General features: G+C 42.0%; 1 protein-coding gene across 1 annotated transcript; it reads left to right on the top strand.

Annotated features, from left to right (window-relative positions):
* Positions 1–10,605: 10,605 nt before the first annotated feature.
* Positions 10,606–104,656, top strand: LOC115778616 (cadherin-2-like). The gene is made up of 16 exons (XM_030726762.1): positions 10,606–10,770; positions 17,838–17,976; positions 60,806–61,029; positions 64,599–64,772; positions 68,921–69,076; positions 72,112–72,256; positions 72,352–72,524; positions 74,547–74,684; positions 75,080–75,265; positions 75,423–75,676; positions 78,152–78,294; positions 81,772–82,005; positions 84,460–84,693; positions 89,199–89,338; positions 93,438–93,599; positions 100,784–104,656. Exons 1-16 carry the CDS (start codon positions 10,729–10,731, stop codon positions 100,988–100,990), a joined length of 2,751 nt encoding a protein of 916 aa, XP_030582622.1. The 5' UTR covers positions 10,606–10,728; the 3' UTR covers positions 100,991–104,656.
* Positions 104,657–144,179: the final 39,523 nt, after the last annotated feature.

Below are 144,179 nucleotides of genomic sequence, written 5' to 3' on the forward strand. Positions count from 1 at the left end.
CAGATAGCACATCCCACACCCACCCAGGAAGCCAGGGTGCATACCCTATGGGTCTGGTCATCCCGTGCCAGACCCATAGGGTGCCCACCCGAGCCCTCCAAACCCACTGCCCCCACCACCCCAGGGACAGAGCACCAGGACTGCAGGGAGGACCCTGGGCTCACACCAGAGGAGCAACCAGATAGCAGGGGGGAGACTCAAGAGAAGAGAAGATAAGGGAAGAGGAAAGGGAAAGCCACAAAGCCAGGCCAGCAGGACCCATCAGCTCCCACCCATCCTCCAGCCACACTGTCCCCAACATCCAGCCCAGAGCCAGGAGATGACACAAGAGACGCAAAAGCAGAACCCTCACATAGCCGCCACAGCATGTCCACCCCACATGGAGATATGGGGAAAGGCACACCAGACCAGCGTCCACCCCCAAGAACCACAAGACCACGTTTCAATAAAGGGTCATTCTGTTTTTTTAAGGAAGCAGATAATCTTTCCATTGATATGTGTCCAATCAGGAGATTCAACCAATGATTAATATTAAGCGTTTATCTTTACAGTTAAAACTGTGAGTGGGTTTAGTTTGTTTGGTTGGAAGATCAACTGAAGTTAAGTCACTGAGGAAGTACAAATGAGGAGATAATGCTGGACAGGTGAGCAGAGCCGTAATGTGTGAAAATACGTGTCTGCAGTGTTTTGAGTACACTGAGTACACAAAACACTGCAGACGCTTAATCAGAGAAACCCATTTTATTCAGTGTGTTGTGTGATGTGAGTTCTGTGCAGGATTTTGTGTTGAATGAGTTGTAAATTGGTATTTTTTGTCATTGAAAATGTATTTCTACAAATCTCTGTCTAATAATCAGGTTTTAAAGCCTTTTTGCCATTTGGAGATGGGTAAAAATGTTGGGTAGGACTGAAGCTGATCTATAAAATGTTGACCTTTTTTTGGTTTGTTGGAGAAAAATTTGAAATCTCTTTTACAAATGTAGGTGGTTGTAAGGAGATATTAATCATAGGAAATCTTTTCTTAATCGTGTTCTTTAATTGTTGGTGGTAAAGAACATTTCTGTTGCCTAATCCAAATCTTTGAAACAGGTTTGTAGCTGACTTGAATTTATCATTATTTGTTTTTTTCCCAGCTCTGTCTGTGGCTGAAACGGCGAGGAGTGGATGACAGCGAGCAGGAAGGTGAGTCTGCAGAGAGACTCCAGGTCTCCCACGTGTGTCAGCATGTGGGAGACCTGGAGTTCAAGGAATGGGAAAAAAAATAGCCAGGCACATGACTGAAGCTGAACACGCTACCACTTTAACTGCTCTAACACTCTAGCAGAGTGGGCAGAGTGGGAGAATGATCTGGTCCTTAAATGCTGCAGCCGAGTGACTCGGTGAAGTTACTATGACCACAAAATAGCTTATTCAGAGAGAAAGAGAGAGGGGAAGAACAGATGATGGTAGAAGTTCAGCACCAAAAAGCATGAACCATGCTGCTTTGAATCAATGGTGGCTGAAGGAGGTGATATAAGCAACATTTTTGTCAGCTTGAATCACCTGTGAGCCAAGAGATGGTAATCCCACAGTTATGGTTGACATGTTGGTCATTGCTCACACAAACTGTGATGTCAGCACAGCCTCTGGGCACAGACTTTTTGACCCTCTCCCCTCAGGCAGGAGGCTACGGTCCATACGGACCAGAACCTCCCGCCATAAGAACAGTTTCTTCCCCTCTGCTGTTGGACTCATGAACAATTACCCTAAGACTGTTACCACCACCCTCCACAAACGCTGATGACCCTATGTCTATGCACCTGTCTGACTGCACTGATGTACATATTAGTGGAATATAGTCTACATTTTTTTATCTTTTAATTAGTCTCTGCACTGTATATTTTGTAATTTTGTAATATTGTGCTATAGTTATAGCTCTAATATCTCTGTATATTTGCAATTTGTATACTTGTATATTGTCTTATAGTTTTTATACTTATTTGTTTTTTTTCTGTAAGCACGAAGTACCGCAGCAATTTCCTAATGCTGTGAACCTGTTCACCCATATGGCAATAAAAACCTTCTGATTCTGATTCTGATTCTGATTCTCTGTCTCCATGTGTGGTCATTGCAGTTTACTCAACAATAAAATCAGTCCCTGCTTCATGCTGGAATAAGGACCAAACAAGTCAAAACAGGAAACAAAGCGATTACTGGAGGTTTTCTTAGAGTTTCCTGAAGAATGTCTCATCTTTTCCAACTCTTGCAGCAATTATCTTCTGTGTTATCTGAGAATATCTGTGTCTCTGCATCGATTAGCTCAATGAACTGCACGCAGAGACCGACTCACTCGCACGCTCATGCCCCCAGCCCTGACGTGTCATGCTGCACATACAGTCTACATACAGACTTGCACAACAAATCAAAAAGCACGTTGCAGGTATAAAGTGCCTCTCAGAGAGATTTTATTCAGAAGCAAAAATCACAACCGCAAAATTCCCGTAACAACCACAGAAATGATACCCTTGACTATTCATATTTATCATATCATATTTATCAGGTAATAATTAATTTTACTGACAATTTTATTGTCAGTAAAATTAATTCATGTTATGCATGCCTACACCTGCACAGTACAAAGGGCTGTGTGTCTGTTTTCTGCAGAGTTAAGAAGAATTTGTTGCATCCTCTACATGGAAAGAATACAAGTGGTTACGTTAAAGTAAGCCTCCTTTTCATGAGAAAATTATCACTAAAACAAACAATGTGACACTTTGCTTTCTTTTTTTTTTTGTAATTCAGTATCCAAAAAAATAGAAAGTGACAAATGTCATTGGTAATAAATGACCAGAGTGTGAACTGTAGGTTTGTACAGCAGAGGTGTGCATGTGTAGTGCTGGTGCCAGCAGCGCCTGTGACATGCTGACATGAAGAAAAAATAGCAGGAAATTGAAGCTGACAACAAATATGAAGACTCAACAGTTTGATGAGCGCGTCTGCTGAGAACCAAGTGGATACCATAAATATGAAGGAACAGCAGGACCAACTGGACAGCAGTGGAGCAGAGGCCTTCTCCTGCTCAGTGTGCAATGCTCAGTGTGCAGTGGCTACATAACAACGGCAAATTTAGTCAAAGAAACAGAAGGTGACAGCGTCCAGTTCATGTGTGCTTATAAATAAAACACCCTGGTGCCTGGATGTCCATGTGATTAAAATTTTAACATGCTATACAAGCATAGATGCTATTATGCAGAAACATTAGAGACGTCCCCTGGGCACTGTTACTACAGCAGAAGACCCTGAACTATCAGACAAAGCGAATGCTGCCTGTAACAGGTAGTTAACTCCTGTCCCAAAGATAGCTGCCCCAGCATGATTCAGCTAATTATCACACTGCTCATGAGCAGGTGCACCAAACTATAATCTTCTCAGGATTTAGAGTGCATCAAAGAGACAGCTCCGTCTCATAACCTCAGGAAAGGCCAAACAATTTTGAAATAATGAACTGTATTTTTCACCTCTATAAATAAGACATACCTGCTACTTGGGTCTACAACTAAAGTTAGTGCAGCAGACTTGCCAAATCTTCTCTGCCAGTGCCAAACAGCTCATTCTGCTGTTGACTGTTGTTTGGTGTTTATTGGCTTGGGTGATTGAAGTCTGAAGAAACAAGACTTAGTGGCATGCAGACATGGTTAAGACTACCTGCTAACATTCAAACTGATCATCAGAGGGGGGGAAGAAAGGTGATTGAAGTGACTTTCAGTGTTTCATGGTTGGTAGGAAACAGGAACTCAGCCCTTCATGACAACCAAGGTATGCAGAAGAGCATCTTTGAACTTACAACATGTTGAACCTTGAAGCAGATGGGCCACAGCAGCAGAAGACCAACACGGTGCCACTCCTGTCAGCTAAGGAAACTGAGGCTACAGTTACCATGGGCTCACCAAAAATTGGACACTAGAAGAACACTGCCCGGGCAGATGAGTCTCGATTTCTGGTTTGATGAGTCTCGGATGGTATGGTCACAATTTGGTGACCACAATTTGGGATTGCTCATGCCTTGTATCAGTGGTTCAGGCTGCTGCTGCTGCTGGTGGTGGTGCGGGGATATGAACATGACAGTGGGCCTCATTTACTGATTTTTGTGTGAAAACAGTCTTACCCTGTGCAAAAAATGAGTTTGCATGCAAAATTATTGACTTACTTTGTTCTCACCACCATGCATTTGTTAGCAAATCAGAATCATTCTGATCCAACAGTCTTGTGCAGTCTCCATACAATTTGCATGTTGCCCCATTCACTTTTCTTATAAGGAAACATGTTTACCTCCAGGTGAAGCAGAGAAAGTGGTGGCGATGTTGTAGGAGAGGAGGCTGCACCTCTAAGGCAAGAAATAAGGAGAAAGTCTGACAGTAGAAAACTGATTAATAGTATCTGAGGTCCAAGGAGGAAGCCAGAAGAGGCGCAGCTTTCCGAAGTGTTTCCACAGCAGTGAGGACCGTTTAAAAATAAATAAATAAATAAAAAGTGACACTCAGGCTGAAATAACAGGAGTGCTGAAAATCATGTCCCTGAGACACTCACGCTGGCTCAAGTGAAAATAAAAAGTCTGGAGTTGAAAATCTTACAGAGTACAAGAAAAAGAAGGAAAACGGTGGAGGACAAAGATCATGTGATCTGTCAGAAACTCACTGCAATGAAAATCCAGATTCCTTAGCATCCATGGGATTGTCCCAAGAAATTATACTGTAAGTGACGACATCTCATAGAAGTCCTTTTTAATGAAAAATAAGAATATTTAATATATGATAAGACAATTTGTCCAAACCTGCTATTAGTAAATGAGGTCCAGTGGCTTTACTGTACTCCAGTGGCCTATCTCAGCCCCATAGAGCACCTCTGGGATGTGATGAAACAGGAGATTTTCATCATGAATGTACAGCTGGCAAATACATTTGGTCAGATTTACTGTATCTGTATATTAATAGGTTTAATTGTCTTTGCAATAAAGGTAAGAGTTACATGCATGCCCCAGCCGAATCATTGCCATGTTACAGTGCTCAATATGCACTTAATGCAATCAGTGGACGTGCAGGCAGTGCAGAGGCACAGTGGAAATAACTGAACTTTTTTATTTGGACCTTTTGAATACCTCAAGATAAAATGTCTTTTAAAAAAATATATTTTGTGCATCTCAATTATTTTGTACAAAGGCGAATAATAATGAACCTTCTTGTTTTCATCTACAAAAGGAGTCTGTGTGGAGGATTTTATAGATTAAGGAATAACTGATGACCTAAAATTAGGGTTCTATGACTCCTACTATGGCTATAAACACTTTTACTCATATATTTAAAAAAAAAAGTACAGTTTTACCTTCAGATGTTCAACTGATATTCATCCTTTGATGTCCACTAATTACTGAATCATTCAGTGTTGTGTGTGAAGGATTAGCAGTGATTTGGGGCCCTCTCATAGAGATGCTGGCTTTTTTTGGAGTGTAGCAACAAGCATGTCAACATCTACATCCATCATATGTGCTAAGTGATAGCACCTCCTTGATGCTACTGGGAAATCACTAATGAATGAATGGCTCACTAGTCAAAGTTGACCACACCACAGTGCTGTCAGCGTCACAGTTCCCCAGCAGCTCCCAGCTTCCCCGACCTTCTTCATCCTCAGTCTCTGCTTCCCTTTTCTTCCTCCTTGTTCGGTGTGGCTGTGTGAGAGGACCTTCGGTTCTCACCAGCCTTGAGAGGTGCTCCAGGAGGTGTGTCCCTTAACCAGCTCTAGCTGACTCCTGACTGATACACCTGCTTCTCAATCACTCACCTGCAAGTTGGACCAGCTCTTCACCCACTCATTGTGAGACTGTTAGAGCTGCGTGAGTGGGGAACAGTTTGGGTTACTTCAGATTTTCTATGTAAAGTCTTGTTACTTTCCACAGCATCTTGTCTCCCTGTTTTTGATTCTCTCTGTGGGTCAGTCAGTCCTTCTGTTGGCTTCCTGCCTCCTGAACTCTGAAGAGCTCCCCTTAGATTATCAGTTACCCTCTGATTCATCTTGCTTGGCTCTGGAGGAATCCTCTCATCCCAAACTCACCTTTTCACTCACCTGGGACCACCTCCTCACCATCATCCTTCCTCTATCCTTTACCCCAAGAACTCAAACTCACTGCTTTAAGATATAAAAAAATAAAAAATAGTCCTTGTAACTACATGATCATTGTTGACAAAAACAAGACAAAAAAATGTGACAATAAAAAAATAAATCTTAATGGAATTATCTTTTTCTATCAGGCTTGTGTGATGTGAAGTGTAACCTTTTAGCAAATGAGTGAGAAATGTAAAACATTTTTAATTTCAATGACCCACGGGAACCCTGTTCCAATCCTACTGCCAGAAACCCTGAAGTTACTTCTAAGCATAATACTGTACGTCCTTTAACTCTCACACAACCAAAATCAAGGACGGCTTTTTTCACCTTTGCATTTTTCAAAATTAGGAACACCTTTTCTCGGCTCAGCTGTTCATTTGAATTCTTTCCCCTGCTGAGGTAACGTCTCTTGAGTCAATGCTGCAGGTTTCCAAGTGGGCCTCCTGTCCAATGGCCTTGAAGAAAGCAGGGAAGGTTCTTACCGTGAGTCAAGTGCAGAATTAGGTATCAGTCTTTTGCTGGCCGCACTGCACACAACAGTGAAAATTAAGAATCACAAGCTATGCAGATTTCAGCAGAATATGGAACCAACCACAAAGAAAACGCAGCAACAGTAAAGACTGAAACAACTTATAACTGGGTGAAGCTCACAGTTTTGCAAAGGGGAAAATATGCAAAGCGGCACACTGCAGGACTCTATAGAAGAGATTTTCTACTCTATAATTTACTCCAAATGAAATCTGTAGATGATTACCTGACAGCAGATGAGTTTGATAAAACTACATAAGAACAAACTTTAGCTTCTTTTATGCTAATTGTTCTTAGTCCATGAGGGGGGTGCTAGACCTGTGACCTGTGACCTGCACAGTGTGTAGGCGCGTTTACTTTTTGATAGCTTTTCATTGATAATACAATGCTAAATATAATAGTGATTTTCCTTATGTCCTTAATGACCAAGCTTCATCATAGCTTACAGGCAGCACAGTGCTATGTTATTCTAATGGGCCCCTTCACTTTCACACTGCAGGCTTACTTGTGGTTCAGAGCAGACAGTTACAGCCACCCTGCATTAGAGGTTTCTTCATATTTTACCTGCTCAGAGTTACTAAGTACTGCTCACAGGGAAATGGCTTCATTTTCTCTTTTACTGCAAGGTCCTGACCTCACAATGTAAGATACCCTAACATGGTATATGTTATCATTTGCTGCTCTGTGAATAAAAATTGAATTAAAAGCGTAATGAAGCACAGAGTGTGGATACCCACTGGTTTGTGGACCAGCATTTTAAAGACTCAGCTGCGACTGGAATACAAACTTCTCACAGCAGAACAATTACAAACCCAATTCCAAAAAAAAGTTGGTACACTGTGTAAAAATGTAATTAACAACAGAATATAATAATTTGTGCATCTCATAAACTCACATTTGAACTGAGAAAACGTATCATTTTAAGAAAATTTTAGCTCATTTTGAATTTGATGGCAGCAACACGTCTCAAAAAAGTTTAGGGGGGGGGCAACAAAAGGCTGGCAAAGAAAGTGGTGCTAAAAAGAAACATTTTGCAACAGGTCAGTGACATGATGGTATAAAAAGAGCATCTTAGAGAGGCAGAGTTTAACAGAAGTACAGGTTCTCCTTGTCAAGTCACATTTTTAACTCTAATTTCATACAACACTTTGTCCATTTTAAGTACTTCATCTACCTCAAACCCATTGCTAATTTAGGATCACTAATTAACATGACATGGATGCCTTCTCACTGGGCCTGCATGGGTTTCCTCCCACAGTTTAGAAACATGCTTGTTAGGTTAACTGGTGATTTTAAATTACCCATAGGTGTCAGTGTGAATGTGAATGGTTGTCTATGTGTTAGCCCTGTGGTTCACTGGCAACCTGTCCAGGATGTATCCTGACTCTTGCTGGGATAGGCTTCAGCCCCTCCATGACCCTGAGATGGATAAGTGCTTATGGATGGATGGATGGATGGATGGATGGAGCAGTGCAAGACTGAGGCCACACTCATGAGTATGTTCCCATTTCCCTGTATTGTGAATATTCAGCATGAGTAGGGAATGACTCTCGCTGCAGGGTTCACTGATTTCCTACAAGATCACGCTGTTTATCCTCCATCTCAAGGAGAAAATATTAAATCTGACTTCTCAGGTCAGCTGTATTACTGAAATATCTGCGCATGGCGCTGTAAAGCTTGGATACACCTACTGTAGTTTTTTCTTCTATTTAATCAAGTTAAATTAAAAATGAGTTTGTGGAAAGATGGAGAAATCAGACCCAGACTCTCAGCCATGTGATTTTTAATCTCAGTGAGACATTCTAATTAAATGGAATGATAGAACAAGTGATGAGGTGTGTGTGTGTGTGTGTGTGGGTGCGCGTGTTCTCAGTGTTTAATTTAACTAAACAGGATCAAGAGGCAGGGGAGCTCAAACTGCTAACTGTCACGTTTAGTGGGCTCATCTATGAAAACATGTGATGTCACTGCAGTTTGTGAAAGCAGAGGTCTCGAGGAGTTTAAAGGATTAAGGGAAGCTCAATATTTTTCATTAATACTGAACGATTCTAGAAAGAATTCATTCTCAGTCCATCAACAAATTAATTATTTTTCCACACTGACTGTTACAGTAGATGTTTTAAGGCGACGCTTTAGCTCCACGTGGCTCAGTTATTATGCTGTTTCTTTATTTTAATTTTTTTAACCTTTATTTAACCAGGAAACTGAGACTCTTGAGATCTTAAAAATTGCCAGTGCTTACACAATTATTACAACACAGTTGTTATAATAAAATAACAGAGAAATAGAAATCAGAATTAAAAACAAAAGAAACCACAGAAATATAAAACAGAGGCAGTAACAGTTATTTCAGATCTCAGAATTATTGAGCCAGACCAACGCTCCTAACCTCCTGAGACCCGAGCTCCTGTTTGCTATGAATTTTCAATTTCTCCTAGATATTTGTGATTAGATGGACCTGAAATGTATATATACTAAGCTTCCTCTTTGAACAGGAAGTTGTATTTTGTTACATGGTTGTTACATACTTTTGTGAAAAAACAAGATGTCCTCAGATGTGGACACTGGCATTATTCTATAGCATAACACAACAAAAACAACATGACTTAAAGTATAAAATACTATTGCGCACAATGAAGCATAAGGTGCAGCAAAGCCAAAATGTAATGTCCCCATATGTGGACGCAGGGTCTCAGGAGGCTAATATTAGATGATTTTTGTTGCTGATTCCAAGTAAGGGGATAACTGAACACACTTTTTCTCCAGATCACAGCTGGATTAAGGGATAAATAAGAAGAAAGACTTCCCGTGCACTTCAGATGGGGCAAAGCCTGAAGACTGCATCAGTGGTTAAGACAAGGAAGACTGATCTCAGCGCTCCATTACAGAGAGCAGTGCATCCAGTGTATAATATGTGTTCAATATATAGCACAAATTTACAACAAGAGTAATCTCATGATGCTTTATATTGTAAGGTAATGACCCTTTGGAAGAACCTTCATACATCCAGCAGGTGAACAGCCCTTTCCTCCTCCTGCACAGGCAGAACCAGTTATATATATATATATATATATATATATATATATATATATATATATATATATATATATATATATATATATATATATATATATATATATATATATATATATATATATATATATACACATATACACACACACACAGCTAACTATGCTCTTTGTATACAAAAGCCAACAAGCGCACAAACTAGGTGGAGTCACTGGCTACAGCTCCCCCTGCTGGCACACAGATGCAGTGTTTTTAAAAAAATCATCTGCATAGAGTTGCTATTAAAGGGGAAACTAATGCTGTAAAGTTGGGCAATTTAACATGTGGGTCACAGCCTCATGTGGCCATTAGAGGAATTACAGTGACCAGCACCTCATTGGCTTCATTTTTCAGTTCTGCAGGTTTCTGACTGGCATCAAACCCTCACAGATACAAACAACAGGAAATACAGGATTTGATCCACATAATGCAGTTAAAAAACACACTTTTACACTTTCCTCCCTCCTATATTTAACTGAGCAAACAATTTAGATTTTCAGTAGGCAAAAAAACAAATTTTAAATAACACAAATATAAAAATATTTAAAAAATAAATAAATCACGCTCGAGTGCAGCACAAATCATTTAACTGACCTCACTGTACAGTTTTTCTAATATCAGTTAAAACAAATACTTTTGCTCAGTGATAGGTGGCTTTATTCCCAGATTTGACTTCCGAGTTATTAAAAAGGAAAAAAGAAATTTTTCCTCTCCCCTGTGTATTTGTTGTGATACCAGGTTAACCTGAACTTCCTTAAACTGAATGCATCTTTTGTCCGTTAGAGGACGACACTGAGGCGCGGTGGGGCCGCCCCCGAGCCAGTCCTAGGCAGGCTGTAGTGCCACTGAGCCTGGCAGAGCAGACAGACACAGAGAAGGGCCGGTGGAGGGAGGGAAGGCTGCCTCATGCCGCGGGGCTTTACAGGGACCTGAAAACGAGAAATTAAAATAAAGATCTGCCTGTTTTGGAAGGAGGAATTTTACGAGAACAAAATGCATCGTTTCTGCGCCTGGATGCTGATGGCGACTGTGCAGGTAAATATTTCTAATTTCACAGCGAACGAGCTGCGGTAGGATTTTAGCCGCAGCAGAGCAGAGGGATGCTGGTTACACGAGATAGAGAGGAGCGCTCTGCGCAGCAGGGAGGACAATACACTTAAACTCGGCTCTCATCCGCTTCGTTTGTTCCCATTTCATCACGTCTCTGCTATTCTCACTAAAGATGCGCTCACATTCACGCAGCCTGATGTCAGGAAAATGTTGCTGGTCCTGGTCCCGCTGATAATTTATCACAGGAGCGAAGCGCTCGCTGCGTAACGGTCCGTGTGTTTGATGAAAGCTGCGGGTTCCACCTCGGATGCTGCTGGTGTGAAGACACCGAGTCCAGAACCTCTTTATCATCCGGCTCCCCATCCTCGGTGACAGGCTGCTGCCCGTCGCCCCTTTCCCTGCTTCTCGTTGTGACACTCGTGTCGCTTCCTACTGAAATACCACACTTGACTTTTATTCAGCTCTAATCCAGTTTAGTCTGACTGGATCAGTATCACGTAGCGGTTAATTTTATGTCGGCGAGCGCAAGCCGATCTCCATTTAAAAAAGATGGCAGTTTTATTTGTCCTCTCACGCCCAGGCGTAACGCGCTGGAGCAAGGTTTAAGAGTCGTGTCTGATCCGTGACTCGGTTCAGCAGTGCAGGCTGCATTCATGCCTGTGTCCTCGCTCTGTGCTCTGTAGCAGTTCAGCGTTAAAATGTGGGAATTTTGAGGTGCAGTCATGCTGTTCCGGGCCAACCTTTAATGCTGTTTCTGTATTGTCACTGGGTCTGTGGGAATACTGAGCTTTTGTCAAAGTAGCTCATGTGTTGCAGGAGGAGTCCGTGTGCATGACAGAAAACAGGACATCCAGGGGGGCACAGTCCTCTGATAATATTCAGCCCGATGCCACAAGAAACGCTCTTAACTTTTTAAAGGAGCATGTCAGTGTTTTAACACGTCTTCGATTTACTACAGTTCACAGTACAGTGTTACTACTGCTGACCAGGCGACCCTTTGTTTTAAGAGTAATGGGATTTTTTCAGCCATTTCAGCAGTGATGCTGAAAATCGGCGATTTCACTTAATATATTCAGAAAACTAAAAGGAGCCCATCAGCCTGGAAGATTAAAAAAAAGGAGAAACATTTAAAAATGGTGGCGTGCTTTGAAAATGTTATAGATCGTTTGTATTAAAGCAGCAAAGCTCTGCCACGGGCAAGTCTTCATGTGGGCTGGATGAAGCTCACAGATGCTCCTACAGCAGGATTTAATGAAGGCAAAAAAAAAAAAAAAAAAAAGGAAGTGATCCTTTCTGTGTGGGAAAAAAATCAATAAAGGGGACAGTGCTGTGCCAAAGGGTCAAAGGTCGGGTCCTAAAATAAGCCCATCACCAATGTCTCCCCCTCAAAAAAGCAAGGTCAGCACTCTCTGGGGCTTACCTTCAATCCTCTACAAGCCTTTGATTGGCCTGCCTTTGTTACCACGTAGCTGCAATTTGTAGCAGTTATTAAGGCTTTGATCATCCACCTGAAGGTGCTGCTGCTGTGTGTGGTTGTGATGGGATGTGTGACTATCAGGTGTGATGATAGGGTTAATGATTTAGTGATACGCCACTGCTGAATGTTAACAGGCTCGTGGATGATGCAGTTATTTGTAGATAAAGGCGTTAACAGCATTAGGCAGAACATCATTTCAGTTTGTGCAGATAATGAGCCCCCTGTTCCCCGCAGCCTTTAGTTACACCAGGAGGAAGAAATGTTTGGAAGTTGATTAGGTTTGATTTTATCTGTTGTGTCACAAACGCTATCCATCCTTCTGATAATGCCCCTCTGTGCGCTGACCTTTATCCTGGGGGGGGGGCGTGCTAAATTATTGTCATTGGTGAATCCTGTGCTTTGTGATTATAATGACGCAGATTAATTTTGCTCCGGGCGAAGCTTTAAACACTCGCCTCGCTGAAAACTTTGAAGCGGTAGCGAGCTGTGTATTTAAATATTCTGTGTGAATGGGCTCATAATTGACAAACAAATGAGGTGAAGGAGGAGGACCATAAGTCCAGATGTGTTTGACGTTATGCATTCATCAAGGATAACATTAACATGCCGGGTCACCTCATCGGTAATCAAAGTATAAAGTGTGTTTACATTTTAAGGAACTGTCACATAAACGGGTTTCTGTTCTGTAAGTTGTGCTCGGGGCAGTGACTCACTGACAGCAGGCTGATGCTTTTAGAAGGAAAAAGGCATCGCAGTGGTAGACTTATAGATTTACAGAGACACGAGTCAAATATGCTGAGTGTGTTTACATGGCAGGCATTTCAAATTTTGGATGTTCATACTTGGCAAAAGGGAGTTAGTTGGGTTTCAGTTCAGTCAATCAGCAGACAATAAATCTGAGCCTGTGGTAGTCATTTATTTTGTTTTGTTTTCAGATATTTTATAAAATAAACAAGCAGGCTGTTTAATGGATAGTGAAAATAAGTAATAGTTACAGCTCTTACCGCAGTGTGTCAGTCAGTGCTGGACTCTGTCTTGTGTAGGGGCCAATACTGACAATAAGTAATCAAAGGAAGACAAAAGATATTTGGAACACCAGTTTTTATTAAGTTAATTTGCTGTTTTGATAATATGCATCTGTTTGGTTTGAAAGTGTCAAAATCTGCAGTTCCTTAAGTGACCACTTGAGGCTGGCTCCTAAAGTGAGTCGATCCCCCAGACTTCTATGTTAAAATGGACAATTTAACAGTATTAAAAAGCATTTACAGCCAGTTTGGGTCTTAAATAACTTCCTTCTCCATAATAAATGCACAGTGGTCAGGTTAGTTTTCTTATACCTGGAAGACTTAAACTTACGAGTGTGGCTGCTTTGACCGAAACGTGCTGGCACGGCAGACGTAGTTACGTTTTCACTAATTCAGTCACTAAACTGTTTTTTTGTGGTTTTGGTTTTGGGGCATTTTTTTTTTCTTAAATAACATTGCTTGCTGTATAGTACAGCGGGCAGCACGGTGGCATGGTGTTTAGCACTGTTGTCTCACAGCTAGAAGGTCCTAGGTTTGAATCCGCCTGCGCCCAGACCTCTCTCTCTGTGGAGTTTGCTGTTCTCCCCGTGTCTGGGTGGGATTTCTCCGGTTTCCTCCCGCAGTCCAAAGACATGCAGTTAGTGGGGTTAGGTTAATTGGTGATCCTAAATTGCCCATAGGTGTGAATGACTGTCTGTCTCTCTGTGTTAGCCCTGCGACAGGCTGGTGACCTGTACAGGGTGTATCCCACCTCTCACCCTTTGACAGCTGGAATTGGCTCCAAGCCCCCCCCCCCCCCCCCCCCCCTGCGACCCTGAACAGGATGGAGGGACGGTGTAGTACAGCCTACCAAGAAGTTTGTGCTCCACTCCAATTTTATTTTTGTATTAGTGTGTTACTTGGCACCGGTTAGCGGGCATCTGTGTCTGAGCGTTGTACCCATACAGTTTATGGTGGATTCGGCTTGCTAACGAAGCTTGCTAACGTTTGCTGATATAAATATGGTCACTTCTGGCTTCGATAAATCAACGTGGCAGCAGCCAAAACATTTAGGCTTCAAAGTGCAGAGTTCGGCTATGGCCATCTGTTATATAAAATCTCTGTTCTTGTCTGCAAATATGTTTCATTTGGCACAATTAACCGTCAGTGTCGATGGGATATTTGTCGTGGCATAACCAATATTCCCAGAGCTCGCAGAGTGGTGACTACGGTCAGCGGTTTTTACTTTTCTTTTAATCTGTAATCTGTAAAAACACAATGCTGAATATGGGACCAGATTATGTGTCAGGTTATTAGCTGCTCAAACACTTGTCTCGTTTGTGGACTCCTGCTTTGCTCTTAAATGATCTTCAGCGTCAGAATGAAGTGTTCAGGGTTTTACCTGGTTCCTTTTTTCTTTGTCCTTTTGATCATCACTTCTCTGTCAGTGATGACATAATCTGAACCAGGTGAGATTTACTGTCATCATTTCTAGTCATCAGATCATCCTGCACATAAAGGCGATGAGCTGCATTAACCGATGAGATCCCTGACTCTGATGAAGAGGTCAGGCGGGCGATTGGTCCTTGCTCCACATTTAACAGCATCCTAGCAGTTTGTAGAAGGCCTTAATGATAACAGCGTAGGTGGCAGCATGGCACATGGTGCACTTTAAGTTCTTCATTCCCTTGATGACTGTGCCCAAAATGACAGTGTCATCCACCAGCATGAGAACATAAAGTCATTTCAGAAAACTGTCTCCTCCAGGCTACCGTTACTGGACGCTGGATCCCAGAGAATGAGCTGTGACATGAAGGGCTTAATCAGGAAAGTCTGCGAAAGCAATATGACAAAACAGATCTGCCAAATATCAAATAAGGACTTATTAAGTTTGCATTCATTCATTAATTTGAGTACCTCCTCGTGTATACACTGGTTGCTTTGTGCATGAAAATAGCCATCAGTTCACGATTCTGAAATTATATGAAACAGAGAAAAAGCTTTTTTTTCTTTCACATTTTCTGTCATTTAAAACAAAAAGTTTTTGGTTATTTTACTGAATTGTTGCTGATTACTTTTCTGCTGATAGACTGACAGGTTGATTCAAGGCCAAGGTGATTTTTTTTGTTTTGTTTTTACCTACAAGAAGCGATTTTGTTGCACTGCCAGCAGTAAATACAATAATCATCAACAATCCACACTCAGATTAATCGCACTAAAAAATATGGGATTACATCAGGTTTTTCAAAAGGCCAAAAGCAGCAGGGACAAATCAGTTCTTAAATCTGTTGGTCCTGCATCTTGGAGGATTACATCTGTGACCAGATGGAAGCAGCAGACTAAAGGAGCGAGCGGGATCAGCAACGGTTGATTGGGCCTTCTTTGTGGCTTCGATTTTTCTGCACATTCGAACAAAGTGATCCAAAGCAGCACTTTCATTGGCCCACTACATCAGCATTTCTTTCTTCCATGAAAAGCAAGATCAATTTATAAATCATATTTGAGGACTAAAACTATGCAGCCAAATCATTTAGCAGCATGCACTATGTTACCCCCCCCTCCTTCTGGTTGTTCATTTAGAGCCAAGCGGCAAGCTTCATTTGATTGCTATGTTTAGGCTCCTGGACTTGGCGGCTGTGTTTGTTTTACAACCCAAATAATCACAAAAAGGGAAATTTTGTATTTTTTTTGCAACAAATTTCTCTGTGATTGCATTGACTTGAAGTGTGTGTGCATGCATGTGAGGAGTGGGGAAATCTCAGTATAATATGGTCAGTTACCATCAGATGTTGCACCATTCACGGTATAACCCCAGCACAGTTTCACTGCCGCTCTGCATAATATCAGTTTATGTAGATCATGGTTAGTTTTATAGCTTCTGAAGAGGGACACAATAACAAAACTGTCTGTGTGCTTTATGGTGTGTCCATAATGATGCTGCAATAACACACCTGTGTTTAAGTACCAACGACTAGAATTTTATATTTTTTACTTCTTACTAACGGCTGCAGGTACCAAATACATTTCACTGATCTTAAAGGTGCTGTCACTCACGCATATGTAAAACAAAAGTGGTAACAGGACACGTCCCTGGGGGACACCCAGGAAGAAAAAGTGGCATCAGATGAAACCATTTTGACTTCTGCCTTTTGAGACTTGCCAAGTAAAAAATCAACTGGCCAACATTTCAATACCATCTCAGAGATGTGGCTGCTTAGATGTGAGGCTGGACACAGTTAAAAGCTGAAGAAACCAATGAAAAGCAATTGTGCAAAATTCTTCCCTTCGTCCGTGAGTCAGGACCAGCCAAAGCAGGGCACTCAGGAGTACGCCCATCCTCACTGCCTGCCATAAAAGCAAACTGCAGTGGCTCACATTTTGTTTCAACTGTACCAAAAGCCTGTTTTATATTCTTCTCAAATGAGGCAGCTGCATGACATCAACCTTTCGGCAAAGAAACACAAGACGACAAGGACCTGAGCTAGCTGGTTAGCAGCAACTGAGCTTTCAAAATAGGAGGGAAAGTATCGCCCAGCAGTAAGTGGATCACCGTATCTTATACGGATGAAAAAATAAATGAGCTCCTCTGTCCTGGAATGGCCTCTGGGCCTCTTCCCAGGTTTTTCCCCACTTTACATTTTGCCTGATCTCTAAATGTTACCACTGAAGCCCGTGCAGCAGGAACACAGCATCAGAAACCTGTGTACTTCCTCCTTACTTATTCTTAGGGAACAGATAAAAGCCAGCCCTGCTACCCCCCCCACCCCCAAACCTCTTCCAAATATGTGAGGATGGGCAGCGAGGACATAAGGGTTCAAAGTTTTTGGGTTAAGTGGAAGCAAATCACAGCACCCCTCTTGGCTTTATTACTTTAATCACAGAAGAACCGACGCTAACAGCCTACAACAGATGCTTTTCTACTGCTCTGTGGAGTGCAGGACTGGGAGTGTGCATGTGCGTGTGTGTGTGTGTGTGTGTGTTTGTGTGTGTGTGTGTGTGTGTGGGACAGGAGGGGGGGGTTCGTGTTGGGCCAACGCTCAAACAACAGGAGAGACAAAAGTCTAGACGCTAATTATAATCAAAATTAATTGACCCAGTTGTCTGTTGCTCTTCATAGTGATTAATAATGCTCTATTGGCTTCGGACTGGTGCTGTACTGGATTTTATTTTCGCTCTGACGCACAAGCCTTTCTTTTGTGCCTCCCGAAGCAAGACAGGAAAAACAAACCCTAATAAGTAAATGTGGGAAAATGAGATAATTGGTCTGTGCTAATTGATTCCCTCTTTGCTCTGTTTTTCTATCTTTATATTTATCCTTAACAACTTCTCTGAACCAAATTGGTGTCTGTCATTTTCATGAAAGTCCAACAGATTTATGAGAAAAATGAATTCATGGCGGAAACTCGTTTTAAAAACACTAACTTTTTCCCAGTAAGTTTTGAATGAGGTCAATAATTCTTTCCTTGAGGCCGACAGAATTCAACATCGCATTTGCAAGGTCACGAGGGCAAAAACATGCGATCTAAACTGCAAGCAGATCTTTTCATTCCCTGCTTCTTCTCCCTCTTCAGGTTGCTGCTGTGGGTGGAGAGGCCGAGCAGTCGCCGTCCGGCAAGCAGGGGTCGTTGCCATGCACAAGGGGGTTTACGCAGGAGGAATACATCATCAAAATGGACCCAGAGCTGGCGAAGGGACAGGCTGTCTTCAACGGTCAGTGCTCGCACACAAGCACCCACACACACACACAAAACCTCAGAGCCGGGACAGCTCCAGTAATAATCCCCTGCTGTTGGGTGGGGGGTTGCTTAAGAGTCCTGCTGATATTTGAACCATAATGGAGCTTCAAGAGGACTGACCTTTGCAAAGACTGAGTGTGGATTAGGCTGATATACTGAGCCGATATGGCTCTCCTGTTGAGATTGATGTGTGTGCCCCAGTCTGCGTTAATCTGATTTAAGCATTGTGATGAAACTTGACTGTGACCACAGCATTTAACTTACTTCTGTTGATGTTTTCATGTAAAAGCATCAGTGCATGCTTTGGTCTCCTTCCTCTGGAAGGTCTTGTTGGATAAATGCTGGGGAGGAGGTGGTGGTCTCATTGCTGCTTCAGACAGTTTTGATCTCATCCCAAACACGCAGTTCTGCAGCTTTAAGCCGCAGGAAAAGATTAAGCTAAATAGTGGTTTAAATGTTGGTATTGCTACTTGGGATTTGGTGCTCTCCTGTTGGGAGGGAAACCCCGCTGGCCTCATGCCACCATCTAAACAGAAGGAAGTACAGACCTCCATTTGAGCTGATGAGCAGAGACTTCAGCCAGTTTGTTTCTGTGCTGTACCATGTGAGGCTCCAGTGGGAAAAAGTAAAATGTTTAATCTGTTGTCGCGTCTCAATTTAATATTTACATTGTTAACCCCTTAACTGGCAAGGGCCCGGTGACGGGCCGTTTGTAGTCCCTTTTATATGGCAGGCTAGACCCTCCCATTTTTATTGACACGTCATTCGGCCAATCATGTAACTGGCTGCACCAAATCACCTGACAAAGCTACGTGACGCCCTCTGAGTATTATTGGCTCTGGGAAACCCATTTCTTAACATGATTGGCCGAATGAGGTGTCAGTCAAAATGGGCGGGTCTAGCCTGCCATATAAATGCACTTCATTCGGCCCGCGGACCAGACGCAGCCGATTAATAGGCTATGAAATGGGTTTTTCAGAGCCAATAATGACCAGAAGGCGTTATGTAGTTTTTGTCAGGTGATTTTTTTGCTGCCAGTTAAGGGGTTAAATCTGCTGTCAGTCAAAATAACAGCCACGCCTTGTTGGTTTCAGCAGTAAGGCACAGGTTTCACTACTTTGCAGTTAAGCTGGCATCTTCCATGCAAACTGCAGGCAACCTTGGCAATCTGCTATCAACCAAAGCAATTGGTGGAGCACCCTCTTCGTGACTAGTTTCACCGAGCAACAGCCAACCAGTCAGGGAATGCACTTTTTCCCCTAGCGACCGGAGGTTGATGGGGGTTTTCGACTGGTGTCCTAAGAGAATTGAACCTAACAGAAAGGAAGGAGGCACCGCCTTCTGCTGCTTTTCACTAATTAGGTTTCACAAGTAAATAATGTAGCTTGGTTTAATTCACAAGGAGGCAGAGCCCTAAATTAAAACAGAGATCGTGCTCGCACCGCCGAAATACCAGTGATGGACTCAACCAGCTGCTAAATGCTAAAACAGCTGTCATGGAGTCAGTCGGGGGTTTGAAACAGGGACAGTCAAATGTTAAGAAAAATAATGTTATTTCTTTCATTGAATGTTATTTTGTGTGGTTTTTAAGGTAGAAAATAATAGGCGGTTCTTTTGCAAACAGCAGCATGCCGTTCATTTATCCTCTAACCTGAGATCCTACCTCTGTTTTTCAATTCCAGAATATACCCGCAGACCTTTAAAAAACATGCCATATAAGTCAACCGTACTCTGCAGCAATACATAAAGAAAGCAGAATAAATGAGCATGCTGTTCATCTGTGCTGTGTGTGGCAGAGCGGTTGGAGAGATCTGTATTGACTGAGCCCCGGGGTATCAGCAGCAGCAGGTTGATCAATAAGCAGAGGATCGTAGCAGCAGGGGTGTGAAACTGGAGTGTGTGGGGGGTTCTATGAGTGTCATGTAGCTGGTTTGCATGTATCTTTATTTTCTTTCCAGCTAAATGCTTTTTTAATGGGTCTCTGAGTCCTTTTCCCATTTTCTTAACCTCCCCGCACTGGTTTGAGCAGAAAATGAAAGAAAAGCACGCTACGACTGCTTTGGGTATGGTTTAAATCATGTTCCGCTGCATTCGAGGTCAATCAATAATCAGTCTCAAGCGTGTTCTATGCTGGCATGTTTCTCTGGGAGAAATGCTCATCTCCACACAAACGTCTTGGCAGCCGGCTGTCTCAGTGCATACAGGAAGTGCTAAGACCGTTCGATACCTGTAAATTAGCACGTCAGTGCGGTGAGAACTGTAAGAATTGTGTTACTAGACTCATGGCAGATATAGTTTAGCTTCATTCCACACTGATGAGGGTGGTGTCTGAGCGAAGAGTGGGAGGTGACCAGTTTGAATCTGTGGCCTGTAAAAATGTCGTCAGGCTTTGTCCTGCAGAGATGCTCTTCAGTTTGAGAGAAAAAAAAAACATGGACGGTGCAGCACACACTGTGAAAGTAGGAAACAGCTCAGAGAGAGACTTTCCTCTGCTGGAAATAAATCAGGATCCGTTGTGTTATAGCGCTTCTATTCTGAAACAGAGCAGAGCAGCCAAGCAGGCCTTTCAAACAACATCCAAGTAGCAGGCAAAAGCCCAACAACAATAACGCAGTTCTGAGATGGTGTGTGTGTGTGTATGTGTGAGAGTGGGAATGTGTGAGCGAGTGTGTGATCACATGTTTGTGTGCTTCAGTGGACATGTGTGGGCTCTGTGAAGTGTAACAAGGAAAGAGTGACTGAAGCTGACAGAGCCGTTGCAGAAACAAGAGGAGTGCACGTTTCGATGTGTGCGCCCGTGAAGATGTGCAGGTGGGGGGGGGGGGGGGGGGGGTCATGAGGCAGATCGCAAGCCTGTGCTGTTTAGACAGTGAAACAAACACTAATTGCTGCTTCGTGTGCAGCGGTCGGTGGAAAGATTAAGAGAAAAAAGTGTTTCTTTCATATAAACTCTAAAAATAAATTGAGGAAATAAAACTATAAATATGCTGTGGTGTGATGATGTTAACTTTCCAATCCTGCTGTAATATTGCTTTTTTCACTTCTCATATTTATGTTAGGTCAGTGACTTTTTCTTCAGTCAGACATTCTTTATAGTCAGTCCTTCATACTGGAGCTAGTCTTGCTCGCCCCGGAACTCTACTGCCAGTGTTTGCTGATAAAAATCGTAGGAGCTGCTTTCTCCAACTGGCCTCTAGTAAGGTTTATCTGGTTTATCAGTACTTATTTAAACCAGTCTTTAGGTTGGACCTAAGCCTTAAATTTGGTAGGTGCAACTGAAATAGTCTCAACTACACTGGTCTTAGCGCTGCAGATGTGTTGGTGATTTTTTTTTACATTCTGCTTTGCACCAATTTTACAATTTTTTCCAAGTCAAATCCTCTCAGTCAGCTCCTCGTACCTGCATACTGTGTGACCAGCAGATTGCTTCTCTCCGTACCATGAAAAAAATCTGCTTGTTGTAAAGTCAACACATTATGCGCAACATTGCTACAATTTTGCTCAGTCTCAGTAGAGTCCAAATAGGATACTGTAACAACCTCTTGACAAGGGAAAATCTGCGTTTGCCCAGTGATTTTATTTAAAATTTTTTAGTTTATTGCTGTCGGGGACCGATTACAAGTAACTGCAGCAACCAACTGGTTGGCCAGATGTTGAGCAGCAACCAACACCCTCAACCTCTGGGTGACAATTTCAATTGCAAGGCAGTTGCACGGGTTGCCTGGTGGGTGACAACCTGTCTCCAACAATTATTTTCTAATGCAGTTATTTTTATGGTATTAGATACTTGTGTTTGTGTTTCTAATGTTGATAGACACATTGAGTTGAAAAGCTTTTAATGTGCTAAACATGTCAGAAACATAGACAGTGTTTAAGTACTCTGTTAATGGAAGGTCAATTATTAATTGAAGATAATAGAATTTACATTTTGTTGTTTGTCAAAATTAAAAAGTATTTTTTAGTTTTCTACCTTAATTACTAAAAGATGTGAATACAATATTTGGACCATTTTGGTTTGTTGCAGGATATGAGGCACCCGCTGAGCTGTTTGCAGGGCATCTTTGCTGGGTAAAAACTGATGGCTCTGGGTGCTTTTAATTATTTAATTGGAGCAGAGGAAGACTGAATGATTAATGAGAGGATGGCGAGAGACATAATAATAAAGAGGCAGACTGATCAAGCGTCTGAGGACGGTTGGCAAGAAAAGGAGGTTAGAGGTGAAGCTCAAAAGCAGAGATTTGGTCAGATAACACGGAGCGGGAAGAGTTCCTCGATCATCTAACTGCAGCTGTGCCCGTAGTTAGATGTTTATATGTATTCAGTTTTCAATTTCAGGATATCAATTATTTATTTAATTTAATGTGAAAAACGTTTAAGCCTGGATATTTTTTCTTGTGTCGGCTGTTTTGGATTTTAAAAAGTTTAGCCATGTTTTTGTGTGACTGCTTGCGTTAACATTCACAGTGGGAGAAGTTTAGCTCAGAAAATGTTTGTCGTATTTCACATGACAGATGGCCCGGTTTTGAAAGAATAAAAGGCTTCTGGTCATACTGACGAATACGTGATTAACAATGGATCTAAAACAATCTAAAAACAATATTTCAATCACTTACAGGAAACGGGTTTCAGTGGAAAAGAAACAAAAATAAGTGGGTTTGTGTAAAGTTGATTCAGCTGCTTCCAGAGCAGTGTGTGAGTCAGTGGGCTGTGTGTGTGTGTGTGTGTGTGTGTAATGACTATCTGCAAAGAAATACATGTGGTTTGGTTTGGGTTTAAAGCCATGATGGAGATGTGTGGGTACTCTTCCTGTTTGCCATCCTGTGCATGTGTTTGTGTGTGTGTTATATTTCCCTATATGTGCATATGTGTGTGTGTGTGTGTGTGTGTGTGTGTGTGTGTGTGTGTGTGTGTGTGTGTGTGTGTGTGTGTGTGTGTGTGTGTGTGTGTAACCGCCACTGCTTGCTTATGCTGTGTTTGCATGGGTGAATCAGGATGAGATCAGTGACTGTCCAGTACTTCCTGTGAAGTCCAGCAGGGCTGACTGCCTTGACCTTCCTATTTTCTCAACCTTCCTTCCTATTAAGGGAATGAGTCGTAGTCAGCGATGCCGCCTCATATAGCCAGCTGCTAGTCAACACTGCTATACACAGTTGTGGAAACCCCCATCCCATGATCCAGCAAGCACTGAGCACATTCGACTCCCACCGTCCTCCCTCTCTTTCGCATCTCTTTTGCTTTCTTTTCCTGTATTTTTTATTTCCTCTTGTCATGCAGGGAATTGCCCTACTTTATTCCTGCCTCATATATCACTGTCTCCCCTCATAGATGGATTTGGGAATGGTGTTCAAGATTTAAAGTGAAAGCTCCCCCGTTCTCTTTCTCTGAATCCATCCCACTCCTCTTTTTTCCTATCATTTGATGCCTGATCCTGGCATTGTTTTTCCTCTAAGGAGCTTGTTAGCGTCTTAGCAGAGGGATGTGCTTTGCCTTTACTTCTGTATCTCATGTAATCTACTGTTTGTTACTCAAAGGGGTTTTTTTGTTGTTGTTGAAATGACTCAGTTTGGACCACTCTGAGTTAAAAGTGAATAGTTTCATTTTTAGTTGGACTCATGGATGTTAGACCACAGTGTGGTCGACCATGTCAGTAGCACTTTCATATAGCTTGTGACTCATGCTGCCCACCACCAATGGATCTTTTATTGCGACAGAACTGTTATTGATCATAAAGCTGTACGTTGTTTTGATGCCTACAAAATCCTAAAAAAGGAAGACTTACACAGATGATGACCTCAGTGGAATTATATGTATATATAAGTGTTAATCGTTATTATTGTGAGACCATCTCCTGATGGTCTCAGTGTAAAAGCAGAGAGTTAAACTGGTAAATGTGTAAAAAAAAAAGGGGGGGGGGGGCTGACATGGAGGTGGGAGGCTTCTGTCAGAACCAATGAGGAGCTCTGGTCATTTATTTTTTGCTGCCAGTGGTCAACGAGGAGGGAGGAAGGCAGCTTCTGTCACAGCCAATCAGAGTTTCATTCATGTTCTCAGTGGCTAAAACCAATCTGTCCTCTTCCATCATCATCTTCATCATCAGTGAGAAACACCTACGCTCAGGGAGCAGAAACCCGTGAACCATAAACAGCATAAAGCCGCAAGTTCACCTGGTTTGCATCTGAACGTGATGCAACTGCTCACGGAGGCTTTTCAGACATTCAGGCTTGAAATGTTACCACAGACCTTCAAGGCAAAGACAGCAGGTTACAAAGCACGAAACAAGGTTCACTGAAATAAAAAAATACTGACAGAATAAACAGGCCCTGTCTCCACCTCCATGCCAGTGTTGACTTTTTAAAAATATAAGCAAAACCAAAATTTGAAGGAGCTACGCTGAATTACCTAAAAATTATAGATCCTTAAAGCGTATTAAATTATGTTAAAATCAGGAAGGATGGGTCTTACATGGTTTTAGTCACATCAGTGCACAATGCTGTTAATTGGACCCCCTCTGTGCAATTGTACCATTACGGTTATGCCCTACAGTTCAACTATCTTCCATCCATCCATTTTCTTCCACTTACCCAGTTCAGGGTTGTGGGGGTGCTGGAGCCGATCCCAGCTATCCCACGGGGGAGCACACCCTGGACAGGTCTCCAGTCTGTCACAGGGCTAACACATAGAGACAGACAAACATTTAGGCTCACTTTTAAAACTGTGATCAATTTAGAGTCACCAGTTAACCCAACATGCATGCTTTTAGACTATGGGAGGAAGCCGGAGTACCCGGAGAGAACCCACACAGACACAGGGAAAACATGCAAACTACTCCACACAGAAATCCACCAGCCGGCTGTGGAATTTGAATCCTGATCCTTCCTCCTGTGAGGGAGGTAGTGAGGTAGTACTAAACACCATACCACCACACTGTGTTCAACTAATCTGTTGTATGTTTAAAAGCAGTTGATGGTAACAGTAGACTAGTAAAATAATATTAGCTAACTTAATAGTTGATACAGTACATAAAACCCAAATTTGAGGCACAGACTTTTTGATGAGTACTTCTTTTCCAAGTTTGGTCTAAATTTGAGGTATAACAGTTTAAATGTTTCCTTCCTTATACCTGCAGGCACCTTGAAACCAGCTGCAGCACCAGAGTCTGATCTAGGTCTCGAGGTCGGTCTCAGTGTGTCCTTTTGTTATCCACAATTTTGAATTGGCTTGACCTAGATTTTTTTTTTTTTCCTTTTTCCTGTTGATGGCTGCTCTGCTGTCAGTCAGCTGTTAGGTTCCCACAGAGATGCACTGTGTAACTATGAAAGTGCACTGACTCCAGTTTCACATTGGTGTCCTCCAGCACTCTGTCCTGGGATAAAGACCAAGCGCTCAACTGATATTATCTAGACTGAAAACAGGGACCTCTTTTTAAAAAATAGTGAGCTGCCTAATTTAAAGCCTCATAAAATTAATCTTAAAATCCTAGTGGTATGACTGGACACAGGGTTGTACTGGACCTCTTGTTATGACCTTAATACTAAAAATCTAAACGCAATCAAGCATCAGTGACACGATAAGTTTGTGAATGACGTGGTATTTACTGTAGCAACTTGAATATGTTTTGCTTTATTACAGAAACAAATAGTACACTGTAATTACTGTAATATCTTTAACACAAGTCTGTGTATTTCTTCCTGTGGCGTCCAAGTTGGACCACTGGAATGCAGAGGCTGTAATTATAACCCAGCAGCCAGGAAACACTGACACACCAGTCTGAAAGGAACACATCCACAGGGTACACGACTGTCCTATCATTTAGTTACTACTAAAATCTGAAGAAGCTCATGGACAGGGAGACGTGGTGAAATACAGCATGAACATGGGAGTGTGTGTGTGTGTGTGTGTGTGTGTGCGTGTGTTAGAGCTGGAGGAGCTACTGTGCAACTTTCAGAGTTGTTAGTTTGTATCTAATTTTCTAACATGTCAAATTAACTGAGACGTTAGCAGGAGTGTACAAATAAACCCTTAAACAACATTTTAACTTTGCCCACCTGAAGTTGGAAAACCTTTTGGGAATAATTTGCCTCCACAGAAATCTGTGAAGCTTGCGTGGAGCTGTGCGGGTGTGTTCAGACTGAATTCATGTCTAAGTGCATGTAGTTACTTTCCTTTTTCCCAGCTAAAACCTGACAGTCTGTTAGTTTTCTTCATCCTCATCTGCCTCCATCTGTGCCTATCCTGGGCAACACATTGGATCTCTTCTAGTGTCAGATCCATCTAATTCAACTCGGCAGTCACTGCCGTGCTGTCTCGGGCTGACCTGGTTTCTGTTTTCCAGGTTGTGTCCATTTTAAGGTGATCTTCGGTGAGCAGTTCTAGTCCATTCTAGACACGATCCTGTTCTCTTGAACCCTGCTCTGTCTCATTGTTTTTTTTTAGCAGACTTCTTCATTTGAGATCTTTTTTTTTTGACTGGATGATGTGGAAAATTTTCTGATTCAGGATCAGGATTCTGAGTCTTACAAATGCTGCTGAATGATGGGGTGTACAGAAAAGGATTCAAGTAAACGGCTCTTTCTTTGTAACTTTCTGACTCTCCAAAAACAAACAAGTACTGGCACTTTTATGGCATGCATGTGTTGTTCAGTGTATGGGAATAACCCTGGAGGTGCCAGCGTTAGTGATGTAACAGGAGATGTGCAGCGCTGCATGTGTGACATGTATGTGAGTCACATGTTTTATCAGAGACATCTGAGTCCGCTGCATCTCTTGAACTTTTTTCCACATGGGACTAAACCCCATCTGTGACATGACAAATGGGTGCAATAACAGATTTCCTTGTATTACTTTTTCTCTCAAGTTGCATGTTTGGTAAAAGCAGATTACTGTGTTCACTCTGCTTTTCTGATCCTGTTCATCATGACTCACACAAAAATGCTCAGAAGTCCAACAGAGACAGTTCCGAGCCACAGACTAACCACACAGTGTACACAGAGGGAGGCCCACTTTCTCCAGAACTTGCTTTGTGTGTGTTAATGTGGAGGAGGAGGAGGAGATTCGGGGTCTGGTTCTCATACTAAAGTTTGTATGTCGGACTGACAAAACCCAGACATCGAAACTCCCAGCTCCACAGATATGGCTGGAATGTGTGCACTGTGTGGGTGTACGATTACTTTTACAAATATCTATGTGAGGACCGGTTGGAGTTCAGACCACGGATGGGATATGTTGGCCGGTTCGTTCTCATACTTTTTTAAAGGGCAGCTGGGGTTAGGCACTTAGTTGTGATGGTAAAGTCTAGTATAATAGGGGCTCTGAATGCATTATCTAAAAAAATGTCCTCACAGAGATAGCCATGTGTGTTTGTGTGTGTATATGTGTGTGTGTGTACTCCCACGGGTGCTCTTCCAGTTGTGGTTGTTCATGTTCAACTAATTCCTGTCCTCCCATTTGTCTTTCTCTGCTTCCTTCCCATCTCCCTCTCCATCTCTGTCTTGCAGCCATTTTCTGTTAAATAAATGATGGCTGCATGCCTGACCTCACATCTGACTAATGAGTGCATGTGTGTGTGTATACGTGTGCGTGATGGGGGCTGTGAAAGCTCGGCTGTGTGTATTTCTGAGTGGTGGAGTTCGGGTTGTGCGGATACTTCAGTCCTAGTGTAGCGGGAGAATGCTGTTAATCTATTTGATGTTCTGTATTTGTAGGAAAGATTTGTGTCCACAGCTTAAACAGATACTGATGGAATTAGAGTAGAACTTCGGAACACTGTTGCTGACTGATGAGCAGTGTAGCTTTTGAATGAATATAGGGATCAGCAGTGTGCAGACAAAACCACTGATAATCAACCTCAGCTGTCAACATTATACCTCCTTAACATCAACAGGATCTGCATTTCTAACCTGGTTATGGTAGCACACCAGCCTTTGCCATCTTTAAAATCAAAACAGCGTGGATGAAATCCTCCCTCACTGCAGGAAATACTGAATTTTAGATTTTAGGGATGCACCGGTTGTAGGATGATACCATACTGATGTTTAACATAATGCTGAAATATCATTACTGGAATCTCAGTCAGAGAACTCGTGTTTGAAAAACTGATATAGTAGAAGAATGTAGCGTGTAGGTTCTTCACTCCCCTGCAGGTGGATTCTGGAGTGAAGGAGAAGTTGAAACAGCAATGCAAACACACTGAAGTGTCACGGGGAGCGATGGGTCATTAGGTGAAATTGGCTACATAGTAGCTACTGCACCAAAAACAGCCTTGTTATTGCTCTGATTGCTAGTCGATTGTCATGGTTGATGGCTGGAGATTAGCAGTTGATTTCTCAGCAACCTCCAGCAACCACTGGAGGTGGTTGGGGACTGGTTGGGGACTGGTTGGGGAATGCTCTTTTCTCTCACTATCACTGTTTGCCAAGCAGTTGCCAGCTGTTCTCTAGGCCTGTGTGAATGTGGCCTTATATGCCTGAACTCACTCACAGGATTCTGTCTATTTTTGAGGTTGCTATTATTTATTTCACTTAAAGTAAACAAATAATTTTTCTTCATAAATATCCAACCTGAGGCCCGGAGGATTGTAAGTAGTACACTGCTGGAAACCTTGACCACTGGAATCAGCCATGTGTAGATGACCTGATGCACTAATATCAGCTGGTCCAATTTTAAGGTTCAGTTGATACATCAGTTGAATGGGTGTGTGAACACCCAGTGAGTGCATGTTGCGAGCTTTCAGAGCTTAAAGAAAATGCGAAGCTGTCACCGTGTGATGTTCTTTTAGGGTCTTCATTAGTTTCATGACATCTCAGACTGCAGTGTCATTTTTTTATTTAGAAATAGTAGCTTAAGAAAAACCCCAGAAAAAGTGGCTCAAGGTTGCCTGCATTTTCTTTTTCCTGCAGCTTTTAACAGATTCTCATGGTCTTCATCAGCAACTGGAGTTTGCTCATTAAGCAACTAAAAAAAAACCCGAGTAGACCCTTGTTCACTAAGGACTGTTAGATGCATTTGCCAGCCAATTAATATCTAGAGTACACGGAATAATTAGTGTGACACGAACATCATTAGAGTCTTAAAGGAACTGCTGCATTTTGCTGCCTTTTTCTCTCTTATGAAGAACGTGACGCTTCTTCCTTGGAAAGCCTAACCCTCCGTGTGTGTAACACACTGGCACTGAGAAAACACACACTGTTCAGTGCTCCATTGACTCTGCCAACACTTCCCATCACAGCCCAGCGCTGTTTACAGTTCTGCTACATCGCATCTTGACACCAGAAATTTCAGGTGATGCCCAGCAGCAGTTATCACTGTCTAAACAGGTTTTCCTGGTTGTGAGATAAAGATCTTAGACAGACTCACATATGCATTAGACTGCAGCCAACAAAGCACATCACACAGACCGCACAGTTTTTTTTTTTAATCATGTAGCCCCTTAACTGGCAAGGGCCCGGTGACGGGCCGTTTGTAGTCCCTTTTATATGGCAGGCTAGACCCTCCCATTTTTATTGACACGTCATTCGGCCAATCATGTAACTGGCTGCACCAAATCACCTGACAAAGCTACGTGACGCCCTCTGAGTATTATTGGCTCTGGGAAACCCATTTCTTAACATGATTGGCCGAATGAGGTGTCAGTCAAAATGGGCGGGTCTAGCCTGCCATATAAATGCACTTCATTCGGCCGGCGGACCAGACGCAGCCGATTAATAGGCTATGAAATGGGTTGTTCAGAGCCAATAATAACCAGAGGGTGTTATGTAGTTTTTGTCAGGTGATTTTTTTGCTGCCAGTTAAGGGGTTAATTAGTTGCAGTGGTTCCTGGTGTTCTTTTTTGGAGCTGACTTCATTAGTTGTTAATCTTTGCAACAGCTATGACAGTGATTCGATTTTCCTTTTAAGACATTTTTCAAACAAAAAGGCTAAAAATCCTGTGGCTTCTTAATTCCTGCTCCCTCTGTTTCATAAAGAGTAACTGAATATCTCTGGGTTTTAGTTGGCAAAGAAAAACAAGCTTTCTGATCACCTAAAGCTTTGACAATATTGTGGGAAGCAATTTTCATTATTTGACTTGTCGGCTCTATTAATCTGTAATGAGGTGTTTCTGACTGGTGTACCTCAAGCATACAAATGGAAACCGATGAGGTTTTGTGGAGATTCATACATTGGTCCTCACTCTGATCCTCGGGGGAGGCTCGGGACTGAGTACAGGGTCCAGATCAGCACAATTACAGAGGCAATCCCAATCAGAACTATGTGTCTGCTGCAGGCTACACTTACCAATTATCTTCTTATCTCTCACTCTGCCCATTGTTCTCTTGATTATTTGATTAATTATTCAGTCAATTAAATGGCAAAGAATATTAAAACTCATCCTTCACTATTTTCTCAGAGTCTCAGATATCTTGAGGTGTCACACCAACCCTGCAGAGTTGTTCGAAACACTGTAACAAATTTCCCTGTTAAATTACATTAAACTACTTTCAGCTACATTTGCTAGCTTAAATAGCCTCATTGACTGCCCAGTAGCCAGTCCAACTATTGGATTGGTGGATATCTAGTATTCACCTTATAACTGTATGAGGTTACAAACAGGGGACAAACTGAGTGCTTTCTGAGGTCTGGATGTGTTCACAGGTCCGTCTCTGTAAGGTGACTGACAGCTGCTGGGTCTGTCTGAGCCTGCTGGCCTCTGGGCTCATAATACCATTTACCCATGTGCGTGTAATGCTTTGTGAGCTCTCGTGTAAACCCAAGAGACTGCTGCTCACTGTCTCCCTGTGTTTGTATGTGTGTCACTGAGCACAAGTGAATGTGTTTCTGTCTAATAGTGGGATAATGTAATCAGTAGAATCTGTCGCGGTCTATTAGGAGTCTGCTGCCATCATTCCAGTCATTGTCCTACTGTAAAAACACATCATCAAGCTGCCCCACCCCTGTATACACACACACACACACACACACACAGACATCCCCACTCACAGATGAACTCTACATAATGAGATGAAGTAGGTTATGAACATGTGTGTAGGATGAAACATCAGCAGTGTTTTGCATACACAGAGCGTTGCTAAAGTACATTGACCAACGTCCAAGTATATATTGTTTTATTCTGTAAAGTGTCCTTGGGTGTTTGAAAGGTGCTTACAAATAAAATGTATTAATAATAATAATAATAATAATAATAATAATAATAATAATAATAATATTATTATTACTAGTTTCTGAGACAGCGTAATCCATTTAGCACTGAACAATCCTCTCACTTTTATTTTGAAAGTTCTGCTGCTGCTATGTAGCTTTTATTCTGTTATTTATTATCACACAGTGTATGTGGTATTATTTATTCATTTACATAAGAAATTAATGGAACACCTCTTTTCACTCGTGTGTGCACACATGCATGCGCTGCTTTGCTGCCCCCGCATATATGAGTGCGTCCTGCAGGAAACAGATCAGTTAAAATTGAGACTTAACCAGTTAAATAAATCGACTTCATTTAAATTAGAGACAAAGGATGTGATATCTTTACACCAAATTGCCAAATTAGTTGACTGTTTAAAGGTATATTTAAAATTTGCTTTATACCTATTGTCTTTCTTTTTTTTAACCATTTTAGGTATAAAAAGGTCATAACGACATATGAATTATTTGAATCTTCTTAACTTCAGCATCCTGAGCTTTGAGCCAAACACTAAATTGTGCTGAGTGGGATTCTTTTATTGTGTCAAAACTGTTCTCATTGTTCTCTGGAGGTCAGATTAGGGGAGTTTCTAAATGGGCGCAACATTCTCAGCATTTCTCCCCTGATAATGATGTATCTGTAAGGGGCACAAATACTCCAGTTAGCATGAACTGAAAGTGTCCCCATGCTTGGCTAAGGACTGCGTGTCTGTGGGGTTGCCATGTCGTATTTAGACAGCTGCAAAAGTGTTAACAGTATTTTCACATGCTATATGGGATGCTGGTGGGAGCGAGTAGGATGGCGCTTTTCTATAATCTAGGGCGACAGCTTCCCGCGGCTCTCCGCAAAAAAAAAAAAAAAAACACCCCCCCCAGTCAGGGACAGGCTGTTCTGTATGTGTGTGTGTGTGTGTGTGTGCTGTATTCATGCCATAAAATCATGTGCCTTTCCTTTTGTTATGCCGGCCTAATATTTTCTCCTTTAATCCCTTATTGAACTTTTGAGACAGGTCCGCACTCTGTTTCAGGGTAAATGTGTAAAGTTTTGAAGGCCAAAGCGGTATGTTTGTTCATACATTTACTACATTACAGATACTTAAAGTAACCAAAGTTGCCTTTTAAAAAGCGCTCGAGTGCACAGTGTTTACAGAGGGAAAGCCTGCTGGAGGGAAGAGCTATTCCAAGTGGACCCACAGGACAAACAGCAGATAAACAAAAAATAAAAAAAGCAACACAAATATATGACAGGTTGACCTTTGGGGGGGAGGGGGTTTGAAGGCACAAACACTTCCTCATGAGTGGATTGAGTTTGCCTGAATTGGGGAGGGGAGGGGCACATGTGCTGGACAGTGTAACGGCCACCAATGAGGCCGCGGGAGCTTGAAGCTGTCTGGCCGCTGTCCTCATCTGGCATCGGACACCGAACTCTTCTTTTGATCTATTTCAGAGGTCTTTGAGAGGGAGTTGATTGGGGGGGGGGCAGAGTTGGAAGACTTGACTCAAAGATACTGCACAAAGTGAAGGAATAGGTTGGTAGGTCACAGAGGCAATGAAAGTACTTGAAAGTACTTCAATGCGCCGTGGACCCAATTATGCAGTTTGTGTGGGAAAACTGTACTTTTTCTTTAAGTCGTACCTCCGACACATCCAGGCAGACAGGAAATGCATATTTTTAGATTCAGTTTGACTTTCTGAGGATCATTATCTCTGATGTTCATTGCAAGTAAACAAGCTCAGGAATCTTTTATAACTGCACAGCTTGCCTAAGACTCACAATGTTCTTCAGTTTCAATTAGGACTGCACATTGGATAAAAAAATGACATTGCAATCTTTTTTTTTGGTTTTCCTGCAATATGAAAATAAATGCCAGATGACCTGAATACCTCAATTTGTTAATAATTAATCCTTCTAGAACGATTGGGGCAGTTTGGATTCAGTCTGTAGCAAAAATATAAATAATTGTTTAAAAAAAATCAAGTTCAAAGTTTGTTTTTTTAAGTGCAGTACTGTCTTTTCTTGACCATGATTTACAATCAGTGTGATACACTACACATAGAAAGAAGGAGGCTCTCTGTATTTCTGACTGAAGGACTGTCATCATTGCATCTTCCTGTGTGGGAATTTCCTCCAGCATCGTTTTCCCTGTGGCGTTGGGGGCAGAGCAGCGCAGTGAACACAGTTAAAAAAGGCAGCACTGAAATGGACGGCTCTTCCTCATCATCCTGTATAACCAGGGAGGGAAGGAGAGGTCCGCAGCGCTGCACCCCCTCTGGGTAGTAATCTGTCAGTGGGAGATCAGGGAGACTGGTGCACAGAGTGAGGATGGGCCCACCCACCCTGTCCCTCTCGCTGTGGTGGTGGGGGGGGCTCCAGCAGAAAGGGCTGTGAGGACACGAGCTACAGTTTCTCTTCCTCGCTCTCAGGTGCCCTCCTTGCTGAGTTTGAGTGTAAAATAACTGAGTCCAGTGAAGCAGGAGGCTCCACTGCTGTGTGTATTAAATAGATAAATTGACTCCCCAGCGCCCATTTTTTTTTTTTTTAGCAACCAAATCTTCCTCTCGTATGATTTCGCTGTGGGGTCACAGAGAGGCTTCATTTCACTGCCTTCCAACGATGCCCATCAAAAAGTTCACAATTTCTCGTACAGATTTGTCAAGTTTTCATGGTAATTCATGTAGTGAGTGAATCATGGGTTCTTTTTATTTTAGGTAAATAAGGGTCATGGAGGGGCTGCCACCTGCTGTGAGCAGATGAGGTTTGAGGGGAAGGTGAAGACACAGAAGTGGAGCATAAAGAGGCCATGTGTGTATCACACATTAGAAAACTGTAGCCAAGCAGCAGCTTCCAGGCCTGGAAAATGAAGCTAACATGGAAGTACAGAAAATTGGCTGGCTCCACAATCCTCATAGACTCCAGTGTTAAAAAACCCATCATGAAAATCATGTTTACAGCCTGGTAAAAAAAGCCTCTGTGGATAGTATCCTCCTCCACCACAACTGTACAGTGGGTGTGTGTTTTTTTTTTTTGTTTTTTTTTAAATAACCCATCTGTTTGGATACTAATATGGCATAAAGTTTGGGGTGTGGCCACTTGGCGTCATGGTGGCTGCATCCATCTTTTATGTCCAGCCACACACAGACAATGCACACATTGCAATATTAATGCTGAAACAATACATAATGCAGCCCTTCCCTGGATCAGGGATGGCTTTCTGCACGTCTGCGATATGGATTAAATTATAGGTGCAAAAAGTTTATAAATCGACGCAAATGCATTGTGTGGTTTTTGGTGGCATGTTTTCACCTCCTTTATTGGTCAGCATGTTGTAAAATCAATATCTGTTCCAGTGTGAGATATGTCAGGGTTATGGTACGTGTCAGATCCACAGCTAACAGCTGGACAGAAATGGGAGACGTCTAACCCACCCTGAAAGCCAAAGCAAACACACTGCTTTGATTTTATGGGATGGATTGCTTTGACAGGTGACTCTTCCTAGTGGAGGTTTTAGTGTAGTATTAAGTATCAAATACACAAATATTTTGTCCCGGTGTCCAGAACAGCAGGGTGTGGTCCCATCTCTGAGGGAAGGACTGGCTAAGGGAGGATTATGGGATTTCTCCTGATGAAGATGGGTGGGGGGGTGGGGTGGGGGTGCTGATGATCTCACAATGATGCAATTTGAAAGTCAGATTTCATTACATCCTTAATCAAACTGTGTGGTATATGGCTGGAAACTGCCCTCAGCAACATTGTTTGGGTAAAGTGTGTGTGTGTGTGTGTGTGTGTGTATCAGATGGGTTAGGACAGAGTGACAGCTGTCCCGTGTGGATTAGCTGTGAGTCTATAATGTGCTGTCTTTGTGATTTAGCAGACTGACACTCTAATCTTGGCCTTCAGTTTACTTACATGCACTCGCTCAAATGTTTATAGTAAACCTTCCGTCTCAAGGGGAGCCATAAATTGTGACTCATAACCTGCAATTAAAGCAAAACTATAGTTCTAAACATAAAAATAGTTTCCTAAAAACATAAAGACAGAGTTTCAGAGAAGCAGAGAGTCTAAATGCATGTTTACTGCATGTTTATATGCCTCTGCGTCTTTTTTGGATGAGATGATATGCATAATTCTTCTGGGCTGACTTCTTTGTTGGTCTGTCTGCTACATATAGTACATGTCGCACTTGTGTAGGTGCATTTCTTTAGATCCCTAAAGTGTTGGGCAGGCTGGAAGCTTTGAGTGTGTGGCACAGTGAGTGTCACGCATGAACACTGCAAACAGCAGGGGTGTTTTCTTCTTCTTTATGTTCAGATGATTGTTGTTCCAGCTGGCAGCAAAGATTACAGTCTGAAAAATAAGCATCATTCCATGTTGCAGATTTTTTTCCCTGCTTTCCTGTTGTGTTTGCCGTCTCATAGATCCTGGGATTTATTTTTGACTCCTCCCCAGGGATGAGCGGCAAAACTCAGGTGGGGAATCAATGAAGAATGCATGTCCTCAGTGAAGGGGTTTAGTGCTGGGTCATATGATGACATATATCATAAGGTAAATCTAACGAAAATGGGCTTTTAACAGTATTTAATCCTGGATTCAGTGCCTGCAGATAAAGATAGTTTATGTGTGCAAAACTAAGGGAAACTGAGCTTTTCTTACAAAAATACCAGTAAATATGAATAGAGATATAACTACTCTGCTGGCATCAGAAGCAAGGATTGCCCTTTTAGCAGAAATCACCTCCTGTAGGCGTTTTGCATAGTTGTTCAGTTTCCTCATAGTTGACGGTTTTCTTGCACACACTGCCCTTTCTAAAGTCTCCTTGCATCAAATCTAGGCTATCACCAGGCCATTTCTTAATCCTCCATTTTTTCTTTTTAAACCATTTCCTTGGCGGATTTGTTAGTGTGCTTACATTATCCACCTGCGATTAAAGATCAACTTTCAGACAGATGGCCTCGTATTATCTTTAGAATTCATAGTTGGATTGCTGACTTCAAGCTGCCCGGTCCTGGAGGCTGCAAAGCAGCCCGGATTTCCACCACCGTGCTTCACAGATGGTATGAGGTTTTTCTCCTGAAAAGCTGCCCTGGGCCTGCAGCAAACACGTCTCCTGTTACTAGAAATATTGTGGCTTAAAAAAAGAGACAGGTCCCACCTGCCTCTCCTTAAGGAGGATCGAATCTGTGGCAGCAAATCTGGAGCCCCTGATTAGAATAGAATAGAATAGAATGCCTTTATTGTCATTATACAGGATGTACAATGAGATTGGAGGGCCACTCCTGTTCAGTGCCATGTAACAGAAAATCAAACTCTCTAAAATAAAAATATTATAATCTGGTATACTCAATATAATCAAGAGATATACAGAAAATAAACAATGTGTAAAATATACAAAAAATAGAAAGTATAAAAATATATACATACATACCTACATTGGTGCATCTGTACATTGTAAGAAAGTAAATGCGTGTATACATATAATAATGAAGATGATGAATACTGCACTAGTGAATGAATAGTGGATATTACACAATATAGGAGTGATAGTTATTGTTCAGTATGAATGATATAATATTGCACAGAGATGTGGGTGTTGCACAGTTACGGTGGGTGAGTGTGTGAGTTCAGGGTGGTGATTGCTCTGGCGAAGAAACTGTTCTTGAGTCTGATTACAGTTAGTGCTGAGAATAGACCATTTGACTAATATCATACACACATAAAATATATAAATAATAAGAGCCAAAGCCTTCAACATCTCACCAGAAAATAGCCCACTGTTCTGTTATTAGTATTTACATGTGTAAAACAGCTTGAAAGACTTAGAGAGAAAAAAAAAAGAGCCAGACAAATTTCATGATTTATAACTATTTACAACAGGTTATTCAGCTGATATCATTCCACTTAATTACGCCGTGTAGCATATTTATCAGTACATTGTTGTGTGACAGCTAGTGTGTCTGAGATTAGTCGACGGCAGAGCTTGAATTGGTTTGTGGGTTGCCAGGTCGTACTGACAGATGACTAGAAACTCTGTTTAATTTGTGGACAGTGCGTAGACTGGATTTCATAGACAGTGACTTAACTTGGTTCAACATTAAGTGAACATTTGTGTTCAAAAATTCTAGTTACTCAAAGTAAAGTTTGAGGGTCACAGAAATCCTGAGAGCTGCCCTGGAGAAAGCCGGAGGATGGCCTTAAAATACGGGAGAAATCTGGGAAAAACGGGATCGTTGGCAGGTATGAAATCGCTGTCAGTTTAATAATCAGCATGACGCCAACATAATCTATGTGTATAAGGATTGTGGCAGATAGTAACACTTGTACTGTAATTATACTGTAATGGGTTGGAGTCGTCAGGTTTTTTTCCCTCCTGTCTGCTGACGTGTTCTCTTCCTGGTTATACGTTCATTTGCCAGGTATGTAAACTGGATTATCCCGAATCAGAGATGCAAATCCTGTTATATTAGCATACCACGACGCAGCTTAATATTTATATATTATACTGTGTTACGATTTATAGCAAAGATTGATTCTCCCCATTGTAAATTAAACCCACCCTCCACAAACATCTACGCACCAACTTTTTTCCCGCTGTCAGCCTGGTTTCCCCGGCGGTTCTTCTCCCTTTTTAGCTTCAGCTAAAAGCAAAATCAGCTGCACCATCGTTTCAGGCATTCTCAGTTATAAATATCTGTACGTACACATCATGCATATTTTTAATGTTGTTGTTTTGGTTCATGAGCTGCTGCCTGAAAGCTCAGTCCAGCAGCCATAATGGTTTAAAGCCAAGTGGACTGTCGGCCATTTAGCTCGATTCTTGAGGTCAGAGCGGACCTCCATTTGGAGGGAACTCTGTCTTAAGCGAATGTTCTCTGACTTAAGCAGCAGGAACTAAAGCCGATCAGATTTCGCAGTAATTTTCTGTAGATTAGGTCTCAACTTAGTTTTTCTTTCTCTGGACTCACAAAGGAGCAACAGTAACTTGAAAAAAAAAAAAACACAACAATGTCTGATTTGATTTAGCAAAAGGTCTAAAACCCAAAGCATGGATTATTATGGATTATGGATTATGACTCTAAACAGAATATAAATGTAAGTGATGTTTAAAAAAAAAAAAAAAAACCTGAACACATGCAGAGTATAAGACGTTATTTGAATAAGTGTAACAGCAGCAGGGACTTGCGTGCGTGCGTGGAAATTAAACAACAAAACAAGTGATTGCAACTGGAGCCGGGATTAAAAACATCTGGGCCAAACTGGGAATGATGGATTTACTTCATATACTGCATGAAGAATAAATAAATGGTGCAAAAGAGCTCATCATCATGTGATCATATTTACTGACAGCAGTTGTAGATGATGATGAGCTCAGTAGAGCCATTCCTTCTCTCTGGTAAAGCCCGCCTCATTAATGACCGATGTAATTATGTTTATTCATATTAAAGTCCAGTTTGATGCAGAACAAAATGAAGCTGTGTGTAATATTGTCAGGAAAAATTACAGTTTAAAGGGAAACACAGAATTTGTTCTATCACCTGAAACAAAGCAGCTTGTTACAATCTGTCCACGTTCTTGTCTTTCAGTTACTCCTTCATGTCCCGCTCTTTGTCAGGACTCGTTTCAGAAACAGCAGCATTGTTCCTTTAAACCCACATCCTGCACAGATTAAGATAACCAAAGCTGAACTGTAATTCTTCTTAATTCAAGCAATGTTAACCAAAGCCAATTTTTACTTTGGCTGCTGTTTTAAAGCAAACAAAACTGCAAATACTTAATGCTGAAATTGTTTTTTGCTTCATTAATTCAGATTTTTGTATTAAGCCTGCATCAAATGACATCTAATGGGAAAGCCAATGATTGCACTAACAAACCACCAGAAAATTATTCCCCGCTCTGCTGCTCCCCTCGGCTTAAGTGAACTTATTCCTGTTTTGAGTTGGCAGTGATAAAACGCTGCACAGTACCTGCAGAAATGCAGAAATGCACAGTTAGAAAGTCGTTTGTGGGTCCCTAATGCACTGAGGCAGAAAGTGTAAGTGTAGCGGTGGAGGAGCTGGAGCCTTCACCGTACCACACTCATATATTATTTGTTTTCCAGGTTATGTTTCCCTAATTTTAACAGTGCTCTACTTCCCATGCAGATATTATGGAAAAGAAGAATTTTAAAAATATTTTGTGAGGTGAAACAAAAATGGAAATAGCCAATATGTGACTGTTAAACTGGGATATAAAACATCCTAAAACCAGCGCTTGAAAGTTGAGAGGCGGCAGCGATCCAAGTAAAGATGGCCAAACCTCGCTCTAATCCCTGCGATTGCACAGGAGGCTCCATCTCAGTCAGATGCCCGAACCAACTCAACTTCCTGCTTTTGCTGGGAAGAAGCTGCTGCTCTGCTTATTTCTAAAGGAGGGTTCAGACACCCTTCAGAGGAAGCAACTTCCTGCAATCTCTGAATAACATCAGGTTAATGCTATAATTTGCAGTTTGCCCCAGTAATGGCAATTTTACCTCACTGGTTCAATGATTAAAACTATGCAAAATGTATCTATTTGGCTGATTCTTACAAAAACTGTAGCTGGTTACAGTGTAGAGTGAGGTTGAACAACTCAGCAACTGAAGAAACACCAACCATCAGTCAGATGATTTAAAATTTTGGACAGAGAGCAGGAATAATAACACAACTATCAAACGTTGTTGGCTCAGTATATCCACTCAGCATCCAAAAGGTGCTTCAACCCTGCTGCTGTGACACAAGAGTTTTTTTCTGGGTAAATGTGCATGTTTTGAAGCACAAAGGATGCTACGACCTGCGCGGTATACAAGGGGGCAAAAATGCTGGCGATGACTCATTTATCTATTTCTGACGAGCGGCGCTCGCTTTGTGCTGCAACCAGGCTGCAATAACTACCGGTCAGCTGATTTTCATCAGTAATTACTGAGCTGATTGATTAGAGTTGGCCTTTCCTGTGAGACTTTACAGCAGGGACGTGTGAGCACAGATAGCAGTAGCGTGAAATCGATAAGTCTTCGGTGACAAATATTCATCTAGTTAAAAAATAATAATCTAGAAATGTCAAGGAAAAAAAATTAGAAACTGTTTTGTGTTTTTGTTATTGTTTATCTTAAGGGCTGAAAAGGTTACAAGCAATAAGATTTTTATTACAGCGTGAGTGCTGGGTCACTGTCAACCCAAGCGTAGGTGTGTATGAGTGTGAGAAACTGTGTGTTTGAGGCTGAACAGGAAGTCCGCTGTTAGACTGTATTTAAAAAGCCATCACATAGGCCCTCAGGTACTGTCACACCGTTTATCTCTGTGATGAATTCTGCTTCTCTGTCCCTCCCAGCACTGCAATCGATTTTCTCCAGAAACTAGACTTATGTCATTTACTCCCCCAGGATCATATTCAGAGCAAGAACACACAGCCATCATCCCGTTTGCATCATATACCCTGATACCGTACTGTCTGAACCCTCTCCGTTTTCTGCCCTGAAGATTTCCCTGAAGCATTTTCCTCCGGGTTCCCTTTGCTGTGTGCAGCCCAGAGGAAAATGGAGGGGAGAAGATGTATGCCCTCGCAATGACTCTAAATGTCTACTCCTGAGCTAGATTAAAGCTTTATTTCACATGAAACTCTTTTAAGTCTAAAGAGCATGTAGAAAGTCAGGAGGTTACGGAGGGGGAGAGGAGCAGGGGGAGGGAGCAGGAGAGGACCTGTGAATGGCTTCATTAACACGAGGAGATGGGTTCATTAACACTCAGCAGCCCTGCTGAAAAGGAGAGTCCCACTGTTAGAGTGGGGAGGAACAAGGCATGCTACGTGTGTGTGTGTGTGTGTGTGTGTGTGTGTGTGTGTGTGTGTGTGTGTGTGTGTGTGTGTGTGTGTTGGCAGGTGCAGGAGGTGATAATTGGTAGTAGTCTCATGTTTGCTGAGGCACAGATCTAAAAGTAGAGATCTTCACTGTCTCATTGGCTTTGAGAGTTCAGATTCCCCCTGTGGCTGGCTGTGTGTGTCTCTCTTTTTTCTTTCTCCTTTCTTTCTTTTTCTTTCTTTTTTTTTTTGCCTTTCCTCTCTCTCCGTCTCCTGTGTCCAACCCTTTTTCTTTCTCTGACGGGGAATAGATGGCCTTGTGTGAAGAATTTTAACCGGCGCTGCTCTTGATGCATGGCCGTGTGGAAATGGAAGAAAACTTGCTGGTGAACAGTATGTGGCAGTTACACAAAGCCAGACTTCTCTTCAAAGAAATGCACTCCACTATAGTGCTGCCATGATCCGACCGTCCATGACCAAAAGTCTGCGGACCTTTTGTTGTTGTTGTTGTTGTGTTCTCGTGCCAAACTGTTTTTACTGGATGTGTTAAATTTTCCTGAAAGTCTTTGGGGCTCACTTTTTTGACCTGACAAAATAAGATTTTTTTTAAAAACTTTTTTTTGACAATTTATTGATGATTAATGATCAAAAAGAAAAGGATTGTTCCGTAATCGTTGATCAGACTTTAATGCATCTGCATGTGTGAGATGAATTGAAAAGATTAGGACTGAACATGTAGACACGTCGGATTCCTGCTGTGATGAGTTACAAATGATTTATTTACATAGTGGCAGTTCATTTCAAGGCAGTTTGCACTGCAAGGTAAAGATCTACAATATTACAGAGAGGACAGGAAGACCCTGCAGCAAAACCAGGCTCAGGGGGGCACCTACCTACTGCAACCAGCTGGAGGTTGAGGGGTGAGAGAAGCATAAAGACACTACGAACAGCAAAAAGGACAAAACTCAAATGGCAGGAAAATGGGAAGCAGGTGTAGAGATTTACTGAAGCATGCAAACATACATGGAAATACTGGATATGAGGCAAAAGCTGAATTTGTACATTTCTAATGAGCTTTAAAGTCAGCGTTTGGTGCCACATTTACTCTTCAACACAGCCTGAACTCCTAGGCATGCTTTTTTTTCTAATTTCATCTATACATGTGCACAGCTCCCGGCTTCTTGGAGGACATTCAGAGCTCTTCTTTGACTGCTTCTTTGACTTCCTTTCCCCTCTTTCTTAAAAACATGCCTTTCAGATACAGTTGTATTTTTTTTGGACCTGATAATTTGTTGTTTCTCCTCCGATTGTCTAGTTCCCTCGTTTTTTTTTTAAGGACACACCACACGCCAAGCTGACATATGCCAAGTTTTTGGCTAATAGCTCTTTGGGAATCACCTTGTTAATGCACAAATACTATTTTATTCCTTTCAAACTGTGTTATCTTTGTCATTTTTTTAATAGATTCCATTAATGAAATTGGAACAGATTACATATTTTTGTGACAGACTTCTAGTAACAAAGTATCTAAAGATAAAATTGGGTCTTTGCTAAGATGTCTGTTATGTGTTTCCACAACACTGGTTCATCCCTGGAATTAGGAAGAAATTCAGAAACCCTGAAGAACTGCTGTTTATGACCAATTTTAAAAAGTGCAAGTCTGGCTCCTTGGAAGCAAAATATAAAGAGATGAGTGGGGGGCGTACACAGACAAATTTTCAAATTTGTCTGTGTACGCCACCAAACCCATTCTCATTGCAGGGCATGAAATACTGCTGTTCTGTCACAGGCCTCTGGCATCACAGAGATATGCACAAAGTGTCCTTGGTGTCAGCGCCTTGTGCACTGGCCACAGCAATGGAGTCATGAGTTAATTGGTCCATGTTAAGAAGCAAAAAAGGGTCTGTGTTAAGTGGTTGGAGGGCTGGTGGTGAAGTCACAAGTTTGCACATTGAAAAATGAAGCTTGCCCAGTGTGTTTAAATATGACTCCAAGCGTCCCCAGTGTGGCAAGTCAGGAGTAACAAACCCGTCACGCTGCTGCCTCTGTCGTGTGTCAGGTTCTGCAGCAAAAAGAGAACTTAATATGTATGTGTGACAAAACAGCAGTAAATGGCATCCTAGCAATCAGAACAAAATGAATTTGAAATGAAGCAATTAAAGAGTAGCGCTTTGGCATTCATTCAAGGGGTTTGGATAATAGGATTATATTAACGGTTTACTTCAACAAGAAAACCATCTTCACATCTCACCATGTCATTAACACTCTCAAGGAAGTTCACCATAGTTAATAGAAGTCTTCATGAATGTAAATCCAGAGGGATTACTCTAAGATGCAAGCCACTGGTAAAGCATAAGAGTGGAAAGGCCGGGTGGACTTTGCTAGAAGTAATCTAAAAAGCTGAGCCAATCTGTAAGATTATGTGGACCAATGAAACTAAGAAGAGCTGGTACCAAAATGGAACGATGCAAAAGGAAAGGAAAGGCTTATGATCCAGGGCACACCACATCATTGCCACACATGATGGAGGCAATGTGATGACGCGGGTGTGTAGGTTTAATAATGGAACTGCTTCACTCGCTATATTTTCTGGTCGTATTCAGGCAAATGTTGCAAAAGTGGCCGACAGTACAGTTTGATAATGACCCAAAAGAAAGCAACCCAAGAGCTTCTTAAACTAGCAAAACTGTCTTATGGATGACTAGACATAAGTCTGGTATTATGGATGACTGAGTGGATGTAGGAGGATTCACATTAGTAGCTGTTGCATTTTTTTTTTTGGCCTTCGTGCATTAATTATCCTGCAGTTTGTGGTGTGTTTTCAGGCAGCTGAATAGGTTAGTTGTGTTGTTTGCTCTCTACAACACTCTCTGCATATGATTTCTTCTTGGTCAACATCACAAATCTGAAGTATTTCCAAACACTGAATGATGGTCTGCTTCAAGGGACAAGCCCTTCCCCTTCTGCTGTGCCAGACATTTTCATTTTGTTGTGTGTGTGTGTGTGTTATTGTGTCTTTTTTTTTTTTTTTTTTTTTTTTTTTTTTTTTTTTTTTTTTTTTTTTTAGCCTGTCATGTCTGGTAGATCTTGCAAGCAGAACTGTGATCTGAATGCGTTGTTGTGCCAAACATATTTGCTATTTCAAGATGAGCTCTATAGGTTCTCAATAGGCTCTTCTTGTTGTTGTTTTAACCCTTTATTTTATTTATCTGAGTTATTTTTCCACATACTGTGTAACAGCCAGAGCTGACAGGCTGAAGAAGAGGAAAATAAAGAGAAGAAAAAGGGAGAGAGAAAGGGAGCAAAAAAAAAAAGGGGAAAGAGCACAAGTCTATTAATCAGATAGTTCATCACTTTAACATATAAAAAAAAATACTATCAATACTTGCAAAAATAAATTTGTGTGTGAAAAACAAAACTAACAAAGCATGTTACGCACACCAACAATTTTGTTGAGTTGTGATTGAGTGGGCGTTTGTGTCTGTGTCATGTTTGTGTCTGTGTCATGGAACGTACTTACCAATGAGGGCAAAACGCTGCAGCTCCACCCATCAGAAGCCAGAGGCAGGTACGGAAAGCCCCCGGAAACCCAGGCCACCAGCAGCCCACCAAGGGCCAGGAAGACCCCCGGCCACTCAGTCCAAAGACAACCGCACACCTACCCCAGCAGACGGGAGAGGGTGGTCTCAGACGGAGCCCCCCCAGTCGAGGAGCGAGGGCTCCAGGGAACCCAAGGCGATGAGAAGCCAGCCCCCCCCCAGCGGCCAGCCCCCTGCACTGGCCGGCGGCAGGGCTCCCGGGCCCACGGCACCCAAGGACCGCCCGACCCTCCACAGAGCCCCCCCCCACGCCGAAGAAGCCAACGCAGCCCCGCACCGCACCCCCAAGGGGGGCAGGCCAGTACCCACGCCAGAACACCCAGCCCCACCCAGGAACCCCGAGGCACCCCCATCCCAGGGGGGTAGGGGGGAGGAGGCAACCAGCAAGGAGCGGCCAGGAGGCAAGGCACAAGGCCCAGACCCAGGTCCAGCCATACATACAAACACACCCAGACACCCGTGTACACATTTATACACAGATACTCATACATGCCCATACATACTTACCCACACACAGATATGCCATACATACACATTCACTCACCCACCCATACTCACGGAGACGGTGACAAATACACAAAGACACACATTCATCCATAGCTACCCACCCTCTGAAGGCGGGGCAAGTGGAAACCACCCCAGGGCCAACAGCGACCCCAGGACGCCACCAGCCCGGTCCCCAAGGAACCACCCGACCCCTACCCCGGGCGAGACGCAAGAAATCGGGGTGTAAGATGACCCATCCACCCCTCCTCCTCCCCAACTTGTAGGTCTATGTGTTAATGTTTGTGAGTGAATGAGGTGTATAGGGTGCAGTTAAAATTGAGGGGACAGTTATGCCACAAGCGCCAACTGTTGGTCGTCAGCGCTTGCCCACACTGCCCCCCCAAAACCCTCCATGTCTAAAGTGCAAATAAAATTTGGAGACAGACAGTGACGAGGATCCGAGTGGGGCCACCTCAGCGGCCCATCTCATCAACCTCTGAGTAACATGCCTGCCCCAAAGGTCCTATGTGTATCAGGGTGTAAGTGTGTATGTGTTGTGAGTTATAATGACTAAAGTGCAATTAAAACGGAGAGGCAAGTGGTGGTGCAGCTCTCCACGTGGCCTCTCCATCCTACATCTGTGAGTGATGTGTATTCTGTGTGTGTGTGTGTGTGTGTGTTTGTGTATGGGGAGGGGGAGGGGGGGGGGGGCATATGACCAGGAAAAATCCTGGAAGAAGAGAGCCAGCTGGCCGCTGGCTCAATAGGCACCCCGACCTCCCACACCCCAGCACAGGGCAGGGGGAGGTGAGCCCGGGGCCGCGGTGACAGCATCCCGGAGCACTGCAGCACCCGAGGTTGGCGCCCTCGCCCCCACCGCAGAGGGCGGCCCGCTCCTCCTAGATGCCCATTCACTCAACAATAGACACAAACAGGCGACAGGACATACTGGCCTGGGCATGGAAATGCAGTGCCCAGTCCCCCCCAACCACCCCACCGCGGCCCCATCCCCCACCCCACCCCCCTGCAATGCAGGCACCCCAGGGCCCCAAAAGCGTAGACCGGACATCCCGACGTCAGGCCAACCCACCCCACCCGGCGGCGCGGCCGGGACAGCAGAGGCCCCCCCCGCGCCAGGGGGGGCCCACCGGGAGCCGGCGCGGCCCCAGTGCCGGGGCCCCAGACCCCAGCCCCCAAGCCACACAGGGAAGACCAGCCAACCGACCGAGGGCCGGCACCACCCCCCCAAGCACCCCGCCCACACCCCAGGACCGAAGGCAGCACCATCCAAGCCCCCACCACCATCAACCAGGACAGGCACACAGACATCACCAGAAGGTCGCCCCAGGACCCCAGCCCCAGGAGGCTACCAGCTACCCAGGCCCCCGGAGTCCCCCCCCACCCCCCCACAAAGCACATCAGGAGCAGAGCCCGCAGCCCACCACCCCCACTAAGTAATGGAGCTGAGCAGTGGGAACCAAAGAGAGTCAAATTCCTCCAATTTGTTTTTAGAAGAAGCAGACATTCTCTCTAAACTAACATGATCTACTAATAAATTTCTGTACTGAGTAATACATAGTTTATTTTTTGTCTTCCAGTTCATGAGGATCATCTTCTTAGCGATGCACAAGGCAGTAAGAACTATGTGTGATATATTTAACTCCATAATTAATTCACTGACATCACCTAAGATGCATAGTCTGGGGGAAGTTGGGATATGACAGCTAAACCATGTGGATAGATCTTCACAAATCCTCTGCCAAAATCTCTGAACTGGTACACAAGACCACAGAGCGTGTAGATGATTATCCTCTGAATTGCTTGTACAGTGGGTGCATATGTTTGAGTGTGTAAGGCCCATTTGGAACATCCTTTGTCCAGTGTAGTATGTTCTATGGAGAATCTTATATTGTACAAGTTGTATTTGGGGTCTTTTAGTCATTTTGAAGATATTTAAACATATTTCTGTCCATAAATTTTGATCCAGGTTGACAGAAAGATCACGCTCCCATTTTGTAATTGGGAGGGAAACTGAATCATCAGTTTTTATTAATAATTTATATAATTTTGATAACAATTTTGGGGTACAGAGGTTAAGAAATTCTGTTACCCAAGTAGGCATTTCTAGATTCAATTGATTAAGGTTAAATCTTCCCTGATAGGACGGACTTAACTTGTTGATATTCCAGAAATCTACCGTTGCCAATTCTATATTTTGATATAAGTTCTTGGAACGTGATAAAATTTCCATCTTGGATAATATGTTCTAAGTTATTTATACCCTTATCACGCCATAACGGAAAATTCAGCATTTTCTTTTTCTGACAAATATCTGGATTGTTCCAAATGGGTGTTAGTTTACAGGGGATGAGTGAAGACTTAGTTATTTTATTGTGTCTTTTAACACCGTCACTCATCCAGACTACATCCAGGAAACGTCATGCTCTGCGGTGCAAGGAGCTGTAATTGGCACATGCAGGCACATGATCAGGTGCTGATTTAGGGAGCGTTTGATTTGCTCTTCCTTTGTGTGCTGCTGGAGGAGCACACATCGCTCAATCACGCTCATTTAATAGTGAAAGCTAAAATTGTGATTGGGTTTAAAATTTGATTAATTGTGTAGACCTGCTAAAAACCATCTCTGCAGACCTGTTAGTTTCTCTATTGACTTTTAAGCCATTTTAATAGAATGAGACCCCTCCCTGAACCAGGCTCAGGGAGGGGCAGCCATCTGCCATGACCTTCTGTGGGGTGAGGGGAAGAGAAAAAGAAGAGCAGTGAATGATTCCTGAATAAACACAAGAATTATGTTCTAAATTAATGCGTTCAATGAAATAAATCAAAGAATCTCATAAAAACAAGTTTTTAAATCTTCAAACCAATAAATATTAAAGTTTGGTATTTAACCCTAATAAAAAAATCCTCTAAATCAGTAATTGTCTTATTAAAAAAAAAAAAAAAAAAAAAGATTAGATTTTTATATGCAAGGTGACCTTGCATCCCATCAGTGACCTCACATACTGTGGCATTTTCTAGGAATGTGATAGCAGTCATATAAAGTGACATACAGCCCACTGATGGCATAGGTAAATACGCTTGAGTACGAGTGTGCACGTCCCCGCGATCTCCAGCGTTTGTTCCCGAGCACCGAGTCATCCACGCGCCAGTTTATTAGGAAAGAGAGGCTGGGTGGGTGGGTGGATCAGCCTCAACATGGCTGCTCTGTTCAGCTTCAGGCCGCTCGGCTAATCTGTCTGTATTTCTAGTGTGTGTTTGTGTGTGAGTGTGAGATTAGAGGCTGATCAATGCAGACACTGATCAGAGCCTTAAAAACCACAATGCTGATTGCTGATTGTTTGATTTTTTTTTTCCCTCAGTCTTAAGATTACACAGAGTGGAGCCGAGCCCAGCTCTGTTTAAACTGAAGGCTTTCGACTGTGTCACAATCACAGCTGAAAAAGCGAAGGTCTTCAAGGCGGTCGGAGTCTTTGATGAAAAAACCCTCATGCCTGACTCACTGTTGACGGCAGTAAAAACATCTGTAGAATACAGTGAGAGATTATTATTATGATTATTCAGCTTCAGAGTTATTGGCTTGCTAATTGTGCTGTTATAAATGGACAGTTCCTGGAATCGCTCTATTACAAACGAATTGGAAACACACTCTGTGACCGCAGGTCCAGTGACCGGCCTGATTTCTCTGGAGGCTATTTTGTGGTTCCGTCCTGGCGCTGTCACAATTAAATAAAGCAGCATAATGAAGTAAATCTCATTTAGCTGTGCGAGTCCACCAAGACAATCAGCAGTTGTCGCAGATCTGCGCTACAGATATCGATTGTCTGTCCAACACTGTAGGAATAACAGATGGGAGCTCTGGTTAAGATGAGGCTTTCCTTAAACCACTTCACTCCGCCTGCAAGCTCTCCTGATTTCACTCTGTGTGTCTGCATGCGTGCGTGATGGAAAATCCACCATAAAAGCAGATTTATATCACATTCATAAAACTGATTTATATCTCTGAACAAGTCAGCGACTGAGTGTTAGTGTTAATTTATGCTGATGCACCAAAGCAGAATGCAGTAAGATACAATACACTATAATACAGAAGCTTACCTCCCATCCTTTGGTATTGTTTATATCATTTTTCACCTCTAAGTTTCTAAGCAGCACAGTGCAAGGAACAAACTGCACATGGCAGCTTCTATATTTTCATGCTGGAAAAAAAAATTAAAAATAGCACCTGGCTCTACAATTTTGTAACCTATTGGCTAACTTAGCCTCCGGGGGCAACGGCCAATTTGTCAGCTTTTCTGTCGGAGCCAGCAGATATTCACCGCACGCTTCCTCCATTAGACCCCGAACAGAGCTAAAGACTTTGACGTGCGGAGGATTACAACATGAGCATAATTCCTGAAAGTGTGGTGTTTTGGGGTCCCCTAAGTGTCTGTGTCCCCAAGGCCAGTTGCCAGTTTTGTTTGATTTTTAAATCAGCCTTGATGATGCGGTTTAAGATCATTCAGGCACAAAACAAAAAAAAAAAATCACCGGATTTTAAAAAGTATTGGCTTCACACCTACAGAAAGAGGTTGTTTCATTTCCAGAAACCCGATAGTAACAGAATCAAGAACAGCTCCAGTATGGTACAGTGATGAGAGGAGGCATTCGCACTCCGTTTCACTGTGATAGGTTTGAATTTTTTTCTGAATTTTAACAACATGAACAGAATGCACAAAGCCAGCATGCATCGCCCACTGTTTAATTGAGAGAACAGAGGAAACAGAACTGAAAGCTAGAAATATAAATCCTTTCATTTAAGGATGCCAAAACAAAACCCTTTCATTACATTAAGCATACTGCATTTGCTTTACAGCATCCATATTTATTAAGGATGTATGAAGAGCAGCGACAGCAAACAGGCTGCTTTCTTTGTAAAGCTGCCTGTTTGCTGGACGGCAGCCATGTGTGAAGTGTGTTTAAGGAGAGATTTTTTATATTCCCCCCCCCCCCCCCCCCCCCCCCTTCAACACATATCTGAGTGCATTAAGTCAGCCAGCTGTTTAGCAGGAAGACATGGTGGGTCAGTAAATGGAAGGCCCTGTGAACAGCAGGTGATGATAGTGGTTGAGACGTGGCCTCTCAGAGGATGGAGTTCTTATTGCCTGGTGATTCATCCATCAGCCCGGTGCTCTCTTCACATGGTAATACCCTGACAGAGTGTGTAATGCAGGTATGGGACCACGGAGTGATGACTGCTTTTGTCTGACTAGCGGCGCAGCATTCACTCTGCTGTGTGTGTGTTTATTAGCAACATATTGGCCTTACAGGGCTGTAGCTGATTGATTTTGCACGCTTCTCCTTGCAGCTTCTGTCTGGAGGGGCGGAGATGTGTCACTCCGAGAGGAAAGAGGAAAGACGAAAGCACTGAGTGCGTTTGAATAGTCCATTTTGCTTTGGAGGTTTCTAACTGAAAGAAGTGACCCGGAAGTAGCTGCATCGCAGCCATAATAAAAGCTGTCTGAATTCTCCAGATGCTTAGGAAAGGAGCTTCAGTGCTTCCTTTATTACCTCCTTTAGCATAGGATGCACTGGACCATCTTTTATGAAAGGAGAGGAGATGATGCCAAAATCCTAGAAGTCGTACAAATCATAGCAAAGGACAGTTTGACCATTCAAAATGAAAAATGGGGTTAGAAGATGTGCGCACCACAGATTTAATCTTTTTGAGCTGCTTTTAGTTAGTTTCTTTTATGCATACACAGAAAATGAATAAAATCAGATAACAGAGACAGACTTGATTTGCGATTACAGCAGGATTAAGCAAAGTCAAAGCAAAAACAAAAAAGACACAATCAAAGAGTTCACCAAATCAGAAAGGGGGGGGGAACAGTGCAAAGTAAATTAAAGAAAGGATTAGACGTAACCAAACAATAATTACTTCATCAAGAATTACTTCAAATTAAATGAGATGATAATTTCTTTTTAAAGATTTCAGAAGGTAACTAGAAGGGCGCTCAGGAGCCCATCCCTAATTTTCTATGTGCCGTTACTGCGCTGCAATAGATACCACCCAATGTTGTCATAGTCCATCAGGTTCAGCTATATTTTGGTGTTATTAGCATGTCACTGGCTTTATTTCTTACTCTATAGGAGCAACTTATAATTTTCAGCATTCTGGATCATCAGATCTGGAATCCTCCTGGGATCATGAACAAACTTTGCAAATAACAGAAGTCATGTTGCTCCCTAATTCTTTTTAGAGGATTCTGACTTATCCACATAAGGTCAGACGCCAATGATAAAGAATTCTTTCACAAGATCCTGGATCCAGATAGTGATCTGGATCACCACCAAAATTTCCGTGCACCACCAGGAAATCCGCTCATAATTTTAATAAGTTATCCTGTTAACAGGCCTACAGACAGACCAACAACATCGAAAACATGAGCTCTCCATCTATCGGTGGATGAAGTAATAAGTGTTCACTCCAGATCTATAAACAGCAATATCTGAGGAAATACTAATCATGTATTTTTGTATGAAGACCGATGAGAGGAGGTGGCTGGGGAGAGGGAGGTTTGGGTTTCTCTGCTTAGGCTGCTGCCCCCGTGAACCAGCCCCCAGATAAGTGGGACGGATGGGAGTCAGAAATGGCCGTATTTAAACAACCGGCTTGAATATTAAGCTATCAGCTACTGCTAGCAATCTTGGTTAGCAAGCATGGATCATACCAAAAGAGATGCCTGCTTAAAATTAAATTAAAATCCAAGAATTTCACCACCAAAGCTGGAGCACAGACTTTGCTAGTACAATTAACCTCAAAGCTGTATTATTTCTCACAATTGTATTACAAATACTCCAGAGGCCATCAACACCACAGGGATGGTCCAGAGGTCCAGTTCAGTGAATTAGAATAGATGACTTGAAGTCTAGCATCACCTACCTGTTAGTCAAAGTGGCCCCACCCATAATTATACAAAACTTTAAGCTTTAATAAATTTGAAATTGATGACTTTGTTGTCAAAGGGGAAAACTGAGAGCCCCTAAATCTCTTCTTCATTGCCTTACAGGGTTTAGATTAAAAGCCAAATGCAAATCATCATTTTATGGTAACGTCATTTGTTTAATGCTGACATTTAAATAGGCTCATCAGACTGAAGGTCCAGCCTTCACTGAACTCGGTGAAGTGAAGGTTCAGTTTTCACCGTACACAATGATCCACAAAGTTTTCAGATATTAGACACTATAAAATGTTCCATTTTGGGAAAGTGTGGAGAAAAAAAACACATTTGTTAACTAGATCCAAAAACTGGCAACTTCTACAGCTGAAGAACCAGCATTTGGTGTACAAAATGCCACTTATCACTTTCTGATGTATTCGATAAGTTGTTGGCCCGGCAGGAGCCTCTTAATTTAATTTAAATTCATGAAATATTATGCCCTCCATATTTTCTGTCTGCATGGGCTGGGCTGACAGAGAGAAGAAGAAGTTGGCCTCTGGCTTCGCTCCTAGACTGAGTTTATCTAGCAACACCCAGCTGTCACTGTGACACACACACACACACACACACACACACACACACACACACACACACACACACACACACACACACACACACACACACACACACAGCATCAAAGTTCAGCAGTGTTTGTGAGCATTCAGCAAACAGAGAGTTACTTTGGATGATTCACTAGTGAGGTTTTAATCCTGTTTGGTTTCTTTTGTTTGACTTTCCAAGTGTGTGTGTCTGTATGTGCAGGTTCACGTGTGCATTCATTTGTGCGTCTGTGTGTGTGTGTGTGTGTGTGTGTGTGTGTGTTCACTGATTTAAAAAGAGTGTCCTTTTTATCTCAGTGTGCTGAGTCAGGCCACCATGTCACAGGTTTCTGGGTTTGTTTGTTTTACCTTCATCCTGAATTTGGAACATGAAATCTTGCGTGTCGCTCATCAAAGCTCACAAAGCACACATTGATTACGATTCACGTGTTTTCTTACATCGGCAGTCACAGCAGGCTGACAGTTTGTTACACCCTGTTGCATCTTCAGTTTGGCCTTCGCTTCGCTCTGATTTCTGTAGGGGATGGGATTTGATCCTCACGAGCAGGGATGGGGCTAAAGGGGCGGTGCTGCGCCCACTGAAACATAATTGGTCACTCCTGGTGCCGCCTAACCTCCAGACGTGTTTTGTCGTATCAGTGGAGAAATGGGCAGAAATTACAAGAATTACAACAATGTCCAGATTCTGTTTTTCTGGGGAATACAGTGCTGTACTTCTATGTGTATCACTGGAAATACAATTATATAATGTTAAATAATGTTGCAGATCTTTCAGATGCAAATGCATTTTACAGTTTTGAAAAATGGACTCACCACTCATATTTGTAAGCTCTATTACCTCAGTGTTGAATCTTGTCCTTGACTGTGACTGCCGTATTGTTACAGGCCGACTGCATCTGTAACAATAGGTATGTTTATGGAGGCAGTAAGTCAGCACAGCTGGTTTGGTTTGGTATTTATTTTTGATCACCCCATCAGTCCTACTTGCAACATATCACTTTCTGATGTTTTCAATATGGCCAAAGTCCGTGTCCATCCCAGTTTGATCCAGTCGAAGCTCACGGTGTCCTGCAAACATATGATCAACGCACTGTTTGCCCTGCCTTGAACACTCTTTGTGTGAGTGATCAAAGAGCATCGCTGCTACTGTTAATAAATAACAGTGAGCCATTAGCTATGCTTTTCGTGAGGTTTTTAGCACTTAGAATTGTGTTTCATGTGAACTCCTCCAAGCCAGTTGGTTGCTAGTATCACCTGAATGCTAAGCTTGAAGCAGCCCTGTGATAGACTAGCAACCTGTCCATGGTATACCCAGCCTTTCACACCCCACCCCCCAAACTCTGAATTGGATAAGCAGAAAAGGATGGATGGATGGATGGATGGATGGATCGATGGATAGATAATGATGCTTAAAACTGTGTTTTATACTTGACTTGGTTGGATTTCTTTTCTGTCAAACCTATGTCAACCAGTGAAATCTTTCCAGCCTGCAGTGGGAGTATTTCCAGTCAGTCTCATGTGTAATGAATCAGCCCTCACATGCCCTGAGGCGCTTCTAGCCCTCAAACTGTTTCATTAGTGTGGGTGTCAGTGGAGAGTTTTGGGGGTCCCATTGTGGCCCAGGATGTGATTTACCAGCGTTTTACTCTGACCCGATTATCAACCTGAGGAAAACATTGGGCTGTTGACACTCCAGAGGCAACAAAGGTTGCAGTCCAAAGAAACCTCCCAGTCTCTCACACAATGCTCTGTCCTGGTTTCTGTCCCCGTGCCTTTAAACACTTCCCTTGTTATTGCAGGGAAGAGTGTTTGCCAGACTTTTCAAGGGTTACTACTGTTAGGATTATTTGCTTCCAGCAAGGATATTGATTGGACGCCAGTAATGCATTGATCAAGCAGCTCCTGTGTGGCACATTCCAGACTGAGGGGTTCTTGAGAATTATAGTAATTAATGCTGCAGCTCCTACTTCTGCAAGAAATTTGTATCAAAGGGAACACATTTTATTCAATTTAGAATTTAATCACTTTATAAATTATAAACTATTAAGCATGAAAAAAAAAATCATTCAGAATACAAAATAAAAAACACTAAAAGCCAAGCGTGTGCACAGCAACATTATGAACTGCAACTGGTTCATTACAGAATTAATTATGTGGAAAAGTCACCAAGTACTGACTTAGCAGGGGTTCGCAGAATTTTACATAATGCAGTTCAGTTAATTTTATTTATACAGCTGCAGTTCACAACAACAGGCATCTCAAGGTACTTTATATTGTGAAGTAACGTTGATACGATATTAGAGAAAGGACTCCAATAATCAACTGAACCGCTACGATTGAGCACTTGGCGACAGTGACAAGGAAAATCTTAATTTTCACAGGAAGAGACTCGGCTAGAGGCAGCGACTCCAAACAGGACACAACACAATCTGCAGAAGAGGACAGACAAGTTGATGACATGCTGTTAAAATTCTGCAGTTAAAAAAAAAAAGACTTTCTGAAACATTATCTGCTTGCTTTTGCACACCTGCCGCTTCAGGCTGCTGCTCCCTGCTGTCCAAGTTGATGTTCTGGGCTGTCTGAAAATAGGCGGTTGAACTGGGCAATCACCCACTGCTGCCCAGCAACATCTAAAAGCCCCACGCTTAGTTCTGCTCCAGTTCCCTCTGTGTAGTAGGAGGATGGGGGGGGTGTTAAATCAGACAGCTCTAAAATCATGTAGCAGCATGAGTGTTTTTGAACTGGACCATGGATAATGTATGAGCATTTACAGTGAGCAGGTAGAGACCATCAGACAGAGTGGAGGATGTTTAGACCAGAATCTCAACCACCTCGAAGGTCAAAAGGAAACGAAACTCTGACCGTGTTTTTCACTGAGCGCGTTCACGTGATGAATATTTCTTCAGGCCAAATTGTCACACCTATAAACTACGATGTAAAGTATTTTAGATCATCAGGTAACCCTAATATTTAAGTCCCTAATCTGGATCACCAAATAGAGTCAATACTGAATGCATCCCAAACCAAAGGGTGTCGGGTTTCTAATGTAATACAAACAAACAAACAAAAAAAAAACAAACAGGTTATAATATCATCTGGGTCTGTGCAAAGAAGTACTTGGCCTTCTACCAAACTGCATTAATAACTGATTGTACCTAAATTGTCCGGGTCTGATTACAGCCAACAGTGTTTAATTAAATTAGCACTTTAATGAACAAAAGCATGATTGGTTTTAGCTAAATGTTCTACACAGGAACAAACTGTGGTTTAAAAAAAAAAAAGAAACTCCAGAATGAATGCAGATAAAGACTGAAATGATTGCAGAGCTGCTTCTAAGGCTTGGAGAAGCTGCAGATGTGTGAGCCATCATCTACAAACGGAGAAGATTTGGAACAAAAGTGAAAGTTTCTCCAAAGTGACTCATCTCACTACTAACTCCACTTCACGGCTGCTCCGCTGGATGAGCCGTGAGGCCTCCTATAGCGGCATTTTGGATTAACTGAATGCTTCTGAGGGACAACTTTAAGGACAACTGTAATTAGTAAAAACAACTGCATGAACTCGTTTTTTTAAGCGTCACTCTGAGACAGAAATTCATGATTTGTGCAGATGAGAGAAGGCGGCCGTAGAGAATTATTTAATGACATATCCTGGTCAAAAATGACTCCAAGGTTCTTAGAGAAGTGCTTGAGGCCAAGATATCCAGAGTAGAGCTGCCATCCAGAGTATATCTGCAGTGAAGCATAGAGGCAGTGGCAGTCTGATGCTGGGGGAGTGATTGTCGCTTCAGGGTCAGGGTGACTTGCCAACTTTAGGGGAAACAACTCTGTGTCCTGACTGAGCAGCTTGAAGGAGACTGTTAGATCATTACTAAGTTCCTCTGAACGGTTCAAAAGGAGAGAAATGACATTCTGCCACAGCGACGTCAGACCGATTTCCACGTGGAAGAGTTTGGTTTAAGTTACTGCCGATAAAAGTGGCACAGGTAACTTTAAACTTCAGTTAAGTTCATGTCGTTGCATGGAATAATAACCTTTGTGCTTCGCTAAATACAATCAGGCACTATTCTGTTATTTTATATTAAAAGTATTTTTAAAATCTGACCCAGTTTAGTGTGAAATGCAAACAAAAATAGCAGAACTCGTGAGGGGCACAGTACTTGTAGACTATTATGCATCCTGTCAGTCACATATTAGGTTTAAAGAATATGTCTGCATCTGTGAGAAGCTTTTAAGCTTCTCTTTAGTCTTTGTCGAATGAAACAGCCTTACGGCTGCTATAAACAACAACTTTTGTCTTTTTTTTTTGGTCTTTGAAGGATCAGATATGGGATTACGCCAGCCCCTTTTCCTCTTGATATGTTGACATAATAATAGCCCCCACAGGACTCCTCAGTCACAAAAGTACTTCTGTGAGTCCATCAAGCCCAAACTGTCCTTTTTATTGAATTCAATCTGATGCCTTTAGTTTTGATGGACATAAAACAGTTTGATAGATTTTTTACTGCAGAAAACTGCAGAGTCACAAAGTTTTAAAAGATGTTTTCATGCATAATGCGTTAAAACAACCCCACTGAGGCCTGCGTGCGGTGAAGAGCTCAACCAGAAAATCATTTTGCTTTTTTTTTTTTCCAGCTTGTTTGATTCGACTCAGTGTCACAGACAGCGTTGTGTTCTGGAGGCTGAGAAGACTTTAATATTTCTCAGGAACATACTGTGCAGTTAAAACGCTGACAGAAGCCTCGTACGTGGTCTCACTGAGGTTTCAGAGGAGACTGTGCTTATTTCACTTTTCTGCCATCTCAGTTCTTGTGTTGTTGATAGTTTTAGGTTTAATTTTAAGATGACTATATAAACTTGGCTTTGTATTATAGCCCAAACTGTAGCATAAAGTTAGTGTTGGATCAGAACAGTTAGGCTGCTAAAGACTCAGGCTGCTGGGGGGGGGGGGGGGACTTCCCATGATGCACTGAGAGCTGCTGCCTGTTCTGCCAGTAGTGATGGAAGTGCTGTTAATGGTTCATAGAAACAAGTGCTCACAAGTTCTGTTAATAAGTTGTAAATAAATGCATATATTTAAAAAAGTACAAACCAAAGTTTGTCACAGTTGGGGCTGTGTGGTGGGAGGAGTGGACCTAAACGCAGGACGCGGGAGACAGAATTAAACTAAAAACTGCTTTATTCGCAGGTGACCTACAGTAGATAATAAAAAAAAAACCTCAAAATACCAAACCCGAAATCTCAACCAAAGCAGGATTAAACACAAAGCCTGGGAGAAATACCAAGAGGGACAAAACACTGGACAGGGAACACACAGTTAGGGGTAACACTGACGCTAACAATGACGCAACAAAGAACAGAGGAAAACTGAGGGCTTAAATACACACAAGGAAATCAGGGAGAGTGGAAACAACAGGGAACAACAGGTGAAACAAATGAACCTAATGACACAGGGGAAGCAGAACTAAACACAAAGCACAGGGAACACGAGACTGTCAAAATAAAACAGGAAGTGACTCAAACCAAACCCCAGAAAAAAAGAAAAACCCCAGAACAGACAAAATAAAGCCAAAACAGAAACACACAGGGTCACACGGACCCCGGACCATGACACAGTTATGTCCTGACAGGACTGCACATTAGCACACACACGCATTCACACACTCACAGTAGTGTCATTGCTGAACTCTGCTGAAGTTTGTGATCCTTTGACTTTTCCTTTAGGAAGTCTGTTTCCTCATCAGTCTCTGGAATATTCATGCATTTGCTCGGCAGAATCGAGGCCTCCAGTTTTCAGCCCCACAGAGCCACTAGTCTTATTTATAAGCAGTACACAGCATTGATGTTAGCCAGCTGCACTTCGAGCGGGCACTGATTGTCACTTGAACCTATGAGAGAGGAAATGAAATCAGTGGTCGATTATAGCTGGACAGTAAAAGCCATAACCTGCCTGTTGTCTGGGAAATTCGCTCTCTGCATCCTGGTGTCTGGTGTCTGTTAAGGAAACACTTTTGTATAAAAGTGTGTCAGACATCTTCTTGTATCTTCTTTGGCTCATTTCAGGTTGTAGCTTGTGAAATATGTGGGCTGCTAAATAAAACATGATCTTAGACGTGTAATAATTTAGAACTTTGGCTATTTTCAGATGTTTTTACCCTCAAAGACCAACACTGACATGATCAGTTCTGATAACCAATGCACTATTTAAATGATAATGCAAAAATAAAGTTCCACCTTATCAAATGTTTTTATTATAGTTTTTTTTGTTAATGTAATGAACTGTGGTTGTGGAAGAACAAACAATTTAAAGATGCCAGTTCAGGGAATGAACCTTTTTTTTTCATGACATTTGCAAAAGTGCGTAGATTACTTGATTCATTAGAAATATGTAACGCTGACTTACATGCCTAATTGAGGATAGACTGAAGATATCACAGCAAATGTCAACTTTGTTCTGGGTAAAGCAAACATCAAAACATTTCACATCAGCACATTTCTGTGGCAATATTTTCAAATTCCTTGTTTCCATTGCCATTTTTTTTGGTTTATTAGTGCTTGTCAGAAGCAGCATTTGGACAGAAACAAAGCTTTTACCCCCCCCTCCCCCAGCTGGGGTGGAAGAAGCTGTTCTGGATGCACTGACTTGTTGTTAATGTGCAAGCTGTGATGAGCTGACATTTGCCATTGACAGCTTTGTTCTGCATGAGTGTGCTGTGTCTGCTCAAATCACACTGTCAAAAAAGTTGCAGTGATTTCTGGCAAAATGCAGTCACAGCACTGCACACCTCCCCCAGACATCACAAAAGCCATTTCCTGTGCGAAGGTACACTGAAAAAAAATGGCGGAGAGCATTGCATGGTCCTCCTGCAGAAAACTGCTCCCGTCTCTGCTTTACTTCTGCAAATCCCGTCTTCAGCTTTGGGATTTACAGGCTGGATAAACTCTCTGGCCAGGTCCATCAGTCTTTCCTCAAATGCTCATCTAAATGCAACTCAGGCTTTACATGACTTCACTCTGTTACTTTTTCTTTCCCCTCTTAAATTCTCTCTTAAGCAGCTTTGAAGAAAAAAAAACGAATATGATTGGTTCTCACCGGGTTGTGGTTACCGTTCTCAGCTTTCCCAGCTTTCATCACTGGATGAGTGTTGAGTCTTTAATACTCGGGAAAATAACATAATTGGGATAAATCGTTTCCTTTTTGCATTAATTTGCACTATGAAGCGCTCCTTTTGTCTTGCATTATAGATCAAGCCTTTTCCTTCACGGCGTTGCACTCTGGCCCTTCCCTAAAAGCCTCAAGTCGAAGTTGAATTTAGTTTGAGCCAAGATGATGGAATGAGAGTCTTTGGTCAACGAGGTTTATCAGGAAGGAGCAAAAGTTTTAAAAGGTTTTGGAGACTGTGGATGGATCCCAAACAGCTGGGTAAAGCTGTTTTTTTCTGGTTGCTGGCCGCAACTCTCCATCACTCTCCCCATGGCCACCATGTAGGTCTTCAAAGGCGTGCTAGTCCAGTACTGCGTAAGCCTCTTGTTGCTCCTTTCTGCACCCACAGACATCTCAGGCTCAGAACCAGCAGGGCCTGGTCATCGCCCTTGCCAAACAGCTTTATGGTGAAGCTCCCCCAGCTAGTCTGGGCCTTCTTCTTACCCACAGATTGCAGTATTGACTAAAATAATGCTGGTTGCATGTTTTGCAATTGAGCAGCCCAAGTGTGTATGGGTGGCAGAATGCACTGTAAAAAAAAAAAAAAACATCATAGAGAAAAAGCAAAAAGGAAAATTGATTAATAAAATATCATCTGTTCCTTCCACACAGCATAGACAGCAGTTATTAACTAGCAATGTAAATTTTGACAGCCACCACAGCCCCTCACCAGATGACAAAAGTGTATCGCTGTGTCAGCAAATGAATGAGTTATTCATGCAGGGCTGCTATTAGTGTGAATACAGATAAAATCCAGTCACATCACAGAAGAATTCCTGAATTTCAGTGAAAACTAAAGAAACCTTTGGAGATAAAAAGGCAAAGCACAAAGTTTTACAACTGTTTTTGACTTCTAACTGTATCCTGACCGGCACGACCTCGTCATCAACAGTGCACAAAGTCAGCTGCATTTAAACAAATGTTTTTTTTGGCCTGCGCAGGTTTCTGATGTCAGTGTCTGTCTTCCTCTTTTCAACAGTGAGTTTCCGGGACTGCGGTGGGGGGAAGGTCTGGTTCCAGGTTGGAGATAAACATGATTTCAGTGTGAGTGACGAAGGTGTGGTCTATGCCCTGCGCCACCTGAACCTGGTGGGAAAAGAAAAGGCTGCGTTGGTGGTCTATGCTCGGGACATTCAGTCTAAACAGGTCTGGAAGGCCAGAGTGCATCTCCATGTTCATCCAGCCAGCAGCACCCAACTGGAGGTAAAACCATTCAAACATGTTTTCATCAATCTGTATTTACAATTATTATATTTTAAAAAGAGAGGTCGCTGTTTTATTAGCTCTTATTTTCAGCACCATCCACCAGATCACCAGCGACCCATCCAGGGTTAGGAATAGGGGAGTGGTTGGGGATGGGTTTTGTTTTAGCTACGAACTACTAAATAAGCAAATTTCACCAGATATTACCTTTCAAATGAATGAAATTCATTTGAGCATTGTGGGTTTTCTGTTAAAAAGGTTTTCATTTGCGTGTTCCAAATAACCAAAATTCTATAAATGGGGTGAACGTCATGAACCTGAACCCTACCTGCTGCATGGGTTGCCATTGACTTTGATGATGTTAAGAGGTTAAGTGTTGAGACTAATAAGGATAACTGTTAACCAACAAGCTGTAAACATGCTCCTTAATTATTTTAAGTTAGACCTTGTAACATAGGCGTCAGTGGAGATTGACTCACTTTTTGTTACAGCCTCAAGTGGCCACTAGAGGAACTGCAGTTTTCGGCATTTCCCGATGTTGCTTCACCCAAATGGAATAGATGGAATTAAAACATGCTAAAACAAATATTTAGGATACCAATAAAGAAGACAGTCTCGCTAAGCTGTGGCAGCAGAAGCTGTGTCCTCTCGCTGTGATCGTGATCGAGCCGAGGGTGATGCAGCATGAAGACGAATAGCGAAGGAATGATAGACGTTAATCTCGTCCCAGATTCGGTGGACATCGTCCTCATAGAGTCTGCAAGTTTAAAACTTGATGATAATAGATCTGCTGGAGTGTTTTTATTGGAACAGTTTGAGAACTTTCTGATCTCATCCGCTTATTTTTTTTTTTTTATCATTTTAATGAATAGTTTGAAAGCTGTTCATCCACCCTCAATGAGTCATCCATACAGGCGCTAGATTAATACCAGTGCTTTACCATTTGAATAATAATGACTTAATTAACACATTCAGAGCCTGACTGTGTTAACACATACCTGTATGTAAGTCTGGGAAAACGAGCATGTGAGAGAAACTGCTTCTCCCACCCCCCCACCCTGCTTCAGCATGAACAGGAATAAAATCACAGCTTTTCCAGCCCAGCAGGCGTCTGAGGTTGGCCAAGTGCTGATTGCAGAGACAAAGCAAGTCAAACAGCCATCTGTTAGTTTGTTTCATGTACAACAGTGATAATAAGGCCCTCTGCATGTATTTAGACAAGGCAGTGGCTTTGATTGGCTGTTCTTATAAACAGGGCCCAGAAATAGCCGGCTGCCATATGCTTTAGCTGCTATCAGCATCACTTGCTGCAGTCAGCGAGGAGGAGAATCACAGAGGGTGAAAGAAGCTGTCAACAATCCTTCGTAAGGAAGACTCACGAGGACGAGCCATCGCAGTTAACAGCCAGCCATTTGCCAGGGGAGCAGTGTCAGCATCAAGCCCTTCAGCTGAGAGGCAGGGCCGGGGCTGTTATCAAATGAAAGTGTGGAGTGAGACAAACAGGTGTCACAGTTACAGCCCACTAGGCTCCAAATGTCTGCAAATCCTCCTTGTTGATATGAAATATTGAGCCTTTGACCTCTGCTTGTTGTGGAAAAGTTAGACTAACACTTTTAAAGACATCACTGAGTTTTTCTAAGCCATCCAACATTAAAGTAGGTGTCAGATCATGCAGGTGTAATAATCAGAGGTGTAATAGGCCACAGTGCTACTTTAGCTGTCTGAGTGACAGCTATTGCACGTTATGGGCTAAGAACAGAAAATAAACAAGTGTATTTTTGTAAAGATGCAGCACATCTATTTGGAACAAGAATCGGTACATTTGGATCAACTAAAGGAGTTGAAGAAAGTTTCATCTATGCTTTGATTGAGCAAACAGGGGACGTCTTTAATTATCATTTCTAGTTTAATCTGGTATAAAATGTGTCTTTCTCATCAGCAGCCATTTTTCTTCTGCTTCACCCAGAAACCTGCTGAATTATTGTAAAAAAAAAAAAAAAAACCCTCCCACATAAAATCTCACAGTGGTGAAAATGTTGAATTATAAAGTTAAGTATTACATAGATCTACCCAGACAGTGGCAGACTTACATGAAGCCCCAAAAAAACAGCAGCTACATAATTATCATATAAATATGCTGAATCGCACGAGTGTAATTACAGTGTGGACTGTGGAGCTGGCTGCACAGTGCACACTGGTTCAGTGACCAGGCTGCTGCAGTGTGCGTAACAACCCGCCACCACCCACTTCTCAGCCCAGCCACTGTCCTGCTACAGTGCACTACTCTGCCAACAGTGTTACGATACGATGCGATACAAATTCTGAAGTCACAACGCAACACAGAGGCGTTGTCTTCCCATGGCAAGTGGCTGATGAGGTTTTCGGGGTCTGATGCTGAAGAAGAGTGAGCAGGGAACCTGAACAACAAAGACAGGCAGAACGTGCGGTCGGCTGAAAATATCGAGAGCAAAAAAAAAATAATGAAGTCAGAACATCGGAGATTAAAACCAAGAACCTGAAAACTGGAGAAGCTTGAACATGTTGACCGCTAAAGTTGGTAAAGCTGATGAATGACCTGCCTGAGAAGAACCAGGCTCCATAATGTCGCACATATCCATCGCATGAGTCACACTTCCTCTCTGCTGCTCTGGTTCATTTGTCATCATTTCAGTCAGACAATTGCAGCTCTTCTCCTTTCATTTTTTTTTTTTTTTATCATTGCTAAGACATGGCCTTTGTAACTCCATGCACATACCACACAGTTGTAAATTACATGTTTCTCTCCTCAGCCTAGTAAGTTTTAATAGGAAGAGAAATAAGAAGAAAAATAGAAGAAAGCATCAATTCAAAAAGCCCGGAAGTCTCTAACAATAACAGGACACTGTCATTAACTTTCTCCACTCTTTTAGGCAGTTTTTTTTTGGGGGGGGTCTAACATTTTTCAGTAATGTTAAATAAAATAAAATATTGGAAACAAAAAGCAATAAATTGTATCTTTAAAATCTTGTTACTCTTGGATCTCTGATGATCTCTTTGCTCTGCTGATTGGAAATGATGCTTCCTTTGATTCAGTTTGTGCTGCTAGTGATACATTAACTTAATTTATTGTGCAGTGTATCATATATAATCTTTGTACTGCATGTCAGAGTTTCTGGCATAAAATTTAATTGAAACTAGTCCTGCAGAGAGGAGCCCTCACTATCTCCAAGGTCAGGGGCTGCATGGCTCTTGTGCAGCAGGTGAATTGTGGGAGAGTAAATGAGAGGCTCCTTCCTCTTTTCTTATCATCCTCTGCGAGCCCTGCAGTGTCACTGCTCACTGCCCAGTCATGCAGATCTATGGCTGCAGAGGACACACGCACACACTCACAAACACACACGCCCACACATGGTGACAGGTGGTGGTCATTTATCAGGCAGACTATAATGAGAGCATTAATCCAAGCCACTGGAATGAGGTCAGAAATACCCTGAGTCACCAAGCCTTCCCTGCACTCAGCTCTGTGTCTGTGTGTTTGCATGTGTAACCCTGAGCCGAATATACACAATGCTTGTTTACTGTCTCTGCAGGTAAAGCCCAGTGATGCAACACTGACTCAGCAGGTACCAGAGATCTTGTTTCCATGGCGCAGCGTGGTTGTCAGAGGCGATGGTACTCTGAGGCGGGTGAAGAGGGACTGGGTCATTCCGCCTATCAACGTCCCCGAGAACTCGCGAGGACAGTTCCCTGAGGACCTAGTCAGAGTAAGACACACACGCACACATATACACACACACACACAGATACCCAAAAGAAGACCTGTCTTACTGTTGCTGTGAGGACTTTTTACTGAAGGAGGGAAAAACAGGGGAAACAAAACAGGAAAATAAAGCAAAGAACATGTCACATAGCCTAAATAAGATAATCAAATGTGACTTAAATGAACAGCAAAAACAAAATAAAGCTCATCACATGCACACGAAACAAGAGGATCCTTGTTAGCCTTGTTAGCCTGAACTAATGCAGTCTGACAGAGTCCTGTAAAAGCAGCTGCACCAACCTTGCAACCACATACTGTTTCTAAGAGATGGATGTGGTGATGTAGTTTGTGATGTCCATAATTGATGATGATGACCATAATTTAGGATTATGGTTGTCATCATCATCTTTCTTTGTGAAGCCAGAAGACATCAGCCAACCTTAGCTGGCTTGGTTAAGAAGGTGCATCCATAAACTGCATGGGTGCATCTCAAAGCAGTGTTTATATTAGTACGAAAGAGAGGAGGGATACAGGCAGGCACATGTCTGTATGCATTGAGTTTATATGTTTATCCTCTTTAAATATTTTATTTTCCAAACATTTTGTGACACATAGCTGAACAACAAATCAGCCGCCCCTCCAGTAAGTCTCATATTCTGCGGTTGAACTTCAGTTCAACTCTCATGGGCTGCAGCAGCTCAGTGCAGTTCTTGTTTTGCTCTGCTTCCTTGGCAAGCTTGGCATAGGTGACCATGAACCAGCTCTCCACCTGCTGCAGGTTTTGACTGCAGGATCTTACAATACAAGGATAACCATCAGTAACTGCAGGCCAAAATGGTTTAGTTATACTATGTTCAGCCACAAGATGGAATCCTGTCCGACAGGCGGCTGATGGAGCGTCACCAGAGCAGCAATCAGACCAGTTAGTCGGACACGTGAGACAGGAAGCACTGCAGCTGGCTGCTTATCAGCGACTCAGCTTTCAGAATAAGAGCAATGGTTTGTTTATTATTGAATCCTAGTAAACTGTCTACGAGTCAATTGATCACACACTTCCTGTTAATGTACCTGGGTGGCTCGCCTGACTGCAGTCTTTTTGGGTGAAACAAAGCACACAGATACCTCCTAATTATAGATACACAAAATGAGTGAGTTCAGACAAAAGGTGCTGTGTATGAGATCCAGATGTAAATGCCTGGAAATAAAAGCTGATCTTTTGTCTCATATTGAATTTTTGATGTCAGACCCAAATGTTTTCAGTCGACAGCAAAAAAAAAAGGATTTGGCCTCACTGTTGCAGTACTCCATACTGGAGGGGACTCTAAGTGGGTTTATCTGTGTTCTAACACTGAGTGTTTTAGCATGGGAGTCTATGGGGAATGACTTCTGTTTGAGCCGGCCTCAAGTGGCCCAGAGCCAAGAAACAGGTTTCATTTGTCAGCCCTGAAGGTTGGAGCTTGATTAGAAACTTGAAACACTTAAAAGGGCCGTAGCCAGTGACCTTAGAGGTTTGACAAGCCAATCAGAAATGTACAGCGGAGCAAGACGATGCAGTACCTTTTAGAACAGAATAAGAGCAGTCCAAAAATTACTATAAAATAGTACCCTAATCCCGAGTTAGATAAGCAGTTAAGAAAGTAGATGGAAGTGTGGAGTTAAATGCAAACTGCGTATTATCTGTCCTATAAAAAGCACAAAATTAAGCTGTAAACCTGCCCCACTAAAATAGAAATGTAGTCTTTGTTGTTGGAAGCTAAGCAAAGCCTTTTTTAAAGTCTCTTCTTCAGAATTGGTTTCTGATCTTGATTAACAGAGACGGTTTTTTAGGGGAACTTGAAGACAAGACTGTGGCTCCTACTGCAGAAATTCAGCTAAACTCTTCATGAATCACCGTTTTATCAAAAATAATAACTCCCAAAGCTGAGTAATATAAACAGTATCCATCATCATACAGTCTTACACCAGTGGGTTTCTGTGGGCTGCGTGCTCTCTGCCATGAATCAGATGTAGAACTACTTCCTGTAACTTGATGACCTTTGAAAACCTTTTGCAGCTTCTCTTTTCTTGCAGTGTACATATAACAAAAATACCATCAGAAAACCAGTGCGAAGTCTGAAATGCGAATTAGTGTGTATATGTGTATATGCAGAGCACACGGCCTGCACACGTCATAGACTCTGATATTTCTGATTTTTATTATGAAACCAGCTATGCAGCTGTGATTGCTGTAATAGAGATGGAATAACTATCTGAAAAACAACAAACAGAACTTCACTCTTGGCCTTGGTAAGAACTTCATCCAACAATGTAATCCAACTAAAAGTTTCACCAGCAATGACGCGATGAGATGCTGCACAAATTTATTGTGTTGAGGGATTTTAAACCCTTCATTGCACAGAGCGGGGGGGGTCTCAAACTCATATCGGTTCATGGGCCTCATGCAGCCCAGTTTGATCTGGAGTGAGCCACACCTATAGATTTATAATTTAAAAAAAGACAAAACACCCATTTTTAAATGGTCACTATGAAAGGATTAGATGTATTTTATGTAATTAATGAGTCGCTGCAAATCTTTGGGCCAAAGTGGAACATTCAGCACACTGACTGTTTGACACCCCCCCGGGCCACAGAGAGTGATGACTGTATATAAAAGATGGACGTGGCCAATATTTTATTATGTTATTGTTCTGGAGCCACAATGACCGTAGTTGGACTACTCAGTCATCAGCTAATGCAAACAAGCTCGCTTAGAAGTTGAATCCGTTCATTTTGGGGGAGGGGGGGGGGGGGGGGGGGGGGGGGGGGGGTGCATAATTAGCGCTAGAATTTCACTTACCTAAATTGAAACTGATTCTTTTTTGGACAGGAAGTTTCTCACAGCATGCCGTATTATTTGTCAGGTAATTTCATTAAAAATGCTCCATCAGTTCAGTGGAGTTTTCCACTTAGCAGAGGTGAGACTTAACTGCCCGTTTCTGGATGAAGGTCTGTCAAAACTACAGCTGCTGATGGCTGTCTGTGTTCTGCTCTGGAAATCTCCTGCAAGTTTCAGGCTCTTCTAATCAGAACCTGCAGCAGGTCGAGAGCTGCTTCACGCTTCAACTATGCCGAGCTCTGCGGCATTTCATGCCAACAGTGCTGCAGCGGTTAGCACTGTGATCTCACAGCACAAAGGTTCTGGGTTCGAGTCCGTTTCCGTCAGCGCGGGGTTTCCTCTGGCTTCTTCAGCTTCCTCCCGCAGTTGATTCTAAATTGGCTGCGGATATAAGGGAGATGTTGTGCTGTGCAGTTATATGATACTAGAAAGTATTATATAAATGCCAGTCCATTTTTAAATTTAGCTTTAGGAAAAAATAATATTGGTTGTTTCAGTCATAAGGTGGCAGGGCTTTTAAAAATGAGAGCTAACAGTAGGTAGATATCTGTCCTCTTTACTACACGATGAGCCTCTTAAATGGAGGTAGAGGCAGCTTCCCTTTCAAACAGAATGTGATTTGTATGTGGATCATTTATCCTGTGCTTCTGTTTGAATGATTTCCATGAGTGCTTTCAAATGAATTTCTTGCCCACCGTCTCCACCCGAAATCTTAGCATTATGCTGTTTTCTCTTCAAAACATAATAATTCAGGTATATCTTCATCCTTTTCCTGAGTCTTGTAAACATGTCTGTGTGCACGAGGATCTTCGCAGCACGCCCTCGCTCTTTTACACCGTGATGATATGGACAATGTGCAGGATATTAAAAGTGCTCCAGACATCACAGTTTATTTTGACTTCAGCTCAAATCACATTTCCTTTACTCAGCTGCTTCAGGCTCCTGCTGTGAGTTGCCTGTGCAAGCCTAAAGTCATCCTGACACACAAGACACATCCAGGTCAAACTCGCAAAGTTTAGCTCCACTTTTGGTTTTATTATATTCTTACCTTTAAAAAAAAAAAAAAGATGGCAGTCACGCTCACCAAGAAGAAGTAACTCCTAGAATACTCTGACGGCAGCAGGTGCTTACGAAGAATGAAAAGCCTGCTTTTTTTTCTGGAGGCAGGGTGCAGATTATTATTATTTACCTCTCACCACATTAATTGTTTATCCATTGCAGTAAATACTTCCCTGCTGTGCATTCTCTTATTCCTCCCCTCTCTGTCGGTTCTGCAGATCCGCTCAGACCGGGATAAGAACCGGATGCTGCGCTACAGCGTGACGGGCCCCGGGGCCGACCAGCCTCCGACTGGAATCTTCATCATCAACCCGATCTCAGGCCAGCTGTCGGTCACCAAGCCTCTGGACAGAGAGCACATCTCCAATTTCCACGTAAGACTCTGGGCATGACAGCTAAGGTCAAAAGCACAAATAAACAGCACAGCTGATCAGAGTGCATGTTAAAGTCCAAACACTGTTACCAAGGTCTCTGTGTAGGGACCCCTTATTTTAGTAGAGGGTCCTTAATCAGAGGCTGAATATGCAATACAAACGTCTGTGTCGTGGTTCCTTCTCCCTTGTTGTTGCCTCTTTGAGCTTTTGTTACATTACTAATAGAGCTGGTGCATGGTTGTGTTAAAAATGCATAAAAAAAAAGTGTCTGGTGGTCCCTGTTTCCCTTTTGTAGGGAAGTACACAATTTGAGATTTATTTATTTTATTTATTCTGCTGACTATTGATATGGACATGGTCACTGGTGAGGTTTGTTCATCGAACTAATTTTACTTTGTTAAAGTGCTGAATGTTGAACTTTAAACTGGATTCAGCTCACATAAAATGCAGTTTAACTCTAACCCTAACACTTGAAGCACCTGCCTCTGGAGAGATGAGCCTGCTCCCAGTCGGCCTCAGCACACTGGTTTGTGTGTCATCGCCTGCGTTACATTATATCTTTGCTGTCACTCTCTCCTGGATTTATTCTCTCTCATGCAGAGAGATGAAGAAGAATTCCTTTAAAAAAAAGGCGCTGGTGTTTGCTTACTATATCTACTACAGTCACAAGCACATCACAGTCTAACCTTTTGATCTGTAGGAATGCACACACAACTCACACGGGGGAGTGGAAATCTGGAGTCGCAGCAGGTTGATTTGCATTTAAGCCGTCTGATGAATATTCATGTGATTGGATGTAGTTGTCAGAACTAGGAGCTGGGATTGGCCTGCATGTTTATTCATGAGGGAGGCTTTGGCTCTTTGAGAGCCTCATACAGATGCACTGTAAAGGAATGACTTATCAGGGCCAATCAATACCTATATTCAGCATCTTTGACCACATTAAATGAATGTTTTTTGAAAGTTTTGCACATTCTCAATAGCTTTCATGATTTTGATCCAGTCTTTGAGCTGATTATGCAAAATAATTGCAAAACACTATTGTGTATCTTTTATTCTCAAACCTATACAGATACACTTGACTACATGACAAAGACCAGGTAGTATGTGCTCTGTTTGCAGTGAATAGTCAACCCATTTTCATCCCAATTCATCTCAAAATTCGAATCTACCTTGGCTCGTGCCAAGTGTGGAGTGTGCATGTTCTCCCCGTGTCTGCATGGGTTTCCTCCCACAGTCCAAAGACATACTGGGGTTAGGTTAATTTGTCACTCTCTGTGAGTGTGAATGGTTGCCTGTCTCTTCTGTGTTAGCACTGCGACAGGCTAGTGACCTGTACAGGGCCGTACCCCCCCCCCCCTCTCGCCCTGTGACTGCTGGGATAGGCTCCAGTTAGGCGAACGTGCCCTGGCCCGTCTCTGGCCGGGGCACGTTTGCCTAACTGTGCCCTCAGACAGAAATGATTCATTAATTAATGAATCTCTAAAGCATTTAAGAGGACAGCGTACACTGTCAATGTTTCAAAGATTACCGTGATTAAGCATCAAAACGCAATAAAATTGAGAACCTCGTTGCGTAGGGAAGACAAACTCTTGAAGATGCATTTTGACTTCTTGTGCACGCTCTTATTCTCCTGACTTGTGCACAGACTGGGCTGAAGGCACAAGTGCATGTCAAGCCAAGTCAGAGGGTTGCTGGCCAGCACACCGTTGGGAATCTAATTTGGGATGTTTGTGTTTTAGTTTTCCCTTTTTACTTCCACTTTCATTTGCTGGTTACTTTGAAAGTCTAGGCTTCATGAACTCTGTTTAAAGGGCTGCTTGTTCAGGGTTCTTTTAGTGACCCTGAACACTAATATTCACTCTGTATTTTAGGACAAAATGTCATGGTAACAGAATTCAAACCAATTTTTTCTTAGCTTAAGAAGTCGAACGGAATCATAATAATTAATATTTTAGGTAAAATCTTTTGCTTGAAGTCTTGAAAAACAGACTCTCTGCATCTTTGTAGTGACACTCTCACAGACTCTTTGTGCGTTTGCTTTTTGTTGGATGTCTTTGCCTCAGTTTAATCTGCAGCAGGTGGACTGCAGTTTAATCAGACTGAAATCAGGTGACAGACTCGGCCAAGTTATTCCACCTCTTCACCTTAAAAGCTCTTTGGTTGATTTATCCATTTGTTTAGGATCATTGCCCAGCTGAACGATGAAATGTGGTCCAATAAGTTTTGATCCCTTTGGCTTAATGTGTGCAAACACAATGCTTCTGTATAATTCTGCATTCATTCTGCTGCCTGCTTTTGTCAACAGCGAAATCATCAATAAAGTGGGAGATTTCCACTGGCAGCCACACGTGCCCGAGCCAGAACACAGCGTTAGTCTCTCTGTTTTTTCGTTTTACCGTGGGGTTTGTATCGTGTGCTGCATCCTCAAAGGTTTTCGCCCTGAAGTCTCCTCTTGATCTTTAACAAAGAAACATGTCTGTGTAAATCCTGCACAGCAGTCCTGAATTACTGTGCAGCCATAAAAGGGTTTTTCTTCACCATGCAAAGGTTTTCTGCTCATCCATACACTTGTATGGATTGGTTTCAATCTTAGTGAACATTTTCTAGTTTAACAGTGATCACCTGTTTTGTTAGATTGTTGCCAAGTCACCTGCTTCTCACAATTCTGTGACATAGTTTTTCTTTTGACTCCTTTTTTAACTTCTGCAAGATAAAATTGATGAAAGAGTGCGTGGTCACCTCTTTGCTTGTTATATTGTAACAGCATTCGATCTATGTGTGAGCTCTTTGTTCATGAACTAAAGTGACACACAGGTGGCCAAGATGCATTTATTAGCCGAGTTACTTACATGCTAAATATGCACTTATGCTTCCTTTAACCTTGTAGGCCGTTTCATTTTTCTCCTGAGGTCTCTCAGAGCACTAAACTCTTGTAATTGGTCTCAGTGGAAGGAAGCAGTTTATTACTGTTTTACCTGCCTCTTCACCTAATAATAGTATGTGTGTGTGTGTTTTTGTGTGTCTGTGTACAGCTGCGAGCCCATGCAGTGGACCTGAATGGGAATCAGGTGGAGAACCCCATCGACATCGTCATTAATGTCATCGACCAGAATGACAACAGACCGGAGTTCACTCACAGCATCTTTAACGGCTCCGTCCCCGAGGGATCCAAGCCTGGTACCAAAACACGCACACACGCACAGTAACTTTTGGATTACATCATTCCTTCCCTGGCATATGTGTGTGCTGACTTGCTGTGTGCTTCCCTGCAGGATCTTTTGTGATGACGGTGACAGCAGTGGACAAGGATGATCCAAAAACTGCCAACGGGATGCTGAGATATAAAATCCTCTCCCAGAATCCCCAGAGCCCCTCCTCCAACATGTTTACCATTAACAACAAGACTGGTGACATCATCACTGTGGCAGCAGGCCTTGATCGGGAGGTGTGTGTTTGTATCTGTGTGTGTGTGTTTTAAGGTGGACATTTTGTAAGGCTCATATCTGAATCCCATATGGAGCAGCTGCTTCTCAGCCTGGACTTGTGTGTCCAGCCTGCAGGGTGTCCTGCAGCACAAAGACAGCTTTTTTAAAGTAATAGTCTTACGTCAGTAGATCCCACTGAATTCCATCTGTTCTGAGGCCATGCTATTTGCACGTTACCGCGAATAACATGGCCAGTAATGTGATTGATGATCTGAAGTCTCCCTTATTTTTATTTTTTCTATTATGCTTGTTTTTACTGAAGTAGCTTTGCGTGATTCACAGTTCAGATTAACCCCGTTTACCTTTTACAAACAGAACAGGTGAGTGGAGCCTGAGTGTGTTTGAGATGGTTATTTTTGGGATATCCACTCTTAGTGACATCAATGATTAAGGATCTTTAATGAAATTAATGTTATATTCTTGATACATGATTGGAAATAGAAAAAATTGTGTTTATGTTCATCAAACATGATAACAATTTCTGAAGAACAATTCCACAATTTAGGTCATTTCTGACTAAATATTTCTATCTTATCATCCACTCAGTAGCATTTTATCAAGCAGATGGCTATTATGTGTTTACATGTCATGAAGATGGATCATTTGTGACCCAAGCAGCAAAAAGGTGGTTCTGCTGTGTATGGGTTGAATGCTAATCAAGCCCCACCAATCCCCTCTTTAACAATTCAAGATGGCGGCAGAGCACTTTAACATTAGTAAAACGTTAAAACTTGTAGTCTGTGTTATCCCTGTTGTGTATTTGTGACCCATTAAATAAGCCAGCAGAGCACTGACGCGGCTCTGTCTGATACACGAATGGCTCCATGTCTAACCAGCAAAAAAAAAATCCTATTTGTGTCTTACCCAGTGCAGTAGATACTGTAGCAAATTGCAGTAACATAGTCTGGATGTGATGAAATCATGAATAACCCTCTCAGAGGCATTAAAAGGAAGAAATGATTTCATCTTAGCTAAAACATAATTAAAAAAAAATCTGTAGATCTAATTTTGAAAAAATAAGCCAGAATAATACAGATACTGACACAATAAGCACAATGTAGCTTGATGCAATTTTCATTGTCACAGTTTGGTAGCTAATTGACAATTTTCTACTTACAAAAGTGATCTCTGGAATCTGCCAACGTGGCAGCATAATTGGAGCAAATTACACTGCAACGAGAAACTTACGCGCCAGAAAACCAGACAGTTTAACTGGATGGCAAAGTGAGCCTCGGCACACTGTTTTCACCAGTCACCAGTAAAACTGCAGACTGCAGTGTTATTACGGTGTTAGAAATAAGAAATAATTAACAAAGTCATCTGCAGTACTTGTTTGTTCACAGTGAATCAAATTGTATTTGTATAGCACCTTTCATGCAGGTTATGTGCTTCATAGATGGCTGACAAGCCGATAATGAGATAACACGATGTCATATGATTTCAGCTGCTTCTCAAGTTCTGTTTTTGTCCAGCTTTGGATCCTAAGAGTCTCCATCAGTTACTGAGGTTTTCACACTTTCACGAAAGCTGAGAGTTCATTCTTTTTAAAACTACATTTTTTTTAAAAAATGACGCAAAAAGGACGAAGTCTTGAAGTCAAAAGTCTGAATATCGTCTCACTGTGAAGTCAAACTGCCTCGTAACTCATTTATAGTATTATTTATAGTGCGGCGGATTAGGTCTGAAATTTATTAGCAATCAGTTTTAGAAATGGATCAGCAGTGGAATTACCCTAAAAATGATATTATTGTGCTCTAGAAAGCCGAAACAGTCTTACGTTAGTGCAGGAAGAGAGTCTGAACCAATTTTGCTGTCATTATCTCGTCATTATTTTTAAGTAGCACTGACTGAATCATCAGCTGTAATGGTGATTAGACAGAACGACAGTCCCCTTGTCGTATGATGCACAGTGGGATGCTTCAGTCTGCAGAATAGGTGAGGCGAAGCAAAGATGGCTGATGCTTTCTATTCTCTGATTCCAGAAAGTCACTCAGTACACCCTGATCATCCAGGCTACAGATATGGAGGGGAATCCCACGTACGGCCTTTCCAACACCGCCACCACCATCATCAGGATCACCGATGTCAACGACAATCCTCCTGAATTCACCACAGAGACAGTAGGTCCACATGCACCCACACACACACACACACACATTCAGGGTACTGGCTCTGAATCAGCAAGCAGGGGCGAGGCACCGTTCTTCTAAACGACAGTAAAGCTCTCCGAGTTTTTATTGGCAGCAGGCAGATGGCGGAGGAGTGAAAAGCCAATGAAACATCCAATATGTTTATCCTCCTCAGTAAAGCTGAACAGGTTGGACAGGAAGGAGCAGTATTTGTGGGAGATGCGCTCTTTATTTTCAGAAACGCCAGCACTCGGCTCTCTGTGTGTGAGGCAGAATTGTTTGCACTGCTTTGCAAAGCACTGTTTGTTCACAGTGATGTTTACCCAAGTATTAACGTATTGCTGTGTTTGCAGCTGCAGAGTGTCATTGAGTGTCTGTTTTTTCAGTTCTTCGGGGAGGTTCACGAGAACAGGGTGAACGTGATTGTGGCTAACCTGACTGTGACAGACAAAGACCAGCCTCACACCCCGGCCTGGGGCACCGTGTACCGCATCATCGCCGGTGACCCCACAGGACGCTTCTCCATCCCAACTGACCCCACCACCAACGAGGGTCTGCTCACTGTGGTCAAGGTGCTGTTTTGGTGCACGTGCGCACAAATACACAAGAATACAAATCAAATTGTTTGATAATATGGTTTTCTGGAGTAATCTAAAAATAGCAGCTGTGCTGGAGAGTTATCTTTTATTGCACAACTCATTCTCATCCCGTCCTTCACTGCCTGTCCAGCCCGTAGATTATGAGAGCACCCGTTCCTTCATGCTGACTGTGGAGGCAGAGAACGAGGTCCCGCTGGTCCGCGGCATCCACCTGCCTCGTCAGTCCACCGCAACTGTCTCCGTACGAATCCTGGACATCAACGAGAGTCCGGAGTTTCGCCCAAACCCGAAAGCCATCAGACTGGAGGAGGGCCTGTCCGCCGGGTCTTTGCTCACCACTTTCACCGCGCAGGATCCCGACCGCTACATGAGGCAAACTGTCCGGTAAGATACCCGCTGGAAGCTCTGCCTTTGTGGCAGTGAGGCAGTGAGTTCAAATTACATTAACTGTAAAATGTCGAGCAAGTTTATGCAGTGGAGTAAACGTATCTCTCAATAGGATTCGATAAGAACATTTGAATATGTGGTGCCTTTTCATCATTATAATGAGTCTTGAATCTATTAGAATAAATTCTGAAGTCAATGTCAGTGACTGTCATTGAAAACTTGTAACTGAAAAGGAAATTAAAATATGAGTAGAGTGTAATTCACCTGTGGACATTTTATCTATTTGTTTTTATACGTTTATGCAGTGCACACCTGCACGTTGATGGCGTGCTGCGCTGAGTCGGTCTCGATGTGTTAAAGAACATCAGCTGATATGAGCGTTCACCTTGTTTTCGAGCAGCACTTTACAAAATATGGTGACTGTTTTTCATATGAAATTGAAACTGAAAGATATTATATATAAAATTCATGGACTTTATTAGGGCTGTACCCAAATATTCAACTACTCAGATATTTATTTGTTATGTAAGGATCTGTTTTTCAATCCGTGGGTTCAGACAGTGTTTTTGTTTGCTTTGGGCCTGTGACATCTCTCACTCTCACATCACTGCCAAATTAGACACGGTCACATTTTTTAATAGTCTTTAGGTTATTTTGTTTTTCTTGGTTGTTTTTGACAAAGAAAGGAAAAATGTGCGGTCAGTGCAGCGCTGCAAACAGAGCTCCTGCTTCCTTTGCTCTCCTGCTGCTCCTCACATGAAGGCCGTTCACAGTGTGAGAGCACAGAGTGAGAGACTTCCTTTCTCAGGAATCATTTTACTTGTAAATACAGTCGAAGTCAGAGCAGAGCCATTATCTTTAACTCGTGTGTGTGTGTGTGTGTTCTTTGTTCAAGGTATTTAATTATAGGTTGCACTTTTGTTTTTGTTTTTTAATTAATTTATTTATTTCTTAGTGAAAATATTGTCATAATTATCATATTGTCATCCCTCTCATTCACCGCAGTCAAAAATCACGATTCTGGGCGCCTGGGTGGCTTAGTGGTGAAGCTGCCGACCACATACATATGCCGCGTTGCGGTGCGGGCGGCGCGGGTTCGAGTCCTGGCCCATCGCCAGTTTGCCTGCGTGTCTTCCCCTGTATCTTTCCCCCATTTCCTGTCTCTCTCCACTGATAATAAAAGCTGCTGTGGCCAAAAATGCAAAAAAAAAAAAAAATCACACTTTGGTTCAACTCACCATTTCAAACTTAAAGCTGTTGCAAGATTTACCAACTTTTAGTAAACATTTAGTGACTTTTGTCAAATAAGCAACAAGCAACAAGCATTTAGGGGCGCTCTCATTGTACACCAGCTCAGAGTCCTCCAGTGTGTGACAGACATTATGTTGCTCCTCACTTCCTCTGTGAGTGATCGTAGCAGAGCCGTTATGTTTAACTTATGTGTGTGATTTTTATGAGGCGTTATAAAATTCAGCCCTTATCAGAGTGTGTAGCAAGGCCTCCTCTGCCACCGAGTCATCGTTTTAATTCTCTTCTCCCAGTTAGGTTTCATTTTAAACGCATCAGCACAATCACATCCTCCCTCTCGAGCACCGTTCCCCCCCCCCCCTTGTTTATAAAAGCTGGATTTTTTTGTTGTTGCTACAAACATCGTGTGCAGAGGTAAATGTACGTTTTCAGATCCTGCAGCACTGATCCGATAGCTGAGCACAAGCACAGCAGAGCGCGGAGAGCCTGCAGGACTGTTGCTTTTTGTCCCGATCCTTCTTTCTTTTACATCCCACTATTTGTTTCTAAATGTAGTGCTGAGGTCTTTGTAGCCTAGCAACAGCCAATAGTGGACGCACACTGTGCTCACAAAAACATGCGAGCACGCACGCGCACACGCTCACACACAGAAAGTGAGTGCATTGTGCGCTGTATAGAGTGGGCCAGCAGAACATTTTGTTTTTTTTTTATTTGCCTTTTTGTTGCGTTCTGCTCTGTGCGTGCTCCTCGATTAGTCATCTGTGCTATTCTCTGTTTTATCTCACCAATTACAAACATACAAAATGCATAATGTTCCCTTTTATGCATGGTTCATGGCAACTTTTTGGCTGACCTGCTTTCATTTGTTAAAGCTGTGCTGTTTGATCCATACGTGCTGTTTGAAAGATGATGCATGCTTGAGTCTGTTAGATAAATTCATTTCAACAACAAGCTTTTTTTTTTTTTTCTGCTTTATTGTTTGTTTCCAATTCCAGGCACTATAACATCCATTCTCTAACAATCTTTCTGGTATCATTTTTAAGTCAGTTAAAGTTTGAATTAATTCCTGAGAGAATAAATGAATGAGTTGTGGCTGCCTTGAGAGAGTGTGCCGCAGTCTCCATACATCAGCTCCCAGTGGCTGCTCGGCGCGCAGCCAGGGAAGCAGATAAAGGGGCCTCTCTGTGGTGGCTTCTCATGCTGGCTCTCTCTCACTGAACCCAGGTACTCCAAGATGTACGACCCTGCCAACTGGCTGGAGATTGACCCGCTTAACGGACAGATTTCTACCATCGCCATTCTCGACCGAGAGTCTCCATATATCAAGAACAACTACTACAATGTTACCTTCATGGCATCTGATAACGGTGAGACACGCAGGCTGTGTCGCTGTCCGGCAGTAACCCCATCCCCCCACATACAGAGGTGGGATTGTGTTCACTATGCCTCAGTGCTCTTTCATTAACTGCACTAGTGCTGCCTTCACTGTGGAGTCGGTGTCATAGTGCAGCTCCTGCATGGTGTCTGTGGTGCAGGAGAAGCTACATGGAAACAGCAGCCAGTGAAACCATAAACTGATATTGAATATTTAATTTAGTAATTAAATAACAAAACTAATGCAACACAGTGAGTTTATTTGGCATCACTGTTACTGATGATGTCGTTTAATATACCATCATGTTTTTAAATAAATGTTATATGCTGCCTTCTAGCAGAAAGGGAGGGATCACCAAAACATTTCAGCCATTAAAATGACGGCACATCAGCAGAGATGATGATGCCAGTGCACCAAAAACTTTTTTGTGATTGCTTTGGTTGCTGGCAGATTGCCACAGTTGCCTGTAGTTTGCATGGAAGATGCCTGTTTGTCTGCAAATGCTCACTAACTGCTACACAGCTGGTAGGAAAACTTGGTAAAAGTGTGATGCAAACAGAAAACAGAGAATGTTCACATTCAAAGTAAAAGTTGTGCTAACGCCTTTTTAAAAGGGGGCAGCTTTTATTTTGAAGGCACATTTCCACTACATTGGCGAGTGTTTGTAGAGAAGTCAGCATGCTCCATGCAAACACCAGGCAACCACAGCAATCTGCCAGCGACCAAAGCAGTCAGAAGGTTTTCGACAACCAGCCAGGGCACACACATTTCTCCTTCACCACCGGTGGTTGCCAGACGGTCGCAGACTGGTCTCTAGCCCTGTGTGACTGGGCCTTTAGTCGCATTGCCCCTGTGACATCCAAAATGGCAGACGAGTTAATGTCACATGGTTAGTGGTCACGTGTCTGCTAAATCTTAATAAACTGCATGGGTGCATCGCACAGGCAAGGAGACCTGCTAATTAGCAGTACGCAGCTAAAGCTGTTTCTACACATAAACTCTGAAAACACCAGAATATTGTCTGAAGCTGTCCTCTCACTCACTGGATTCACTGGATTACTACCAACTACCACCACACAGGCATAAATAGCTGCAACTGGGCATCAGCGGACTTAACTAGGCAGCTGGCAGGTTCAAGAGCATTTAATACATGTACACCACAAACAGTCAAGAGGGCCGGGTCAATGACTCCTGTTAGTATTGGTGACATCGAGTAGGGTGCTCCTGCCTCAGCTAACAGCAGCCATTTGTCACTCAAAGTGTGCATGAACCCAATAATGAATAATTTTAAGCTCTAATACAGTCAGGTGCATTATTTTAAAAAGGGCCACAAACAGTTTTTATGGAGGAAATGAGCCACAGCAAAGCAGTTTTTTGAGACGAGTTTATTTCTGCTGTAAAGTTTTAACATTTTAACTCAGTCTTTGGGGACTGAGTCACTTTTAAAGCTACTTGAGGAACAGCAGATTCTTTAGTTTTTTTAACATTAGTTTCTGAAGTAATATTACCGTATTTTTCGGACTATAAGCCGCTACTTTTTTCCCACGTTTTGAACCATGCGGCTTATAGCCCGGTGCGGCGTTTCTGTGGATTTTTCTTTAACCACCAGGGGGCTCTTTAGCAGGATATGAACCATGGGACGTCAAAGTTGGAAATCAAAGAAGAAAGCGCCAACAAGTGCTAGCAGCAGGCACAAAAGAGATTTTTTTCAAACTCCCTCATCATGGAAACCACAAAAAGAACTTCCTATGATGCCGCTTTTAAGTTGAGGGCTATCGACCTGGCACTACAGGAGGGAAATAGAGCCGCTGCACGTAAGCTCGGCGTGAACGAATCAATGGTGAATTGACTTGTTATAACTCAAATTTGGGGTTGTCTGTCCCCCTCTGCTGAGTGCCGAGTAATTGTGGAAAACCGAGAGCGGCGGAGATACCAGCGGCTTATAGCCCGGTGCGGCTTATATATGTACGTTTCCAGTTTTTTCCAAAAAATTTGTAGGTGCGGCTTATAGTATGGTGCGCTCTATAGTCCGGAAAATACGGTACATTCGACTCATCATCACAGTTATTACTAATGATTTTAAAACATTAGGTCAGCAGGATGGCAGATCAGATTAGAGCTGTGTATGTAAAGCTGTTTCAGCATGCTGCCAGGGCCTTACAAAGCCCCTCTGATGAAAAGAATAAGTTTGGCCTTGTTCTGCTGTGGTGGAGTAGACATATCTGCCTCTGTGAGCAACAGATTGTCCCATCCTTATTTAATTATGCTTCACCTCTTGTAGGACTTTTGGACACAGTATTCTCATTGATTATTAATGGAGATGTTTTCCTGCCTATTTAGCACAAAATTTCCAAAGTCTCCCTTTTGTTTCTGATCACAATTGTTCTTTATGGCCACAGAAAAGAGGATTCTGTGTTCAAAGTGGAAAATTGTTGAAGGGGAATGTCATTCAGCAGCAGCCCAATCCATGCACTCCACCATGCACCTCTCCACACAGAGACCCCGCTGTGCTTTGAGCTTCCTGCTAACTGACTGTCTTAGCACTTTCTTTGCCCTTGTCTCACACACAGCTCAGACACACACACTTGTGCAAGAGATTACATGTCTGCAGTTTTTCAGTGGTCACCATAAGGACACAGTCACCAACTATTATTGAACGTATTGTAGCTTCTGCTGCGTCCATGAAGAATACACTTTTAATTAGCCAGAGGACATGGATTAATTTAAGTGATGCAGAGTCATTATGTCTCTTAGTTATACCTGAACACTGCTGTCACAGCTTCTGATAGTCATTGTGATTATCCACACACGCTGCATCGAGGCTGTTTATTCTGGCGCATATATATATATATATATATATATATATGTGGAAATATATATATATGAAACACAAAATGAGAAAAAAAACCTAAAACTAAAAACTGTTTTAATGATGCTCGGGCTGCATGCTCCACCACAGTCCTCCAGAAAGATAATATGTCTGATTTATAACAGGAAACATAATTAGAATTATTATGTGATTACTTACTCTTACTTGGGTTTTATTTGTAGTCTTGCTTTTTTATTTAGGGAACAGTTTCCACCATGTTTCTCTGCTTCATGTGGGAGAGGGAAATGAAAAAGGCAGCTTTCATATTGATGAGGAAACCTAGCACTGGAGACGCTTTAATCATTAATTTATAATTATGTTGTTATGACTACCTGGAGTTTTGTTTTCTTTAACTTCCTTATTTTTGTGTGTTTATTTTGGTACTGTTGTGTTGGTGTTTTTTTGTGTTTTATGTTTAAAAAAAAGAAGAAAATTTTTAGTTTTAATTTGTCTCAGTTTGCTTCATCTCATCTGCATCACACCTGCAGGGACCACATATACGAATTAGCTTTAGCTATATCTGGTGCAGTAAATGTGCCATGTCCTATCTAAAATGAAATACTGAACATTCCTTCATTCATGTTCACTACTTGTGTGCAGGTATCCCCCCTGCCAGCGGGACAGGCACTCTTCAGATTTACCTGCTAGATATAAATGACAATGCACCCCACGTGTTCCCCCCTGAGGTGGAAATGTGTGAGAAGCCAGACCCCAACGCTATTAACCTCACAGCCAGTGACCCTGACCTGAGTCCTAACGCCGGACCCTTCGCCTTCGAGCTGGCTAATCGTCCTGCGGACGTACGCCGCAACTGGACTCTCCATCGCCTAAATGGTCAGTATTGGATAATGTTTCAGTTTGCATTACACCTTTATTCGGTTAATAATTGCTTATGCTAAATTATAAACCATGTAAATTGTTCAATGTCAGTCACAGATCATGAGATTATGACAATATCAGCTTAACAACAAGACAGAGAAATGGATTTGGTCTTTCAGTCCAATTGCCTCTTTATATTTGATAACCAGGTCCAGTAAAGGTCCACTAAATCACTTTAAACAGAGTGGAGCACTGGAACAAATCAGACCAAAGTCACTGAGATGTCAGTACTGGCGCCTTGTGGCTTCAAGACTGTCATTAGATGATGTAACACCGAATGCAAATCTCATTATTATCCAGCCAGGTCTTTGGTCAGGCTGAGTTTCTCATCCTCCAATGCTTGATTTCCTGAATTACTGCACCTCATTTTTGCCCTCTTCCTGACTCAGTTATTACTAAGCTGTATGACAACATCTGTAAAGGTTCCTTTTACTGAGGAAGACTTTGACATGTGGTCCTGAGCTCTGGAAAAAGCCACCCAGGTAACCTTACATGTAGAGTAATTACCAAGATAATGCAGACTTCAGATTATATTTGTCACGGGGGCAGAAGTGTGTACATGTGCAAACCCCTGCTAAAGAAGGTGCACTAATGTGTTTATTGTTTTAGTTCATGAATTTATAATTTTTGAGAGGAAAAAAAAAACAGAGCAGTCTCTCCAGAGTTCCACATCTTCGTGTCCTGTGGACAGACTCCAGCTCCACCGTCTCAAAGTGCAGTTTGCGACTGTGGTCCTTGTTTTGTTCTGCAGGTCTGGTGTAGCAAAACAAACCAGCTTTCTACCTGCTGCGGTCTGTAGTTAGAGTAGCTGTTAAGCTGGGAGCACATCTTCACAGCAGAACTGTTACTGAACACCAGCTGCAGTACATGACTGTGGCGCTGGAGTCCGTCCAGCAGCTGGACAGGAGACTCTCTGGAGATCACCACAACAATGACCTGGTCAGCCCAACGGTACAAAGATACAAAACAGGAAGGGCTGGGCTAGCTGTTAGCAGTAACTGAACTTCCAAAACATCTGAGACAGAACATTAAAATTTCAAAATAACATTTGAGCTCTAGACCCAAGTAGGTGTCTATGTTGCATATTGTGTTTATTTAGAAGGTCAGTAATGGAAGAGAGTTATGAAACTTGAATTTTTAACCTAAAAATACTTAAAAAGCAGGTTTGCAATTGTTTTGGGTTTTTTTTTTTTTTTGGTTGTTTTGTTTTTTATGTCAGCTCAAACATTATCTTGCTTTGCAGTAGAGGAATGAAACCCTGAGAAATTCAAACATCTGTTGGAAAGCTGAATATGAGTCTGTATGTGTCTGAAGTTTGACTCTCATCAGACTAGTATATAATTAATGTGCTAAAAGCCATCAGTCTCTGGACCAGTGAACCTAACTCAAATAAGTACCTAACAGGATATGCAGTTTTTAAAACTCATGTGACACATTTTAATTACTCATAGTTACGGTAGAACGAGGTCTTATCTTAAAGACCCCGTTCTACCGTAACACCCCAAGAGAGCACTTCGCTCTCAGACTGCTGGCTTATTTGTGGTTCCTAGGATGCTTACAGGGATACCTCTGCATTTAATCATTAGTTATTATTAATCTCTGGCTCTCTTCCACAGCATGTCTTTTGTCCTGTCTCTCTCCCCCCTCACCCCCAACCGGTCACAGCAGATGACCCCCCCTCCCTGAGCCTGGTTCTGCTGGAGGTTTCTTCCTGTTAAAAGGGAGTTTTTCCTTCCCGCTGTCATCAAATGCTTGCTCACAGGGGGTCGTCCGATTGTTGGGTTTTCTCTGTAATTATTCTAGTTCTTTACCTAGTTTCTAGAATTTCTAGAATATTTCTGATATCCACAGCCTCTTTTTCTGTCTCTGTTAAGAAACACTATCTAAGGGAAGGAAAAATCTTTCTCAGCTTAGAGCTACATATCACAGTAAATCCCTGCTTGTTGCAGTCTAAATCAGTTGTCAGGGGCGCACTTGCACTTTGTGGTAGGAGCTACTTAGAAATAAACATTTTATTTTCATTTTGACTTAAGTAGTTCAGCAGCATTACATTAAATGAGTTCAAGCTTGGTTTAAGCCTTGGGTTAAAATTTTCTGTTTGGATGTCACTTTCTGTTTCAAATGATATCCTTGAAAATGGGTAAAAGGAAAATATATTAAACTCTTCTGTCTGTTGGTATGTGTTGCGGAAAAGAGGCAAATGTTAAAAAAAAAAGTTTGCTTTCAACAGTTGAACAACGGGAAGAATTTTTCTTATTTCCCACCTATTTTTTTGGCATTCAAGGACGCTTCTTAATCATGTAGACACAAAACCACCGGGATCTACATTAGTCGCTGTAACCACACACTCTATATTCAGTCTTTCTGCCTCTCATCTATTTATCCTCCCATCCTCATCTCAAACTCCAGGTGAGTACGCCCAGCTTCGACTGCGGATCGGCTCACTGGCCAGTGGGCTCTATGAGATTCCCATCACAATAACAGACTCTGGCAACTTGCCCATGTCCAACACGTCCTACCTGAGGGTCAAGGTCTGCCAGTGCGATCACCATGGAGACTGCGTGGACATGGAGCGAATCATCGCAGCTGGACTGGGCACCGGAGCAATCATCGCCATCCTCATCTGCATCATCATACTATTAGGTGAGCCCCCAAAACCCAACACACACACACACACACACACACACACACACACACACACACACACACACACACACACACACACACACACACATACGCACAGTGATGTTTTCATGACTTCAAAGGATATTACATCGATTTGAATTAATTCCTTGGAAACGTAACCAGTTCCTGGCAGTAACTCCCACCTGCCCAATGTGGAAACCCGCCTGCTTTTGCTAACATGATGATGTACAAATACAAAAATGTGTGTTTTCATCCTAGAAGGCACTCTGTGCTAGAGCTTAATTGAACAAAACCAGAGAGAAGCCATGGATACTGAAATGGGCCAAACAACAGAAACTGATGGCTAATGGCTCAGCTAATACTCTTCTACCCATCCAGTTCTCAGATCTCATAGAAGGTGCTTATGTGACTTAATAAATGTCACATCTGTTGTCAGTGATGTCTCTGTTCTGTGCTGGGGTCTTGCTGCTGCCCAAAGCCGTACTGCCACATATAAATTACTGCAGATGGGAATAATCTTATTTCCTGAATGAACTAAAAATTGCTGCAGACATATTGGATTACTCGGGTATTAACTTATGATAATGTTGTATTCGCTAAAATATTATATTTTAGAAAGCAGCTAGAACAGGTCAAACAAGGCAAAATATATTCAAGCAGTCAGACTAGATTTTTGGAAATAAAGTATTATCCAAATTACCCACTGGAAACATCACTGTTTAAGATGCCCCTGCTTCAGCTGTTTCACTTACTTTAGTTGTGCTTGCACAGTTTTATCCTTCCTGGCAGCACTGCTCTAAGTCTGTCCGCGAGAGCATCACTTTGGTCCAAAATTAAATACCGGATGGACTGCAGTGAAATGTTCTACAGACATTTATGTTCCCCTGAAGGTGAATTATAATCACCTCATCAGGTCAAAATTTTAATCTATCAAGTGCTTTGGCTTATGACTAAATACCTGCAAAATTAATGACTTTCCCATCATTCTCGGCTGTACTGGTGTTTGCGTATTGTGTCCACGGGGTGCTTATTTCTGAGGATAGTTGTATCCAATCAAATTACCAGAAATCAATTACTACGCATGTAAACCCTGAGTCAGATACTATTACAACATACACCAGCTATTATGCGTACCTTCCCTTTTGCATTTGTAACTGTGTTACTGCAGAGGTAAAGAATTAACCGCTTCTGCTCCGTTTGCAGCTGCAGCCCTCGGCTAGCATCGGGAACAGCAAGATATCTCAGACCCTAATCCCAAGTGTTTGTGTCAAATGTCTTACAGTTTTTTCTTGCATTACGTGCTCGTTAAGAAGTAGCACTTGATGTGCTCGGACACTCTGAGTGGCCCTTTTGAGCTGCTTCCTCAACGTGACGCTGCAGGTGACAGGAGAGCAGGAAAGCAAACAAAGTCAGCCCTTACTGAGAGCTCAGCTGAGGCAGTGAAGAATATTTTCCTTAGCAAAGGATGAGTGCCCTCATACAAAAAAAGAGAGAGCCGAAGTCCTGTCACTGCATGTAATCACTGAATCACGTTTTTAAAGCGTGGGGAGAGCGATAAAAACTGGGCTCTGACTCGGGTTTCACATGACGGGTGTGTTTTTAGATCAAATCAAACTGTTTGATTAGCCAGTTAGAAGAAAAGCACTTTGGCCAACTAGGATACTTTAAAACAGAGCCATTGCCAGAGCTCTGCAGGCTGCAGTGAGCTGAGGCAGAAAAAATTATTAGTGCAGCAGGCGACATTTGGGGCCAGAGAAGCTTTAATGAAATCTGCTGTACTACATTTTAATAACTGCAATCTTACTGGGAATTGTAATGGCACCTCAAGTTACACAAGGCATGTAGAAAGCATTCAGATTATTATGATGGCCATTTTTGTGCACAAAAACGCAACCGATAAAGTCCAGCTGTGCCTGGAGGAGGTCAAATGGAGTCAGAAGAAATGGCCGCAAGCAGGAGAGCAGCACAGTAATATTTCTTTCATGGACCTCATTCAGTAACTAAAGGACGCGAGTCTTTAGAAAAAGGAAAGCAGCCAATGCTAGAGGGTCCAAAGAGGAAACACTGCATTGAGGTGGGAGCACTGAAATACAGCAAAGGGAAATGTGAGTTTAAGATTCAGAGATGAGTGGAGTCAGATCAGTGGAAATGAAAGTTCTCGATACTAAAACACCTTCATTTCAATCACTGACACAAGATGAAGTGAAGGTTTGCAGGTGAGTAGCAGTAAATGTATTAGGGCTGGGCATATTTATAACATCAAATTTTCTTTGTATTGGCTACCACTTTATGATCATCTTTTGACCACAGGCTATCAGGCTGTCCTAAAAGCTCCCCGAAAAGCCTTCAGCTGATCTGACAGAGAGAGCACATCTCTCCTCTTCATTGGCTTCCTGTTGGTTAATAGGCCTGGGCTGCTGGGGGGCGGGGGGGTCCCATGATGCACTGAGCATTTCTTCTTCGCTCTCCTCTTTTCACTCTTTGTGTTTATACCCCACTCTTTCTTTAATCATTGGTGGTTATTAATCTCTGGCTCTCTTCCACAGTGTGTCTTTTACCCCCACCCTGGTAGATGACCCCCCCCCCCGAGCCTGCTTCTGCTGCAGGTTTCTTCCTGTTAAAAGGGAGTTTTTCCTTACAGCTGTCACCAAGTGCTGCTCACAGGGGGTCGTCTGATTGTTTGGGTATTTTAGGGTCTTTACCTTTTTAGAGGCGACTGTTGTGATTTTGTGCTATATAAATAAAAATTCAGTTAAACTGAATTGTTGTTATAGCAATGATATTGTGAGGTGACATTTTAATATCATATAGATTTTTATACCAATATTATTACAGACTGTATGATTTGGCACAGCCCTGTTGTTTACATTTCAGAGAAACTTGCAAAGCTGCAGGTTTTTTTTTGTTTTTTTTTTTAGTGACTTGGGTCTAATTGCCTAAAAATGGGAAATTTAGCACTCAGAATCTGCCGCATTTCCCACATTATAGAACGATGTAAATTGTGGAGTAGCTGTGATTTGCATTCTAAAACAGGCTAAGTGTGTTGTCTGCTATCCTGTTGAAAAGCTGTTAGGCGGCTAGCAGCCAGCTTTCGCTGATGGTTATACTGAGAAATGTTACTAATGGTGACATTATCGCCTCTCTAGGGTTTCAATTGTCATTTGGAATTTCTCTCAGCATCCTAATGTATTTTGGCCTTTGCAGGTACATTCATGCAGGTTCATGAATGCACGCACACCCTGAGCTCCTCTGTCTCATAAATCCCTCCAGATTAATGTGATCAGTAAGACAGAGAGATTCACATTGACTTTTAAAACCCACCAGCTGTCTCAAAATAAGACCTGAAATCCCAGCATAGGGGAGTAAGTATTTTACAGAGTAGAATGAAACATGCAGCTATTTTGTATTGAACTGCGACTGTGTACAAGGTACTTGAGGAGATAACAGGGGCTTTGCAGATGTGATTCAAATCTTGCATCAGAGATGATGAAGTCAATCTCCTGGAGAACTGCCTCGTGGTTGACAGTGTTTAAAATAGAGGATGTCTAGTAAAAGATAGATGTGCAGCTATAAATCAGAAGGGCTACATTTTGATATGATGGGATGGCCGTGTGTGCGTGTCTGTCTGTGTCTGTGTGAGTGTGTACAAATTTAAAATCACACCTAAGCCCCAGGTGCTTTATGAACTGTGTGCTCATATCCAGTTTGAAGGGAACTGAAAGTGAAAGACATAAATGAAAGAATACAGTAAGCAGGGAGCATAATCAAATTATGTAATACCAACTCCATCTGTGATACAGTGTTTCCAGTGAAAAGGATAGCTGCTACTACATTGATAGAGCATAGAAAAGTGGGGCTAATCCTTGTTGTTACCTCTGTGAGCATGTGGTTATATTAATTTACTAACATGCAAAAAAAAAAAATAATATCCAGACATTACTCTGTGATCCACGTTTAACAAATGCTCTCAGATGATGCTTACAGAGGAGGAAGGAGAACGGAGGATTGCTACAGACCTTCCAGCAAACATGTAGCTACCAACTAAAACTAAAATGACTTTCTCACTGTCTGTTGTGGGTCAAAGAGCGCGTTTCCATTACATTTTGTGTACCACTTGCAGTCGCCATGTTTCACAGTTCATTGAGCTCAGCAGGTTCCACTGGGAGAGACAGTATTGGGGCCCTGGTTTAACGTAACATAAGCTTAGATGTTTTGTTCTGCCAGTGTCACACCTTTTATGTTTGTTATAGTGGAATGGCTCAGCATGTCAATAGATGGGTCATTTTTTTGTTTGTTGTTGTTGTTTTTTCAGTTATTTCCCCCTTTAGTGGCGCTTCTGACTGCTAGGTTTGTTCTTTCACAGTCTGCCCTGGAAGCCAATCATGAAGCAGTGGGTGGTCCCTGAAGTGCTGTATGGAAACTCACTGGTGTTCAGTGAGGATTTAATTTGTCCCCTGTATTAGCAAGTGTCCTTATCTGCTTGTGTCACACTTGGGTTGCAGTGCTGGTGCTGCTGTTTGTGATGTGGATGAAGAGGAGGGATAAGGAGCGTCAGGCCAAGCAGCTTCTCATCGACCCGGAGGATGATGTCCGAGACAACATCCTCAAATACGATGAGGAGGGAGGCGGAGAGGAGGACCAGGTATACATATAAAAACACACACATTGAAAACGTATCGAAATGCAGCCCCCAATTTTATTGACTCTCTTCCTTCTCTCGCTGCCACACAGTGGCAAAGCACACACATCCTCAGATAGAAGACATAAAACACACATACTGTTTCCACATACACACTCGCCACTCTGCAGTTTTCAATCATCTGTCCTTCAGCTAAGATTAAGTGTACTACAAAAGAGGACCTCGAAACAGGATTAATTGCTTTCTGTTGGAGAACAATTTCCTGTGTCTCTCCGCACAACTTTTCTGCTGGTGCCAAACACATAAGCTGCTCCGCACTTCTGCTGCAGAAATCTTTAACCCTTGTTTATCCAGCCAACTAGACTGAGGGCATGTTTCACTTTTTATAGAAGTGGCTGCAAATGTTAAACTGCAGAAAACATGTTTAAAAAAAATACATGAAAACTTCCAGGCGTGCACACGTTGTGGTTTATAGGCTTCTCTATTTTCTCATTTGCTTTCGAGCTTGAGCAAGACATGGTGGGGGGGGGGGGGTCTTCTTCTTCTCCTGCCTACAGGCTTTTATTTAGTCTTCAGACTAACTGTAGTTAGTCAAGATGGAAGCATTACAGCTTCAGTGTAGCTTTAATGCAGCTTTAATGTAGCTTTAAGCAGTATCACAGCGTTTTCTGGTTCCTTCAACTTACTCATGCACCACAAATAAAAGTAGACTGTTAGCCTGTGGGCACCATCCACTATTAATAAAAGAGTAATAACAGGGTTTTTTTAATCACATATATATATATACTTCTCTAATTATAAATTTACAATTTTGATAAAAAAAAAAAAATTACAACGGTATAATCAGCACGGTCACATAAAGTAAGCTAGCATAATGAGACTGTTTCTGTCACTGTCTTTATAATGTGTGAGAAGATCTCCAGAATTTGATTTTATTGGAATTTACTGGAAGGAGAGACTTGTGAAAAGAAGCATCTGACGAAAACTCCACTTGACCGTTGATTGGTCACTAAAGACGGAAAAGTCACCGGCATTGGTGGTCACCTCGCTGTGCTGAGGGGGGCTTTTCCCCCTCACAGTGAGGATCTGGGGCAAAATAGTGCACTATTTATTTGCAGCTTATGCACCAGACGTTTGCGGACAGGGAAGATAAACGATCTGTTACTCTTGACTGCCTCATTGCGTGGCTGTTTCTGAGCACAGCTGAGATTCTCAGTCTTCGGGCAGCTAGTTAGATAGTTTTCTCTAGTGTCTCCCGCGTCACATACGACAGCATCACCAGTGACCTGGTGGATGTTAAAAGGTTAATGCGTGATCGAGTATTGCATTCAAATGTACTCATCTTGTGTTTAGAAATTTTGATGCATATTATTAAACCTCTAAACTTCTAAACAGGCACAAAGCAGCCACTTCACTAATACGTACATAATTGATGTGTTTTAGAAAGAATTTTAAGTATTTTCATTGATGGGCTCAAACATCCAAATGTACTGGCATCATTGTAAAAATAGAGTCCTCCAATAAATGAAAATGTGCTCCTGAGAGGCCATCACTCAGTTAGGTCATGGTAAGTGTAGGAATAAATGGAAGCAAAAATAATTTCCTTCCTGGCTGCCAGGTTAACGCTGCGCTCTCGGCCATTCTTCCCTGAAGAGTTTTCTTTTGATCGGTCGTTACTGTGAATAAAGCCCAAGGTCAGGCACAGCTTGCCGTTACTGTCCTGAAAGGCTCCTTTAGTCGATTTTCCCTGGAAACTCAAAAGCATGAATGGTTTTCCGGAAGGTTGCTGCACCGACTCAAACGACCATTCACCACGAACGGATCGGAGGTCGCGACACAGGCGTCCCTTCTGCCGTGATTGTACCCATGCTGCGTGAGAGAGGTGAAAGACTGGCTGTGATTTTTTTTTTTCATAAGTGGATGCTAATTAGTCTGCATCAGGCTCGTTCTCGCTTTCCCCCGAGGACGATGATGTGGGAGAAACGGTAGAGCTGAGTGTGCTCACTTGACTCACTGAAATTCACAACTGTTAAATACAGCTGAAACAGAACGGTGATAAGTCCATTAACCGAACGCAAGGCTGCTGCTTTCATGAATCTGTCAAGTTCGTTATGAGTTTTAAAATTCTTTTGGTATTTCTGCTGCCACAGGCTTTCGGAGTACCTGGTATTAGGGTACGATTAGTGAGAATATATTATTATTCAATGATGGGAAGGATTGTTGGCCAGGAACTAATTTTTCTCTTTTAGCTTGAAGTGTGAATTTACAGCAGCTCAAATATTCTGCCAAGGATGGATAATGTCTCTTTTTAAGTGGAAGTGTTTGAAGTTGAATTCATGTTTCAGGACACTCCGGAGGTCGCCATGTCTGCATGCATAATAATGAGAAATCTTAAGTTGTACATTAAATACGGTACGTGTGAGTCTTAACTGAATCCAGGTAGATTTGGCTGCGTACAGCAACTAAATCTGTCCTGCCAATCAGCAGCTTAGTCGGCTACGGCCTTTACAACAACTTACAGATCAAATCATGATGGAGAACATAAAAAGAGCACGTAAAACCTCCTCAGCTTACACCCACATAAAATTATACCCTGAAATTACAAAACAACATGAGGCAGACATGAGTAACACAACAATATCATCTCACAATTACAATTATTGATAGTTAATTGTGGTCATTATTCATTTGCAAAAAAAAAAAAAAAAAAAAGGAGTTTTATGCAGTTATCCACTCCTGATAAGTATCAGTAAGGTAGTTTGAAATTCAGAGATTTTTCTTTTTTTCACACCAGACCAGACAATCACTGTGCTGTCTGTGACCACAGAGCAAATCAATAATCCTGCAGCCCGCCCGCTTCAGTCATGGTGTTACAGCTTCGCTGTTTTAACAGGAAGGTAAATAAAATGCAACCTGTTATAACAACTTTGTATGACAGAGCATAGATAATATTTTAGATCATGTGCATAATTTGCTACTGTAAACCCATACAGTAGTTTTCCCAACATGCCCACTCTGGACAGTACAGTATTAATGGATAATAATGGAGACTGTAGTAGATGAACACAATAAAATAAGTTGGGGGCCGATTTCATCAGAAAAATTTAAATGAAGATGGTGCGTTTCATTAGCTAAAAAAAGACAGAAAATGTCTTATGCATGTTATATTTTTAAGTTTAAAGTATTATTTTGAACACTTGAGTTTAAAGTAGATGTGATGCCCAAAATGTGTTTTACACACAGTTGGTCAGTCAGTTCACCACCTGGGGCTAGAATTAGCTCATAGGTGTGTTACAGCCTTCGAAATTATATATCAGTTTATATTAGTATTACATATCAGTGGTATAATGGCAGCCTGTTTAGGAAATAAACGGCTAAAATAATTTAAAAAACATATATTAAAAGTCGAAAGAACAGCAGCGAACATCCTAAAACATTTCAACTCAAAACAGTGAAATAGAGCCCCCTGGTGGTGAATGCTTTAGTTACGTGGACTTGCTGTTTCTTTTCTGGTGACAGGAAATGGAGGAAAGAGAACAGGGCAGTAAATATCTGCCTGTCTCTACGTCCGTACCCATGTAGTATCTGGTTGTCCAACTCTTTTCTTGTTAGCATGCTTCGCCTAATAATGCTAAGCACGTATTTTAGCAAAATCGTGATTACTTGAGCATAGCTTTAGTAAAGGCAGGCCACAAAGGCTAGTTCAGCCAGCTAATCTCAATACCAGCCAGCGTCGGCTTATAACCTGCTTCAGGCAAATTTCACTTTTTAAGCTGCTTTAACTTGCTGACGGTTGCTGTGCACCTGCAAGCTGCGTTACAACGCGTACGATGGAGGTGACGCTTTTCATCTCACCTGCGCGGGAACCCGACTTACTTACAACACCAAAAGGAAAAGAACGGCAGTGCTCTTGACTGTTTGTCCTTATTAAGTAATGGGATGGTGGTGGATTTGTCATCAATTGAATTTCCTAAGAACTGTCTCTTTAGGGACCGACAGCATGCTGTACAGGTTGTAAAGCCCTTTGAGGCAGAATAGTGATTTAGGCTTTGACTCACTGTAATGCCAACATGTGAATGTCTGCATTTGTGTGGGTGTTTAGGACTACGACCTGAGCCAGCTGCAGCAGCCTGATGCCCTGGAGCCAGAGTGTGTCAAAGTGGGGATCAGACGTCTGGATGAGAGGCCCCTCCATCATGACCACCAATACCCTCTCCGCTCTGCGGCCCCCCACCCAGGAGACATAGGCGACTTCATCCATGAGGTACAGCAATAAGCAGTATCTATGGGATGATACATCAATGGTCCACAGACCTTTATGACAACATCTTTGTGTAGAATGTCAGTTAAAACCTGAGAGTTCAGCAGCGTCTCAGCCTCGCAGCTGAGATTCAATCTGTTTGCCCAGATTAAATTCCAGTGTTGTACACATGCACTTCTAAGCACACAGGAAGGGATGAATCACAGCTTCAGTGAAATTCAAACTGTCTCTCTGACAGCACTAAGTGAACACTGTGTCCATAAAAAGCTGGATTTGACAACATTAGTAACTTTTGCTTCTCTCATCTTTTTTTCCCCCCTTTGGTGTCGAGCATCAAAGACCGGCCAGGATGTGTGCAGTTTACCTCATCACCTTGAAGGATTTGAAATATTCAAGTTCAAACAGTTTTTTTCAAAGCTCTATGTAGGTATTCTGAGCTGCCAGTATGAGAACGGGCCCATTGTAGCAGTCTGAGTCTTTGGCTGTGGCTATTTAAAACTGAAAGCTGTGCATATTTAAACAGGGGAGCACACAGTAACCATCACACAAAAAAAAAAATGATGCAGATTTAGATTGTAATTCATTCTCGGATACTTTGTTCACAGCAGTTCTCTAAGATAAATGCCAGATTCACACTTTAAATATCTTTGATCAGACAGTTAGCAATGATAATTATGGGTGGCTGGTTTATTTAAGACACAAAGAGAGAGAAGGGGGCACTATAGCAGGAGTGAGCGACATTTAGAAAAACACAGAGAAAATAATGTGTAATTCTCAATTAGCTGTGCTGATGGTCAGGATTAGGCTGCCGGGGACCTAACTGGAGGTAAATCCACAATGTTTAGTTGGGTCCAGGGAGCCAGAGCTTCTTTCAAAGTGTTTCTTTGGGCATCGGCTGCTTTTTCACTCATTTTTAGTGCCGTCCTGCTTGTTTTCTTTTTAGTTTTTCTTTTTGTTGTTTTGGTTTTTTGCTTTACTGACCTATGAACTATTCAAGCATAAAAAAGGCACTAAACAAGCGTTGTGTTTACATATAACAGACAACTTAGCAAGCAAAGAATCGATTCGTTAGACACTTTGTTACCAGCAGCTTGTTGCAGAAACAAATAATTTGTTCCCCTTCTTTGGTTGAATCTATATCAAACATAACAGTTGTATTTTTGAACCAACAAGGTGATTCCCAAAGAGCTATTAGCCCAAAATGTGGCATATTATGGCATGCTGTGCAATGTGTCCTTAAAAAAACAAAATCTCAGGAAACTGAACAAGTGGAGGACAAAAGAAGTGGCAGACCCAAAGACACGTGGCCTGAGAGATGCATCTGGCCCTTGAGTCGATCCATTTACCGTGCGCCAAAGTCTCATCAGAAATGGTCTCAGTGGAGGAGTGGCTGTCCAGGAGACATTCTTAGGAAAGGGAAATGGGGAGAATAGGCTGCAGTATGTCACATTAAACAAGAATTGGGCTGAAAATCAGTGTCTACAGGTCTAATGGAGAGATGAATCAAAATTTGACATTTTTTGATTCGTCAACTATATGCATGCAGGAGGTCAGAAGAGGTACAGCAGTGTGTCTGTTTAAAAAAATGGTGGGGGCTCTATCATAGTTTGGGGCTGCATTTTAGCCAGTGGTGTTAGGGATCTTGTCAAAATTGATGGAATTATGAAAGCAGTAAAGTACAGTTGGATTTTGATGCGCCATGTAATACCATCTTGAAAGCGTGGGATCTTCTTGACAGACTGCGGAACAAAAGGCAGCCAGCATTCAAAGAACAGCTTGGATTGTCCTTCAGAAAGCCTGCAGAACCCCACTGCTTAATGAAATTACAAGAAAGCTACCTTGAGAGTTCAGACTAGATTGAAGAATAAAAGTGGTCATATCAAATATTGACTTTCATGCATGTTATAATTCTACAGAATCTCCTTTTGCCTTAAATGCTGGCTTTGTATGTATGTTTGCACAATTTTCAATAAATCACTGCACATATTTCCCAATTTTCTAGTAAAATATAAAGAAATTAGGTGGCTCAAGACTTTTGCACAGTACTTTAGAAGAACTCAGTTTCTTATTTGTATCAATCCACATAGTGTAGCTTATGGATGTAGTGTGCTTTTTTGTACCGAAAGAAATCTGTCATAATCACTACGTTCATATTTGATCTGTTAAAAGAGGGCGTCCTTACTTGTGATACTCCAGAGTTATGAGCACCCAAAATCTGATATTTGCAAGAAGAGGTTTAAACAATTAATAACAAACAGCTTCTAGTGCAGGGGTCAGTACGTTTCAGATAAACTCTTTTGAAGATGATGTTGTGAGACCGCACCTGAAAGAGTCATTAGGTGACCTGAGACACCTGCCATCATAGCCTCTGCCACCTTTGTTTGCATCTCTCCTCCATTTTCTTTTTCATTTTTGGCCACAGCAGCTTTTTGTGACAGTGGAGAGAGACAGGAAATGGGGTAAAGATACAGGGGAAGACACGCCGGGCCGGGACGCAAACCCGCGCCGCCCGCACCGCAATGCGGCGTGTGTGTGTGTGATCGCCGGCTTCGCCACTAAGCCACCCAGGCGCCCCTCTCCTCTTTACTTACATATATAAACACACCTGACCAATTATTGCATTAAATGCACTCCTCCACTTGGAGCAGCAACCTATCCCTGACCTGGAGTGAGCACTCCACCCTTTTCCAGCTGAAAACCATGGCCTCAGAGTTGGAGGTGCTAATTCTCGTACTCATTGCTTCACACTTGGCTGCAAACCGCTCCAGTGCAAGTGGAGTGGAGGCAGTGGAGGCCTAACAGGACCAGATCATCCGCAAAAGGCAGGATGAGATTCTGAGGCCACTAAGGAGGAAGCCTTCCCCCACTTGGCTAACCCTGACGAAGTCTGACACCCACAGGAAATGAGTCCAACTTATTGCCGGCACTACGGACCAAGCTCTTGCTGCGGTTGTACGAGGACTCAATGGTCCATAACAACAGGCCAGACATCCCAAACTCCTGCAGTAGCCCCCACAAGATACCCAGATGGACACGGTCAGATGCCTTCTCCAAGTCCACAAAACACATGTAGACTGGATGGGCAACCTCCCCCGCACACTTGAATATCCTTGACAAGATAAAGAGCTTATCCAGCGTTCCATGACCAGGACAAGAACCACATTGTTCCTCCTGAATCTGAGGTTTGACTAATGGCGAGGCTCCCAGGGAGGCTGAGTGTTATCCCCCTATAGTTGGAGCACAACATTCCAGTCCCCCTGCTTGAAGATGGCAACCACCACCCCAGTCTGCTAATCCAGAGTCACCGCCCCAGATCTCCATGCGACATTGAAGAAGTATGTCAACCAAGACATGAGGTCCTCGAAGTGCTCCTTCCACCCCCCCTCCCCCACCCCCCCGGCTATATCCTCAGTTGAAGTCAGGAGCACCCCACCTGCAGTACACACGATACGAGTAGAGCACTGCTTTCCCCTCCTCAGTTGCCTGATGGTTTGCCAGAATCACTTCAAGGCATTCCGAAAGCTTTTTCCATGGCCTCACTGAACTCTTCCCACACCCAAGTTTTTGCTTCAGCCACCGGCCAAGCTGCATTCCACTGGGCCTTCCGGTACCCATCAGATGCCTCCGGAGTCCCACAGGCTAACCAAGCCCAATAGGACTCCTTCTTCAGCTTGATGGCTCCTTTCACCTCTGGTTCAGGGGATTACCACCATGACAGGCACCAACCACCCTGCTGCTACAGGTCTGTGTGGCAGCCTCAACAATGGAGGTGCAGAACATGGTCCATTTGGACTCAATATCCTCAGCCTCCATCAGAATGTTGTCAAAGTTCTGCCAGAGGTGAGAGTTGAAGATCTCAAGAAGACTGGGGCCTCTGACAAGTGCTCTCAGCACACCCTCACTAAGTATTTAGTTCCACTAGGTCTGTCCAGCATCCTTCTCTCCACCTGATGGTGATCAGTTGACAGCTCAGCTCCTCTCTATACCTGAGTGTCCAGAAGATACGGCCGCAGATCTGATGATACAATTACAAAACTGATCATCAACAAATGACCTAGGGTGTTATGTTTAAACATGGTGTTTGTTATGGACAAACTGTGGTTTGCACAGAAGTCCAATAACAACACACCATTCGGGTTCACATCAGGTAGGCCGTTCTTCCCAGTCACGCCCCTCCAGGTTGAGGTGAACCCAACTATATCTAGCCGGCATCTCTCAACCTCAAACGCTAGCTCAGGTTCCTTCCCTACTAGACATGTGACGTTCCATTTCCCAGTCAACAGCCTCGATAGCCAGGGATTGGTCCACCAGGGCTTCTGCCCTTGGCTGCCACCCAACACACACTGCACCCGACCCCTATGGAGCCTCCTATCGGTGGTGGCCTACAGGAGTGTGGCCCCATGTCTCCTTTCAGGCTGTACCCAGTTGGGCCCCACAGGTTAAGGCCCAGCCACCATGCACCCTGTCTCGAGCACCCTCCCCGGGCCTGGCTCCAGGGTGTTGCCCCAGTAACCCTATTCCAGGCAGGATAAACCCTCCCCTTGATCTTTTTCTCATATGGGTCATTTGAATCACTCTTTGACCAGCCCCTCACTCAGGATCAGTTTGTCTTGGGAGACCCTACCAGGGGGCAAAAGCTTCCAGACAACATAGCCCCTGTGATCCCTGCGACACACAATAAGGTGGTGATTCATAGAGAGATTTTTACTGTATTTGTACTGTAATTTTGTACTGTATATGAAACTATTATTTTTTTCCTTTCATCAGTGGTGTCACTCTCTGTCTGCACCACACGTAATTCTTTCTAAAAGCAGTACACTCTCTTGGATGGATTATGATGACTCTCAGAATTATTCATATAAGCATCTTGGAGAGACTGAACTCTTCTTTTAACAGGGCTGACATCATCTCTGGCATAAAGTTATTGCTGTCGATGCAGCTGATGCATGTTTCTGTCTATGCACTAGTTGCATCCATATTGTTAGCATGTACGTGTGTGTGTGTGTGTGTGTGTGTGTCCCTTTGGTTGGGCTGCATAAAGACATCTGCCAAGCACAGCTATGAATAATGATCAGGAGCTGTCAGACATGGCAAGCTGATCTAGACAGCTTAATCCTGCAGACATGACAAGCCGATGCAAGCCGATCCCGCCTCTCCCGCTCAGCGTTAATTCTCTCTTTCCATTGAGTTCCAGAGTGACAGGAGTGTCTTCAGTCGGACGACAGGCGGGGCCCACAAAAAAATTTTCACAGCTTATCAGATTTGCTTCTTTCACTTCAGCCGTTCTGAGTGACAGTGAAATGCAAAACACACACAAAAAAAAACATTTTCTGGGCTCCTACTTTTAGCCATTTTTGGTTCATAAAAATAGTGTATATTTGTAAAATGCATATGTTTACAGTATGTAGGAGGGGTTTGGTGGCTTTAAGTTTAGGCCACACTGGGTAATCTGCTGAATCTCCTCGTAGAGATAGAGGCAGCATCTGTCCAGCATGACCTAAATCCTCCTCTCTCTTACACTCCTCCATAATCCCTCCTTCGTTCCTACTGTCCATCTGAACCCCTTCCCTCTCTCACACACACACACACACACACACACACACACACACACACACACACACACACACACACACACAACTGCAACCCTAACTATAAGCAGTACTTGCCTAGCCATGACTTGGTTTCTGACCCCAAAAGGTACGAGGTCCCCACAATGTGATTATGAAAACAAGCTCACATCATGAAGAATACAGGTACACAATTTGACTCTAACTCACAATAACACTCCATCTCTTCCTCTATCTTCCTCTGATCTCTCCCATGTCCCACCCTTGTTCCTGTTCTCCTGGGACTGAAGTAAAAGTGAGTCTGAAGCTTGAAATTTTGAATCCCAGTTGTTTTGGGAAAGTGAGCTTTGCCCCCATCAGGTGGTCAGTTGGGGGTGGGTGGGGTGGGGTGTGTATATTGGTTTTATATTTTTTTACCATTCATGTTAAAGCATGAACATAGGTTTCTATAATACTGTACAGTTACTATAGAAATGTAGGATTACTATAATCCTATACTTAATAATGTCAGACAGCTCGCTCTACCATAAATTGTGCTTTTCTCTGTCATAGAGAGTTTCTGGAGTTTGAGTTGTTGCAGGTAGAAAATCTCTGGTACAAACACAGAAATATCTATCCATATTCAGTTTTACTCAGCAGAGATTTTCATACAGTCTTTACTGATTTAGAAGTGATGAGTAGGAAACTCCCAAGATTAATCTGTGCCATGAGTCTAGTATGAATAAACCTAACGCCACTACAAACACAGTCTGTGTGTGTGTGTGTGTGTGTGTGTGTGTGTGTGTGTGTGTGTGTGTGTGTGTGTGTGTGTGTGTGTGTGTGTGTGTGTGTGTGTAAGGTAATATCATTAACCTGCCACAGCAACCACGGATAGAGTGCCACTGAAGAGTAAATGTAACCTTCAGCTGACCCACCCAGTGTGTATTTACCAACAGTAACCCACAGTAGACTCAGTACTAGAATCCACTTATATGCTGCAGGTTCTCGTCTACAGCGTTAATGAAAGACCACCAGTTCTTGGTCAAATTTGGGTTTTTTGGCAATCTAGAGCAGTGGTTTCCAAAAGGTCTGATGAGGACTGTTCTCCAATGATCTTCACTTAGACCACAAATATCAGCAGCCTTCAATCTATGTTTATATTAACATAGATTCAGGATGTGTATGAGTACAGGTGTGCCCTGAAATTTTGGTTTACACGTTGGCCTGCTCCACAAAAAGTTTGAGAATGACTGGTCCAAAGCCATTTGCACACATGAACACCAGACAGCGTCGGTGGAATCGACTCAGGACCTTGTCTGAAATGTCCTTTTCTCACATGTTGCATGTTCAGACTGGAATTACTCCAGACCAAGGTGTTGTCAGGGAGTAACATGCAGGAGGCATAAAAATGTGATGAGCACTGTGAATTAAATGGACAATTAGGTCTACCTTTGTACTAGGGAACTGGCAGGTTCAATGTTTGAGCTGACTGCTTTGGTAATTGATTTTCACCCTTGCACCTTCAGCAGGTAATGACTGCAAAAGTTCAGCTTGTAAAAAAAAGCTGGTTTTACATATCACTTTATTTGCAGTATTGTTCTCTCACCTTCTTTCCTCCTCCTCTTCCTCTTCCTTTTCCAGGGCCTGAAGGCAGCAGACAATGACCCCACCGCCCCCCCCTACGATTCCCTGTTGGTGTTTGACTACGAAGGCAGTGGCTCCACCGCCGGCTCCCTCAGCTCCCTGCACTCCTCCTCGAGCTGCGGAGACCAGGATTACGACTACTTGGGCGACTGGGGGCCACGCTTCCGCAAGCTGGCTGACCTGTACGGCGGAGGGGATGATTAGCACGCCCAGCTCCCCATTAACAACGGCCACTCTCCCCCCACCCTTGCTCCAGAGCTCAGGTGGTGGGCGGAGTAAAGAAAGATATGATATGGGGTAAACACGGGGTTTGGATCTGCACTTCTGTATTTCTGCGAGACAGCTTGTAACGAGACTTGCTGCCTCTTAAGGACAGTTTGATGGCACTAGGGGCCATGCTGACTCCTGGCCTTGCGAGGCCTGGCACTGGCTAGCATTCAGGCTAATTGACATGATCTGAGCGTTAGCCTCTGTGCTAACAAATGCGAGCAGCCAGAACAATGCTCTCAGCGAGGATGTTGTCTTTGTGATGGTTGAGAGCTTCGACAGCCATGCTACAGACGTTCATTTACACTTGAATCTTACAGTACAGCAGCACTGGGGTCAAATGTGCCTTTTGTACATTCTTTTGATTGTGTTCAGTCTTGATTCTGTATGTTGCTTTAAATCTCCCGGTGTTTTGCAGCAGCAACTGCGCCATGTTAATGAGAGCATGTGTGTATGTTTGGGTTCCACCTCATAACTTGTATGTATGTGCGAGCAAGTGTAAATCATTTTCATAGAGACACACTGGATGGATACTCTAAAGGGCAAAGCCTACTATGAGATGCCTTGGATGATCCTACCAGCAAAAAGATGGCTTTAGTGTGCAGCTCTGGGCCTAATAAGACCCACAGAATCAAAAATCTAAACCTGGATTTGATGTGACATTTTGTCTTGTATTGCTACTTAAAATTGCAGCTATGGTCATACCGCATGTGTACTGTATGTGTTGTGTGGTGGCTGTGTTTTTTTTGAAGCACATCCTTTTCACTACAGTGCTCGGGTATTAATGTGACCGTCTGCGTCAACAAAGCTGACCGAAGTTTTCATTTCCTCGGTGCTCTGCCGCACTGATTTCCCCCTGCAAACGCCGATCATTCAGCATCAGCCCCCGCTCAAAGCTTTGAGTAAATAGCTACAGAGAACAGCTGCCTCCTCCGGCTTTCAACACTCGTAGATGGTCGAGAACATTTAGTGCTCCAAAATGAATTTAAACAAGTGTTTGGGAATCTGTGAGGTTTGTGCAAACACAAAATGTCATTTGTGGTGCAGTTAAACTGTTGTGGTTATGTCCTTGCTGTGCTTTCACAAAAGGGAATCTAAAATGGGATGCAGTTTAGCTTGTTTGCAAGATGACAAAACACTGAAGCAAAGCAGTGAAAAGCAAGTAGATAAAATATAATTTCCATTTGAGTGTTTGTGCAGATGAAAAAACAAAGCATCAAGGCCACAAACAAAAGAGCCTGAATCTAAAAACATTTCTGTTTTTTTTTTTTGTTTGCAGAGCCACAGATAGAGGAAGTGACAGATAAAATTAAAATTCCCATCATAAAAGAAATGGATCGGGTAATGAAATATTTAATGAATATGACAGAGATGGCAGCAGTGAGTTTGTGTCTGGTCTAGGTTGAGCAGACATGCTCTGGATGGAGCCTTTATTTACAGGTGAAAATTTATATTTGATGAATAGGTTGTGAACAGAATACAAAGAGACTGCTGACTAATATTCAGGCCTTGCCTTGTTGCTCATTTTCTCTGTAAAGTCTAAAGGAAAGATGGTAATTAAAGTGTTTTTATATTTCTTATAGCAGTAGAACAGATGGATGTGCATGGTCCATTTGTACAAAAAGAAATGTTAAGGTGCAGGAAACCCAGTGATGGGTTTCCACAGGCATGTGGACAAAAATGTCTTCTTTACCATCTAGGTTGTTTAGTCCCTCAGAGGCTGCAGAAGTAAAGTGTTTCGCCTCGTGCAAAGCTAAAAAATACTTTCCCATAACAACCAACAGAAGAAAGACGAGGACAGCAACATGTTTTCAAAACTGAAGTGGAGGTTCTGTGATTTCACTCGCCTATTTTTCCTCTCTGAGCTGAATCATACAGCTGCCCACAAATGGCCACTATGAGCTTGTCTCCCTCTATGAGAGAATTTCAACTGGTTTATATTTTTTTTACAATGTTCAAATATTTTCAGACATGTTTTAGTCTCTTTTCACGCTGTGTGGTCGCAGTACAGGCAGATCAGCTGATACCCTTCTACCCATGCAGTTAGTAAATGTGGGCTAGTTAAGCTGTTATAGTCTGCCCACAGTTGCCATGCTTATGCAAGCCACTTTGCAGTCCACCTTCTGAGTGTCATGTCTGTCATTTTTGACGCCTGCTTTCCCTGTAAGTAGAAGAACAAAAGGGCCCAAGAATAAATCCAAAGTAAAAATGAGTGCAGATGGAAATAATCTTCTTTTAACTTTAATGGACCTAACTGAACTCCATTCATCCATCAGTTTTCTTAACCACTTCGGGTCTCAGGGGAGGCTCCCTATCCTAGCTATCATAGGGAGAGAGGGGGGAGACCTCCAGACATGTCGCCAGCCTCACTCACTCTCATATCCACATATTGCGAATTTAGAATCACCGAATAACCTAACGTGCATATCTCTGGACTGTGAGAGGAAACTGGAGAACCCAGAGGAAACCCACACAGGCACAGGAAGAGCGTGCATGCTGGATAAAGAAGAGCCTCGGCCCCAGTTAACTCCATTAATAGAAATCCCTTGTGCATAATTTGTCTACATATGTGCATTTCAGTCCACAGTCTGTTACTCACACACTTTGCTTTCAGGCTTTTCGGATGATCAAAATGATTTTCCGTGACGGCACACAGCATTCTCCTTTAGCATCCATGGTCATTCTTGGCTGATTGATGATTGATGTCCCTGGGACCCTTTTTTGATTTCACTCATCAGGACGTTTTTTTTTTTTTGCCTCAGTGGCTGAACCATTATAAATGACTCTGGGGATTCATCAAACAGTTAACTAAACATTTGTATAGGCTTGAGTGACATTGCCTGTTAGCAATGTGAAGGCTACAAACAACCAATAATGCAGTAGTTTTCTCATGCAGTCTGAAGCTTTCTCCATTCAGTGACATCATGTTCAGCTGCAGACATCAGTGTCTTCTCAACTTTAATAAGCAGTTTTATTTTATACATTTTAAACCTAATTTCCAGATGAAGTATTATCACATATTTTAATTCATTTGTTTGATGATTTAGCGTTTCCTGCACCTGTAAAATTGAGTTGACCGAAGCACCAAGCACCATGCTCAGGACCAGTTTTCCATCTTGGTGAAGCTGTGTGAGTGTTGTTGTGTAGAACAATTGCTGGTCAGACCCAGAGCTGCACAAAAGAGCTGCATATTTTTTGCCTGTCTGGTTTTCCAAAGCTGGTGAGAAAGACATGTACAGTAATGTTAGACTTTAGATAGATACCTTCTGTTGTTTTTTTTGTTTTGCTTTTATCACAATATAATGTATGCAGCTGATTGCTAATAAAGGGAGTCATCAGTCCTTGTTTTGTAGCAAAGATACTTCTTGATACTCTGCTGTGGTGGATTAAATACAAAAAGGCAATGTTTCTTCTGTCTGCTGATGATTTGCCTTAGTGTTCTCTGGTACTCTTCAACTGGCTACTCACTGTAAACTGAAATATGTACAGATTGTATTTTTTCTCTTGTTGTTCTTTTGGCTGTGGTCTCTGAAAATGACATGCTAATATCTTGAATCCTTGTATATGTGTAATTTGGATTACAAATTAAAACGTTTTTGCATGTTTTTATCTTTTTATTATGGGAAAACAATATTTCTTGCATTTTTTTCAAATGAGTTAAACATCAAACCCACACACACCAGTGCGCTGTCTCTCAGAGGGCTGGAGTCTGCCTTTGAAGTGGTTAAGCCCAGAGAGGCGGCTCATCCAAACCTTAAAGGTCAAAGAGATCAATGACATTTTAATTAATTGTTTTGTCACCTGTGTGAATAAGCCAACTGTTGCATATTTCCACATCCAGTAAACACAAAGCAGCATCATTATTCATTTGGAGCGATGTTTTTATCCACCTGGTTTCATTTTCCTTCATTCTAATATATATTTATTAACAGCTAAGAGCTCCACAGTGTTCATTAGCTAGATAGAGGGTTTATCAGAGCTTACCTGCTGTGGCCAAAAGGACACTGTTACCTGTTTTTTTTTTTTTTTACCAACAACCTGGAACAGATGCTGATGGCAAAAAGCCGGCATTACAAAATTTCTGGGTCACAAAGTTGGATTCACTGATGTTAGTGTTTATGAAGGGGCTACTGCAAGAACTTCACTAATGAATGGCAGATGCAGCACAAACTGCCAGTAATGCTGCACAATAAGTGGTTCCCAAATGTCCAAATGTGGGCTGGCTGTCAGAAGGAACCAAGGCAGAACCATCACCGGCATTCACACAGTAACAGGCTAGGATGACGGCTAGGCCTCCTGTAGAGTCATCACACTACAACTGTCCTCTATTAAAATGAAAAAGTGATTCAAGCATGTTTAAGTATATGTCATAAAAAAGGGCAAACTGGAAATGCAGAAATACTTTCACAATGTAAAACAAGTCTTAAAGGCAAAAATTTCCCATGCACTTTTTTAAAATTGGGGAATTTTCCAGAAGACTAATTAAAAACACAGATATGCTAATTAAATCAGCAGAGAGCATTATATGCTAACTTTTAATCCCATTTGTGGCTTCAACTCTAAGAATTGGCACTCGTGTGAGAACAGAAAACATTCTGTTCTCACACGAGAGAAGATTTTCTGTGCCAAGAAACACAAGAGACGATGCACCTGTTTTTCACCAACGCTAACCCGGTCCCACATGGGCGAGGGAGTGATCTGGAAGGAACAAGGGCACCGGAGCGATGCAGAGCTGCACAGGAAGTTGACCTTGAAGGGGAAACTTGCAAAACTTAATTATCACAAGTGTTGCAGTAATTTTTTCAGTTAAAAAGTGCAACATCACCTTTTAAAAGATTGAAGGTTTTGAAATCGGGGAATCCACAGGAAATGTTGCATTGACTTCCATCCATCCATCCAAATTTCAATATAAAGTGCAGAGATGGGATATTTGATATCTGGTATCTTCTGATGTCTTTATATGTCTTGAGAATCCTCGACCAATAGCTGAATATTCTAATTTCACCTCAGGGTGACGTTAAAGACAACCATGCCATGAAAATAAAAGCATTTTTGTTTTTATTTTTAATTGTATATTTTTGCATTTTTGAAATAATAGATTCTTCTAGTGTCTGTGAGGCTAGACTCATCCTACTTTCATTTAAGTCCTTTGTGTCCCACATTCCCTGAGTCCTAAGCCTCTGAATTTGGAAACAGTTTGCGCTACCAGTAGATTTAACTCTGTTTGTTACCATTGTAATAAACCTGTAGGGTTTAGCCTGTCTCAGTGCATGCTGCACAGCCAGCACTTCACCTAAACAGGATAAGCAGGTTTGGAAAATGCATCTATAGATTCACTGCAGATTGAATAAATGGCTGAACACCAGGTCATGTGATAAACACTGGAACAGAGTGGCATGTATTCCTGCATTGGCATTCAGCATGTTTGTCACAGTCTAGTCCTCAGCAGCTTCTCTGTGACAGCTTTAAATCCTCTTCTTCCTCCTTTGGCCTTTTATCTTCAATTCGACACGACACACACACACAGAGTGTTTTTGGTAACCAGGCCCAAGGGCACATCAGCAGTATCTTTCCCCAGCAGCCAGCCACAAGCTCACAAGCACAAGAGCAGAAATGAAGGCAGAGAAAATAGGAAAGGCTCAGTCCATCTCCTGAGATCTCACACAATTAGGCAAACGCATTTGGCCTGCTGCAGTGCCCTGTGTGTATGTGTTCAATCATGAGGGCTCGGTGTGTGTCTGCAGCCTTTTCAGATGCATCAAAAACTATGAGGTCCAGAGCCATGCAAGTGACGGAAATAGTCAATATGTCAATTATATGGGAACTTAACCAATTATAAGGAAGAGCAAATGGTGTAATCACAAAGAATTATTTCCAAATTTAGGTCAGTGGTACAGATTTATCCCCCAGTTTTCTGCCATGGAAACAAATCTTCATTTCAAATACATAATTGTTTTAGTCTTTCATCTCATCACCCATCACAGCATTGGCCATGTCACTGGAACATGTAATCATATTTGCCACTAGGCCTTGTTTCTATCAGTCAACAAGAGAGATGTCGGCCAAAAACCAAGTTCAGCCTATATGCTGTTTTTTTCTTTTTCTTTTTCTTTTTCTTTTTTTCTTTTTCTTTTGTTTTTAGTTTTTTGAGGTGGTGGGTTTTTTTGGACGGTTGCTGGTTCAATTCCAGTTGCGGACACAAATCCTCTTTGGGGTTGCGTCAGGAAGGGCATCAGCCATAAAACTCTGGCAAATCAACCATGTGGAGCTACCCACTGTGGTGACCCCTTGTGACAAGAGAGCAGCTGAAACTAGCTTTTACATAAACATTCACTTGCTTATCAGTAATTTTATGAGATGCTCAGTGGATACGATTATATTACTCTACTGAAATCTAGTTTTCATGTTTTTGGAGAGAGCTGCAAAAAGACATATATGTGTATACACAGTACCTGTCAAAAAAAATAAATAAATAATTGACTGATAAAACATCAGATATCAATGGGGAAAAAAATCATTCTGGATATCTACATTAATATGAACTGGGTAATGTGTTAGGAACCGAAGGATGCCACATCATGTAATGGAAATGAAACTTATTGACCTGCAGAGGGGTGAATTCAAAGATAATCCGAAAATCAAAGTGAAAATATTATGCAGCAGGCTCATCCATTTTGACAAAATTTCATTACAATAACTCAAATTTGTGCTCAGTAGTTTGTATGGCCCTGAGGAATCTCCTCCCAGATCGGGACCAGGGCATCACTGAACTCCTGGACAGTCTGAGGTGCAACCTGGTGATGTCAGATGGAGTGAAACATAATGTCCCAGAGGTGTTCTGTTGGATTTCAGTCAGGTGAGTATTGGGACCATTCAATGGTATCAATTCCTTCATCCTCCAGGAACTGCCTGCATATTCTCAGCACACGAGGCTGGGAATTGTTGAGTACCAGGAAGAACCCAGGACTCACTGCACAAGTGTAGGGTCTGACAGTGGGTCCAAGGATTTCATCCCAATATCTAATGGAAGTCAGGGTGTCTTTGCCTAGCCTGCAGAAGTCTAATCGTCCCTCCGTGGATATGCCTCCCCAGACCATCACTGACCCACTACCAATCCAGTCATGCTGAACGATGTTCCAGGCGGCATAACGTTCTCCACATCTTCTCCAGACCTTTCATGTCTGTCACATGTGCTCAGGATGAACCTCCTGTCATCAGTGAAAAACGCAGGGTGCCAAAGGTGGACCCGCCAATTCTGGTATTGGATGGCAAATGCCAATCAGGCTCCGTGGTGCCAGATAGTGAGCAAAGGGCCCACTAGAGGACGTCGGGCCCTCAGGCCACCCTCATGAAGTCAATTTCTGATGGTTTGCTCAGTGACATTCACACCAGTGGCTGCTGGAGGTCATTTTGTAGCTCTAGCAGGGCTCATCCTGTTCCTCCTTGCACAAAGTAGCAGATATCAGTCCTGCTGGTGGGGCCTATCAGCTCTCCTAGAGTACCTGCCTGTCTCCTGGAATCTCCTCCATGCTCCGAGACTGTGCTGGGAGACACGGCAAACCTTCTGGCAATGACACGTGCCATCCTGGAGGAGTTGGACTCCCTGTGCAACCTCTGTAGTGTCCAGGTATCACCTCATGCTACCAGTAGTGACACTGATTTAGCCAAATGCAACACTAGTGTAAAATCAGTCAGAAAAGATGCTACTGCTACTTAACTGACCAGATCAATATCCTATAAATTTAACTGACTTGATGCTATACTCACACACAGACACAGGTGAACACAGAAACTGTGTGTTTCTCAGGCTTGCTTAAAAAAAAAAAACACTAAAGGATTACAGAGTATTTATTCAACTTGTGATCAGGACAAAAATAATCATTGCATTAAAAGACATTTCAAAAGACATTTCTACTGTGTAATTAGAGTTAAAAGAATGACACAGCAGTTCAAAGGGAATAAATCAGACAAACCAAAATGACTGGGTATATACAAAATAACAATAAAGATTAAAAAAAAAAGACAATTTAGTGCTTTATGGTATTAAAACAAATCTGTGCGATAATCATGAAAAGTAAAAAAAAACAAAAATTTATCTCCAAAGACAGTTTGCAAGTAGTCACGGCAAACATTTAATCAACCACTCTCATATCTGTAATCTAATTGGAGATCTTCATAATAGCATTTCTGGTCAAAATAATAATTAAAACAAAGTCACGTTCTTACTACTTGAAACTGTGGCTGTTTTAACATTTAATATCCAGAGTGAGTAATATTGTAGAACTCTTTTATTTCTACTCAAAATTAGCCTGTTGGATATCCACAGTAACTCTTTTCCTGTCCACAACTGTCTTTTCAGATTTCCTCATTCGTGATTTTTCAATTTCAGACAAGCACAATTTCGTTGTTCTATAGGGAAATTTTCATTTCAGAGATCAGTAATCTAACTTTGATTAAAACCATGACATATATAAAAAAATCATTCAGGTATAAAGAACTGGGTACTTGACAGATATAATGACACTGTAATTATAGATTTCCACAGCTGCAATGTGAATATTTGCATATAGATAGTTATTATATAGGACAGGAAACCACATAAATTTTGCCCAACATGATCAAAGTTGCACACCTCTTGAAATATTGTCTCTAGCTATAGCTTCGGTTTTGACCATTAAGAATACAAACCTGACAAAGAGTAATTTTACTGTGGAATTCCTAAATAAAATCAGCCAGTTTTGATCCTCTTGATGTTGAAATAGTGCAGATAGCCACTCCTCCATGAATCGCCACCTTATTGTGGTGGAGGGATTTGTGTGTCCCAGTGATCCCAGGAGCTATGTTGCTGGGGGTGCAGGACGCTGTTCCAGTCTGGAGTTGCCCTCAGTGAGAGGCGGTGAGCTGGGGTGGGGATTCTCGTATCCCCCCCGGCTTGCTGCCTGTACGTTGGAGTTTTCACTGGTGGACGAGAGGGTCGCTTCCATGCGCCTTTGGGCATGGTCCTACTGTTGTTTGCGCTTATGCACCAAATGACAGCTCAGAGTTCTTGGAGTCCCTGGGTGCTTCATCCAATGACTCCAACCTACTGACAGACTTCAACGCTCACATGGGCAATGACGGTGAGACCTGGATGGGTGTGACTGGTAGGAACGGCCTGCCTGACCTGAACCCAAGTGGTGTTTTGTTATTGGACCATAACAAACACCATGTTCGAACATAAGGATGTTCATAAGTGCACGTGGCACCAGGACACCCTATAGGTTGCAGGTTGATGATTGATTTTGTAATGGTATCATCAGATCTGCGGCCGTATGTTCTGGACACTCGGGTAAAGAGAGAAGCTGAGCTGTCAACTGATCACCACCTGGTGGTGAGTTGGTTCAGATGGCGGGGGAGGATGCTGGATAGACCTGGCGCACCTAAACGTATAGTGCGCTGGGAATGCCTGGCAGAGACCCCAGTCCATGAGCTCTTCAACTCCCACCTCCACAGACTAACCAAGCTCCTATCGGGCTTGGTTAGTCTGTGGGACTCCGGAGGCAGCTGACAGGTACCGGCAGGCCAAGTGAAATGCGGCTTGGGCAGTGGCTGAAGCAAAAACTTGGGTGTTGGGAGGAGTTCAGTGAGGCCATGGAAAAAGACTTTTGGACGGCCTCAAAGCAATTCTGGCAAACCGTCAGGCGACTGAGGAGGCGAAAGCGGTGCTCTACTCACACGGTCCAAAGTGCAGGTGGGGCACTGCTGTTTTCAACTGAGGCTATAGTCAGGCGGTGGAAGGAATACTTCGAGGACTTCCTTAGTCCCACTGACATGCCTTCTATAGTGGGGGACAAGGGGGACGACTCGTCCATCACTGGGGTGAGCTGTTATTATTTTGCTTTTTGCAAATACTGGCACAGAACCCTCAAGCTCATAATTCACTTTCTAGACCCCCCCCCCCCCCCCCCCAAAAAAAATTTTTTTTCAGATATGAGGATGACAAAAGGCTGTTATCAGAATTTTATATTTTGCTTACATCTTGTTCAGAGAGTTCACAATTTAGGATAAATACTATGGACAAAGATTTAGAAACTGAAATCTCAGCAGAAGGTCGTACTTGTGCTGGAGGTCATAGAGACATAGTGACAAGACTACCAACACCAGTGATTACCAGATAAAGCTGAGCTAAAATGGGAGTTTTTAACGTAAGATTTCTCTTGCAGACCAAAATTGCATTTGAGGCTATTGAAAGCTAACAGAACAGCATAAGTGATGCCATGTGATGATGTGAGTCTCTGAAACGGCAGCTGAAGATAGGAAGAACATCATTACTGGATAAGTGAAATGTTCATTCAGACAAGCTGGAATTGAATCTCTGTGATACACACCCACTCACTTGGCTACGTTAACAGCTTTCCACAGGTACCACATAAAAGCAGGTGTGTATTTCAGTATGTGAAAAATAAGTAATAATAACACAAAAGAACAACGGTGGGTGGAAATCAGCACTGCAGGGATGTTTTGGCACGTGTTGCCATGCGAAAGAATATGATTTAGGACAATGTCACCTTTCTGAACAGAGAACAGGTGTAGCGGCTAAGTAGCACACAACTGTGTAAACTGTGTAAATCACTGATCTCCGAGGATTCATGATTTTTTTTTTTTGTTTGGAGCATAAAATTGTACACACCAATTTTCAAACGTAGACCTTTGATACTGTACACACTTCATGTCCAATGAGTAGATTTTAGGCATGAAGTCTTCTGTCAGTTTTCGCGCGTGTGTGTGTGTGTGTGTGTGTTTTAATCACATTAAATAGCTGTTAAGTACAGTTATGGTGGCAGTTTTCACTGAGTACTGTGTTTTCTACTGAAATATATTTGATTCTTTGAACATCAAATCTACAAAATACATATCGTTTAAATTTTATTTTTTTTGCCTTTGAAGCTCATCTGTAATGTTATCAGTATTACCACATCTGTCAGTCCCAGTCTTGATATCCTTTAATGAACAAAGATCATCACATGTATTAAACGTATAATCAAACAACTGTAGTCCCTTTGAAAATAGCTTTAGTTAGTTTATTTGAATTCACATAAATGAAAGGCACACAGCCACATTAATATCACTCTGAAGGTTTCGTTTATCAGTAGACATCAGTGACTTTCATCCAGCCTTTCATATGACTCACAGTGGTCAGAGTGAGGCTGTCTGCAGTCAGGAATGGCACTGTGGTAGCTAGCAAACAGGCCATCGCTATCATCCAGTGTTTCCTGCACGTTCCATAAGAATTTTATCCTGTTTTCCAAAGAGAAACAAGTTCAGTTTCAGTGGAAAAACATAATGTGAATTCTGTTCCATGTTTTGAAGATAAGATAAGATGCCTAACATGAATTTTATACAGCATTACCTACTATTTCTAGCACCAAGGTTAAGGAACAACCTGTCCACACATAGCTCCAATGCATTCTCATCCCAGGGCACTGAAGACAGCTACTTTGCAGAGATTCACACAAGGTGTGTTTGGCATTGGTGCAATGACACGATGCCTGCAGCAATATTAGACATAAAGAAACAATGGTTCTCTTTTAAAGAATGACACTTGGATTCAGAGGGGTCGTGGTCTTGCAGTTGCTGGCCAGGAGACCATGGACCTGTTTGGGACTTTGTTACGTTTTGGTTTTCCTTGTCGATTCATTTTTGCTATGATCCCAGGGTGCTGTGTTTTTTTTTCCATTTCTGACTTTGGTTTCTGTCTAGATTTCATTTTATTTTGATGTTTGAAGTCTTTAATGCTCAGTTTTCTGTTTGGGTTCATAATGAATTCTTGACTGTTTTTGCATGAGGTTTTGATATTCTTTTTTCATGTTCAGCTGGTATTCTGAGCCTTCTCCTGAGATCTTTACCTCCGATGTCAGCGAACAGGTCCTCTGCCTCGCCTGTTTGGAAAAATCCCTGTTTTCCATTTTTCATTTGGCCATTTTTGGGGGTCAGGCTAGCTTAAATGTTGCTGTAAAAAGTGCTGAACAATGTTTTTATCCACTGAGCAATGTGTCATTGGCAACATGGGAAACAGGTTAGTGCACAGGTCTTGGCCTGCGCAGCAGCTGTTGCAGTGCATTGTGGGATTTGTAGTGTAAGTGGTGGGAGCGCTATTTACCGGCGGGCCATTAATCATAGCCATCTTAAATTATCTTGTGGCCGAATATGATTATATTGCTGTCCGGATCTGGCCCACGAGCCTTGAGTTTGACACACGTGTCCTACCTCTTACCATCCTGTGTTTTTCGTCCTGACCTAAGTTCACGTTTCTCTGTTTCTGCTGTTGTTTTTATCCACTTTCTGTTTTGCTGTGGTAGTTACTTGTCTCGTGTATTGTTTCGAGTTTTACTTCCTCTCCTGTCTGATTATCTTCATGTGTGGGTGGCTGTAGCTCAGGAGTTAGAGCAGGTCACCTACTAATCGAAAGGTTGGTGGGTCGATTCCTGGCTGCTCCAGTCTGCAAAGCAAAGTATCCTTGGGCAAGATACTGATGCAGCCATTGGCGTGTGAATGTTAGATAGAAAGAAGTGCTTGAATGAATGTGTGTGAATGGATGAATGAGGCATGTTGCATAAAGTGCTTTGAGTGCTCAAAGTAGAGTAGAAACACACTAAATAAGAATCAGTCCATTTACTGTTGTATACACATTATTCTCACTCCTTCTACTGATCTCCCCATGTGTATAAAAAGTCTTGTCTTCCCCCAAGTCCTTGTCTCAGTGTCTGTTTCCCTCCCCTTGTGTGTTCTTTGTAATTTCAGGTTGTTTGAGTTTGTTGCCACATTGGATTCTTTGCACTTTGTGCACAGACTAACAAAACTTTTGTTCACCCTGTCTGTCTTGGAGTCTTGCGTTTGGGTCCTGATCCTGCAAAACACGACAGTTTTATTTGTATTCCATTTTTGCATTTTGCTTTCATTCACTAATTAGGCTCAGACACCAAAAACGATTTGGTTTTAAGTTTGTTTAAAGATTGCGGTGTGGGTTAAAACACGCCTCTTCACAGCACATGTCCTTGCATGCAAACTCGTAACATAACCTGCTCCTGACAGTTTTAGGTTTTATTCTCTCAGTTGCAGATTGATGGTGTTTCAGGGTTTGAGAGTAAAGATTAAATATAAAAACAGAGCTCAAACATACAGCAGTGCAGGTCAAAATCCTGACTTCTTAGTCTTGAAATTTTCTGTGAATAGTTTGTTTTTACAACGTTTGCATTTTTAGAAGGCAGACAGATAAAAATCATATTTGATTTTTGTGATAAAATTATATTACAGTTTCTACAAGTTAACCAGAAAAACTTACAATGGACCAAAGTTGATTATTTATTCATTTCATTACGTATGTTAGAGTAAGCTTGCGAAACAACCGGGGTTTGATCTATTTTTTATTTCAAATGATTTCTAAGGAGCAGCAGCAGCAGTGTTGGTAAAAATATTAGAAAAATAATGTAATGCTGAGGCTGGATCTCCAAAAGAACACGTTATTCTGATGTTAGATTGGCATAAATCATTAAGCAAATCTTGTGCATAAAAGTACTTGAAATTTCTCTTTGAAATAAAGTTTGATTCTTTTTTCTTTTTTTTTGTATTTCTGACACAAACTGGGCCGTGCTTGCTGATATACATCCAGATATCCAGCGCACTACATTTGATACAGCATCACTAATGTGACCATATTCATCCCCAGTAGATGAGAGCTGAAAAGAAGTCTGGGTTTATTAGAAATTTTCTAATAAACCCAGACTTCTTTTCTCTATAATAGAATAAAGGATGTGTGAATGGCACTTGTAATGATCTGAAGAAAGAGACCCAGTCTTCAGTCATTAGGGATGTAGGCTAATAACTGCTTTGCCACTTCATTACTTCTGCTCTGAGAGCTGCAAAGGTGTCATTTTATATCCAGATCTACTGGTATAATAATAATAATGAGTTTTATATCATAGTTTTACTATGTACAGATATTAGGCTGTAGGGGGTACTACACTAATCTCTTTCATTAGACTGCTGGAGATATAGGCGCTACTTTACTTCAAACTTTGTGTATATACATGTACTGTGTGTGCTGTCCTAGTATAGATCTGTAGCACTGCAGATTCCTTCAGATATAAATCAGAAATTAACCTCCAAACTTCATATAATATTTCATATTATATTTTACGTCCTTTATTTTATATGCTAGTTTTTACATTTTTATTCCAGCTCTACAGTTTGTAATTCCACCGACTGGCCCGTCTGCTTGTCATCATTTTGCGTTATTTCTGCATGTTAATCACTCACTTTGTGTGTCACTGATGGTTTCCTTGTCTTTGGGGCTTTTCTAATTGTTTGCCCTCATTAATTTCAACTGTGTGCAATTAGTACTTTGTGTATTTATAGTCCTGCTCTTCTTTAATTTGTCGGCTTGACTCCCGCATTTAACCCCACTTTGGTTCCCTTTTTTCTGCAATTACCATGTCAATGTTTGAACAATACAGATTTTCATAAAATGCGCTGCTCCTCTGCCAGTAAACCCTTTTTGTGAGTGGCCACATACTGGAAACTTTCATGTGAACATGTTCAAAGATATTTGAGAAACCCTTGGTGATCCCCACCTCTGTGCTACTGCTTAGCCTGCGTTACATTAGGTAAAGCCAGATGAAACAGACATGTTCTGCATATGTCTTTGTATTTCATACTTAAATATTGTAAAAGATTTCTGTCTCAATGAGAGGACCTGTTTACATGCATAATGTCAAGAACTGAACCAGACCGGGATGAAGGTTCGACAAGTTTATTAGCTCACAGATGTTTTAAACAGTTAAAGGTTCAATACAACTTTTAAAATGGTTTTCTGGTGAGGGGGCAGGCAGATAATAAACAAAGTCCCCTTTAAACAACTTCACAGATTTGTTTCCTCCACAGGTTTCTCTTTGCAGATTGGCAGCAGTTGGGAGCATCCGCATAAAGAAGAATGAGGTAAGCTGAAAGCCAAATACAGCACGAGGAGCCGAACTTTATTACCACAGTGGGTACGACAATCCGGCGTCAACTGAGGGGAATCTTCAGCCTTAAGATGCGGATGAGAAGTCATCAGATTGCACACAAGTGAATGATTATCCAACTGCTTCCAGGTGTGCAGGCAGGGAAAGGTGCAGGAGCCAGCAGGAGGCTCCGCCTCTGAAACACACATGCAGAATTCTGCACACAGACAGGGAAGAAAAGAAGAGACAGACAGGAAGGGAGGTTGGCACAGGAGGACAAGGGGACCATGATACACACACACACATTTTGAACTCGTTATGTTGTAAATATACAGGTGTGGAATGTCTGATGTGTATTCTGGAAACCTGGTTAATAATGTAACCCTGAATCTGAGTTCACTGTTCCACAACTACCTTTTTTTTTTTCCCCCACAGGATGTCTCGGCATGTGACAGTAAGGAAAAACCTGGCTGTGAAGAGTGACGATGAATCCCATTTTGCTGCTTCAGTTTTAGGGTCCTTGGCTGGCTCATCATCACACTATCCTGGCCTACGAGGACGCTGTAAAAGAGCAGACACACCTGCGCTTCTCTGATAAGTCAAACTGCTTGCTTTAAAAAAATAAAAGGTCTATTGAGCAGGTACAGCAGTCAGTGAAACTGACCCAGAAGGCTGACAATATAAACTTCAGCATTGTCTGCTCATTCATCATTTTCCAGACTGGGGGATATATGTATATATATTATTTAATGGATGACAAAGTTTACTGTCAATTATACATGAACTTTTAAAATATACACATTCAGCTGTAAAATGGTGGAGACAAAACATCAGGAGAAATTGAAGATGAAATACAAAAATACAGATTGGTCTGACAGATATTTCTTATTTATTAATTCAATTCAGTTTTACTTTTGTAGTATTAAATTTTAACTTGTGTACTTGGAGAGGAAAAAGCACAAACTGTAGGAGAGAAGACACAGTTACTAATATGCTACACTTCCATATACAATGCTCAAAAAAATGAAAGGAACATTTTTTTAATCAGAGTATAGCTTTAAGTCAAACTTCTACAGCCAGTTTCCCAGTCATGGATTAAGCATGGTCCTAGACTAAAAGGAAAAAGTCAAGGAAGACCACAATAGGAAAAAGTATTTAGTCCAGGATTAGACATAATCCCTGTACAGGAAACTGGGCTCTAGGATATTGATCTGGTCAGTTAAGCAGCAGAGAGGGTTGTTAATCAGTTTCAGCTGCTCTGAAATTAACAACAGGTGCACAAGAGAGGCATCAATGAGACAACTGCCAAAAACAGGGCTGGTTTTACAGGTGGAGGCCGCTGACACTTGTTTCCATCCTCATCTTTTCTATTTTCTCACTTTTGCATTTGGCTAGAGTCAGTGTCACTACTGGTAGCATGAGGTGATACCTGGAGCCTGCAGAGGTTGCACAGGTAGCCCAACTCCTCCAGAATGGCACATCAGTATGTGCCATTGCCAGAAGGTTTGCTGTGTCTCCCAGCACAGTCTGAGCATGGAGGAGATTCCAGGAGACAAGCAGTTACTCTAGGAGAGCTGGACAGGGCCGTAGAAGGTCCTTAACCCATCAGCAGGACTGGGATCTGCTCCTTTGTGCAGGAGGAGCAGGATGAGCACTGCCAGAGATACAAAATTACCTTCAGCAGGGCACCGGTGATCATCTGAGGAGGCTTATCCATGGAGCGATGCACACACCTCTAGAGGCTAGCACCCCGACTGCTATTAGATATCTGGATGTAATCATTGGACCCATTGTCAGACCCTACACTAGTACAGTAGATCGTGGGTATTTGTCCCGGTGCGCAAACATGTCTGACCTCATGTGGCGCGAGTACGCAGGCAGTTACCAGGAATCCTCTGTATTTTGCATAAACCTAAAGTCTCTTTCAGTGGCCCTTTCTGTTTTGTCATGTAGAACTTGACTGGGTTTAAGAAGTTTTCTTTCTACTAGCTTATTAGTTGCATCCTAGTTTTACAGAGGTCTGTGACAGAGCACGAGCTATTGTTGGCTAATTTGTGTTCCCTCAACCCTAAGAACTTAGAGGCCAGTGTGATTGCTGCTGCCACAAGCGCCCTGTAGCACGTTAATGAGCAGAGGGATCAGATTACTTCAGGTCCCTGGTGGGGTTGCTAAACCAGAGCGCCATGGCAGGCTCTCAACACACAGGGGTGAGCCATATGTCTGCTGTCTTTAAAGTACATACCTGTGACATTCATGGTAATGTGCATGTGGAGGATGTCCTCCTTAATTACAGTTAAAATTACAATTTCCTTATTTCTTGGGTAAAAACAGATGCCGCATGATAAATGATGAGCAATCACAACTACTTTTTACTTAAAATATGTATCTCATTAAAAAGCTGTTCTGCGTATTGCAGTCATTCACACAGTGTATTGTTGTGGTATATTCTACAGCCGGGCTCTTCAACTCCAGGCCTCGAGGTCCGGTGTCCTGCAGCTTTTAGATGTGTCCCTGATCCAACACACCTGAATCAAATGGCTGAATTACCTCCTCAGTATGCAGTCAAGTTCTCCAGAGTCCTGCTAATGACTTCTATATTTGACTCAAGTGTGTTGAAGCAGAGACACATCTAAAAGCTGCAGGACAGGGGCTCTCGAGGCCTGGAGTTGAAGAGCCCTGTTCTACAGTATAATATTCATCCATCTTCACATAATCAATATCCAGTATTTTACTGCTTATAGACTCCGTTGACTGGGAGACAGCTGATGGACAGACTGCTCAGAAGGCAGGATTTTATTATTTATTTTGTTTTGAGCCATGAAATTAGACTTGTTCACACTTTTGCAAATGTATTTGAACTGCCACAAGATGATGTTTGTGCCTTATCAGACTTATTATGACTTCTTCATTTGCAAGAACAGGAGAGACCTCAAGCTTCCACCAGTGCAGAGGTTCTTCACAGTGTTGCGGGACAATCAAAACTTATTTCTAAAGACTGCCTTGAATATGTATAGCCAAGCTACTGGGTGTCAGCAAAAGAACAGTATTTTGACAGATGAAGGTGAAGAGATCATACAGTCGTCTCACAGGTGAGGAGCTGGACAACCTTGTCCATTCAGTTAAATTGAGGATGCCACACATGGGCTGATGATGAAGGGAGAACTGCAAGCAATGGGACCAGGTTTCAGCATCTATACAGAGGGCAGACTGTGCAGGGATTTTGGAGACAGTGACTCGTTTAGGCTGTTTTGCTGTCAGAGCTCCCCACTCACTGTGGAAACAAACCACAGTGTGTACTGTAGCCTTATGGGCCTTATATAGCCAAAGAATACATGTAGGTTATATGTAAAGATTGTCTGTCGAAGTGCATTTTAAATGTCAGGCATCCTGCCTAACATTTCCGAATAATGGGATTTCACTTTTTGAGAACAATAGCTATTTCATTTTTTCACTAGTACATGCAAGGTACTAGTTGGTAAGTGTGACCTAAATGCACAAAAGAAGGTACTGAAAAGAAGTGATGGTAATAATGCTGTATGTACTCCAGGGAAACAATCTAATTATTATTGTGCGTACCTGAGATTTAATGGGTCATCTTGCATTTTCCTTTTGGCAGATGTATCAAGGATATCGATCTACATTGTTCTGGTGACATTTTTACAGATAATGTGATTAAATTCTAGTGGGCAGAGTAGCCAGAAAAACTGAACGCTCACCAGCAAAACATGTGTTTTTGATTTCAGAAAGAAAGACCGGTTACTAAAACAAGCTCCCAGCTTACGTTTTCCACTGAACAACTGAACAGAACAGCATTTGTATAATACCTTTCTAGTGTTTTTGACTCTTCACAGCACTCTATGCTACATGCCACATTTATCATTTCACACATATTCATAAAGCACTTAATTCTATGCACTTAATCTGACTTGCATACACACCTGTGGCCAGTTTTGAACCATCAGTTCACCTAACGTTAACTGTGGGAGGAAGCACGAGTACCTGTAGGAAACATGCAGGCGCTGCATGCTAGCTGCTGCACTACCACCCAAAGTGTGTTTGCAACTTGAAGAACTAATATTTGAACCAACACATGGCTGCAAGTGTTCCTCTACCAGCTGTTAAGAGCTGCCTCTTCACCAAGCTCCTTTAGAGTCAGACTCTAAGCACATGTCCTCAAAAAGCAGTTTATTGATTTAAGTGTTCCCCTTGAAGTGTGCTTTTAGCTTAAGAGAAATGAATAAGCATCATTTGTTCCACTTATCCACCATCAATAATGGAGTACACACTGTTATGCAAGAGCCGCTTCTCTGGCCAAGTCAGCAGCAATTGAATAATCAAGACTGAAAATAATCTAATTTGTAATTTTTCCACATAATTAAATCGGTGCCAACAAAACTATGTTTTTAATTTCCCTAATCTGATTATTTGCAAGACCAAATATATTTTATAGGAAGAATATGTTTTGTATTAAGAAATTTTGTTAATGTATGTATTCAGAAAGCTACAAACACACTGATTGTGAATATTTTAGAGATAATATATTTGTTTTCTGCAAATACGGAGTTATTAAACTTTGGTTTTTCTAAGACTGTGGAAACAATCGCTTATCTGTTCAGACTGTGATGGCTTTAGTTTGGGAAAGATGATGGTCTATTTCAGTAATTATACGTCCACCATCCAACTCAATCACCTGCTACAGTACCAACATCTGCAACTGCTTCTGCACACCAAACATATCCCTGCATCGAGTTAATGTCAGTGCAAACAAGGCCAGACACTGTGCAAAACTGTGAGCACACCAAAGGATTGTGGTTCCTCATGACCATCAAATTTCAATTACAAATTTATTTTATTAAATATAGTGACAGCTCACAACATAAGTCATCACAGGACACATAACAAAAAAAAACAAAACAGCAAAACAATCAAAAAATGGATGTAGAGGGAGCAAGTTTTTACATATTTCAGTTTCTGTATTGTGGCAATTTTTCTGCACCATTTTTGTATCAAAATATAGTAAAAATTTCTTTACGTGTGTTAAAGTAGCGACAAATCTGGCACCAGAAAGGTGCTTGGTATCACTACACATATATGGGCAGATTTACTCTGTCTGGTTCTGTCTGATATCAGGATACTTTTGTCTTTTGTTTGTGGAAAATACACAAAAGGTTTGGGTAGCCTCTTTAAATGTTGTTGTACTTTATTTAAACATGTGGTCTTACTGAGATTCAGATCCCTTTTTCAGGAGAGACCTGTTTACCAAAAAAAAAAAAAACTTTACTGCCACATAATATGATACATTATACAGAATATAAAAAAACAAAACAAAAACATGCACAATAGTAGTTGCAGACCAACAAATACAACCCTTTTGAAATTGACAGTGAAATCAGAGATTGTAGCTTCATAGCTTTTTGTAGCTCATTCCATTTATAGGCAGCAAATTATTTAAATACAGTTTCTTGTAACCTGACATTATAAGAACTGTATTTCAATTCAATAAAGGAGCAGAAGTAGGCAGGAAATCTTTGCAGTACCGCCTTGTAAATAAACAGCATACAATGCTGTTCTCTTTGACTCACTACCACCCCACTTTATCACATAAGATGCAATCAATGGTGAGGAAGAAAAGAATAATAAGTCATAATGCACAGAATCAAGATGCTTCAAGGTAGATGCAGAAGCATTTATATAAACGATGTCATGATGAACAAACAGCCAAAACTGTGGATTGTACAGTATGAGGAACAAGATCTGTTTCAAGATAAAAACAAAATGTAATCTGTGTCTTAATTTTCTCGTACCAACTATTTATAACAATCGACTTAAATTTTATGACCATGAGGGTTTGAATATGGACTGCAGACTGTATACTTTTAGGTGACCTCATAAATAGCATGCACTTAGTTTAAAACAAGTTTATTTGTGATAAGAGATTTACTTAAATGTATAAATGCAAACTGTAGAGCCAGTGGTATATAAAATTAAGCTGCATCTTTGAGCGGTATGTCTAGCCTTCATATCTGCATCACTCTTACCTCAGTGTAGCTCCTGTCGCCTAAGTTATATCTGTGTTTAACTTCCACTCAGTGGTGAAAGTCAACCAGGATTTGAAAACAATGTGCCGGAAGTCAGGCGTTCTCTCCGGGTGTAGCGCGCCTGGATCGCCCGATCAGCTGACAGCTGGGGAGGGGAGCTGCTGCTAGAGCAGCGGGAGCGGAAGTCTCCGAAAACGTCGGAACACTTTTGCAATTAAGCGATATCTTGATAAATCGAGCAGATATTTGAGGTTTGCACAAATACATTCTTGCCTTAAATCATCTTAAAAGTTTATTTTGGCCGCTCTCCTCTGCCATTGGTGCATTTGAGTTTTGCTGGGCAATGAATTATGAGGCCTGTGGGGGTGCACGAAGGATATACTGGACCCACCATAATAGACATTAGCAGACTCCGCACTGAGCGCGTCACCGCCACATTGGATGTGGCAAACTTCAACACAGACGCACCCGTCTTGTGAAACTTGGAGTTGTTGAAACCGTTTTACAGTCGAAACTGGATCACATGGACTTACCTTTCACAGGTAAGAGTGAACAATTATGTTTTATTGTATTTGGCCATTACAACATTTTGAAAACAGAATATGCAGGCGTTGCAGTGATACTATGTAGGCCCACAATCTCCAAACAATGAAGTCAATCTTACTACACTGCCCCGAACTAACTAGCTAGCTAGATAGATAGATAGATAGATAGATAGATAGCTTTTATTGTCATTGAAATTGAGCAGCAATCCTTAAGGTGCTTAGACCCAATAAAAACATTCAAAAACTCTAAAAACATTCAATAAACTGCAGATTATTGCACAGGGCCTAAGTAGCTTAAATAAATAAATACTTAAATAAATTAAATTAAAAAAATTAAAATTCATGTGCGTGTATTCAATTCCCGTACAGCACTAGGGTAAAAGCTGTTTTTCAGTCTGTCCTGCATGTGATGGATCTGAAGCGTTTTCCAGAGGGCAGCTGTTGGAAAAGATGATTACCAGGGTGGCGAGAGTCAGTATGTTGGCTGCTCTGCTGAGGAAGCGGGAGCTGAACAGGTCCCCCAGACTGGGCAGTGGACAGCCGATGATTTTCTGGGCCGTGTTGATCGCTCTCTGTAGTGCTCTCTTTCCTGCCCCTGTGCAGCTGCTGTACCATGTTGAGATGCAGTAGGTCAGCACACTCTCAATGGCACAGCGGTAGCAGGACACCAGCAGCTTCTCCTGAAGGTTGTTCTTCCTCAGAATTCTCAGGAAATAGTCTCTGCTGTGCCTTCTTGACCACAGCTGTGGTGTTGGTGGTCCAGGAGAGATTTTCAGAGATGTGCGTACCCAGAAATCTGAAGAAAGGAACTCTTTCCACACAGTCACCATTTATTAAGAGTGGTGCAGGGTCTATGCATTTCCTCCGAATGTCTATGACCAGTTCTATTGTTTTGGAGGAGTTCAGGGAAAGATTGTTCTCTGCACACCGATCAGCCAGCCCCTGGACTTCATCCCTGTAGGCGGTCTCGTCTCCACCAGATATGAGTCCCACCACGGTCGTTTCATCCGCAAACTTAATGATTATGTTGCTGGAGTGGGTGGGGCTACAGTCGTGGGTGTAGAGTGCATAGAGGAGAGGACTCAGCATGCAGCCCTGTGGAACTCCAGTGCTGAGTGTTACCCTGGATGAATGGTGGTGACCTAATCTAACAGACTGGGTGCAGTTTGTTAAAAAGTCCTTAATCCAGATGCAGGTGGGCTGGGAAAGACCAAGGTCTCTGAGTTTGGTCACCAGTCTGCTGGGGTTGACTGTGTTAAAGGCAGAGCTAAAGTCTATAAATAACATTCTCACATAACTCCTCTGGTGTTCCAGGTGTGTGAGTGCTGTATGAAGGGCAGTACTGATGGCATCCTCAGTGGACCTGTTTGCATTGTAGGCAAACTGATGCGGGTCAAAGCTGGGTGGGAGAGTGGCTCTAATGTGCTGTAGAACAAGTCTCTCGAAACACTTCATTATGACTGGTGTGAGTGCGACTGGACGGTAGTCATTGAGGTCACTGATGGTGGTTTTTTTTTGGCAGTGGGATGATGGTGGCAGACTTCAGACATGGTGGTACGACGGATTTTGACAAGGACAGGTTGAAGATTTTGGTGAAAATGCCACTTAGTTGGTCCGCGCATATTTTCAGCACCTTTCATGTCACACCATCCGGACCAGCCGCTTTCCTGGATTTCACTGCTTTAAGTGCACGTCTCACCTCGTGTTCTTGCACCATGATGATGTGGTTATTGGAGACTGATGGAGGTCTTGTATTAGTCTCCGCTGTTCCCACCTCAAAGTGTGCAAAGAAGCAATTAAGTTTCTCTGCCAATGAGGCATCACCCTCAGCAGTCATACAGTTCCTGGACTTGTAGTTGGTGATGTGTTGAATACCCTGCCACACCTGACGTGGGTTATTGTTGGCAAAGTGGTCCTCAATTTTCCTCTTGTAGGCAATCTTGGCCTCCTTGATGCCTCTCTTCAGGTTGGTTCTTGCCACGCTGTATAAGGCTCTGTCCCCAGACCTGAATGCAATGTTACGCTTGTTGAGGAGAATTCGGACCCCTTTTGTCATCCAGGGTTTTTGGTTTGGGTAAACCGTGATTTTTGTTCACTGTTACACTGTCCACGCAGTTCTTGATGTGGCAGAGTACAGTTGATGTGTACACTTCCAGGTCTTGATCCTCAAAGATGTCCCAGTTGGTTCTTTCGAAGCAATCCTGCAGCTGTGAGGAAGCTCCATCAGGCCATGTCTGGACAGTCTTTGTGATAGTTTTTGATCTTCTTTTGAGGGGAGTGTATGCCGGAGTTAGAAATATGGAGCAGTGGTCTGAATGACCCAGATGTGGTAATAGGGCAGTTTTAAAACAGTGTATTATTCCCCCTGGTAGCACATTTGATGTGCTGCTCAAATTTGGGGAGAACTGTTTTTAAATCAGCATGATTGAAGTCACCAGCTATTATATGGACTGCTTCAGGGTAGCTGTTTTGCTGTGAATTAATGGCAGTGAGCAGGTAGCTTAGCGCTATGCTAGCATTAGCATCGGGAAGAATGTAAACAGCGGTTACTAGGACAGCAGTAAACTCTCGGGGAAGATAGAATGGCCTGCATTTCACTGTCATGTACTCCAAATCAGAAGAACGTGTCTATCAGTGATTTTGGCAGTAGTACACCAGCTGTTGTGTATGTAAATGTATAGCCCCCCTCCTATTGTTTTACCAGAATCTCTGTTTCTGTCCCAACGGAATGCTAACGACTACTAACTATTCTGATACAAATAAATCTTCCAGACTTCCTGTTTGCCCCCAATTGGTAAACTTAGTTCATTTTTTTTGCCTTAAAGATTGTCATAATAATACTTAAATTGATTATTTTTTTAAAAATCACTGAATATAAAATTGCTTTTTTAAATTCAGAAAACTGCAGATGTTGTATCTGCATGTCAGGATCTGGTTATTGTAGACATTTATCATCACAGTAACAGCATTACAATCATCAGTCATCAATCATCGGCTAGACAGTTTTGAAATGGGGTAGTAAATATTTAAGTCACTGGGGTCACCACATTTATAGCACCTATCCCTATCAGTGACATTGTAAATCTCTTTAAGATACAAAAACATCTTTGTTTTCAGACTGAAAAAATGTCCTGATATTAAAGTTTTCCTTTTTGCCTGGTGCATCATATCCCCCAGCAGCCCAAGTCTACATCAGCATAATTAAGGGGTGGTTCAGGGTTATGCCATCCAGCCCTAACAAGATTTGTTAAAAGGGAACTTTTTAAAGCTGATCTAAAAATTAGAGACCGTGTCTGTCTCCTGAACCCAAACTGTGAGCTGGTTCCACAGGAGAAGGGTTGAATAATGATGGCTCTGCCTCACGTTCTACTTTGCACTCTGAGACCGACGTTCCCTGTTGGGATAATATGGTACTATGAGGTCTTTCAGATATGATCATTCAGGGCAGAGGAGAATTTTAAGTTGTGTGCTTGTGTGTGTTTGTATAAATTGAAGAGCAGCTAATATAGGAGAAATATGATTTCTCATTATGCTTCCTGTTACTACTCTTGCTGCAGCATATTGAATCATCATGTTGGAGCTTCAGCTGGAGGCTTGTCAAAGCATCATGATAAAGACAAATTATAATAGTTAAGCAGAAGTAACAAATCTACAGACTGTTTTCAGTACCATGGAAAGGAATATTAAATATGAATTATTTACTCATTAAACTGGTGCCTTTCAAATGTATTTCATGCTGCATAATTGTAAGAATTAAGTATTAATCCAGCAAACATTATTTTCTTTTAGATACATGTGGAACGGGCCATTTTTTTAAAAAGTATGTGCAAAAGTAAGTTTTGAGAACCCAAGTGCAGCACAGGCTCGAGAGACTGAATCAAAAGGCCAAAGGTTTATTTACAAATCTGGAGAATTTGTAGGGAAAGACTAAGCTGGATAGCTGGCAGGGAGGTAGTTGAGCGGGTGATGAGGGGAGACTAATGTGAGGTCTGGAGCAAGGAGCAGGAGATGGTCTTGGCAAGAGTCCAGTAAAGGGAAGCCGGAGGAGAGGAGTCCAGAGATGAGAAAGGAGACAAGAGACTGGAGTCAGGCAGAGCAGAAGAGGCATTAGTGGCACATATCAAAAGCAAGCTATTAAACTTAGCAAAACAGCTGAGTACGTGACTGACTGTAAGAACAGAGTCCACAATCTGGAGGCGTGATGCAGTTGGAACCAAGTATTTATGGCAGAGGGTGGTGAAGAGCAGCTGGCCTGACTTCCTGTGCACCTGACTCCACTCCTACAATCAGACACACACACACACACACACAGAGAGAGAGAGAGAGAGAGAGAGAGAGGAGAGTGACCTATGAGTTTCTTTTCAGCATAAACAAATTTTGACTTTATGAACCTGTGCTTGAATATCGTACAAGTGAAAGAAGGCAGTCGTACACACTTATTTTTATATGTGTGAGGTAAATAACATATTTTGGTTAAAAATAACCCCAAAGTTCCAGTAGTACTAGAGGCCAAGTGAAAGCCATCCAGAGTAAGCGAGAGAATTCGGCTCTAATGAAGCACGTCGTTTTCAGGGCAAAAAGTGTAACGTGCATTCTGTCTTTAGAAGCAGGAAATTGTTAGTCATCCAGGCCTTTCTGTCTTATAGTTTAATTCATTTGTGACATACAGTTACTGGGGTTGGGTTAATTGGTGATTCTTAATTGCCCGTAGCAGGTGTGAATGTGAGTGTGTGTGGTTGTCTGTCTCTCTGTGTTGGCCCTGCGACAGGCTGGCGACCTGTACAGGGTGCACCCTGCCTCTCGCCCTATGACAGCTGAACAGGACCCTGCACAGGATGGATGGATGGATGGCATTTGGCTCATAGATAAATATAACTGATCATCTGCATAACAATGGAAATGCAGTATTCTCTAATATTGTTAGAGGGAAACGTGTATAACATGAAAAGTACTGGTCCTAGCACATAACCCTGTGCCAGTCCTTTGACTAACTGGTGTTAACTTTTAATGTGTTTACATGCTAATAAATTTGATTTAAATTATTCAGTGGGTTGAATGTACTTTTTGACTGTAATCATATGCTCCAGGCTCTGTCAAAAAAAATGTTGTGGTCAGTGGTGTCAAATGCAACATCTGATAAACACATAAATAATTTCTGTGCATCAATGTGATCTATGGCCATGCTGTAACTTGATTTATTTGCAACACAGAAATAAAGAGGAGGTTGGATATCTGTTGGATAAATTCAGAACCTTATCAAAAACCAGAGGCCACAGATCAATCTCCAGTGAAGGTCTTTTAATCCTCTTGAGCACATGAACAGGAAACATGAAGGTGCACAGACAAAGGAAGTAACAGAAACACTAACGTCTTTTGATGTTCTGCTTAGTACAATCTCTAAAGGTCTCTGAGTGAAATGGAAAGTTGATTTTGTAACTTACTATAGCTATAATTAAACACATGACATTAGTATAACTGCTTACTTCTGTCAACCTTCTCGGTACTACCGTATACTGTAGATACGAAACTCAGACGGGTCAAATGAAGATCACCACACATATAAATCTTCACACTTCTGTCCTACGTTTTGTTGTTACAAAGAAACACTTTCAGTACAAAGGTCATAAGGTTAAAGAAAAATTCCCTCACGTAGGCATTCTTTGACACAGTCAATTCAAATGAGCAATACACATACACATAACATAAGCATAATTGTTATACAAAAATGGTTATCACTGAACTCATTTTTCCTACAATTACAGCACACACACAGTATATTTATATAAATTTGCATAGATGAAGTGTAGGATTTAAAGACTGTAGGATTCAAAGAAACAAGAACACGTCGCTCACGTCCTTGCTATAATACACTGGCTACCTGCACACTGGCTACCTGCACACTGGCTGCAGCTCTTCACTGAAGAACTGAGTTTAGCAAACTCAGTATCTAGTTTTAAATCACTCCTCAGAACATGTTTTTTACAGACTTTTAAACAATAAATTGTTTTACTATTTTTAAAAAGCTATTCATTTATTGGTTTTTGTTTCTATTGTTTAAATTAGTTATTTTTATAATATTAATTTATTGTTCCTGCCATATTCATACTGTTTGTCGACGTCTTATTGCTGAATTTTATTTTGGCATGTTTACCTTTCTTTCTGATTTTCATATTGAGATTCTTTATTTGTTCTATAAAGAGCTTTCTAACTATGTTTTGAAACATGCTATGCAAATAACAGTTTCTTATTATTATTATTATTGTCAGTGATGAGTGTGGTGTTCTGGAATTACAAAGGGGTTAGCTTTCCAGGCTAGTTTAATTATTAGTGGAGCACCACTGGCTCTCTGGCTTTCACTGTGCCTGCTTTAATGCACGTTTGTGAACCGTACCAAGAGGCTGGTCTTCTCTAATTTGTTACTTTCTTTTTCGGAATGGCAGCAACATCAAGTGTTGTAAGCAGTGAGGCTGTGACTCTATTAAGAGGAAAGTGACCTTGTGTGGGAGTAGAGTTTACATAGCTGTGCTTTGTTGTTTGCACATGGGATTGAAGTAAAGTAACAATAGAATGACTCAATAAATTTGGTTACAGGATTTTCAGAGGAATAAATGCGCAGACAAAAGAAAGATTTTACTGTATATATGTACACACAGGATATATAGCTTAGAAGAAAGAGAGGGAAAGAGGAGCTCTACAAGAATCAAAGAAACTCGAGTATTAAAATGTCCTGAAAAACTCCAAATATTTACAGGCATGAACATCATCATCTCTACGATGTGCCCTACCTCCTCTCCATTAGGATTAAATCCAATCACATACCTTTGCAGGTATGTGATTGGAGTAGAGGCCAACCTCAAGCCAGTTGCACAGGTTACCATCAAGTGCAGATTTACCAAGGAGATGCTCTGTCCCCACTACTTTTCTGCGTAGGCCTGAATCCCCTCAGCCAGATCATTAACAAGACTGGCTACGGGTACCGACTATGAAATGGAGCAACCATCAGCCACCTCCTGTACGTGGATGACATCAAACTGTACGCCAGGAGTGAACAAGATATCGATTCACTGATCCACACCGCTCGGATCTACATCAATGAGAATTTAATGTCATTTGGACTGGAGAAGTATGGATGGTAACAGAGAGAGGGAAGGTAATCAGAACTACCAGAAGGCAATATTGCAGACATTGAATACAGCTACAAGTACCTTGGAATCCCACAGACAAATGGAAACCATGAAGAGGAAGCTATAAAACAACAAAGATCCATGAATACATCAGGAAGATGGCCACAAATAATCGTGTGATTACTGAGTACCTCAGGCAGCAGAAACCTGAGAAAGAACAGGAACCATGATGGAAGGACAGGCCTCTGCACGGCATGTACCACCAACAGATAGAAGAAGTGGCTGACATAGAGAAATTCTACCAATGGCTGGACAAAGCTGGACTGACAGACAGCACAGAGGCTCTAATCATGGCAGCACAAGAGCAAGCGCTGAGTACAAGATCAACAGAGGCTGGGGTCTACCACACAAGGCAAGACCCCAGGCGCAGGCTGTGCAGAGATGCCCCTGAGACAATCCAGCACATAACAGCAGGGCGCAAGATGCTAGCAGGCAGGGCATACCACTTGGAATGCCATAACCAAGTGGCCGGCATAGTATACAGGAACATCTGTGCCGAGTATGACCTGGAAGTCTCAACGTCAAAATGGGATACACCTCCAAGGGTGGTCGAGAATAACAGAGCTAAGATCCTGTGGGACTTCCAGATACAGACAGACGAACTTGTGATGGCTAACCAACCGGACATCGTAGTGGTGGACAAACAGAGGAAGAAAGCTGTACTGATAGACGTTGCAATACCAAGTGATGGCAACATCAGGAATAAAGAACATGAGAAGCTTGATAAATACCAAGGACTCAGAGAGGAGCTAGAGAGGATGTGAAATGTGAAAGTAACAGTGGTCCCCGTAGTAATCGGAACACTCGGGGCAGCAGTGACCCCCAACCTTGGAGAATGGCTCCAGCAGATTCCAGGAACGACATCCGAGATCTCTGTCCGGAAGAGCGCAGTTCTGGGAACAGCGAGGACCCGAACTTGGAGGATAAAGACTGCCTGCAGGACGAGCTGGGATTTAAAATAAATGAATTGATTAATTTATATATATATATATATATATATATATATATATATTAGGGCTGCATAAAACGATTATTTTAGTAATCGAGTATTCTATCGATTATTCCAGCGATTAATTGAGTAATCGGATAAGAAATACTTTTTTTTATTAACAGTTTATCTGCATATTTTAACTTCCGTAATGCAGTTTCTCGCCATGTGAACAAACAGCGGTGAATGGAGCAGCTACAAAGTTCTCTTTTCTTCACCTTAACACTTGCTGATCAGGTGCTTGATGAAGGACCTCCAGCTGTTTCACAGATTTAATGGTGGTTACTAAAAGAAAAAGTTGCTGTTTTGGACGCTGGAAAAACGTTTCCTTTTTCACTACTTGAGCTCACCGTCACAGCTTCGCCTCTTTGCGCTTGCGCAGTTAAAACCGCTGCCTGCTATGAGTGTTTTGAAAAACTAGTGGCTGCGGGAGCCATGGCGCATGTGTGAGTAATGGTGTAATGCTTTGTATTCACAAGCATTCTCGAAAATACGTTTCTACTGCAGGTCTATATTTAGTCACTAATAAGGGATTAAAGTATAAAAAATATTTTGAAGGAGCCCCTCGGTCCTGGGGGGCGGGCCTTCCGGTACCGAACCATCGCTAGTGCTAATGGCCCGTGCTCGCTAGCAAACCAGTTCTGGTAGCTACAGCTGAAGTAAAGACAAAAATAGCAGCTGAAATTCTCAGCGAGCACAACACACACAGACACACAGAGAGCAGTGGAGGCGTGGAAATGCATGTCAGCGACAGTTGCCACCCGTCCCGTAAAGTACGGAACACGGCATGTTACGGAGCCGTATTCCACGGAGTCCCGTAACATACGGGGTTCTGTATTTTACGAGACAGGTGGCAACTCTAGATGATCCACTCTGTGTTAAATGAAATTCATCGCAGTGACGGAGAGCTTTTTAGAATGTGTGCTTGTGTATACGTGAGTGATTCACACTCCAGTCCAGTAGGTGGCGGTAATGCAGTTCTATGTTGGTTTGCCAGCCCCCAATAAACCTACAAAAAAACGTCAGCACTGATGCTGCTAATGCTAGTGAGCAGCGCTGCTTACACCGAGACAGCTGAGCGCTGCAGAGTTTAAACGAAGCATCGACACAGTAAATTTGTGTCGATAAATTTTTAGAATCGATTTAATCGAGTTAATCGATGAATCGTTGCAGCCCTAATATATATATATATATATTCACAAACAAACACATTTGTGTGTGTGAGTGAGAGAGACTGTATGATGACATTTCCATGTGCACCTTTTGCAATTCCAATGTCATTTCCTGCATGTACAATGGGGCCTGAAGGTGTTGGAGTATAGATAGGGTCTAAATAAACCTCTCAGCTCTGAGTGCTGGCTGCCTCCACAGAGAAAACCCAACAGAATGACCTCCTCAGGGGATGAACGCACAACACAGCTCCTATCTTAATCCTCTCTCCTTTTTCTCTATTGCTGCCTTCCTCTCTAAACTGCCTGCATGTGTGTGTGTGTGCGTGCGTGTGTGTGTGTGTGTGTGTGTGTGTGTGTGTGTGTGTGGGGCTGGTATTGCTCATATTGTGGGGACCTAAACCTTTTTAAACAGTGACTTTATGGAAACTTATCTTTGTCATGAAGACAAAAAGCAAGTCTCTGTAATTTAAATTTTAAATTGCAAGAGTAAGACTGTAAGACATGTTTTAAGGTTATGATGAGGTTAGTTTTAGACCAAGGTTAGTTTCAGGTTAGGATGTGAATGTCAGTGTAATGTCCACTGAAGTCATATATGACTGTATGTGTTTTGGGGGTGGTGGTGGTGCTACCATCTTTAAGTGAAACTTTAATATATAATATCTCTTGAACAGGAGTTATTATATATAGGATTGTTATAGCTTGATTTTCAAAATGCAAGTATCAACTGCAGCAACAGGGTTATTAAGTGACAAATGAGCTGTGTCCTACTCCTGTTTCGTTTACGATTCTGCCAATATTTCCTCCTCTCTGCCCTTGTTTCCATCCATCCATCCATTCTCGTCCTTCCATCCATCCATCCATTTTCTTCTGCTTGTCCAATTCAGGGTCATGGGGGGCTGGAGCCTATCCCAGCTACCATAGGGCGAGAAGCGGGGTCCACCTTGGGCATGTTGCCAGTCTGTTGCAGGGCTGCCCTGTTTCTCCTTTCCTCCTATTTCCTATTTTTTCTGTCTATAATTCTGTGATGCGTGCATGTGTGGACGGAGTGGCTACAATCTCTTCTCCTTCTGCTCAATCAACCAGCACACCTGAGCCTCATCTTCTGATTAACACTGCTGTATTTATACCCTCTTTTCTCCACTCTCTACCAGGTTGTTCAGTTTCCCAAGCGGTTCAAATGCTACAGCCAAGTGTTTCACTTTTCTGTGTCTGTTCCTAAACAGCCTGGCTTTTGTAAATCTTGTCTCCTGTGCTTCAGGTCAACTTATTTGTTTGTGTGCCAGTTGCCCAGCTCTCAAAGCCAACTAATCCCAGAGTTTTTCTGCCAGTCCCACACACTCAGTACTTGCCAGCTATGATTCCACCACCAGTTAGCTTCTCAGGACTTCCTGTCCCTCTATTACTCGCCAGAACACCTCTCCAAGCAAATGTTGATTGTGATCACAATAAACTCCTTTCCATATCTAAAGCTGCATCTGTGTTGGCTGCCGGGCCCAGATTCACCAGTCCTAAGAGCTTTTCTAGCTGATACTTGGAGATCCTTCATGACTGACCCACTCAACATGTGATTTCTCCACCCTCAACAACTTCTCTTATAGGCTACTGAAACAGAATAAGAGTAGATCCTGTTATTACCACAATTTAAACAAAGCAGCTATACTACCAGGAGCTGTTTCATTTAGACTGTGACTGTCCCTAAAACACGGGCTATGCAACTTTTGAAAAATTGTATTTTAAATGTGAAAAGATGTGACTGGAAAACTCATCCTAAATGACTGAGGATGGTGATTGTGGTGGATGGATGGGTCAACAAAGGGTGCAACTTTACTGTGTTTATGTGGAAGGAAGGGGTGTAGTATAAAGAAGTATATGTGGGGTAAAGGAGGGGGTTCCCGCGGGAGCAGCAAAATGGTTGGAGACGAATGAGTCACAGAAGAATATCTATCAAAATAATTGATCAAGAAAAAGAAAACATTAAAAATTACTTTAAAAGAGCCCTGAAATATATTCTAGCACAAAAATAAGATGGTAAAAGAGAAAAATACATAAATAAATTAAGATCTTAAAATAGCTTACTAACTTAATAAACAAAGACATCACTGCGATCTTCACAATAAAAGCATGCATACAAAGCATGTATCAGAATCCAATTATAAAACCACACAATCATTTTTTAGTTTTTTGAAACACAAGGGTGTGCCCCCCCACCCCCCACCCCCCTTAATGGTATACTAGAGCCAAACTGAACCCCATACAGGAGGACTATTTCAGTTTGCAAAGTTTAGTGCCCCATAACAACTCTGACTTCCACCCCGATAGATTTTCTCTCTTTTTCTGATATTAAACCACCTCATTAGCACATTTTATCATTTAAGACTTATGAAACTGACCAGCTGTGGAGTCTTCCTGTGAATTTCTCCTGAAACTAAAGTCCCTTTCCTGGCATCTCCTCTGGGGAACGGTTCACCTACTTTTACTTTTTTGTCAAGTAGAAAATAAGGCAGCTACCTTGTAAAAATTTCTGATGAGACTGCACTGTTTCTCCTTCAGGGACCACAACACCACAGCATAGGGATCGTGAATCTCATAAGGACCGAGGCACACCGTCACAGTCAGCTAAGGTGAGACGTAAACAATGAGGATTATTGTGTGGCCAGTAGATTTTCTCTGATGTGAAAACTGTTTTCATTCCTTTCATATCATCCTTTCATTCAAAGTCTTTGACCTTTTGCTTTATCTGCGGGATTCATAACTTAGTGGTGAGGCTCAAAAAAGCCCGAGTAACTTAATTAAAATCAGCTCTGAGATTATTGGAAAGAAACAGAGGGATTTGGGATCTTTTCATGACTCGCAAATCTCACGAAGAGTGATATGGATACTCAGTCTACCCAGAGCATCTTAGTGAGTTTTATATTTCATAAACTGCAGACCATTCATCCCTCTGCAATATGCCTATTTTATTCCACTTCATTTTGGGTTTTTTGTGATGAGATTTTCACTGAGAATGCTTTTTCAACACTCTCAAGGAAGTTGGACGATAGCTGATCTGATGCATTTATTTGACTTACCAGCTTCAGAAATGAACAAATAATTAAGTTTCATCACAGCTGACTGGCTGACCTCGAGGTCTAAAAGCAATGATGGACTTTTGTTTCTCTTGAGTGGTTATTAGCATAATATAGATTTCTACAGTGGTTGAACAGGACTATTTTCTCTATAATAAGCAGTACCTACTGATCCCAGTCCTTTCAGGCCTTTTCTTTTGCTGTGACTGACAGTGTATACTTATATAATTTAAGCTTGTTATTTTAAGTGCATTTATGCATTCATACAGACAATTAGGGCTGCATTACACATGTCCAAAGGGTGTAGCCTACTCATAATAGTCAAAGTTGAGTGTTGAACATTGAACACTCACATTAAATCTCAGTGGTTCAACCAGATTTCAGACATCAGGGAGATGATGGCTATCATAGAGGGTGACAACCAGCATGCTAATAGTGGAACATTTTTATCAGGCATTGCATTGTGCTGTGCTTTAGTATTATGCTGTATGTGGTGAATGGATCAACAATGTTCACAGTATGTGGCAGCTAACATTTCAAATGCTTCAAGTGGGTAACCCTCAGTGTGTGATTGTGACACTTCCCTCCCAAACCTCGGATAAAATGGTGTCATCGAGGCAAAAAAGTGTCGACTTTAAGGACTCAAAAATAAGAAACACAGACTTTCATTTATTTACTGCGAGAAATTATTTATTATTGCAGAAGTAAAATATATCACCGTAGTTGTTGAGGGCGAAATGCATCGTACACGATGGATACTTTTAATAAAGGAGTCATTTCAACGAGACATTTTTTATTTCCTATCATTAAACCTCTGTGTGAGGGATAGTTTAAAGTAAAGTGTGAGCCTCAGAGAGAGAACTATCTGTATACACGAATGCTGGCAACTACACTCCTGTCCTGGAGATAAATGCTTGACCCTTGGCACCTCACAGCTCACCTCCTACTCAAAGCTGCCAGCAGCTCCTCGCTCTCTATGCAAAATAAAGAATGTCATTCCACTGAGGCTCAAACAGGTGCTTGGTCTCATCACTGCCTCTATGCTGCCTGGGAAGGAGGAGGCTGATAACAGGACATGCAGGGGCTGCTGTTTGGGATTTCTCCTCTATCTAGCGGCAGGTTTAAGAAACACACTCATTAGCATGCTAAGCTGGGAGGACATCCATGGCTTCTGTACCTCAGTAATCCTGTCTAAAAAGAACAAAATCCCTTCCAGCTCATTCACTTTCTTTTCCCAGCACTTCACTCTTCTGCAGTGGTCACTACCCGACCTTTTTTCTTTTAACACATTTCTGAGGTATAACATTGCAATTCTGGGCGACCTGCTGAAGAATATCCATCTTCCTCCAGATGCGATGAAATGTCAAAATGAGATTAAAATTTCTCACCGTCTTCTCCAACAAGGACCAAGTTAAAAGTTTTTGGTGTATTCCTCCACCTTCACTGACAGGCCAAAAAAAAGAAATCTGAAAATGTGCTGGGAGATGTATTTTTGGGCAGACTAGTTTGGGCACATTTCCATTCAGCATCTTAACTATCATAAAACAAAATCCAGATAAGCCTTAAGGCATGTCCATGGCCACTTTTGAAGCCTCAAGCTTAACAGTGTTACTGTCACCCGTTAGCTTTTGGAAACTGAAGGATGCCGTGTGTTCATTGGCTCACGATCCCATGATTGATCAGTTGTTTAGTTTGTAACAAAAATCAGTAACTATACCAGCACAGCACTTTTATAGTCAATAAAAGAATTGCACATTTGTATTTTAAATATATTTTAAACAACTATACTGTATATACATATACTGTATGATTACATATGTATGTTTTATACATGGCCTCCCCTGGATGTGATGCAAGCAGTAACCCATCTGTTGTTGAGGAATTGCTCCATTTCTGGTCACTGATTGTGGCGGCCTGTGAACACTTTGGCCCAGCATGTACAAGGCGTATATCAATAGGAGACTTATTGGACCAAATGCTGGCCAAGGAAGTGTCTGGATATGCTCCTGATCCAGAAAGGCCTGTGCTTCTCTGGCAGTGTGGGGGTGGGCACTGTGCTGCTGGAACAGCTGCAGGGTGGGGTGGTGCAGCAAGACTGGCACAAGTACAGGCTGGAGCACCTCATTGTGAACATTTAGACCGATCAGGCATCGTGGTCTTGTTGCTCTAACGCATACCAGCATCCACCATGCCAGCAGCCTGGCCTCAGTCAGTTTCAGTCAGTCACTGCACGGTGGCCCTGATGACAATGCTGTGCACTCACTGCTTTTTGCGTTCTGAGACCACTGGCAGTAAATTCAACCAATTCTGAGGTGTACAAGTGACCACTGACTAAAGTCCTGAGGTCAAAAGGGGATAAGACCGCAAGTTGAGAATGACCAAACTAAGATCCTGTGGGACTTCCAGATACAGATGGACAAACTGGTGATGGCTAACCAACTGGACCTGGTATTTTTTTTTTTTTTTTTTTTTGCCAGCAGATTTAACCTGAAGGCTATAGCCTCTTTCAATATGCAATCCTCATGCCCAGCAAACAGCTAAAATTCTAGTTTACAAAGATTATATTAAAATAATTAAAATGGGAAAAAGGAAAAAAGCAACAAATCTGCATATTTGGACAGCTTAGCTGGGGAATATTTTCAATTTGATGATGATTACCAAAAGTTGTCAATTAATTTCCTGTGTACTAAGCTTTTTTTTTTTTTTAATCAGCTCTAATTGTTATTCTTGGTTAATATAATCTGTAGAAAATAAATCTAATTTTCTAAGCTTCCCAGATGTTTTCAAAATGTTTAGTGTATAAAATAATTAGTTAACCAAATGCATTTACTGGCATAAGTAGTAAAGTATAGTCATATGTATTTGTAACTATACATATGTGACTGTTTTATCAGTGAGTGTCAGGAATGATCTGGGATCAGGTGATCGCTGCAGCAGCTCTGTGCCGCTTTGACAGTTTGTGGAGAAACGACTGCAGCTGTTTCCCTTTTGCTTTAATCAGATATTTCTGCAGCCGTTTTAATAGACTCATACACTGATGTTACACTGACACAGCTGCACTGCAGGAAGATGAAAGATTATATTTGTGTTTTATAGAGAGACGCTTTTACACCATTTCAGTGTGAAGCTGCAGCCCAGACTCTCTCAAACCTCATTCAAAGTTCAGTCAGTCTTGAATGATTGTTGGATGTGTTTATGCTTAGCTTTTCCATCCTCCCAAGACATTTGATGTTTCTCAGTATAACTGAGTTACAGGATAGGGTTTAAATTGAATGGGAAGTAAATTTTCCCTTCACTTTATTTGTGTCAATTTGATCACTGACTGCTTTAGCCAATCCATGTTTATTTGTCTCATTTGTCTCATACAGCTGTCTCTTTCCTGTCATTTCTGTCCTGGACTTAGCTGCTTTTAATATAATATGAGTTACAGTACAGCAGAGCAGAGCACTGCTGCTGGAGTCACCAATGTGGACAGTTTGGGTAGCGGCCCATTAAGGAAAATTCTAAGAAGCTGGACTGAGTTGGTCTGTGTTCACTAATTGTTCATTACATCGTAGAAGCAATAACTAGATATTCTCCACAGTTATCAGAGTATCTTTCCTTAAACAAATAACAGGATATTTGTAAGTGCTTAGAGGTGATATATATGCACTCAGGGGTTAAGGTGGGCTGGAACGATTGGCTATTTTGTTGTGGTCATGGTCCTTCAGCATCGAGCTACTGCTACAGAAGAGCAGCGAGCAAAAAGGGGAGTAATATTTTTTTAGATGGCAGGTAATTTCAAATGCAACGTTTCTATCAGCTCAACTAATATCAGCAAATACACAAACTGTTGTTGTGCAGTTTGTCACACAGTGTGTCAGCTAGCTACAGGTATCGCCGCTGTATTTCCCAGGGAGAGATAACTTCACTCAGAGATGGAGAAAGATGTGAGAAAGAGAGACGAGAGGAAGTAGTGAGGTTATATTTAAAGTAAGGACTAGCATTTGATGAACTGGAAATTTAAAGCTTACATGTAATGTCATGTATATTTTTTTAATCAAATATTGGATCTGTATGTGATTTGAAGTTGTGTTTTTTTCATATTGTGGAACATCCTGCAAAACAAACTGAGTTATACTACTTTTGTGTTATTTGGAGGTTGCATGAAAATACTGCAGTTTAGTGCAGGATAAACAGGTCAGCTTGTCGTACTGTGGTGAACTGACAGTAAAGCTCTGTGTTGTACTGATGCACAGTGGCTGTGGCATCCATGGTCAGTGTTAGGTTACATCAAGTGTAGCTAAAATGTGTTAGAATTTAAGCTGATGATGCTTAGATTTATTCACTCAATTTAACCTTTATACCAACTGTATCCTGTCTAGTATTAAAACAGTATAAATAGTATACTGTAAGTGTAGGGCCTCAGCTATGACAGCTTGTAAAACATCTGCTCACATATTGCTGAATGCATCTGTGCACATCTACAAAAAGCCATCAATCTCAGAGAAGCACCTGCACAGGTTAGGTCATCACAGCCTGTACAAAGATAAAATCCACTCTCACAATAGAAATGATTGTGACTGCAACCAGTCTTAGGCTCCCACTTTGAGCTCTGACTGTACTGATTTTTCTGTTTAGGTGCAGAGACAGAGTATAAAAAAATGTTTGCATTCCCATGTCTATTATTTTTGATTACTATACTACTACAGTAAACTGTTCACTTAGCTTTGTGCAAAAATAGCTGGTGAAAATGTCCTTCAAAGATCTACTTGTACTTGCTTACTTTGAGTACATTTAAGAGCCTCTACTGAAAGTCTGTAATTTTGCCACCTTTGACTCGGTCCATTTTTCTCCACACACCTGAGCACCGAGCTGCAGACACTCAGTGAGTGTATTTATCTAGTAATGTATTTATTTAGTAATGTATTTATTTAGAGAATAGTTTCTTGTTACCATTGTGCAGTCCTCCTTAAAGATGGTCAAGGTAAAAAGTGCTTTATGCAATGCATAAATTTAGACATCTATTTGTTTTTACCTTGCCCATAGTCAAAGTTCATCTTTATGAAACTACCTCCTGACCTGCTTTTTGATGCCAGAAGACAACATTTTTCCAGGGGGCAATGAGTGGCTTGGCTGAAGTTGCATAAAAGATAAGTTAAATGGGGGAAAGGACTGTTTCAGTTTGGAAAACGCACATTTTGTTCTGCACTTTTGGATTCGGACAGCTGCCAACCCGGGTAAGCCTCACCATGACCCCATACAGTTCTATTTTGTATGCACACATGTATTGGTTGGCCACTGAATATGTATTTGTTCCTTCGGAGTTTCAAGCAATAGGGGAGTGAACTGTGTTAAAACCATTTACCATCGAAGATGAGTGTAAACTGCAAAAGATGACAACTTCTATTGAGATTTTAAAAAAGTAAAAACAAAAAACCATGCCCCTTGAGAAGTGATGATCTTGAGCCATTTTTATACCTATGTATTTACATCGTGCAAAATGAGATATGAAAACAGCCCTTTTCAAAAATGCCTGCACATTAATGGTGTGAACATATTTGCCTCCCCCGGGGGAGCAGTGAGTGTTACCAGACTGCTGAGGCCTGATATGCTGTAGCTTCTGGGTTTGAAAAGTGGAGCCAAAACCTGCTGTCTTTCTAATGGCCAGCAGGGGGCCATTCCTCTGCTTGGTGATTGGTTGATTGTATTGAAGCCTGTGGGAAAATAATCCTAATGCCCCCTTGACTTAGGAGTTAAGAAAATGCTTTCCTGATAAATTTATGGATTCAACTGCAAGTTTTAAAAAAGCATAGTGTTGATTTTATAAATTATGTTTCCATTTAGCTGTGTGGAGTTTGCATGTTCTCCCCGTGTCTGCGTGGGTTTCCTCCCACAGTCCAAAGACATGCAGTTACTGGGGTTAGGTTAATTGGTCACTCTAAATTGCCCACAGGTGTGAATGTGAGTGTGAAGGGTTGTCTGTCTCTCTGTGTTGGCCCTGCGAAAGGCTGGCGACCTGTACAGGGTGCACCCTGCCTCCCGCCCTATGTCAGCTGGGATAGGCTCCAGCCCCCCCCCCCCCCCCCCCCCCGTGACCCCGAACAGGATAAGCAGATGAGGATGGATGGATTGATGGATGGATGGATGGATGGGTTCCATTTAGCATAAAAAAGCTGAAGTAAAATATGATTTAATACATGGCTGCTTTGTAACGGATGCAGAGTTTGCACTTGAGCTGCTTCTCAGTCAGATTAACCATCTGCTCATCAGAGCCAGTGTGGGAGTCACACGTATCCAATCACAGAGATCTTCACTGGTTATAGGTTATATTTGTGGAATACCTTCTATTTGATAAAAAAATCCTTTATTCTCAGTGTGAGTGGTGGTCTGTGAATCTCCCAGACATCTAAAGGTTTAAGTGCAGCAGTGGTATGTACAAAGCTGGCGGTAACAACACTGAAAAGGTTGAGCCAATTAAAGCTACAGCTCTACTAGCTGCTGCTAGCTGATGTGATCTTTACAGTTAGGTTTAACTGTATTTGGGTCCATAAGCCAACCAGTATTTTCACCTCATAATTAAGTGCATATTCATCTAAATGTTTTTCAAACCTGTAGGTCCATTTGTTCCTGACAGCCCCCCCAAAAAAGACAGAGAAATTTGTGAAGCTGGTCTCATATCTACTGATTTGTGTGAATATACAAAAAGAACATTTTCCACCTTTAAAAGGTGAAACAGGAAACTTCCAGTGGCAGCAGCTTGAATAATGCTGCCATTCACACCAGTGGCAACATTATTCAAAAAAATCTAGACAACTGTCATAGCAGTTTATAGTGTTGCCAGTGTTACCATATACCACCCTCATTTTCACAGTAATTATTCTGGCAGAAAAGGCTCTGTTTATTACTTTTACAGTTATTTATTATTGTTGTTTGAGTAAGAGTTATTATAGTTGTTTTTTTTAACATGGTGCAGTTTTAGTGGGGAGAAAAGAAATCAGCAGGTAAGACTTCAAAGAACAGTTGGAAATTGGAATTGGTGCATTTCCAGTTTTTGGAATAATAATACACTGACTTTCCATCTGTGTCTTCTGTCGAGGAGAAAGGAGAAATCACAACACTAGCACGTATTTGTCTACCAGTGCAAGCATCAAATTGCTGTAAAGTTCTTACCAAAGAAGATGAAATTATTTATTAACCTAGTTTCTTAATAATTATTGTAATAGAGCAACATTTAGACTGCACCACGAACCACACTGACAGTTATTTTCAGCTGATTCAACTTCAAACTGCAATCATAAGAAGATTCTGAATATAGAGATAAAACAGTTTTACAACATTATAAGTGCAGATTTCAGGAGTGATGTGGGGCATATGTGGAAAACCATGAGGAGTTTGTAGATCGTGAGAGCCTTGGGTATCTAATAATTATAAATGGAGCACACTGGAAATTGAGAGTGAGAAGCTCTTTTTGTTGAACACATTTTTTTTCTCCTGTCTTTTAAAGAGTTCGGTTTGTTGTTGCTTTTTTCACTCTTGTTAGGGAAGACTTGGATTGATTAGAAACTTTTGCTTGTTGTTTTGGGGATCAATTATCCCTGAACTGCTGGTCTTCCATCATTCTGTGTGGCTGGCCTTTCTTGGGAGTGGAGTCACGTGGCGCGTAATGTCCAGATTTCCTCTGGAAGTCAGGGACCTACACACTCCATGTGAAATGACCTGCGTTTGTACCAATAATGTACAGTTACAACTAGACCATCAACATGTTTGAATTTTTGCATCCATCCATCCCTCCATTTTGTTCTGATACACTAGCACCACAGTGGATTTGAAACAAATCTAAATATGATCAAAATCAGAATTTCAGCTTTAATTTTAACACAACTGTTAACTGTTTAGGAGTTCCAGCCATTTTTATACATAGTCTGCAATTCTCAGAGGCTCAAAATGAACTAAGAAAGTTTTAAATGTGGGGATTGTTTTTAATACTTGGATGAAAGTCGTTTGTATTCGATGTCTGTCTGAAGTCTAAAAGCAGCGGACGTCGCCAAACGCTGCGTTCGCTCCCTGAAGATCCTCTGCTAGGCTTTTCCTGTAGAGGCCGTCTGTTGCTGCTTGTTTGTGGCTCTTTTTACCTGCAGTTTTGTCTTCAGTAAGTGAAAAGCGTGAGATCAGGTGACTGACCACTGAAAAATATCTTTTCTCGTCCCGCTGAAGTCCTCGCTCCTTAAGTTCTTGTTATCTCTTTTATTTTTGTTCATATTTGTTTTCCAGCTCGTGATCTGTTTCACTTGCACCGACATCTCTTTGGACCTCATATTGAAAGTTCCAGTGAACCAAATGCAAGTTTGACACTTGGAAACAGATTATGTCTCCTTAATTTGTTATTAAGTGCCACAGCAGCAGGCCTCACCTGGCCTTTCTATATATATATATATTGCGTTTTTTTAAATCATATTTTCCTTTGCATGTACCTTTTATTCTGCATACTCTAACTGACACATATACTCTGCTTTTCTTACGTGTATCATTGTACTACTTATTTCCTAATTAGTGTGCCTTCAGACATCATAATATGAGGAAAAGAGATCATATGTGGCAGTGTCCCCTGCTAAGCTGAAACAATCACATATCAAATGCACCTGAATGAACTTGATAAAGTCTGAATAAGGGATAAACTAATCTACTCTCTTGCAGCTCGGCTCTGACTTCCAACACAAGGGCTTTGCATCTCATTAGCAGCCAAAAAAACACAAGGCAGTCTTAGTGGGTAATTAAGAAAGGAGATTCTCACAGTCACTTGGCCCGTTAATGATTTTTAAAGACTTGCGCTGGCTTGCTCTCCTTCATCCCATTTCCTGTCCTCAAAAAGTTTCCAGCAGCTGAAAACTTTGATTAGAAAAAATGCTAAACTCATCTGCAGCCAGCTCTAATTCATACTTGGCTAACTATCTGACTTCTTTTCTCTATGCCTGCCACCATATCACCTCACTCCCACACAACTCCTATGAAGCAGCAATTAGCAGCACCTCTGCCTGTAATTGGTTCAAAGAGCTCTGCTGGCCTAAATTCCAGTAGACAAAACCTCTCTGTCATGCACAAATGCAGACACATACGCACATACAGACTAAATTATTCCAAAGGATTAGAATGATTGAGGAAAAAGGACTTCCTAAT

This window comes from Archocentrus centrarchus, chromosome 4 (genome assembly GCF_007364275.1).
Source record: "Archocentrus centrarchus isolate MPI-CPG fArcCen1 chromosome 4, fArcCen1, whole genome shotgun sequence".
NCBI classification, from domain to species: domain Eukaryota; kingdom Metazoa; phylum Chordata; class Actinopteri; order Cichliformes; family Cichlidae; genus Archocentrus; species Archocentrus centrarchus.

Excerpts from the sequence above, each read along its gene's own strand:
- LOC115778616 (XM_030726762.1), top strand. The coding sequence starts at position 10,729 with ATGCATCGTTTCTGCGCCTGGATGCTGATGGCGACTGTGCAG. Across the intron at positions 74,685-75,079 it reads CTGAATTCACCACAGAGACA|TTCTTCGGGGAGGTTCACGA; the intron begins GTAGGTCCACAT and ends CTGTTTTTTCAG. Across the intron at positions 89,339-93,437 it reads GAGGCGGAGAGGAGGACCAG|GACTACGACCTGAGCCAGCT; the intron begins GTATACATATAA and ends GTGGGTGTTTAG.